This window comes from Squalius cephalus (genome assembly GCF_949319135.1).
Source record: "Squalius cephalus genome assembly, chromosome: 13".
In the NCBI taxonomy this organism is placed as follows: Eukaryota; Metazoa; Chordata; class Actinopteri; order Cypriniformes; family Leuciscidae; genus Squalius; species Squalius cephalus.
Window position 1 is genome coordinate 23,526,271 of NC_137134.1, and position 126,974 is coordinate 23,653,244.

General features: G+C 36.2%; 7 protein-coding genes across 13 annotated transcripts in view; 4 read left to right on the plus strand and 3 right to left on the minus strand.

The window, feature by feature from the left end:
- Window positions 1–6,139, plus strand: part of pth2rb (parathyroid hormone 2 receptor b) — a 29,389-nt gene extending 23,250 nt beyond the window's left edge. The window contains exons 11-13 of one of the 2 annotated variants that reach the window (XM_079891365.1): window positions 2,762–2,900; window positions 3,962–4,003; window positions 4,165–6,139. In XM_079891365.1, coding sequence (XP_079747491.1) covers window positions 2,762–2,900; window positions 3,962–4,003; window positions 4,165–4,719 — 736 coding nt within the window. In that variant the 3' untranslated portion in view covers window positions 4,720–6,139. The remainder of the gene's footprint in view (window positions 1–2,761; window positions 2,901–3,961; window positions 4,004–4,164) is intronic. The other variant, XM_079891366.1, reaches the window with a different exon arrangement.
- Window positions 6,140–19,972: 13,833 nt separating this feature from the next.
- Window positions 19,973–28,339, minus strand: mrasb (muscle RAS oncogene homolog b). Its single transcript, XM_079890277.1, has 6 exons — window positions 28,165–28,339; window positions 25,514–25,720; window positions 23,817–23,970; window positions 22,736–22,835; window positions 21,504–21,583; window positions 19,973–21,389 (listed from the first exon to the last, which is right to left on the minus strand). Exons 2-6 carry the CDS (start codon window positions 25,704–25,706, stop codon window positions 21,290–21,292), a joined length of 627 nt encoding a protein of 208 aa, XP_079746403.1. The 5' UTR covers window positions 25,707–25,720; window positions 28,165–28,339; the 3' UTR covers window positions 19,973–21,289.
- A 1,983-nt stretch (window positions 28,340–30,322) lies between these two features.
- On the plus strand, window positions 30,323–66,791 carry ptpn4b (protein tyrosine phosphatase non-receptor type 4b). Of its 3 annotated transcripts, XM_079891296.1 has the most exons (28): window positions 30,323–30,560; window positions 30,656–30,703; window positions 39,811–39,965; window positions 42,831–42,938; window positions 43,461–43,503; window positions 43,593–43,671; window positions 43,851–43,895; window positions 43,984–44,036; window positions 45,251–45,371; window positions 45,561–45,648; window positions 46,545–46,633; window positions 46,766–46,829; window positions 48,560–48,732; window positions 50,443–50,511; window positions 53,333–53,467; window positions 53,554–53,712; window positions 58,867–59,026; window positions 59,118–59,198; window positions 59,921–59,977; window positions 60,234–60,390; window positions 60,479–60,651; window positions 61,231–61,321; window positions 61,408–61,469; window positions 61,566–61,712; window positions 62,290–62,418; window positions 62,498–62,646; window positions 62,748–62,883; window positions 64,524–66,791. In XM_079891296.1, the coding sequence occupies exons 3-28, from the start codon at window positions 39,828–39,830 to the stop codon at window positions 64,620–64,622; spliced, it is 2,805 nt and encodes a 934-aa protein (XP_079747422.1). In that variant the 5' UTR covers window positions 30,323–30,560; window positions 30,656–30,703; window positions 39,811–39,827; the 3' UTR covers window positions 64,623–66,791. The 3 variants fall into 3 exon arrangements, with proteins under 3 accessions (XP_079747422.1, XP_079747421.1, XP_079747423.1); XM_079891295.1 differs by having other exon boundaries at window positions 30,338–30,703; XM_079891297.1 differs by having other exon boundaries at window positions 30,338–30,703; window positions 53,557–53,712.
- A 64-nt stretch (window positions 66,792–66,855) lies between these two features.
- krt97 (keratin 97) lies at window positions 66,856–70,859 on the minus strand. The gene is made up of 8 exons (XM_079891300.1): window positions 70,343–70,859; window positions 69,798–69,880; window positions 68,954–69,110; window positions 68,010–68,174; window positions 67,796–67,921; window positions 67,353–67,573; window positions 67,205–67,257; window positions 66,856–67,088 (listed from the first exon to the last, which is right to left on the minus strand). The coding sequence occupies exons 1-8, from the start codon at window positions 70,763–70,765 to the stop codon at window positions 66,982–66,984; spliced, it is 1,335 nt and encodes a 444-aa protein (XP_079747426.1). The 5' UTR covers window positions 70,766–70,859; the 3' UTR covers window positions 66,856–66,981.
- An 8,562-nt stretch (window positions 70,860–79,421) lies between these two features.
- Window positions 79,422–95,454, plus strand: krt222 (keratin 222). Its single transcript, XM_079891299.1, has 10 exons — window positions 79,422–80,099; window positions 83,315–83,794; window positions 88,256–88,338; window positions 89,478–89,631; window positions 90,399–90,647; window positions 91,627–91,731; window positions 93,002–93,222; window positions 93,441–93,622; window positions 94,332–94,434; window positions 94,636–95,454. Exons 2-10 carry the CDS (start codon window positions 83,597–83,599, stop codon window positions 94,847–94,849), a joined length of 1,509 nt encoding a protein of 502 aa, XP_079747425.1. The 5' UTR covers window positions 79,422–80,099; window positions 83,315–83,596; the 3' UTR covers window positions 94,850–95,454.
- A 2,262-nt stretch (window positions 95,455–97,716) lies between these two features.
- On the plus strand, window positions 97,717–99,344 carry crygs1 (crystallin, gamma S1). 2 transcript variants are annotated; one of them, XM_079891301.1, is made up of 3 exons: window positions 97,717–98,456; window positions 98,643–98,885; window positions 98,960–99,344. In XM_079891301.1, exons 1-3 carry the CDS (start codon window positions 98,436–98,438, stop codon window positions 99,230–99,232), a joined length of 537 nt encoding a protein of 178 aa, XP_079747427.1. In that variant the 5' UTR covers window positions 97,717–98,435; the 3' UTR covers window positions 99,233–99,344. The 2 variants fall into 2 exon arrangements, with proteins under 2 accessions (XP_079747427.1, XP_079747428.1); XM_079891302.1 differs by having other exon boundaries at window positions 98,373–98,444.
- A 16,504-nt stretch (window positions 99,345–115,848) lies between these two features.
- On the minus strand, window positions 115,849–126,459 carry cUnh11orf54 (chromosome Un C11orf54 homolog). Of its 3 annotated transcripts, none has more exons than XM_079889551.1 (8): window positions 126,250–126,459; window positions 122,986–123,084; window positions 122,837–122,910; window positions 122,664–122,765; window positions 122,185–122,361; window positions 121,572–121,721; window positions 117,092–117,208; window positions 115,849–116,958 (listed from the first exon to the last, which is right to left on the minus strand). In XM_079889551.1, the coding sequence occupies exons 1-8, from the start codon at window positions 126,314–126,316 to the stop codon at window positions 116,785–116,787; spliced, it is 960 nt and encodes a 319-aa protein (XP_079745677.1). In that variant the 5' UTR covers window positions 126,317–126,459; the 3' UTR covers window positions 115,849–116,784. The 3 variants fall into 3 exon arrangements, with proteins under 3 accessions (XP_079745677.1, XP_079745678.1, XP_079745679.1); XM_079889552.1 differs by having other exon boundaries at window positions 122,664–122,738; window positions 126,250–126,445; XM_079889553.1 differs by lacking the exon at window positions 122,664–122,765 and having other exon boundaries at window positions 126,250–126,445.
- Between the last annotated feature and the right edge of the window lie 515 nt (window positions 126,460–126,974).

Here is a 126,974-nt window from a genome sequence, read left to right on the forward strand (position 1 = left end):
AAATATCTTAAAAGATAATTCGACATTATCTCACAATTGTGAGTTTACTTCTTGCAATTTCTCAGAATTGCGTGATATAAAGTCAGAATTGCGTGATATAAAGTCGCAATTGCGTGTTATAAACTTTTTTTTATTGCGAGTTTATATCTTGCAATTCTGACTTTATATCACGCAATTCTGACATCTTTTCTCAGAATTGCTAGATATAAATTCAGAACTGTAAGTTATAAAGTCCAATTCTAAGGAAAACAAGACTGACTTTTTTTCCTCAGAATTGCCAGCTTATAACTCACAATTCTGAATTGATTACACGCAATTGCAAGATAATGTCTCCTCCACCCCCTTCTGCAACATCTTGAGCCACCTGGTACTTTTGCATCTATCATCTTCATCGACTTCAGCTCAGCCTTCAATACAATACAACGGCACCAGATGATCAGGAAGCTCCAAACCCTCAACCTGTCCCCACTCTTCATTCACTGGATTCACAACTTTCTTAGCAATAGACCACAAGCTGTCAGAATCGGATCAGTCACCTCATCCACCATAATCACCAACACCGGCGCTCCCCAGGGGTGTGTACTCAGCCCCTTTCTGTACACACTCTATACCAATGATTGCACCAGCCCCTTCCCTGTCACCACATATTTCAAATACTCAGACGACACTGCCATTCTAGCATTTCTCAAGGACAGTAACTCCATAACTGCTTACCACCAGTCTGTCACCCACTTCACTAAGTGGTGCTCCGACAACTTCCTGGAGCTGAATGTAGACAAGACCAAGGAGCTACTCATCTACACTCAAGCCCATACCCCGGACCTGGCACCCACTATATTCACAACAAAATAGTTGAACGTGTCAATCACTTCAAATACCTCGGACTCACACTGGACAATAAACTTACCTTTGAGCAACATGTTATCAATATTCATAAACGTTCCCAGCAGAAACTTCACATTCTCCGTAAGCTCCGTGCCCTCTGTGTCACCCCAAAACATCTCTTACTGCTATACACCAGCATCATCCAACCCATCCTTCTTTACTGCTCCCCCTGTTACTATAATATGCTATCCATCACCAATAGAAATAAACTCACCAAGGTCACCTACATTGCATCCAAAATCATTAGCCTGCCTATTACAGACCTCGGCCACCAAAACAATAAAGCCATCACATGCATGGCCCGGACCGTCAGCAGAGACCCAGATCACCCCCTCCACAGCCACTTCTGCCTGCTGCCCTCAGGCCGCAGGTACAGGACTCTGAGGTGGAAGCGGGCACGCTTCAGTAAAAGCTTAGTCCCTTCTGCCATCGTTGCTCTTAACGGTTTTAAGCGCTAAACCTCACCATCTGCATATGTGTTGTGTGTGTATTTGTGTTGTTTGTATTTATGTCTGACAGTGTTTGTGAAAAAGAATTTCCCCCAGGGGACAATAAAGGTCTATCTATCTATCTATCTAATCAGAATTGCGAGATGTAAACTCTCAATTGTGAAAAAAAAGTCAGAATTGTAAGATAAAAAGTCGCAATTACCTTTTTTATTTTTTATTCTGTGGCGGAAACAAGCTTCCATAGATAGTTCACCCACCCAAAAAATTACTCACCCAGGTGTTTTTGTAATGTCGTCGGCCCTTCTTTCTTTTATGGACGACAAAAGGAGAATTAAAAAAAAAAGTCCCGCTCGCGCTCGTCCATATAATGGCAGTGAATAGTGACCAGCATCAATTTTAAAAAAAAAAAGATGCAAACTTATCAAAGAATGATCCCATGTGACACATATCCTATATTTCTGGGGATATACGAAATTAAATTGAATGTATTATTTACCCAAAATCCTGACCCTGGCCATTGGTCTTCAGTGCACGGCTGCACGTTCAAGAGACTCTTAGCTCCGCAGTTCACTCCGACTCGCACATAAAAAACAGTTGTGAGAAATCAAAATGAACAAAAACGCGACATGAAATACAATGCCTAGAAATCCCAACAAAGTAGCCGGGAACTTTCTTCACTGAGTCAAATATCTCCGGACCGGAACTCCGTTTGTCTGATGACAGTCAGAATAAAAGTTGAACTCGATAACTTCTTGTTAGGACGAACACAATGGAAATATTTACCTCAGAGAAGAAGGTAGATGTTCATCTCACAACTTGTGTGCTTTTTCTGGGCGAGACTAAGTGAAATGAGGAGCTAATAGAGTCTCATGAACACGCACATCGCGCAGAGACCGACTGCCAAGGTCAGGATTTTTAAAAAGCTTTATGCACTCTAAAAACTGCTGGGTTGTGTTAACCCAATTTTGGGTCAAATATGGTCTCACCCAATGTTGGGTTAAAAATTCAATTTAAAAATGGACAAACCCAGCCGTTGGTTTACATTTTTAATGTAACCAATGCAATTTGTCCATTTTTAAATTGCATTTTTGTCCATTTTTGATTTGGTCCAAAATGCAATTTGTCCATGTTTAAATTGCATTTTTTAACCCAACGTTGGGTGAGACCATATTTGACCCAAAATTGGGTTAACACAACCCAGCAGTTTTTAGAGTGTGCTGGTTGCTATTCACTACCATTATATGGACGAGCGCGAGTGGGACATTTTTTAAAAACTCTCCTTTTGTGGTCCATTAAAGAAAGAAGGGCATGCGGCATTACAACAACACCAGGGTGAGTAAATTATGACTTAATTTTCATTTTAGGTTGAACTATCCCTTTAAGGGTTGAAAATAGTGATGGAAAAATATCTGTCTGTCTGTGTCCAGGAAGCTTGCCAAGTCCACACTGATTCTGGTTCTGGTTTTCGGCGTCCACTACATCGTGTTTGTGGGAATGCCGCACACATTCACAGGTCATGGTTGGGAGCTGCGCATGTACTGTGAACTCTTCTTCAACTCTTTCCAGGTGAGTTACTGACTAATCTATTTCCTCTCCCAATAAATACTCACTAATGTGGCGTTAGATAACGTTAAGTATAATTATGTGTCAGTTTCCATTTCGGTTTAATTGGCTCTGTTGGCGTGATAAATAACTGCGGTTATATTTTTCAAAAGCATTTTGTTGCTTATCTGTGGACAGTGTGAACTGCAAAACTAATTTTACCACATGGAATAAATTAAAGATAATATACAGAATAATTGAATAGATAAAATAAATTAAACTAAAATTAAAAGTTGTTGCAGAAGCTCTTTACTCTTCTGTCTTTTCTGAGAAATAAAAGTTTAAATGAATGCAATTAAAACAAAATACATTTAAATAAATTGAATTAAAAGTTTGCGCAGTGAAAGCTTTCCTTCTTTACTTTTCTGTCTTTTCTGTGAAGTAGATTAAATTAAAAGTTGGTGCTGGATTTCATCAGAAGCTTTTCTTCTTTGCTTTTCTGTCTTACCTGCATGTGAAATAAAGATTAAAATAGATTCAATTACACTGAGATGAATTAAATTAAAACTTGGTGCTGGGATCCATCAGAAGCTTTTTTTCTTAGTTTGTCTGTCTAAAAATAAATGTAATCATAATAAAATAAATTGAAAGTTCCTACTGAGATGCATCGAAAGCTTTCCTTCTTTTTTGTCTGTCTTTACTATAAAATAAAAATGTAAATAAATTTAAATAAAATAGATTAAATTAAAAGTTGGAGCTGAAGTTCATCGGAACCTTTTCTTCTTTGCTTTTCTGTCTTTACTGTGAAATAAAGATTAAAATAAATAAAATATTTTAATTTAATAAAATACATTTTAAATTAAAAGATGCTTTTTTTTCTTGCTTCTCTGTCTTTCCTGTGAAATAAAAGCCAAAAAACTGAACATTTATATGAGTAAATGAATAATATATAATACATTTATTTATTGATAAATGAAATAGCGAAACAAGATATAGAGTACCAGTTTTTTTAAAAAGTAAGAAAGAACAAAATTAGTAATGAACAAGTTTGACTTATGAAATTGGTGTTTATTGCTCTCTTTCAGGGATTTTTTGTGTCCATTATCTACTGCTTCTGCAATGGAGAGGTAAGTGTGGGTGGAACAACATTTATATTTATTACATCATTTATTACACTTTAGCAAAGTTCGTATTCAAAGTGATCCTGTCAACCTTTCAGTCGAAGACAAAGATTTTAACGTCAGTCCACAACGTTGTTTTTTGCTCATGATCCTCGGTTCCATCCTAGGTCCAGACTGAAATCCGGAAGACTTGGCTCCGTTGGACGCTTGCGTTTGACTGGAAGGTTCCTGTAGTTTTGGCGAACTACCGCTACGGGTCGGTCCTGAACAGCAGCGGCGCCAGCGTCCAGTTCCAGCTGACCTCTGTGACCCGCAGTTCTGCCCTCCACACCAGCAGGGTGTACCGCTGTGCCGGTCGAACAAGTGTCAGCTCACACACACACGCCTCGCATATACACGCCACCTTGCCCGGGTACGTCTTCAGCAACTCGGACATTGAGAGCCTCCCGCCTTCGATTCCGGAGGAAATCGACGAGGAGGCCAAACACATCGATGACATCACGCTCAAAGAAAGCGATAAAAGCGTGCGACGGGAAGCCCTCAGCATCTGCTTCGAAGAGAGTGGACAAAGCACAACCCACGTGGATTCTGATGACATCATAAAGAGGGACGATGACGACACCCCTAAGGAAATCACTAAATGCGCTGATGACATCAGGCTGAAGGATTCTTCATCTGTGAGGTACAAAAGTTTGGATCAAGAGGAAGAGGAAGTACTTTAAAAAGCAGACTTAATTTAACGTGAATTGCCGTTTGAAACCCATTTACTGTGGTCAGCGTAAAAGGAAAGTCGCCTCAGAAAAAGAGCTTGGGGGGGAAAGTACGACATGGATTGATTCATAGTAAGACCCAGAATGTGTATTAAGAAAGTAAATGGGGTCCATTTTGATTTAATGATCACTTGCCATTTTTAACCCATTTTACTTTCGTCATGTGACGTATTTACAATTGAAACAGGATATTCAACAACAAAAAAACGTAATATTTTCCTTCAGGAATTTATTGGATTTCGTTAGAATGTCATGCATTGATTCATAGTAAGACCCCCAGAATGTGTATTAAGAAAGTAAATGGGGTCCATTTTGATTTAATGCTTACTTCAAAAATCAGAATGAATTGCCATTTGCAACCCATTTCACTTTCATAATGTGACGTATTTACAATTGAAACAGGATATTAAAAAAATAAACCTGGATTTTATCTTTCAGGAATTGATTGGATTGTCAAAACTGGTCATATATACCAAAAATGAAGCCAGACCTGAATGCGCATTTGCTAAGAACGTGTATTCAGAAGTAAATGGGGTCCAATCTTTACTTAAAAAATGATCGCAAGCCGGTCAAACAGAGGCTATACGTGTTGTATAATGCATGAAAATACTGGGTTTGGTTTGGTTTGGAACAACTGGTTTCACTCACTTCTAGGCCTTGCGTTCAAAGCCCAGTTTGCGAGAAAGACTAATTTCTTTGCTGGAAATTAGCATCATCGCACTGCCGTACAAGATTGTTTACGTCGTTAAGTTTGGTAAATTAAATGTGTGTAAATATTTCCTTCACAAAGTGTCACTGTGTTTTTTTGAGATCAACATATGGTTGAATTTTGCGATTCAAGCTGAATGAATTTCTGCTCAAGTAGTTTGTAAAATCATTCTTACAGGTTCTTAGTTTATGCAAGAATGCTTTTGCAAATCATTTCCACAAATTCCTTCCGCTTGTTTTATGTTTGTAAAATTGTTTGCAAAAATATTTGTGCATAAGTTGGTTTTACCAATAAATTTAGACAAATATGTGTTCTGCTCGTGTTTTATGAATGCGACCTAATGTTCAGAGTTCTGCTTTGCGATGTAAGAATTTGATTATGCTTTTAGCAAGACAGTCAGTTGGTCGCTGCTTGGCATGAATGTTTTATTGTACAAATTTTGTATCAAGCTATTTTTTTACTGCAGTTTGCCAGTAAATGTTTTTCTTAAATTGTTTTAAATGTATTAAGGTTTCACGCAAAGGTGTAATAAACTCAATTAATCATACATTGTATTTCAGAATATGAACTAATGATATGCATGTGCATGCGATGTGCATGTCAACAAGAACACTTAAATTTACATTGTAAAATGTAAAAAAAATAAAGATTTCAAGAACACAGAAATAAGTATACAGCACTGAACTAAAAATCACAAATTTATATATTGCCAAAAGTATTGGGACACCCCTCCAAATCATTGAATTCAGGTGTTCCAATCACTTCCATGGCCACAGTTGAATAAAATAAATAAATTAGGCATGCAGACGCTTCTACAAACGTGTGAAAGAATGGTTTGCTCTCAGGAGCTCAGTGAATTCAAGCGTGGGACCGTGATAGGTTGCCACCTGTGCAATAAGTCCATTCCTGAAATTTCCTCACTAAAAATATTCCACGGTCAACTGTCAGTGGTATTATAACAAAGCGGAAGCAATTGGGAACAACAGCAACTCAGCCACGGAGTGGTAGGCCACGTAACATCACAGAGCGGGGTCAGCGCATACTGAGGCGCACAGTGCGCAGAACTCGCCAACTTTCCGCAGAGTCAATAGCTACAGATCTCCAAACTTCACGTGGGCTTCAGATTAGCTGAAGAACCGTGCGTAGAGAGCTTCATGGAATGGGTTTCCATGGCCGAGCATCCAAGCCTTACATCACCAAGTGCAATGCAAAGCGCCGGATGCAGTGATGTAAAGCCGGCCGCCACTGGACTCTAGATCAGTGGAGACGTGTTCTCTGGAGTGACGAATCACGCTTCTCTGTCTGGCAATCCGATGGACGAGACAATCCTGGTGGTTGCAGGAGAATGGGACTTGCCTGACTGCATTGTGCCAAGTGTAAAGTTTGGTGGAGGGGGGATTATGGTGTGGGGTTGTTTTTCAGGGTTTGGCCCCTTAGTTCCAGTGAAAGGAACTCTTAATGCTTCAGCACACCAAGACATTTTGGACATTTTCATGCTCCCAGCTTTGTGGGAACAGTTTGGGGATGTTCCTGTTCCAACATGACTGCGCACCAGTGCACAAAGCAAGGTCCATAAAGACATGGATGAGCGAGTTTGGTGTGGAGGAGCTTGACTGTCCTGCACAGAGTCCTGACCTCAACCCGATAGAACACCGTGGAGACTGCGAGACAGGCCTTCTCGTCCAACATCAGTGCCTGACCTCACAAATGCTTTCAGAAGAATGGTCAAAAAGTCCCATAAACACACTCCTAAACGTTGTGGAAAGCCTTCCCAGAAGAGTTGAAGCTGTTACAGCTGCAAAGGGTGGGCAAACTCCATATTAAACCCTACGGATTAGGAATGGGATGTCATTAAAGTTCATGTGCATGTAAAGGCAGACGTCCCAAAACTTTTGGCAATATATATATGTGTGTGTGTGTGTGTGTGTGTGTATATATATATATATATATATATATATATATATATATATATATATACTTGTACGTAAAGTCAACGTTTGTCATGTACAATATCAACATATGGACAGCTTCTAAAATGCAAACCCTTTTACATGTACAAATCTTTACAAATACGCAAATTATGTAGATGTGTTTTAACTACATACTGTATAATGGAATTAAATAATCCAATTCATTATAAATGCAATAAAATAAACATGAATTCCAGAAAGCTAAACTTAAACAGAGGAGTCATACAGAATTTTACTTCTCTGAAGTTCTTGTGTAAAAATACGTAACAATTCATATGTTGATATTGAATGTACTATATCAATCCAAACACACAAAATGAATCGATATGTCAATACAAACATAAAAAAATGCTACAGTATGGTACATTTGAATATCTATGAAGACTATAGGTTCATGTTAAAATATGATCATACAGGTGATCATTATGATGTAAATATAAAGCACGACATGTTTACTTGTTCCAGTGAATAGCTGCATCTGATGATCACAACAGGCCACACACATTAGTGAGATAGTATAGTTAAATGCAATTTGAATTTGAATAAGCTTCACCCTGAATAGCTGAATTAAAAGAAAGACTCAAGTGTTTACCGTTCGGTACCCCAGGGTGCCCTTAATATGTCTTGCTCTGAGTTTAAATCAACTGTACAGCCATTTATGGCCCCCGTGGGAGTCGGGCTATGTGCTAGTACTGTGATTACAGTTACATAACCTTTCCCAACAGGGCTCCTGTTTAATCACAGAGAAAGTTTAGTTACAGAAAATAAATAGTCAAGTTAAGGCTTACAACCAGGGTTAGGTGTTTCTACATCAGTGTTATTCAGCTATCATTTCCCTCTGATTTTAGGTTATGGGTTAGGACTACATTTTCAGACTTAAATGTTGTGCAGGGTCAACAAAATATGCAATGAAATTAAATGGTAACCGAATTTTTATATAAGTTTCCTGATTCTAAGATTTTTCAGATCCAAAAAATGGAATGAAATGTTTCAGATGATACTGTGTGCAGAAGAAACTACAAAATTCTCTACAATTCCTTGCAAATTATCTTTCATTAATTTGTATTTAATTTGATTATTTTATAAATGTATATTTATATACACATTAGCTTTTAAGTTATTCATTGTTTAACTCTTTTGCTTGTCTATTTGTCTTTAGGAATAAAACTAAACTCTCCATAGGAATGAAAGAGCAACATCTGAACATTGTCCTTTTGTGGATCATATATTCTGAATTCCATTTTGATTTTTCGATGGCAGACATTCTTGTCTAAACAGCAAAACACTAGCCACGTCCATCCAATTTCCCCTATAAAGAAGCTGAATAGATGTCCTCAGACTTGTGCCAATATTGATTTGCCTCCTGATTCGTTGCCCTTTTGAACATGCACACAAAGTCTTTTCATAGAAAGGAAATGGAGAAATGATTAACTTTAATGATGGCCATTGAGTAAGAGCAGGTGACAAAATGTCGCTTTCTCACAAATTATTATACCTTTTAAAATGCCCCGTCATCGCTAATCTTCCGAATTTCTGTCTCCATTAGCAAGCGCATCAATGCAAAGTCTCCCACCTCCTTTCCTCTTTTAATCATCCCTTTCCTGTATTTTCTGTGCTTATTAGCCACTACGACAAGCTCAGCCGGTGAAACCGATGTTAATGGGCTTCATGTTCAACACTCTTTCGCTTCAGTGAGGACCCCTGTGTTACTTTGCCCAGTTGGCACACACACAAAAAAAACCTTCTGAACGCTTGTTTCTCTGTAACTCTTGTGTAGAAGTGCCAGAAGCATTGTTATTTCCATGCAATCTGTGAAAAGAATATCTCTATTTTTTAACAAAAGGAAGGATATTTCTGGCGATGGCAGAAATCACATTTTCCCCACCACCGGTGCACAAAAATATGTTTTTTTTTTTTGTCTTTTTTTATTATCATGTCTAGCATGTAATTAACGGCTTGAGGCATAATTCGTACAGTTATAAGACTTGCCGCCAAGCCATAGTTTCATATCTCATTACTGTATCCAGTGAGGCATAGCTTGCAGATGATGGCTTCATTACAGACACTAAACACTTTTATCTTATTTGAATGGTTTCATTTCTGCAGGTGTGTTTTTCAATCAATCTGCTGATTGATTTTTATTCGTAGATGCATCATTCTCCCAGGGAAATGTTATTGCTCAGAGATTGCCCTTTCTTCTCTGTTATGATTCAAATAAGCCTCAGTAGCAATGGTTCCATCCACCGATTTTCATGCAAATTTTAGGAAATCCGATCTGATCTCACGAGAAAACAATTCGTATGAATTAGTAATGTGACTCGTAAACAAATTTAGGATTATTGGAAAAAAACATAAGCTCCAGCCCTAAACGTACCCGTCACTGGGGTGTAAGCAGATAGTTTGAAAATGTATGAATGAGATTATACGAATTCATACTAATTAGCCACCAATCGGCAAAACGTACAATAGTTACGAATTGCCATGAAATTGTGTTAGGATATCACAAAAAATGCATCAATTCTTAAAATGCGCATAAAAAAAACGTATGCACTCAGTATCATTTTTTATCCGATAAGAAGACAAGCACATAAACTACAATGGAAATCGAATAAATCCCTAAAAAAACCCACGTGACTTTGTGTCGACAAAGGATGTGATTGGGTAACTGGACTAACCAATGGACCAATCGCATCGCACAGCATCTCAAATGTTGCTTTGGTCGCTCTGAAATGCCTGAGCCAATGTTGTCATCAAAATGGTTTGGCATTGTGACCTCCCAAAACTGTCTCACACTGTTGCATTCCCAAACACCAGGTATCGGAACGCAAGATATCATGTTATTGCGCATATTATTGCGTTTCGGCTGCATGTACTGAGGTGCAAGTCATTAATGATGTAGGAAAAAAGAGCCACAGTTTCTTCACTGATTGCAGCAACTTCCATTTTTATTTTTATTTTGTGCCAGTTTCCCAGGAAGTGACCATTTTGTTCTCTTGAACACGTGGGATAAAAACTTTGTAATGGATGAAAACTTGGTGCTTTATTTGCAAATAAATTAGCAACTTTGGATGGAAACAAAGCTAGCGACATGACTTTTGACCAAATTATTCAAAAATTAAAGATGCTCTGTCATTTTTTGACTGCACTGAAGCTAAATACCATGTGTTTGCAGATATTTTTGAAACATGCACAAGTTCTCTTTGAAAATTCTTTGAAAAACAATGCTACAGCCAGTTATTTTACTCTGAAATGTGCGTTCCGTGTCGGAATGTCTGTTTTTGTTTTGGTCTGTGTGATTCTCGCCCTCTGCCAATTTACCCAATAGTATTTCGCCACCACAGGTTGCCAGTTGGCGGAAAACACAGCGTATTGCAGCCATGGAAGCCAGCAAACAAGCCTCGGCATCCATCTAAAGTTTCCTCGCCTTCCATTGTCAATTGCGCTCGCTCTTGTTGCGTGTCCTCAATCTGGAAACCCATGTGAGCGTCGAGTCTGAGGAAGAGGAAGAGGTGGAAACAACTCCACAATATTTTGAATTTGGACTGCAGTACCCATTTCAACCACTAGCTGTTAATATTACATACTGCACCTTTAAAAATTAAGTGAATATGTAAATTGTTTAGCCTACCAGTATGTGGTGAAGTCATCCTTCTTTTAAAGGATTACTTAACTTCAGAATTAAAATTTCATGATAATTTGCCCACCCATGTCATCCAAGGTGTTCATGTCTTTCATTCTTCAGTCGAAAAGAAATTAAGTTTTTTGAGGAAAAATGTTCCATTCCACTGTCCTTATCTAGTGAAACAATCGATCATTTTCTAAAAATAAATAAATAATATATATATATATGGGGTTTTTTTTATGACAAATGCACCACGAATTACATAATCACGTTGAAAGGTCACGTAGTACAAGGGCGGAAGTACCGATCTAGTGTTTACAAAGTGAACGTGCAAAGACTAAGTCAAACACCATTTACAAAAAAAAAAAAAAAAAAAAGGTAAAACAACAATGTTGGACGATTTTGACGTTGGAAGACAAAATGAGGTAGGACCTATCCTACCTTTTTGAACCGGAAACCGCGTGACCTTTCAAGACGAACGTTTGTGGTTAAAAAGTATAGAAATGTTTATATTTTTTAGAAAATTACCGATCGTTTCGCTAGATAAGACCCGTATTCCTCGGCTGGGATCGTGCAGAGATCTTTGAAGCTGCATTGAAACTGCAATTTGGACCTTCAAACCGTTGTACCCCATTGAAGTCCTCTTGGATAACGTGGGGTGAGTTAATTTTTAGGAAATTTTAATTCTGAAGTGAACTAATCCTAAAGGTATCTTTGTGTTAAAGTTTTGAAAAAGGAGGAGGAACAAAAAATGGTTTTATGTATAAATCCAAGATGGCCACCATTTTTGAAAGATGTTTTTCACAGAAACAAAGACACAAAATATGAATCATATAGACCAGAAAAAATTTACTTGATGAGAAATTTTGAGTTTATATTGAGATCTCTTACTTTTGATTGCAGATCTTGGCAACTAGCAAAGTTTGAATCTTTATTGAGATTCTGAAACTCATGTGTGGGGGTTTCTCAGAAGTAAAATTCTGGAGCGGGAGCCTTAAGCATAAGTTAATTTGTGATCCAACTGAGAAATCAGATCTCATTTGTGATTTTGCTTGCTTACAGACTATGAAAACCAGCACCAATTTAGGAAATTCAACCGTCGTTATTTCTGGTTGTTACTCACATGCACTTGCATGCAAAATAATGATCACCAAACAAACTCTATAACAATATACTAGGGAAAGAAACACTTGAGATAATGAGATCGCACTTATACACACATATATAACGAGTTCTCCATTTCAAAACCTTGAACATTGGGTTTCCAAGTGCTCGTTGATATTTGCACCTGCTAATTATACAGCAAGGGGCCATGCAGAGAGCAATGATTAAAAAAAATTAAGCTTTATACGCACCACAGCTTTGTTTCCCTTTTTGCTGTGTTGTGATCTGGAACATCAGAGATTCTGATCTACATCGGGTGGGTGTTGTAATGGATGGAATATATGGGATTTGAAAAAGAATGTGATGATAATTGACAGTAATGAGCTGAACGGGCCCAGTGGCATGGAAATCAACGTACTGTAAGTCTTCAGGGAGCGACTGCTTCCTTGTTTCCTGTTCTTTGATGATGATGTTCTCAGGATCTGTGCTAAACAGAGGTTGCAAATGCATATTCACTGAATGTAAAGGGCTGGTTCACGCAAGAATGAAAATTCTGTCGTCAGGTACATCGAGAGTAAATCTTTATTTCGTGGATTATAAAGGAATATTTGGGCTGCTCAATCTTTTCTAGTAATCGCGATCTTCACTGGTTTTCAGCGGCGAAATGCTGAACGTACAGCCAGACAGCAAAATAAATTATTTTACCCAAGTTTCCACTTTGCTGTTTGAATCGTGAATTTCTGAAGAAAAAAAAGAAAGAAAAAAAATCATGCTTTGGTGACATATTAAGTCAAATATATGATGAAATTATGACATACTAAGTCACAATTATGAGATGAAGTCAAAATTATGAAATAAGTCATAAATATGACATAAAAATTTGAAATTATGACATACTGTCAAAATTGACTTAAGTCATAATTATGACATTAAAAAGTCCTGACATACATTCGAAATTAAGACATGCTTTTTGAAATTAAGACAAGTCAATTATGAGATGAAAAGTCAACATTATGACAAAAGTTGGCATTATGAATTAAAAAATAATTACCAAGTCATAATTTTGACACAGTGTTTCATAATTATGAAAAAAAGTTGAAATTATGAGATAAAAAATGTGAGTTATTAAGTCATAATGACACAATTATGATGCAATCACAGTGACAGAATTATGACTTTCTGTGCAATTATTATTTTATGTCAGAATTTGTACTTTTTGCCATGAAATGTCAACTTTTCATTTAATATGACTTATGTCATCATTTTGACCTTTATATAGTATATCATAATTTCGACTTTTCATCTCATAACTAGGACTTAGCTTCTCATAATTTTGACTTTTTGTCTCATAAATAGAATTTAGCTTGTCATAATTTCGACTTTGTATCTCATGATTATGACAGTAGCCTATATCATAATTTCGACTTTTCGTCTCATAAATAGGATTTAGCTTGTCATAATTTCGACTTTGTATCTCATGATTATGACAGTAGTCTATATCATAATTTCGACTTTTCGTCTCATAAATAGGATTTAGCTTGTCATAATTATGACTTTGTATCTCATGATTATGACAGTAGCCTATATCATAATTTCGACTTTTCATCTCATAAATAGGATTTAGCTTGTCATAATTATGACTTTGTATCTCATGATTATGACAGTAGCCTATATCATAATTTCGACTTTTCATCTCATAAATAGGATTTAGCTTGTCATAATTTCGACTTTGTATCTCATGATTATGACAGTAGTCTATATCATAATTTCGACTTTTCATCTCATAAATAGGATTTAGCTTGTCATAATTTTGACTTTGTATCTTGTAATTATGACTTAGTATGTCATAATTTTGACTTTTCATCTCATAAATAGGATTTAGCTTGTCATAATTTCAACTTTGTATCTCGTAATTATGATTTATGTCATAATTTCGACTTTTCGTCTCATAAATAGGATTTAGCTTGTCATAATTTCAACTTTGTATCTCATGATTATGACAGTAGCCTATATCATAATTTCGACTTTTCATCTCATAAATAGGATTTAGCTTGTCATAATTTTGACTTTATCTTGTAATTATGACTTAGTATATCATAATTTTGACTTTTCACTTGTCATAATTTCGACTTTTCACCTCATAAATAGGATTTAGCTTGTCATAATTTCAACTTTGTATCTCATGATTATGACAGTAGCCTATATCATAATTTCGACTTTTCATCTCATAAATAGGATTTAGCTTGTCATAATTTTCACTTTGTATCTTGTAATTATGACTTAGTATGTCATAATTTTGACTTTTCACTTATCATAATTTCGACTTTTCATCTCATAAATAGGATTTAGCTTGTCATAATTTCAACTTTGTATCTCATGATTATGACAGTAGTCTATATCATAATTTCGACTTTTCATCTCATAAATAGGATTTAGCTTGTCATAATTTTCACTTTGTATCTTGTAATTATGATTTAGTATGTCATAATTTCGACTTTTCGTCTCATAAATAGGATTTAGCTTGTCATAATTTCGACTTTGTATCTCATGATTATGACAGTAGTCTATATCATAATTTCGACTTTTCATCTCATAAATAGGATTTAGCTTGTCATAATTTCAACTTTGTATCTCGTAATTATGACTTAGTATGTCATAATTTTGACTTTTCACTTGTCATAATTTCGACTTTTTAATTTATAAAAATGTCTTGGCTTATCAAAATTATGACTTAGCTTGTGACTTATATCATAATTTCCACTTTTCATCACATAAATATGGCTTGTCATAATTTTGACTTTTATCTTTTAATCGACATCTCCACAATGTACTGTATGTGATCAGGGATGGCAAGAATATGTGTAGCCTTCTAGTGAGTTGTCCCTGCAGTTTGTAGCCTACGCGTTAACATACAGCGCAATCAGTGTCTGAATCACGAACAAATGAATTAAAAACATGCAGTGCTACCAGTGACAAATGAATCTAGACCAGGGATGGGCAACTTCGGTCCTGGAGGGCCACTGTCCTACAGAGTTTAGCTTCAACCCTAATCAAACACACCTGAACAAGCTAATCAAGGTCCTCAGGATTACTAGAAAATTACTGGCATGATGATTACAGGGTTGGAGCTAAACTCTGTAGGACAGTGTCCCTCCAGGACCGAAGTTGCCCATCCCTGATCTAGACTTTATACAGGTTCCTTTTAGTGGATCAAAAACATAGGCGACAGCTCACTACCGATTCACAACAACGAATGCCGGTGAACCAAATCACTGTCTCACAAACTCATGAAAGTTAGAATCAGTCAGATGGATCTTTCAAATGGATTCGTTAGAGCGGTTATTTGTTCATTTTATTAATTCCCCTGTTGTTTTTCACAGGAGTCAGTCAGTCATGCAGGTTTGGAACAACATGAGGTGAATAAAGACAGAATTAAAATTTTTGTGTAACCCATTCATTTAATTTCTCATTGTATGTGTGTGTATATCCATCACAATGGGCTTCTGGCTGTTTTATTACACTGTTCCCGCTCCGAATGTCCCTGTCTCTTCATTCTAACACTGTCATTAGATGCCATTCACGTTGCCCAATGCAATTTTAGGGAACAAGATTTGGCTCGCTGTTCTCTCAAACCGTCTCTATCATTCAGGTATGAAAAAAGATTGTGTAGCCAGCGAACTATCACATATTCAGATAGACAATACTCAATCACACCGTATTGATGTTCTCCCATACTCCATTTGTTATGTTGCAATGCATTGTGGGTGATTGATTTTCTCTGTCTTGTCTTTCTGAAGGAATAACTGATATGAGATTGTGTTAGAGAAGCTTGACTAAAAAGATCCAAACCAATAATGAGAAGTTGAGAGAGAAGAAAACAAAAGTTCCAGGAAAGAGAAGGGAGAGGTGAACTAAAACTACCCATAAGCCCGCAGGTTTTCTATTAACTGGAAACAGACTGACAGTGGACTGCATCATTACTAAAGAACTTACAAAAGAAACCCATGTTCTTTGCAGTCCAATTCCCCCTGAACGGTAAGTGGAAATTCAAGAGAAAATCAGTTGTACTGCACATTTTGTGATCTCGTTGAAGGCTTATTTGTCAGAAAAGACAGTCTGAATACCCATGAGCCCTCCGTTTTTCTTTTAACTCTGGTCTGACTGTATAGTACATCATTATCAGTGTTATCATTCTCAGAGTTCTGTACCAATTAGGCCAGAATCACTAGTCGACACATAGCACATGATCTCGTTGTACACTGGCTAATATTCAATTTTGACCGTTCCTCTCATGTCTCGAACTGCAAAAACGAGTTCTGTGTGAACCGGCCCTTATGTGCGTCTTGCATTTTTTCCTCCGATCGATATTTTCATGAACTTAAAACTCATAAGCGTTTAACCATCTACCAAATGTTTATGCTAAAAGAGCAAAAGTTGTACTGAAGTTGTTTATGCTGGCCAGTTGTTTGCCTAGTTAGTTGCGTTAAAACGAATGTGTGATAGTGATACCAGCAGACAGATGAGCACGCTTATTTATACAGCAGTGATTTACAAAAATATAGATCTGTGAAATGTATATTGTGCTCTATGCAGTGTCTTGCTTATAGATGTCCATTCATATAATTTTAAAGGCACACTATGCAAGATTTGTACCTTAATATAACAGCTTCGAAATCATTTCAATGGTAAACGAACTCGTAGTTCACCCCGAATCACCCCGATAGCAAAGCAAGGGGGGATGGACGCCGCTGGCAAAACCAGCAATGCAAGTTTGAGAGGTGGCGCCCCGACAAATCTCACGAGAATCACGACTTGCTTTACAGCACGACGTCACATACATCAACAACATATGAAGCAGCCTCTATGGAAGACACTAGCACGCATTTCAGACGTGAATCATGGCAGAGTCGACGGAGAAAGCGGAAACTCGGAAGAGTGCAGAGACGGCTCTGTGTTAGTGGTATTTACGACAGTAACGTTAAATACAAGTACTCCACAGCGACTCTAGGGGGCGCTGTTTGAGAAAAACAGAAACTGCATAGTGTGCCTTTAAAGGGATAGTTCACCCAAAAATAAAAAAATGTCATCATTTACTCACCCTTATGTTGTCCCAAACCTGTATGAGTTTCTTTCTTCTGTTGAACACAAAAGAAGATATTTTGAAGAATGTTGGTAGCTACTTGGTAACCAGACAGTTGCCATTGACTTCCATAGTAGGAACAAAATATGGAAGTCAATGGCAACTGTCCACTGTCTGGTTACCAACATTCTTCAAAATATCTTATTTTGTGTTCAACAGAAGAAAGAAACTCATACAGGTTTGAAAGCACACGTACATCACAGAGACGTCTATTTGATGTGCGTGTTTACATCTGGAAGACGTTTATAGGACGTTTCCTGTCAGATGTCAAAAAGACATTTAGAAAATGTCTTTAAGATGTTTATGATTTAGAAAGTAAAACTGACATCTTAAAGATGTCTATCAGATGTTAGTAAACAGCAGATGCTTTCCAGATGAAGTGATCTTTAACAGACATCTTGCAGACGTACGTGTGCTAAGAACATTCTCGCGGTGTTTGTTGTCGTCGATTACTACAGAACGCAATTTAAATTTGTCGACTTAAACCAAGTTTAACTTGTAACGTTACTCCACAATTTAACTTGAATGAACTTTGCAGAAACATTTTTATCTTCTCATGATGGTTTGTACGACGCCGAGAAACTAAAAAGATTTGCAGCTTAAGTGACGTTGTCTTATAAGGCAAATGTCAAATTTATGAGCCAGAAATTTGGGGACATATCCAAATTTAACACTATTTTTTATGTCTGAAAGCTGGTTCAATTGATGGAACAGTTTGAAGATTAAATGTTAAAATTCTTCCATCAGTAATGAGTTCTGAGGAAGCAATACACGCAGAAAAAAAGACTTTAAAACGATATATATTTGGATATTGATGTGACCATGCAGTGAGCCAAATACAAATATCTTTATGATGCAGGGCTAGACAGGAACGTTGACCTTGAATTGCTGTTATTCCTCTTGTCACAATGACTGTGGGACTTCAGCACAATAACAACAGCAAATCACTACTATTCCGTGCTCTAAATCCATTCAGAAAGTGCTGCAAATGGTTTTTGATGTCACCGGGGCATTGCAATTATTAAATGTTCCTCTTGTAAATTATCAGCACTTCCTTCTGTTCACTTATTGTGTTTGGGTGAATTGTGCGGTATTGTTGTTCTAATAATTATGAATATTAATAGGCATAGCCTATGTGTTCACACGTGTTTCATATCCGGTGACTATCCGATTTCCTCTCATATGAAGAAGGTAAAGAATAAAGATTTTTGTAGTTAAAGGATCTGTTTTTCTTGAACTTGTGCTGTACACTTTCTGTGAACTCTGCAGTGTTCCTTAATAAATAGCGCCACTATGTGGCCGAAAAGGCATAACATAAACAAAGGGAATAATAGAATGATAAATAGTCAAGAATAATAAAGCATAAATTAAAAGCTATTTTATTTGTGCATTTATTTATTATTATCAGTTACTATTAAATAGCAATTGTTAAATTAATATGTATATATGTGTAATTAATTTCTCAAAGAAAACAAATCTGTATTCTTTCAGTTATAAAAAAAAATTCCTGCAAAACCGAAAATAAACTACAATATTGAATTAAGTTCATCTTTTGAACAGCTAAATCATGCCGCATTTATTCAAATAAAATAATTAAATTAAAAGATGTGTGGACAATTGATTGATTTATTAGATTTTTATTATAATGTTTATATTCCACTTTACAAATTCTTACAATATTCCTGATGCAAAAAATCCCTTCTTTTTTCAGAGCATGTTTTTGGCCTTAATTGGTCTTAATTAACTTCATCTTCATACAAACATGATCACAGAATACATAGAATTTATATAATAAATTACTTTAAAAAAAAAAAAAAGAAAAAAAAACCAATAGCAAAAAAAGAAAAAATTCCAGTAATAACCGAACCACAAAATTTGCACCAAGTTTCAAACAAAATTGAAAATGTCAGAAGGACATCCAGTCTTTGAAACAAAACAGATCTGCTTTCGTAAGATTAAAATAACACGTAGGAAAAACAAGGGCAGACGAATCACAAAACAAACTACTTGGACGATGTTCCTTTAATATGCTAAACACTAAAGCTGTACTTTTTGAAACATCAAAAAGCAAAACTGGCGTATAGAGTAACATACGATACATTCAAAACATCAATGAGAACTTTGAAACGAGCGAAAACGCATTCAAAATAAAGTGACGATGCATTCAAGACAAGCGAAAAAAGAAAAACGCAAGATCAAAGCGGAACGAGTCCCTTGATCTAACGACTTTGTGATGTTCCTTGATGTCACAATGTAGAATGTTACATTGTAACTATGTAACAAAAGCATCAAAGACACAATGTAACACTGTAACGTTTTTGTGCAATTACTGATTGACTCAGTTTTATGGCAACGTAATTGAGATCAGGCATTAAATGTACAAAACTTTCATCGTGATAGTCTTGATCTACAATCAGCTGATGTCTTACAGATCTTGATAATAACATCATAAATCGTCAAAGAGGAGCTGATGTAAGAACATCAATCTTTGAGTTTTTATAGATACGGTCAGCAACGCATCACACATTGGGGGCGTGGTTTAGCGCCGGGTGAACGAATTCCGGTTACCATAGTTATGTTTTGTTAGTAAGCGGAAATGAAGAATACGCAACAATCTCATGGCAATTCGTAACTGTTTTACGTATTGGCAAATTGGTGGCTAATTCGTATTAATTCGTACAATCTCATTCGTACGTTTTTGTATGATCTGCTTACGCCCCGGTGGCGGTTACATTTAGGGGTGGGGTTAGGGTGGGCCTTCATGCTTACTTTCTTTCTAAAAATTGTACGTTTTTGTACGATTTACATTGTACAAATTCATACAAAAGCGCTACCTAGTAACATAGTTACGTTTTCCCATAAGATCAGGTTTGCCGCTTTTTAGAAAGAAAATCCTGAAAAGTATTGCTGCGTTCACGCCATGTTGTAATTACCGTAATCTGTAATACCGTAATTACATGTGACATTATGTTCGGAGCTGTTCGCCTCCGAACATTTAGTTCGCCTTAATGAATCTGCAGCGGTCAGGTGGTACAGCGGTCACATGGTACAAGTAGGAGCTCTTAGAAGATTCACATCTTAGATGCCGTAATTACGAGCTCTGCGAAGACGTGAACGCTTTTTACAAGATTTAATAACAACATGGCATGAACGCACTTTATTTTTTTATTTTGTCTGCCATCCAATTGACTAAAATAAACTATAAAATAATGTTTTTCTAAAATAGCCACTGTTACACTGTAAAGATGGGAGTAATATTTTAACGGGGAAAAAATGCAACAGAAAAATGTTTATTGGATGACATCATGTTACCTTACCATATATGGCAAAGCATATTTACATTTAATAAGACAATACGAGCACTTTTATGGTAAAATGTTGTTGAAATAGTTAAAAATTCTATAATTTCATGTTAAATTTGAATGTAATTGTGTTATTTTATTGTCATGCGCGTAACCCTATTGCTGTTTTTTTTGTTTTGTTTTTGCAGTGTTTTGGAAATGTATCTTCATTTTATTCATAAAAATATGGTACCCATGGTAACCAGTATTTGTCCCTCCCCCCATTCTGATTGCATCTATATATGCCCGTTGTGCAACTGTAATTCTGATCAGTACGGACGTCTATTCCAAGAACAGACCGTTTTCAAAGCCATTACGCTGTATTAACAATCACTTAACAATATAGAATTCAGCACAATAAATATAGAAACACAATACAAAACAAGGCCTCAGAAAGTGTGTCTCTGAATTGTTCTCTGAGAAATAACATGAGTGAACAGCGCTAGAATCCTGTCATTTTTCACCTGCTATTAAAATCCCATGAAAACTGCCTGAAATTCCACATTATATTGAATATTGAATCTGTGTTCTCTAGTTCCTGGATATTATCATAGCTTTGTGTGTGTGTGTGTTTTAACAGTCCGAGTCTTGGAGTCATCATCGCGGCATTGACGCCCAGAGATAGAGGGTGTGCGGTCACAGTAAGACGCAGTGCAGCCTCTGGGAACCCGACGGTCTGTCCGCCCGCCATTTGGCTTTCCTCTTCTTCTTCAGACCCCGTTCTGGGATCTGCTGACTGTGAACAGAGATCAACATCAATGCTATTGAGACGAACGGGAATGCTAACGCGTAGCTAGCTTTGTAGCATACGGAGGGTCAAACTAGACGTAACCTGTAAACTTCGACGCACCGTATCACTCTGACGAGCTCGTGAAACGCTTTGTCTACATTCATGGGCGGATCTTTTGCACTCGTCTCAATATACGTGATCTGTGATGAAGACATAAAAACACAATTACAATAGCAAAAATGATTCATAGTAGATGTGACATGATTAAAAATGTATTTAGTATAATAATATTATTGTTTTTATTATAAATATTAGAACATGTCTGGTAAGAAAAATTCATGAAAAATTCAACATGAAATCAAAATTCTTAAACGACTTATTGTGAACTATTTATTGGTTTGCATTATTGTGAGAAAATACTGTAAAATATTGCATAAAATATGAATTACTAACAAATTAATTGATTAATAATAATATGAAATATGTGATGATGTAAAAATACAACTATAATAGCAAAAATTATTAATAGCAGATTTGTTGTAATTAAATAAGATTAAACAAGATTTGTATTATTAATAATAATTATATTATTGTTGTTGTTGTTTTTAGTATTAAAATATTAGAACATGTTTGATAAGAAAAAATGAATAAAAAATTCAACATGAAAATAAAATGTTTCTTAATAAACATTGATTGTCCTGTTGTGAACTATTTATTGGTTTGCAATATTGTAAAAAATATTTTTAAAAATAGGTGTGATGTGTGACATGATTCTAAAATATTTATGATTATTATAAATAATAATTATTATAATAATTAAACTTTAATTATATTTTTAATTATATTATTATTATTATTATAACATGTCTGATAAGAAAATGAAAAATATTTTTTTAATTAAATATTAACAAGTTTATTGATCAATAATAATAATAATTAATATTAAAACAAAAATATAATTTAATAATAATGTAAACATAAAAATAATGTAGAAAAAATGTCATTGGTCTTACTGTGAAATATTTAATGGTCTGCATTATTGTAAAATATATTAAAAAATATTTTTCAAAAGATTAAATAAGATTATATAATTACAAAGGGATCAATAATAATAATGAATATTAAAATAATAAAAAATTATGTAAAAATATAATATAAAAATAAAGTAAATTTCTGAATTTTTAATCAAAACATACCAACTTTTGGTAACTTTTTTATTCTGCTAATGTAATCAAGTCCAATAATATCATCTCCTAACATGTTTTACTTTTCACAATCCAATCAAATCCCAGTAGATAAAACCATATGATTTTCATATGAATATTCTGGATTATGTCACCAGTTTCACTCACGCTGTGTTTGGAGGCCATCTCTCGTCCCTGCTCACTAGTGATCTTGCGTAAATGCACCAGGTCAACTTTATTTGCCACCAGAACCATGGGAAACGACTCCCTGCGACACAGGCACAATCAAGACACACAGTCAGGGGCCGTTTACTCAAAACAGCTTTCAACTGAAAACGGAAAACTTTAATGCATTTTGGCCGTTCATTTACACGACCGGCGTTTTGGGGGCCTGAAAGCACAAACGTTTGAAAACGGGTTTCAAAGAGCAATAAAAATATTAATAAAAATATAAATTTCTGAGTGATATTTTTTTTGTTGAGATCAACACTGGCGACAATACAAATGTACATGTTGTGATTGTAAAATTTGCATGTTATGTGCGCGTCCCGTGACCGTCCAGTAGCCTATCACATCGTTTGTTGAGTTGACCTAATAAAATGAGATTTAAAAAGTTTATTGTTATGTGGATCTTTAAAAAAATTATTTGATGCCTTAAGTGATTTTTTTTTGTGTCTGGAGCCCTGCTGAGTAAACAACAAAAAAATGTACTTTATAAAAACGGTGACGTCATGCGCATGTGTATTATGCATTCAGTCTATAGACCTTATGTAGCCCCGCCCCTTTTCAGCGCTGCGCTCGTTGTCTTTTGTCTTCCGGTCTGTATTTTCACAGCGATCTTGCGTATTAATGAATGAACGGCTCGTTTTAAAATCTTCCCGGTCGACTGACATTTCTTAAGACATCTGCTTTAAACATTACAGTCCAACTTTCGTTAACTTTACATTAAGTAAATCCACTTGAAAAGCTAATTACTCCTGGACAGCAATGCCATAGAGATACACAGAGCGACCGCAAAAACGGAAGTTAAAAGACAATATTCCAAAGATGGCGGCGCACTTGTTTCTCTGACGCATAAGGTCTATAGGAGCGTAGAATTTCTTTACAAAGTGACATCGCCATCTACTGGCCTGGCATGAATAATACAGCGTTTTTAGTCGTTTTCGTGGATCAGTGTGAACTGACAATGTTGATATCTGTACGTGAAAAATGCAAAGGAAAAAACTTGTGTGCTGATGTGTGTTGGTACCTGTCCTTCACTCTCAGAATAAGCTGGTGGAAACGGTCCACGTGTTCGAAACTGGCTTTATCAGTGACTGAGAAGACGATGAGAAATCCGTCTCCGGTCCTCATGTACTGCTCCCTCATGGCACTGAACTCCTCCTGCCCGGCCGTGTCCAGAACTACACAAACACACAGATCGCAACTGCAGTATCACACAAATACACACTGTTGTTTACTTCATTCAGTTCATGTGTATTTTTTTAAAGACCCCCTGTGGTGAAAATCAAGTTTTTAATGTTGTTAATATATGACTATGTGGTGTTTTTAATATTGTTTTTCAACAAACCGTGTGCAAATTCATCAGTCAACATTGCTGAGTATTTACTCCTTAAAACTGCAGAGAAAAAAAAGTATATCTGTATATCTTTATTAAAAATATGTATATCAACATTAAAAACTGGATTTTCACCACAGGGGGACTTTAATGCTTATTAAATTAAGCTTTTTCACAGTAATTTTTGTCCTCTTTTGTAATAAAAGCATGTTGTTTACTTAGTTTAGTTATTTTAGTTTACGTATTTTTATTTACTATTTTATTTTTAATATTTGATTTTACAAATATTATATTGTTATATTGATAATTCATAATGATAGAAGAAAGTATTTTACAATTATATAATTCTTACCATAAAATATGTTATGATAAGAATTATATAATTGTAAAATACTTTCTTCTATCATTATGAATTAAATATAATTTATTTTATATATATATATATATATATATATATATATATAAATATATATATATATATAAATATAAATATTATATTAATTATCAATATAACAATGACAGTGAAAAGTTTAATTATATATATATATATATATATATAATTAAACTTTTCACTGTTATTGTTATATTGATAATTCATAATGAAAGAAGAAAGTATTTTACAATTATATATTTCTTATTTCTTTTATATATTATATGTCTTTCTTTTTTGTAAGAATATTTTTCCCATTTTGCAAGTTGCTTTGGATAAAAACATCTGCTAAATATATAAATGTAAAAAAAAAAACGTTTAAATGTATATCTTAATTTATGACATCTCTACATATTACACATGGTACATTTAATTATTTATTCATAAGATAATCATTGTGGTTATTGTTAACTAAAATGAAAACGATTAAATAGAATTAACACTAAAATAAAAAGAAAAATGTAATAGAAAATGAAATGAAAATGAAATTTAATTTTCATTAAATGAAAAATGTAATAGAAAATATAGCAAATAACTGGAATAAAAAAGTTTAATTAATAAAACTGACAAAAGCACATAACAAATTACTAAAACTTAATCTATAATGAAAATTGTAGTATTTAAAAATAAATGCTAATACTCTAATAGTACATGGATAATACCAAAATAACTCTGAATATAATGCCGTTGTGGTATATAACATAATATTTAATTTTTTTCCTTTCAACTTTTGACTCTAAATAAAAGTAAAATATTTTATAATTTCCAAATATCTTAAAGATTTCCTTTTATTCTCTTTAACTGTTTAAACTCATTTTGTGATTAATGTTTTGTGCTCATAGAAATATTTAATAGTCAGAAATGACTGCTTCATGATTTCTTCTTGTGCATAAAATAAACTGATTAGTTTTAGCTTGAGCTGCACTGCCCTCTGTTGGCATCGCATTGAACTGCTCACCGTCCAAAATGGCCCATTGTCCATCGATCTCGGTGTGTTTGAGGTACGAGTCCTCGATGGTGGGGTCGTAGTCAGGGACGAAGATCTTCTGGAAGAACTGTATGGTGAGAGCGCTTTTCCCCACGCCTCCGTCTCCCACCACAACCAGCTTATATGTGGGCAGGTTGTCCCCGGGAACCACGCTGGTCGCCATGGAGACAGCTACACCTGCAATAGAGAGAAAATGGTGTCAGATGAGAGATGCTGCTGTCGATTTGCCAGGCAAGCATACAAATGCATATTATGTATATACAGTTGATAAGACGTTAATCTGTATTATTTAATTAGCTGAAATGATTCAGTATGATAAATTGTATTTGCACTAGTGCCTTTATGGAGTTTCTTTGTTATCTGACAAAATGTTAATAGAAAAAAGTAAAAAAAAATAAAAAATATATAATTTAGTTAAATTTAAAAAAATTTTTTTAAAGTTAAATAATAACAAATGGATCGATTGATAATGATAATAATAAAACTGTAATAATAATAATGCAAAAATATAAAAATGTGAAAATATAACATAAAAATAATGTAAAACAATATTATTTTATCTACTCCTTTATCTGCATTTACAATCTTTTATCAAAACGTAACAACTTTCTCCGCCTCTGAAACAACTTTTCATTTCTGCTGATGTCATCGAGGCCTTGTGGGTTGGGAAAACAATATTAACCAATAATATCACATCCTAAAATATCCTTTACTTTTCACAATCTAATCCAATGCCAGTAAATCAAACCACATTTTTTTCTTCAAAATATTCTGATTCATACAGAATAATATCAACTTGAAAGGTATGATTCATGAACGAAGGTTTTGTACACTGATTCGTTGAAAAAACAAATCTGACTCAAACAACCAGAACATTCTTCAAAACATCTCAGTGTTTTACGAAAGAAATAAAGTGAGTTTAAGAACGACATGAGGGTGAATAAATGCTGATCGAACTTTCATTTTTTTGGGTGAGCTGTTTCTTTAAGAGAAAAGAAACAGCGATTCAGACTTTTAATGTCTGAAATGCCACTAATGGACTCTATATTGGCATAAAGAAGAAGGCTTTTCCCAGACAACCAACCAGATCATCACACACACAGGAAATACGGTCTAGACGAGACACTTGGATTGCCACGCTGTGATTTTGCAGTGTGATCTCAGCTCAAAACTGCCAACAACAAGAAAGCCCCAGACAGATTTACCACCAGTGAGCTCAAACTGTACAAACCAACGTCAAAGCTTCTGAAATGCAGTGAGCAACCTCAAAAACACAAACACAATCTCTCAATTCAGAATGAAACACCCCAAACTGCTGGATCTTTACCCCTGATGTCAGATGTCAGTATTACACATCTCTTCCAGTTACTTTTCCTGTTAACCACAATAGAGGGAAGTTCAGGATTTCCTTTCTGAAATCATCTGGGATATGACTCCACTTCTTAAGGATGGTGAAACCACCTGGATCTAAAACAGGCCATTTGTGAATCACATTCTAAGACATTCTGTATTACAGAGCCCCACACATGATATGCGGGAACAAATTATGTATATCGCGGCTACAAATTAAGAATTCGTTCCATTACTTGCTAATGCTAATACGTCAGGACGTTTTACTAATTTGTTCCCTCGTTTTTAAGTGAATCATGTGCACTATATAATAATTTGTTCCCTCATTTTACTAAATCGTGCGCACAATTTGATAATTGTTTTAGTTAAAACCAGGGAACGAATTAGTCCAACATGGCCAGGATTTACTAAATCGAGGTAACAAATGAACAAGTCGTAGGAACGAATTTTTTATTTGTCGCCACGATACAGTCTATTCGTGTTGCGAAGCCGATATAAATATTACAATTTTACAATGGAAAATAATATTTTTTTATATTTCATTAAATATTTACTTAAAAGATAAACATTTTTATTATAATACATCATTCACTATTTTTTATTACATTTACACAATAATTTTTCACTAAAAATAACTGAAAACGTGCGCAATTCGCAATATTTTCGAAATAGACGCTTGGCGTCGCTAAAAAAAAAATCGGTCGATTAATCGGCCTTCCGTTTATCGCTACTAAAAACAACCATGTCACATACTGTACCTACTTTCAATCATACAACTGTACTGTCTCTTTTCAACTAAAATTAAATTGTATATTTGTGCATAATGTGTGATATTGTCATATCTGTGCATGGCTTCAGCACTCTGAGCTATGCATATATCAATACTCCCACCTTGATCATTCTGTCTGGGTTGCCTAATGCATTACCCATTAGGCTTCATCTTAGGTATGTGCATATCTATGATCTCCATGATATGAAACTACCCTGCAATGAAAGCATCTTCCTGGCAAAAAGGAAATCATGCAGTATCCTGCATTTTAAGATGTGTGTGTGTGCAGCGCTTAATGTTGCAATTCACCAATTTGATCACTTAACATGATCATGCATAATGCATAAATGCATGATTCTACTGGTAAAACATGCATATCTATATTGAAACAATCAGGTGTCATCTTAAAACGCCCGTTTAATATATAGAGACCTAGATTGTATTCCTTCGTCCTGTTGATAGATGCAATCAGCATGCATTTATATGCATTGAAAATGATTACCTTATCACAAGATGACAGCATATGCCAATAGCCCGATCCGTTTCCACAGATGTTGCTGCCGACATTACCGAGTAAATACTCACGCGGAAACGTTTGTCTATTTGTTATACAACTGGATGCAGTGGCTTTTTATCGGGCCGCGCGAAGAGCCGTTTTCAGTTCCTCACACATCGAGAGCGCTCACGGTTACTTTACACTGATTTACAGCTCTGGCAGGGGGAAACCGGTCAGCTCTTTGACAAATATCAAACTTATTTTAAATACTCGACGATACTTCTTTGTGCTACTGCTTATTTTAAAAAATACTGTTCACTCAAAATGGATCATTTGAATTTTAGATAGATATATCAAGAATAAATCTGGAAAATAGCTAGTTGGTCACCCCTCTTCCTCTCGGGTTTGGTACGTTCCGCTGTCAGAGCTCAGTTTGGAAGCACTCGCATGAGTCAATTCCTTATTTCAATACTTTTCATTTTTACCTTGTTTTACTCGTTATATTAGACAAACAAATGAAATATATAGCAAAAAGACAGATTCAATAATTAATTGACTGTATATTATCTTAAAAGTTTTAAATAGGCTACTGTATTGACGGATGTCACTTAAAATTTGAATAGAAAAAAGTTTACAAAATATTATTGTTATTAAAATATTATTAATAATAATAATAACTATTTTACATTCAATAAATAAAAAGTAAATCTTTTAATTCAAAACCAAATAATAACCAATAGATTGATCGATAATTATGCAAATTTTTAAATATAAAAATGAAAATATAATATAAAACTAATAGTGTAAAACAATATTATCTTATCTATGCTACTCTTTTATCTGCATTTACAGTCATTTGCCAAAACGTAACAACTTTCTCCGCCTCTGAAACAACTTTTCATTTCTGCTGATGTCATCAAGGTCTTGTGGGTTGGGAAAGCAATATTAACCAATAATATCACATCCTAAAATATCTTCTACTTTTCACAATCTAATCCAATCCCAGTAAATTCCTTCTAAATATCATACAGAATAATATCAAGATGTCATGTCACTGAAAGAAGTGAGACATTTCACACGTCTGAAGGCCCTTTCACCTCAGGTTAAGAAAAGTCAAGGTACTTTTGTTACATGTCCAAAAAATGGCACCATGTAAAAAAGACCCCTACTTTTTGTAACTTTCATTATACTATATTTTAAGTTTTAATACCAAATTTCAATCTATCCAACAAAATTCATTCATTTCAAACGGACGAGCTGATGCTATGATTCAACTGTTGATGCATTTTCCCCAGCCCACGCTCTTTGAGTTAAAGATAAGAGACATTTTAGTTTCCGGCTCATTTGTACGCAAACAAATTATGTAATTTACTACAGGAGAATATGCTGGAAACAGATCTATAGCAGTGATGTGTTCTAAAATCGCTCTGTGACTTCATAATGGTTGCCTAGTAACAGTCAGGCTTTCTCTTGAACCCTAATCGTCATCTACACCAGCTTTAAAAGATCATCGGAGCCTGAACCTTCCATTTTAGAATGACAGAGTTCGATCTAGAGTTGCTGCCTTCAATAAAGCGCTAATGGGGTGTAATTATGTTAGAAGTGCAGATTCAGGTCACACCTTGGAAATGAGACATAAATACATCCTCTCCAGAAGATGGCGCTACAAACACACACAAGCTCAGACGAGAAGATGGTGATGTTAAAGTGATAGTTCTCCCAAAAATGAAAATTTACTCACCATCAAGTTGTTCCAAATCTTTCTTCTGTTGAAGACAAAAGAAGATATTTTGAAGAATGTTGGTTTGACGGTAGCCACTGAAGTCAATGGTTACCAACATTCTTCAAAATATCTTCTTTTGTGTTCAACAGAAGAAAGATTTGGAGCAACTTGAGGGTTAGTAAGTAATTGCAAAATGTTTTTTTTTTTTTTTTTTTTTTGGTTAAACTTTCCCTTTAATTATGTAGGGGCTAGTTTGTAAAATATTTGGTCTACTTCCTATGATATTCCATCACATATTTCCATGTTACGACTAAATTGCGCATTTAAGCCTGTTTTAAACAAAATGTACACAAATGATTCCCAACTTATGTGTATCTATCAAGCATTATAGGCCCCGCCCCGCGTCTTGGCCACGCCCTCACGTCAGACCTATGAGAATGTAGGCGGGGCGTGTGCGGTTGCGCCATGTTAACGCTGCACGTTGCAGCCGCAGCAGCCAGTAGCGGCAATACAGAGACATATGCAGGATTATAGAGCTAAACCCGGCCAGCAGCCACAGAAAAGATTGCAATTGCGTTTGAGGCTTTTATTTAATGCACCGCGCCCAGAAGAAGCCAGGATCGCGTCCCCATTTTGGAATGATCATTTCTTACAGTGCCAGAGGCCCCTTGAATTGAATGTAATGTGAACATCTACAGCAATGTGGTTATTTTCCTGCAGATGAGCTGCCGTTTTATCCTCTCCCCCCCCCTCCTATTCTCCTTTCATCATAAGTCAAGATCATCTTCAATTCACTGGACTCTCCTAAACCTGTATATGAAGGTAAGCATGCGTTATGGTTGTATTTCTGTATTGGTGTCACCATTCATGCATGCATGCATGTCCTGTCTTCCTTTTTTATCCCATTGCATAGCAACCAAACCAACCAATGCAAGCTTCCAGATCCCTGAAATGGTGCACAGGCAGAGGCATAAAGCGTGCATTCACCTTGCACGCTGGTTTTAGGGACAGGTTGCTTCGGATGCCATGCAAATGCCTTTATGTAACGTCCCGGGTTTAATTTCTGCTGCATGTCAAGATAATCCATCCATACGATGCCCAAATGCATGTAGTGTGTCTGTGGTGTGTGTGCAGAGCCAGGCAACATGGATTGAATGCATAGTGTATTCCGTTCTGTTCTTGATACCTGGCAACCCTCTCAATGGCCTCTTTTCGAGATCCTTCAGCTGTCATGTGAGATATATTTGAGCTTTAGTGTTTATTTAAGGTTTATGTCACATCTGTACATCTCAGCTGCTCCCATTGTGCCTTATTTCCTCTGCCACATCATTACATAACCCCAGCTCTCATCCTTTGCATGCAAATAATCTGCTTGCATACAGTTGGATCCAGAGAGGACCTTATATTGGTGCAATAAGGTTTGTTTTAATTGTTTTCTGGGCACTACGCATCTCCCCTGGTTGAGTCGGTGACATCATCTACTGTTCTGTCCCCCTGGTGTGTGTGTGTGTGTGTGTGTGTGCGCATTCTTCAACAGACTGTAATGCAAGATCTGTGTGGTATTCTTCTGATAATGTGCTTGTTTGGATGAAAAGCCCTTTTACATGTGAAAATTGATGTGTCATGAATGGTTTTTATTGCAGGAGGGTTGGATGGTCCTGTAAAGCTGGCTTTGGTTCAGGTGTAATAGGTGACACATGAATGAAAGCATGAATGACATCCTGTTGGTCTGTTAGCATCTTTGTCTTCTCTTCTAGCTCAGTGGTTCTCAACTGGTTTTGCATGGGATGTTCACAAGCAAAGTTTTAGGTATGCAGTCGTAAAAAAAAATGCTGGTAAAATTTGAAATAAGCGTGAAACAGTTTTTCTTGTCAGGTCCAACATTGTATTGTATGGAAATGTTTTGGGCTGCCACTTTAAAGATCTTTGTCTTGGCTGTTTATATGCAAAATTTTAAGTGTGCATGTAATTGGGAGAAAAAATTGCTTGTGAAATTTTAAAAACGCATGCGTTTTTTTTAGTTTTTTTTTTTTTTATGTTGCTTGATAGGTCCGACAGTGTCTTGTAAGATACTGTTTTTGGCTACCGCTTGACATCCAATGAAAGATTTGCATTGGATGTTTACAAGCAAAATTTTAGGTGTGCATGCGATTTGTAAAATATTACTCTTGTAAATTTTAACAATGTATGCAATTTTACCTGTAAAATGTTACTCATAAGGGCCAACAGTGCGTTTTGATGATTTCGATTGCCGCTTGACTTGAATGTAGTATCTGGGTCCTGAAGCAAAACCAGTTGAGAACCACTAAGCTTACTTGTATAATTACTTGTAAAATTTGTAAAGTTTAATTGAGCATTGAAGTGTGTTGAAAATACCATAAACTGCATAGGTCCAAAATATGCGCAAGATTTGACAGAATTGGAATATTGTGCATAAATGACAACAGAACAAATAGTGGGCTAAATATTGTATTATTATTGGCCATATTACAAGAACATTTGCTGTAAAATACCATAAAGTTTGATTTGACATGACGGTTGACAATATGGCTTCCCCTGACTAAAGATTTTTTTAGTCAACTAGTAGTCGTACATTCACACCATTATAGGGGTGGGAGATATTGACAAAAATGAATATCTCGATATTTTTTTCCAATATCTCGATATCGATATTCAGACGATATTTTTGCCATCCTTCAAAGAAATGTATGCAAACTGGCAAAGAAGGTCCAGTTGGTCTTTTGACTTGCTGCATTTGACCTATTATTGTAGGCTATAGAAAAAACAATAAAGGAGCTAACTAAACAGAATCTGAGGTAGCCCCTACTTTTTCCACTTACAAAATAAAACAATAAAAAAAAAAATGGAACTAGGCACCTCTTGCAACAGTGATTATTAAATCAAACAATATTGTTGATGATGATAATTCAAAGTAAAAAAAAAAAAAATTTCAGAACACTATAATTCCATCCATTTTTTCCCCAAAACGCCTTTTTTTCCTCAAAACGCTATAAATCCATCCATTTTCTTCCAAAAATTGATGGTTTGTCTTTTTAAAAAAGTCTTTTGTCTTTTATTTTTCGTGTTTGCATTTATGAGGAAAAAACAATATCACGTGACAGTTCTCCATTATGGACGCGCACTCTGAAAGCGGCACTAAAAGACTTTCAAACTTTCACAGAGAACTCAAAACAGAAAGCACAAAGCCTTTCTTTAAAACGAATTTCGTTTTGTATTATTTGTATCTTAATTTTAATACATTTTTCATTCACCAATTTCCTGAATTTAATACATAAAAAGTAATATAGGCTAGCAATCACAACATAAGGTGCTTGAACTGTAGATATCATCATGAACCGAACCGAACCGTAGCCTACTCGCCTCACAGGCCTAAAAAATGTTAAATATATTTACAGAAAGCTGGTTCTAAACAAAACCATCCAAAACAAAATAAAATAAAACTATGTAGCCTAATAAATGTGCATTTCTCCGGTGCGTTCACTAGCCTATACTGCGAAGATCGCGAGTCAATAGTAGATCGTCAACTTCATCTTTGCAGCCGACACAGAAATTAATAAACAATTAAAATGTCTTATTGCAATATTTTACATATTCATAATCATTACTTTTGCTGGTTCTTTGAGGCAGCTTTTTAGGTTTATGGCGTTTTGGAAAAGAGCTCTTCACATACAAACACCGTTTCACCAAGGCACAGCGGCCCTTCAGCACATAAGAACAAAAAGAGAAAAGCACGGACTTACTAATTACGAAACTTTGATGTGGTTGAACAGGTGAAACAGTCACAAATTCCTCTGCAACTCAAACCTTCTCAATACGAGTTATGAAGGAAGAGAACAGCATTACAGTTTTCAGCGCGTCCTCCTCTGATTGCTGTGTTGTGACTGAAAAAGTGCGTGCGGGAGCACATGCGCAAAACGTAGGTTTGTAAAATGTCCTTTTGTAAAATGACATATGATAAAATAAAAATAATTAATATATAATTTTCCAAAACGGTTTTGCGCATGTGCTTCTGCGCGCACTATTTCGAATTTACGTATGAATGTGCGTTTTTGACGACACGGGACCATCGGAGGTTGCTTCCGGGAATAGTACTGCCCTACAGTATTAAAAATCACTACATATAATTGTTTAGAAGGTTATAGTGTGCGTTATTTGTTTTCTCTTTAACTTCTATCAGCTCTTTTCATGTTTGGGGGGTCGGATTGTACAAATTATGAAATATTCGATATCCCAATTTTGCATATCGTCCAGACAACAATTTGGATATTATCGTCTAAACGATATATCGCCCACCTCTACACCATTAGACGACTAATTGCACGTTTATATTAATTGAATTATTTAAATGCAAACTGTGGGGAAGAATATATCACCTATAGCCAAGCTTGCCGCAAAGCACCAGCAAAAATAATGATTACGAATGTGTCGGAAATAAAAAGCAAGGAGCCATTTTAGTTTTTTATTAATAAACTAGTGATTTGAGTCAGTGTTGGCTGCAAAGATGAAATTGACGAAATTTAGATAGAAATGCACCTTTCACACGGATTACAGTATACAGATTTCAAACTGGTTAGAGTATTTATTTTGGTTCGTTTAAAAGTAGACATTTCAAGCTTTCTATATTTCTCATGTCTGTGAGGCAAGTAGCCGATTATATACTCTTGAGTTTCGGTTCGTTTTTGTGACGCGCTCTCCAGTTATTGGAGATCGAGACGGCAGAAAGCGCATCCTGTTTGTTTTCTTTATTTTACAAAAGCACAACGTTTTATTGTGAGTTTACAAAAACAAAGTAGACCCTTTACAGTTTTGAATGGCGCATTACTCTATTATCTAGGCTATATGAGCAAAAACGACATAGTATTTTAAGTCGATTTCCGCTGTTATCAGGAAAATTGCAAGTGATCGCGCCGGCTAATACTTTAGCTTCCACAATCCGCACAAACACTTGGATATGCGTTAACGATCAGTCCCTCGTGACTTCGCCACTTCATGTGGACTTTTTTTTTTTCTGCGACTAACTGACGAAATAATATTTTGGTCGACCAAGCCTCTTCTCTTCGCCCTAGTTGACTATTACATCAGCAACAAAATATATGTAAATCGTTTTTTACTTATTTTTATAAATACAAGTATAAATTAAAATTCTTATTTGTTTAGCAATCTTAGCTCTGCACAATTGTTGCCTTTTATTTTATCTTTATTTTATGCTTTTATCAGCATCGTATTTTCCCTTGTTCACAGAAATTAATGTGAACGCTCTGTAGCTTATGATGCTTTAGTTATAGGTTATGATAACATAAGAGAGAAAGATGGAAATATTGGGTGGAAGGTGGTTTAGGGGGGCTGACCGAGAGAGTTTTTTTGGGGTGGGGGATAAACTCATTTTGTAACCCCACTGTCTGAGATCTACTGAGGTGTTGGTGGTCTGATCCCCACTCAGCGGAAAATTCTTAGTGTTTCGGTGTTTGTGGTATTCGATGACATCCGGGGAAACTTCTACAGAAGAGAAATGTTCCGCCACACACATGCTCTCACACACACATCACAGTTTAGCAAGTTATACAAAGAGATTATCCTTTCTGCATTGACACGCATGACAAATAAGGTTGTGCTGATGCAAGTATCAGATTTAACAGTTATTTTTAGGAGTGATTTTGTGTTTTTGAGATCTTACGATTGAAAATCTTTGCGGTTCTTCTACTTCAAATCTTTTCATATTTCAACAATGTCATCTTAACAGTAAGTGTGAGATTTTAAGAAACGGTGATGCTTTTGTTTCAAAAGTCTTTCTTTTAAAGGTACAATGTAAATTTAGTCGAACGTATGTCAAAGGAATGCTCAAATGCGTTTGTTTGCCAGTTCCTTTTCATGTAGGTTGTGTCATAGATTAATAACTGCAGTAAGTTGGGTGTGGAATTTGAATAGGCGGCTGTGACCGTGCTGAAAGGTCACATGTTTGCTCCTACAGGTCATGAACTCTGACCCCCTGTTGTTTACGCAGCTGCCTTTTAGTGTTATGGGAGCTTGTTTCGTACAGCGCGGACATGTGTAAAGAAACTTAGTTGCGTCTATTTTTAGAATCTCCTAAAAAAATGTAAAAATAAACTTTAGGCAACTGTAAATGATACAAATGCCATTTTAAAGGGCTTCAGGAGAAGATAATGCTTGGGGTATTTTAAAGATTTTTTTTTTTTCTTGTTTGTTTGTAGAAGTAGAAACCTTACAGATTATCATTAATTCACCCTCATGTTGTACCAAACCTGTATGACTTTCTTCTTATGTGAGACACAAAAGAAGATATTTTGAAAAATGTTTTTTTTTTTTCTTATAATGGAAGTCAATGGGGTGTTCTGTGGAAATTAAAAGGAGATTAAAATCTTCTTTTAATTTCCAAATGATATTCCTCAATATATCGTTGTCCTTCTCCGTGCGATACGAGAATCGATGCGTTAGCGCCAAATATCTATATTTTAATTAATAAATGAAGGTGCTCTAAATAGATTTCCCTTCTCCCAGTGTCGCTTCTTCATGGCTCCTCGAGGTGGCACTCAACACATGAATGAGGGAAACCTGATCATAAGTTAATTAGCCTAAGAAAAAGAGTTTTAAGTCCGTTTAAGTCTGAACGCACTTCGGCTTTTATACCATTAACATGTTGTAAATCGACATCTTTGACGCTCTTCACTGAGCGCTTCCTCAAATACACACGGGAGAGTTTTAAAGCAGGTGTTTGTCAGCAGATAAAGAGCATCAAAGATGTCTATTTACTATATGTAAATTTACTTAATGTATGTGAAGGTTTAGCTCAAAATATTTTTTTATAGCATGTTAAAATAGTCACTTTTTGAGAGTGAGCAAAAACGCGCAGTTTTTGTGTATCCCTTTAAATGCAAATGAGCTGCTGCTTCCGGCACAGAGGGCGGAGTTTCAAGAGCTCGTGTGTGTTAGCAGCTCGATTACCTCACACAGACACACGCTGAAAATTTAAAAAACTTTTAGCCTTTTATGTTCAAACAAAGATGGAGAGAGACTCAAGAAGAAGTGACAGCATGTAGAATGCAACAGCACAATTCTGAATGGTTAGTTGATGAATTTATGTAGCTGATGTGGAGTTAACTATCTTCTAGTCATTGATTAGCATTTTCTGTCATGATAATCTATAAACAGTGTTCCGGGGTGGGGTTTATGTAAATTTTAGGGTTAGTGATGTCTCTAACCCGGGAGGAAGCTCATGTAGTCCCTACCAGCTGTTTGTTGTAGTCCTTAAAAAGTGATTTCTGTAAAAGAAAATATCTCCCTTTGCTTTGAACTTTGAGCGTCGTAACTTTGCAGATGTTGTTTTTGCTCAAACAGTAATATCACACACTAACTAAAGTTAAAAAAGTGAAATCATAATCAACCACCCCTTTAAGGAAGCTGGTAAACACTGAGATGTTTCCAGGTTTAAATAAAAGAGGGTTTAGATAGGTTTAGATAAAACAAATCGATAAGCAGGTAAATGTGTCACTTTACACATAAAGAAAAGTTTAAGCTTTTAAAAAGTATAAGCATAAAATGTTTAATTTACTTAAAATGTTACATTTAATTGAAAAACTTTTTGTGCTGTTTTCTAACAGTTTATAATAAAGAGAGAAAACCTGCACTTGACCTTTTCACGGCCATTTTGTTTTAATAGTTAGATCGATATTGTGATGTATCATTATAGGATTGTCTAGCAATATATCGATTAGCGCAGAATTGCTGTATCCTGATATTATCGGTATCGTGAGCCATGTATCGTGTATCGTATCGTATCATGTGGTACCTTTTGATTCCTACAGATTGTTTCAAAGCAGCTTTACAGAGATAACAAGAAAATAATGCAACAAAGTTTGTTCCCAGAAGAAAATAGCTTCACAGTCCAGCTTAATTAAGTTCAGTGATGTTTCATTTTTGTTGTAAAAGTTATTAATTTAGTTCATTTATATATAGCCTGAGAAAACCGTGATGTCTTCGTCCAGCTCAGTTCAGTTCTCATATAATGGTGTCAATGCAGGCAGATCAATATTATTGTTGAATATTAAATGAAATCTTAAATTTAATGTCCCCAACTAAGCAAGCCAAAAGCCAATGGCAACAAAGGTGAAAAAAGGCCACAAAGACGAAACTGGGGGAAAGACACTAGATTGGGTGGTGTGGAGTTAGAAACCCAACAGTTGGTTACAAACTCTCTAGAGTTAGAGATTTTAGCCCTAGGAAACTCACTGTGAAGTCTTTGATTCTACTCGTCGCCCACCAAGTCTAGAGTATTTGGTTCTAGAGTCCAGAGTGGGCTGTCTAGAGTTAATTTCATCTCATATTCATTAATTTGAGTACATTTTAGTAATGCATCGAAACCAAAATTTTCGTTTTCGCTTAGTTCGAAACCATTTGGGTTTTTGGGTAATTGAACTCTTTATGAAGTTCTCTCAACAAGCCGCCTCTTCATATTTCAGCAGAAGAAAATGTCACGTATTGCTTCTCTAGAATTATTTTTGTATGTGCGTCCACACTGCTGATATATTTACTTGTTTTAGTTCATCTGTGTTTTGTGACCCAAATAGACGCTGACACAGTTAAAATGCTCATGTTAAATGTCACGTCAATACCTCAAACTATTTCGTCTGAAACCTAAAATTCACTTTTTTTGCTGTTTTGGACAAATATTTTGAGTTGCCGAAAATTCGGTCCATCGGTCCATTTAGTTGACGAGGAAGTTCTAAATAAACCAAATGTTCAAACATTATATAAAAACATGTATCAACATTTAATTTCAAGCATTTAGCAATTTTGTTAATTCTTTGTTCTTTATGTCTTTAATTATTTATTGTCCGTGTTTTAGTGCATTGTTACAGGAGTGCATTCGCAACCAGACTTGCACATTCTGACTTGTAACTTAATGTTCAAATGTTCGTTTGCGACATTTTGTACTCAAGCTAATTTTTTTATGTTAATGTGTATAAATCTTATTAATTATAGATGTATAAGATGTATGTTTGAGTTAATTAATCCACTATCAGTGTGCATTAGTTCATCAGTGTTCATTGTTAGCATTGAAAACATTGTTAGCATAGTTCATATTTTGCAGTATTGTTTTTTCTTGTCATATTTTTGTCAACACAATGTTTTAATATCTGCATTAATGTGCATTTTTCACTGTGTTCTCGTTATAATTGATTATATCATTGCCAATCAGAAACTTGGTTAGGTTTGAGAAACTGTGGCTGTAAAATGCTACGTCTCTTTTTGCTAGGTGTTGAAAGGAAGAAGAATTGGAAATTTTTTTTTTTTTTTTTTTTTTGCTATTGTAGAAATTCTTCTGTATTATTTGTGTCTCTTTTGAAAACCTATTTATATTAGAAAATACGGAGAAATTTCAAAGAGAAACTCTTCAGTTGGCTGATAGTCTTGGTCAAAATTGACCTTGTTAGCTTAAAGGAGAGCGTTTAGTATCACTGAAACCTTGAATGAAACAGTTTAATGTTATGAATTTCATCAGTTTCAGAAGATGAATAAGGTTAGCTCACAGGAAAAAAAAAAAGTAAATATATTAAGCAATTTCCTTTCATATGATGACTTATCTTCACAGCAACCCTGACCTGTGCTTCCTTTATGAGTTTCTTCACTTGACAAACCATTGTCTAGCCGTCGTGTTTTGATTTTTGCTTTCTCGTTTCTACTAGTAGAACCTGAAAGCTAAAATCTATAAAACTGCTCACTTTTTAGCTGTTTACAGGAACTTTTTAGGTGGAGCATGGAATGTTTGTGAATCATGTTTGCCGTAGGATCACATGCGCTAGTGTGTTTTTTACACTGCTTAATAACGTGTACTGTGGTGAATGCGGGTCAGCTGAGCTTGTTGGTGACCTTTAGCCTTGTGTGTTTTGCAGACGGAGTGGGGACCGTAATGACCGCACGCTTCCGGTTGCCTGCTGGCAGTACTTACGATGTGGGAGCGTTGGAGGAGGCCAGAGAGAGACAGCAAGCGCAGGTGGTGTGTAACGTTTTACTGCTGGACAACACAGTACAGACCTTCAGTGTCAATGTGAGTACACACATGTTTAACCTAAGCTACTAAATCAACCCTCAGGACTAGTTGTTTTCCTAAAAGAGGCCAAATTTTGATTTCATATTAAACTTAAGCATCCTTTGTGCTCCATACTTGACAATCATTTGGAACGAGCATGTTTTTTCTTTTGTAAGTGATCAGTTTAGTTTTTCATTTGGTGGATAACAAAACATATATTTACACTAAAGGTTACAGAGTGGATTTTTTTCTTGGACTTTGGCCAATAAGAAACCAACTGGCAGTAGCAACCAATCAGAATCCTCCAGCAAGACCGTAAAAGCCAATCAGAACACCTTAGCAGCTGCATAACAACGCCCTGGCAACCACTCAGAACACTCAAGGATCTTGGCAGCAGGCCAACACCACTCACATTTACTTCAGAAAATGAAAAATAAATAAATAAATCAAGATTAATTTAACAGTACTTAAATCCTAACTTACTAAGATTACAATAAATGTAAAAACTCCATTTTCTCCAGAGGGAAATTAGTTTTTAACTATTTTCTAAACCTTTAAAGACAGAGTTCCGACATTGGTAATCGGTGGTATATGCTTTTGTTGAAGCCATCGTTCTTCAAATCTTTTTTAAATCTTAATTCCTGTATGACAAAGTCTACATGCAGGGAACATCCTCTCCCATGAAGCACAACAAATGACATAATCAAGTCTGCCAAATTACTTAAATATTTGTACATATTTTACAGTAAATTAAGTGTTGTTTTAATAGATATAATCAACAACTTTTATATTTTTTCCATTTTCATTGTCATGCGCAATGCTTCATGGGATTGTAGTTCTTTCCCTCACCTAAAGCCGTTACACAGTCTTGTACCTTTTGTCCTTTTGTCAAACGTTCAAATTTTTTGCTTCAAATTTTGTAATGTTATGATGCACCTCGTATCTGGTTGGTTTGGTTGAATGGCTTATAACGCTTTAAAGAAGCCTTTTCTTTTAATCCTTATGGAAAAATGAATGACGGAAGACATAACTTTCGTCTTCCGTTTTAAGGATTTGTTGGGATGTTGAGAAGATCCAAAGATTCTTCCCCTGGAGACCTACAGAAACATCTCTAAGGGTTCAGAAGAACTCTAAAAGACCTAAAATAACCCTTTAAAACTGTTAAAAACCTCTAGAAATAAATCTAAAGATTTAAATGTTCTTTATAACCCTCTTCAAGATCTTAAATTATATTTGCAAAGAATAATTTGAGATCTTTGTTCCACAGAAAATCTCTGAGGCACACTTTTTCCCTTAAAGTAATAGTTTTGTCAAATTGTGTGTTGTTACAAACATGCATGATTCTTTCGTCTGTGGAACACAAATTAAGACTTTGCTGAAAGTCTAAGCTGCTCTTTTTCATATAACCAAAATAAACATTGACCAAAGTTGTCCATATGATTTGTGCACTATATTTCAAGTGCTCTAAAACATGTGCGAGGAACAGACTGAAATTTCAGTTGTTTTTCCTATTAAAAGTTTGAACAGCTTGAACATTTAGCAAAGTATCTTCATTTGTCTTCCACAGAGGAAAGAATCATACATGTTTGGAATGATGTGGAGGTTGTAAATGATGACAGGACCTTGACTTCTGAGTGAACTGTTCCTTAACTAACCGCGAGTACATGTTTTAGAGTTGTGTGGATAATGATCTTCTAGAGGTTGTAAGTTCAATCTCAGGTAGAGGTGACCCAGAAACCGCAAAGTTACTGATGTCTTTCAGTTTGGCTGTATCAGCATTTTACTCCTGAGCTGGAGCGCTGCCGTTATTGTGCAATAAATTGGTTTGGATGAAAAATGTCTGCTAAATGGCAGGTCGGTGAGAATCACCACAGGAGACCAGCCGTCTATGAGGTACAATAGAGGCTGACTGGAGTTATGCGATGTGGCGGCTCGGGTTGGTTTTCCGCGTGGAGCTCAGAGGGGCTGTTTCGGGCAGATGCTTCACATTCCTGGGTTCGACAGAAGCGTGTCCTGAGGCCATGGCTGTCATGATCATACATGCTGCACAGATCTGCTGGGCTGAAGGGTTAAACTAGCTTTGCAAACGTTTTGTCTATTAAAACTGCCTTGAATTCAAAGGATAATATTTCAAGTCTCATGTTTTCGTTTGGTAATAAAATAAATTGGTAATAAAACATGCTATTTTGACTATACTATATATAACTATTGCACTATATTTACTGTTTTATTGTGAAAATACTATATTTTTGTGGGAATTCCATTGAGAAAAAAAAAAAAAAAAAAAAAACGCTGCTTGTCCAGAAACATGGTATTTCCATGGTACCTAATGAACATGGTGTTTCCATGCCAGGTCCAAAATAAAAATGTAAAGTATTGAAGTCATTGTATTATCAAAAATACAGCATTTTTTAGACATTGCTTTTTTTTTTTTTTTTTTCAAGATTTTGTTTTTGTTTCTTTTTGTGTTTTGTTTGGTTTGGTGTGTGTTTTGGTTTGGTGTTTGTTGTGTTTTTGTTTGTTGAATTTTGATTTAGTTTTTGTTTAATGTTTTTGTTTTGTTTTTTTGTTTTGTGTTCTGGTTTGGTGTTTTGTTTGGTTTTGTTTTATTTTGTGTTTTGGTTTGATTTGTGTTTTGATTTGATTTTGTGGTTTGTTTTGTTTTGCTTTATTTTGTGTTTGGTTTGATCTGTGTTTTGATTTGTTTTTGTGGTTTGGATTATTGTTTGTTTTTTGTGATTTGTTTTTTGTTTTGTTTTTGTTTAGTTTCTCTGTTTAGTTTAGTGTTTTTGTGGGGGTTTTGGTTTGTTTTTGAGTATGGTTCTTTTATTTTTATATTACAGTGCAGAACTGATATGAATGCACACTTTTTGTCTCTTGTAGAAGCAAGATCAGGGGCGGATCTTGTTGGACGTAGTGTATAAACACTTGGAGCTAACTGAGCAAGACTACTTCGGCCTTCAACTAGCAGACGACTCTTGTGACAGCCAGGTAGGCGCTCACTTGTCACTCAGCCGTCATCATCGGCAGTAGATCACCCATAAACCCTTGTTCATTCAACCAGCACATCATGTTGCGCAAAAGCGTAAAAAAAATCTGAAAAATGCATATTTTTTGCATATCAATGATATGAAAGATGCAAAAATATTTTCCCATGTACCTTGTTCATTTTCAGTCTATTATTTATAGCAAATACGAAGCAGTTCAGTAGTTATTTTGGTTTCTAGACAAAGTGTCTGCATAAACAGGAAAGTTGAATCTCAGGTCACACATTAAAATGCTGCTCTCAGTTTCTGCTCCTAGTAAAACGAGGTGAATGTTTAATTCATTGCGTTTCATGTTGTAGATTTTTTATTTTTTTATTTTTTTTTATTTTTTTTTATCGACAAGCAATTTTGGTGTCTTTCACATTGCTGAGTTTGTGTGATTGTCATGAAAATGTTGTGCTATGAGTAAAAAGGGGCCTAAATTTCATACACGCTGTTTTATATTGTTTATGACTGTGTGTTTCAGAGGTGGCTGGACCCAAACAAATTTGTTAGAAAACAGCTCAAAAGTAGGTATTTTTTTACATTTTTAAATTGTTTTTATATGTATGATGTATCTGAGTAAAATGTTATTTTTGTAATTATTTTTCATTTTCAGGGCCATCCCCACATAATCTGAGGTTCAGGGTGAAGTTTTTCGTGAGTGACCCTGGTAAATTACAGGAAGAGTACACAAGGTACAGTTTTAAAAAAAAAATTACACTCCTACGCATATGAAAAGTAAAAATAAGACTTAAATCATATAAATTAAATCTGTGTATATCATAAAAAATAACACATTTTCTCTCTCTGGAAGCTCATTATGTATTTATCAGTGATTTTGTTTGTGATTTTTGTATTTATTTTTTTATCATAGATATTTGTACTTTTTGCAACTGAAGCAGGATATTCTGAGCGGCAGGTAAGGACACACGTTCTACATGTAAAATGCATAAATTTCCCTCTCAAAGCCAATCTCATGTAACAGTTTTCATTTGTTTCTTTGCTAGGCTTCCTTGCCCACAAAACACTGCAGTTCTTTTGGCTTCTTATGCAGTTCAGGGTAAGTATTACAGATTATTTATGCATTAACAATTAGTGGTCCTATGGGTTTTTCAGTGCCAATATCTATAAAGCATGGTAGCAGCCATTTACCTAATTTTAAATTTAATTTTGACATATTTTGAAATGCCTTCTGACATTTTGGCAAATAAATTTTGGCAAATAAATAAATAATTTTGTTTCTGTATTTTGTATCTTTGTTTCGTGGTTTTGTGCGAAGTATATCACTTGCCATTCATCATTACTTAAACATCAATTTTAATGACGCAAATTTGAGGAAATGATGGCAGACTCTCTGACCTGTGGTTTTGTTTGGCTGGTGATATAACCGTCCGCACAGGATGCACAAAGGCTGTACGGTTTGCCAAATAGTTCATGATCTGCCTTTTGTCTCCTTCCTGTCCTTGTCTGACCCATTTCCAGTAATAAAGCTGAAAAATGTGGCCGATTTATTTCATGATTAACAATATTTAGTTGTAGCCAGTCATGTTACACTCAGCACAGTTGCTGTTTTACTTATAGCTTCACATTTTATTATTTTATCGTATGGAAATCGCACAAGTTTGCTGTTTTTTAATAGTTTATATAGTTTAATATATTCATTTTCATTTCATTTTCATTTTTTTAAGGGTAAATGTTTTTTTTGTGTGTGTTTTTTTGTATTTACAACATTGGATATTAGTGCTATTTTTCATATAGATTTGTCCTATTTTTCATTGTGCTGACTTAACTTTAATAATTAATAGTATTAATAATTTAATAGCTGCTAAATGAACATCAGACATACTTTAATGCTTCAAATTTGAGTTAAATGTACTTGCAACTTTAGTTTTAGTGTTGTTTTTGTCGAGAATTTTATAAAATTGTTTATTGCTTCAAATTATAATGTTGAGATAAATATACTTGCAAATTTAGTTTTAGTGTGGGGGGGGTTTGTCGATTATTTTTTTTTAATATTATTATTGTTCATTTTATTAGGTTATTGCCCACATATATTTTTGAAAAAATTATTTATCTGACCTTATCAGTATCAGCCATTTTTTGATGTTGTTTAGGAATAAAAGTAAATGGTGTAAATTCTTGTTGACTTTAAGGGGTCTCCAGTAGCTTCTATGAGGAAACTGGAAGCCTGGCTCTATGAAAGGGTGAAAGACACATTGTGCCTCACATTGACATACATACACACATGGTTTCTTGGCCTGTTTTGTGTTTCAGCTGAGTTGGGGGACTACAGTCACTCCGAACATTTGTCTGGGTACCTCTCTGAGTACAGCTTCATTCCCAACCCTCCGCAGGACTTTGAGAAAGAGGTCGCCAAACTTCACCAAGAGCACAAGTAAGACATTTCCATGAAATCCTCCAGTGTGTTAAAGATTCTTATATTTAACTGAGTGTCAGTGGAGACGGAGGAACAAAGGGTCACAGCTGAACACACACACACACACACAGGCAGATTTGTGGAACAAGGCGGTTCATTGTTTGTGGATCTCTGAGATTGAGTCTCTCTTCTCTCTCTCTCTCGTAGTGGACTCACACCAGCTCAGTCCGAGTTTAACTACTTGAATGCTGCGCGGACGCTGGAGCTCTACGGCGTGGAATTGCACTATGCTCGGGTGAGTGACCGGCCCATCTTACCCCACTGGCTACCCATCTTGTTTCATATGGTACTGCAAACAAACACTAGAGGCTTGAATGATATCCGGTGCCACTTAAAACAGGGCATGGACCCTTGTTTTAGGTTTTTTTTTTTTTTTTTTTTTTGTGCGTTTTGTCTAGTTTAGTTTTTTGTGTTGTGCAATTTTGCCCACTAATTTTAATATATATTTTGTTTGTCTGTCATTCATTCTGTCATCAGTTTGTTTTATTGGTCGTTCTGTTGTTTATTAGGTCATTCTATATATTGTAGTATTGCACCGAAATGTTTTCTGTAACAAAAAGCGAAAGTTTTCATTTAGCCGGAAATCGAAACGGAAAATAAAGTTTATTTACTAATCAATTAATCAAACAAATTTTATTTAATCAACACTAAAGTAAAACTTGTATATAAACATTTTTCTTTTTACTTTAATTGGTTGTTGAAATATAAACATTCAAACAGTGGCTGTTATAACTTGTTTTCATGACAGATTTATTCAAACATTAAATAATTAAGACAACATGTTAAGAAAAAACGTAATCTAGTGCATATTTTTTGCAGCACAGTTTCAGTCAATGATTTTGGCCAAAACAAAAAAAATATTTTTGGTTGTCGAAATTGTTGCATCACTAATAATATTGTTCTATGCATCATTTGTTCTGTCAATATTATTGTTCTGTCATTCATTTGATCTGTTGTTCGTTTTAACTATTCTATCCATCTGTCATTATTGGCTGATAGCGAAATGGTCGCCAATATATTGAGCATCCCTTCTTAAGCAAACCAAAAGTCTAAGCACTCTTTAAAACAAAATGGTTTTGATGTTGCCGTGGAAACTGCATCCTTATGGTTTCCTACTCTTCATGATTTCAGGACCACTGTAACGCAGAGATATACATGGGAGTTTTGTCTGCCGGCATCTCCGTCTATAAAGACAGGGTACGAGTCAACCACTTTCCATGGTAAGGGTCGTTTTAGCTGTAAATTTCTTTAGAATTGGGAATTTCATTGAAATAAACGCATTTGAAAGCTTGTGGATACAAATTCTCATTTGAAACATCTTTTATGTCCCCTCTCTTTCTCTTGTGTTTCAGGTTGAAAATTGTAAAAATATCTTTTAAATCTAAACAGTTTTTTATACAACTAAGAAAAGAACTGGTATGTATTTGTTTAGACGTATTGTTTTGCATTTAATCGAAATCTGTCTTTACCTTAGATTACTTACAAATTGTAGTCTGTTACTGATTACAAATTACATGATGAAAATTATAGTAACAGTAAGTTACATTACACATTTTAGGTAATCAGACTACTTTTAGATTACTTTTAGATTACTTTTGACCTACTTCATTTATCACATTTATTTGAATAGGATAATCTTGTACAATAATGATATAAAAATACAAATAGATAGAAATTCTATTCTTTGCATCAACAACATGAATTGCATTGAACATATATCAGTCCCTCCAGTTTTTCGCGATTCCGCGATCGCTGAATACAACGCAAAATCAACAAAATGTCGCATTTTTTTTGCGATCCTGCATAATTCCTAATTTAACCGCAAAATTATCACAAAAATTAAAAAGACCTCACAAAACATTAAATTATAATCACCCAACTGAAATATCTCTTAGAAAGATGTTTCCTTTTTTTATGGCTATGTAGCTGAATCAGCCGATATCCGAAGTCCGAACCGTTTTCATTGGGCAGTATAGGCTACGGCAAACTTATTAACGCGTTTAACATGATTGAATGACATCACAAAAAGTATGATATGCTTCATGGTACTAAAAAGAATTATTAAAAGCGCAGTAAACCGCGAAAGAGAACTAATTTCAGCCAGTCGCGTGACAGTCTGTCTCTGACTGAGTGACTGCCTGACTGCAGTGTGTGTGTGTGACTGACTGACTGACTGACTGCGTGTCACCGCTTGTCAGTGTTAGAGTATTGAATTCTCTTTAGCGCTTGAACAAATACACACAGCTACAATTACTTCAAAATATTCATCTTGGTGAGTATTTACGTAAAACGATCATTAGTAGGCTAATAACTGATTGGGACGTTTGTCATTACTGTAGTAGCCTAGGTCTTAAAGTGACAGTAACCTAATTTACCTGCTGTTGTCAGTGAGTGTTGTTAATGTTAATCAAGCAACAACAATACAGCACAATAAAAAAAAAAGTAAATTATCCACTGATTATGCATTTGATTATGAATTACTGAATTTGATTTAAACACAGTTCTACAGTATAAATAACTACACCTGCTGTTACTATTTACATAGGTCAGGTAGAAAAATTGCCCATAGGTTGTTTTAAAAGTTAATTTGAAGAGAATTTGATTAGACCAAAATAAACAAGCTTTATGCATTTTGTTTGTGATTTGTGTCATGTATGACTATTGTGCATCTGACATAATACAATATGGTAAATGTGATGTCCTAATTATAAAATATAAAAATCGCAAATTTTTTCACAAATTTCTGGAAATTACCACCACAAAATCAGTCATTTTGATCGCAAAAATCACATAAAAAAATCGTGAAATCCTGGAGGGACTGATATATAAGCGAAATTATGTTATAAAAAAAAACTGTATTCTGATTATGAGTATTATAAATGTAGTATAATCTGATTACAAGTAAAATGTAATATAATCTGATTACAAGTACTTGCATGTAATGTTTGGAATCTGATTATGTAATGCATATTATATAATCAGTTACTACCCAGCTCTGGCTGTAGTGGTGAAATTGGAATTGAATTGCGAAGCTTTATTGGTTTTGGTATTAACCACTGAAATTGTTACATACTAAAATGGATTATTTGCAAAATACAGTGAGCTCACCAAACCTCCTTTCTCGTCTTCCTCTTTTTGTTTCACAGACTGAGAACAGAGAGTCTTTATTGGGTTTCAACATGATGAACTACAGAGCTTGTAAGAACTTATGGAAGGCCTGCGTGGAGCATCACACGTTCTTCAGACTGGAGCGACCCGTTCCTCCTGAGAGGAACCTCTTTCTGCAGTACTTCACCCTCGGATCCAAGTTCCGCTACTGGTGAGAATCTTAGAAGAGTTTCTTTATTAGGGTGTAGTGGATGTAGGAGCACGCAATGACATTTGAAAAAAATAATTTATGCAAAAAATCTGAAAAAATAAAAAAATTCTTAAATCAAGATAGATTTACTTAAAGGTCCCGTATTATGCCCCTTTTCACAAGATGTAAAATAAGTCTCTGATGTCCCCAGAGTGTGTATGTGAAGTTTCAGCTCAAAATACCCAACAGATCATTTTTTACAGCATGTTTAAATTGTCATTTTTTGGGGCACAGAAAAACGCGCTGTTTTAGTGTGTGCCCTTTAAATGCAAATAAGCTGCTGCTGGACGGCCCAGGGGGCGGAGCTTCATGAGCTCGCGCTCAGTCTGTCAGGACAATTTCATCTCACGGAATGATGATAATATCAGAAACTCTCAGTAACGGCGTTCATTTCGAGTCGGACAATAATGCCTACAGAGTCAGAGTGCTGTATAGAGATGAAACAGGTATGGTTTAGTAGTTTAATTACGGTTATTATAACGTATTTGTCATCTGCTTGTAGGCTATGTATCCATTATTTATTAATAGCCTACAAGTCTGCTGTCTGAATGATGATCAAACATGTACTGATGAGTTTAATAAAGTTTATTGTACATCACACAAAAGATGAAGCGTCAGTTTTACTTCAGAAAATCACCGTAAGAGCTGAGTAAACACAGTAAGTTATAAGAAGTGCGCAAGTAGCCAGTAGAGTTGAGGGAGCATTCCTGTGGGCAGAGGTTAGTCAAAAAACGGTTCTAGTGACATCACTAAAGAAGGAAGTAGAGGGATGTAGTCCAAACGAGCCGTTCACTGTAGTCGACTTCTGTTAAATAAAATATCTCGCTTGGCATTGAACTTTGAGCTTTATAATTTTACAGATATTATTTATGCTCTAACAGCAACATTACACACTAACTAAAGTTTGAAACATGGGATCACGAAGAACGGGACCTTTAAAAAGCAAAATAACTTAAAATATGAAGTCTTGTTTTCTGAAAAAAATCATCCAAAATAAGTGAGTTAATGCTTAAAATAAGAAAAAAATCTGTCTAAAATTAATTTAATTCAAATGTAAAACAAGATTAGTTTTCTGACCCCATTTTTTTTCTTGATTCAAGCAGAAAACAAGTCTTAATATCTTACTTCAAATAGCATCTCAAGTTAATGTATCTTGATTTAATAATGTTTATACTGGAAAACAAGACAAAAATGCTGAGGAAGAATATAATTTTTTGCCGTGTAGATGTTCCACCTGAAGATTTCATGCTGGAAAACCAATGACAGATTATTTTGCTGTTCTTTTCTCCTTGTCTTGTGACTTGCAAGTATGGGAACGTGCAAATCGGCTCCTTTGATCTGAATTAATTCTGAGTTGGTTCAAAACTCTGATTCCGCTAATAGTTATCTATCACTTTTTTCCCTCATAAATGTCCAGTTTTACACATTTTAAAAATAAAAAAGTGCTTTATATTGTAGTTTATCTGTTTGTTTTTTTAACTAGGTACGTATAAATAAATATATAATGCATAGCAAAATGTCATACTGAATTTAATCGAAAAGCTAAAAAAGGTATATTTTGGTTGTGAGTTGTGGTCATTTTGTCATCTGTTGTACGGCTGTCTCTCCTGATTCTTGCACAAATGGAGTTTTGAGAGTCGGCAGTGACACTATGTTCTGGCTTTTTTGCAGTGGTAGGACAGAGGCGCAGTCTGTACAGTACGGAAAGGAACGAGGCATCAAGAACAGAGTTTTTGCACGGTAACACTTTTTTTTTTTTAATAACCAATGAGGGGGTGGGGCGACACTATGCAAGTAATATGCATTATGTAAGTAGAGTTTTTGAAAATGAAATGTTATGCGGTAGTAATACCCAACCATTGTCTTTGTTTGTTAACAGCAGTGTTATTTTAGGAAAATTGATATCCTATTAGTTTTTATTAATTTTGAATTAGTTTTCATTTTAATATTTTCCATTTTAATTGTAAATTTAATAAAAGTTTTAATCATTTGTTGTTTGTCAAGTGTTATTATTTTTTAAATGTCTATTATTTTATTCATTTTTATTTAAGTTTTAGTTTTTTAGTATCAAGTATCAAGAAAAGTTGCCTTGGCAACTCACTGAATTTTTTTATTTTTTATTTCAAGTAACAAAAAATGGTTTGGTTTTAGGTTAAGTTAATTCTAATAACCCTGGTTCACGACACTGCAGATTTTGTTTATATCAGCTATATTTCTTAGTAGGCGTGCGTATATACGGTAATACGTTCTCGTTATCGTAGGCACTTCAGAATACCGTGAATAATTATTTGTTATGAATTATTATATATAACATTAATATATAGGTAACGACTCTATTAGTTAACATTAGTTAATTCATTAGATGACATAAATTGACTTTACACAATACTTCTAAGCATATATTAATCTTAGTTAATGTTAATTTCAGCATTTAATAACACATTATTCAAATCAAAAGTTGTAACTATTATTAAATGGATCTAAGCAAACACAAACTAAAAATAAGTTTTATTTCTTTAACTAACATTAACAAAGAATAATAACTTTGGTAACAAATGTAGCGATTGCTCATTGTTAATGTTAGTTAATGCATTAACTAATGAGACCTTATTGTAAGTGTTACCTATTGTTACTTATAATTCTTTTGCACTTTAATCTGTTTGAAAATAATACATTTTTTTTGTGTATAACTTTATTGCATTTACATGTTCAGAGTTCTTTTTGTTATAAGAAAAAAAGTTATTTAACCTGTTATAGTATGACAACACTTTTTTGCAACTTATTTCAATATCGTGATCAAACCATACACCGTGATAAAAGCTTCAGCAATTATCGCAACATGAAAATTTGATGCCATCACGTCTGTTTGATAGTATGTGCCGATTTGTCTGTGTTTGGGTGTGTTGCATCCCACCCATTTTGATCCCTGTGGTGTTAAAGTGTCAGTGTGTGTTTGTCGAAGTGTGGTCAGATGTTCTCAGAATGACACCCAAACACAGGAAGTGTAAGCAGGGCTGTGAAGCACACGACTGTGAAGGGCGTGCGCATGTCATGCACATGTTTGTGAAAACACACTCAGACATTTGTTTCGAGAGCAGCGTTTATTCGAAGATGCTGAGGCTGAAAATCAAACTACGGTTTATGTTTCATCATACTTCAAGGAGGTATTTCTTTTTGTCAACACCGACCTGTTCTCGGTGAAGTATACGATAATCGTGCTTTTGAAGAACGGCTCAATCTAAAGATTACCAGATATTTGTGGTTTCTAGAAGAAGCTTGTGTACGAACATCGTAACATAAAAGCAGTTGTTTGTTAACTACTGGTTAGTTTGGTGTATTGTTTGCCACATATTTTTTCTGGTATTTTTGTTGGGGGAAAAAAACATTTGTAAAATGTGTCAAATGTTCCATGTTGGTTTATGTAGTAATATTACGTAGTATTTCTTAAGTGTACAAAATCTAAGTAACTTTTGAGGAAAAAAGTTTCAGGGCACTTTGAAAATGCTCAAGGCATTTAGTAGTAGCATGTGTGAACTAGGCAAAGGGAAACAGGGTTTGTTGTAAACCTAATGTTTGTTTAGTGCTACTACAGTTGTTTAGTATGGTTACTTAAGGAGTAACGTGAGTTTACAGAAAATAACATTTTCGATGTTTCATTGGAAAAAGTGAAAAAAAAGTTTGTTTGTAGTTTTTAGAAGTAACAGGAAAGAGTGTTTGTAAACTAGTGTTGGTGTTGCTTGTAACCTTTTTCTGATGTATTATAATGTGTGATGTGCAGTGTTGGTTTACGTAATTCTATGAAATATCGCAAAATTGTGAAAAATCTACTTTTGAGGTATGTTACAAGGCACTTTGTTAGAAAACGTTCATGGTTTTCAGGAGTAATGAACATCATAACAGGAAACACATTCAAATAGTTTGTTTTTGTACTTTGTACAAAGCTTTTGTTTAAAAAAAACACTTTAGAATGTATCGAACTTGTTGCTTTACATACTGCAAATAACGTTGACATTTTTTTTCGCAACGTTACTAAAATGTACAATAACAAATTATTTTTGAATGTATACAAACCAAAGGTAACTGGAAATAACGTTTGTTTGTAAACTACTGTTTCACTTGCAAAAAATAGTAACAATTCTAACAGTTACATAATGTATGTTTTATATATATATATATATATATATATAGATAGATAGATAGATAGATAGATAGATAGATAGATAGTGAGAGAGAGAGATAGTGATAGATAGATAGATAGTGAGAGAGAGAGATAGTGAGAGAGAGAGATAGTGAGAGAGAGCAATAGTGAGATAGATAGTGAGATAGATAGTGAGATAGATAGCGAGATAGATAGATATGCATGTATTTATGTGTGTGTGTCAAATTTGCCATGTTGGTTCACTTAAATGCGAAGTAATGGTGGTCCTAATATTTTCAAAAGCAAACAATTCTGATTTTGTTTAACATTGGAAATTGAATTCTACAATATTTCTTGTGGTTCTGTTTAATAGAGCATGTTGTTTTTTCGATTCACAAAAGATCATTTATAATGCATTTCCAGGTCACCAAGCAAGCCTCTGGTCAGGAGACTGATGAGCGGTTTGGACTGGGAGACCGTCAGCAGGAATTCCCTCTCGGACGACCGACTCGAGACTCAGAGTCTGCCGAACCGTTCTCCGCCGGACTCGCCCGATCAGTGAGTTCCCACAAGAACAAACTTCCCTACATATGCAGGTTCATTCACTTCCACAGTTTAAGTTTTTAATTTGTTTCTTTCCTCAGCAGTAACTCCGTGTTTACCACAGAGGGCGCGCGGGTCAGGCCGTCCTCCATCGGTCACCTAGTCGATCACGTGATCGATGACTCGCCATGCCAGACGTTCACCAATCACAAGTCTGCATCCTCCACGCAGGCCAACAGCATCAGCCTGGACTCGACACCGTGAGTTTCGAACTTTTTGTCTTAAGCACGCCAGAGCATCCAAGTCATAAAACAATATAAATTAAATCTTCATCTTACAGTAAAATTTGTAACTTTTAAAAGTTTGTTCTAGTAACAACTTTAGAGTGGATTCATTTCTTTATTTGTTTAAATTTCTGATTTAATATAAATGGCAAATTTTATCCACAGTATTTTTTAACAGCATGTTCTTCTTGTACAATGTGCAAAACTGGTAGTAGAAAATGTAATGTACACTATACAATTTGTGCAAAAAAGTTTTGGTCGATATTTTTGTTAATTTTTGATGGTTTTCGCAATTTTTTTGGGCCTAACATTTTGTAAATCATTTAGAAAAACATGTTTACTCAAGCTATTGCATTCAATTTAATACGCAAATTTATAGTTTACACGTAATGCTGAAATAAGAGATAGCCTACATTAGGGCTGCACGATTAATCGTAATTAACATGGAAATCGCGCTTAACCGATTTGGATTATTGCGATTATGAAATCTCAAAGGCTGCGATTTATGTTTTAATGCGCAGCTTGTCAGTGAAGCACGGCTCTGTGATCAGTAGTAAACGCTGCTCCATCTGAAATCACTGAGTTTGAGTCGCTTATAACGTGCGTTTGAAAAAGCAACACGCGTCAAACATCTTTCCAAACATGCGAAGCATTTATGAACCTCTTGTCCAACAAAAGACAACATTTAATAAATCAATCAAAGCATTTTAATCTTCTGTTTATTCAGCTACAGTGAATGACGTGCGTCGTCTACTTCTACTACTTGGCGTGTCTGCGCGAGAGCGCCCTCTGGCTTTCAGATGGAGTAGCATTTACTACTGATCACAGAGCCGTGCTTCACTGACAAGCTGCGCATAAAATAATCGCAGCCTTTGCCAAATGGCGTGCGGTTTCATTCCGATTAATCATGCAGCCCTAATTTGGAGATTAAGTTTGAAATTATTACAATTTAAAAATATATTTAAAAAGTTGCCAGCCTACAGCAGCGTTTTTGGTCATTTTCATGGCCCCCAGAATTTTTTGTTGTATTAATATCTGAACATGCAATATATATATCAATAGAAATAACAGAGCTTTTAAACAAAAAAATCTGTTTAATCTACTAACATTAGGCCATTTTAATTTATATGCTGTTTATTGTTGATGATTTTACATATGCATCTGCTTACGTATGAGATGGCTGGTTTCTGCTTCTTCTTTGCCTGGGTTTTGATTCTGTACTCGTTCAGGAGATGTGTAATAGTTCCCCCTACCTTATAACAGTGATAACATGGAAATAACTCGTAATTGGAATGGAAGCGTTTTCTCATAAATGACAAGTTAACTTGTCAATGGCAGGGAAAGAGTTAGAATCTCTGTTAGGTGCGATTAAATACATAAAAATGTGTGATTTAAGTAGTTAATTTTTTTAATCGATTGACAGCACTATAAGACATCCATCTGTTTATCACAAACTAATGATTTTTATCAACTTGACATATTGAGGGGTTTTTTGTCGTGGCATTTGGCAGTGTGTTTCAGGCTATTGTGAAGATAAGCCACTTGAATGTTTCCCCCAGTACAGCTCGTATGCAAAACGTTGTGATGCTAAAACTTTGTTCGACAACCACATTGTATTTGTTTGCTTGTGCGTGTCCTGTAAGTTGTAACAGGTCACTTATTAATTACCCCTTTAGTTATATTGTGTGCAGTCGGACAATTGTGATATTTGTGTTCAAAGATTACACAAGTCTAGATTTTGATCTGCTTAATGATGCGTTCTCAGCACACAAGGGCTGGACTGACACACTTTGAGTCATCAAAGTTTCCGCTGTGAAATGTTGTTCTTATTTTAGCACTGCACTGTAGACGCACACTCTCACTGGCAACCTGAGGTTTAATATCGTGTGACCACATATCTCTGACGAAATGACATGTTGTTGGTTAAACACTGTTTTCGAGCTTGTGGAAATTGCTGTGAGCTTTGTGGTGGGCACAGATCAGAGTGTTACCATGGCAGGACCGATTGAGTTCACACTGGTGAACCCAACATTATTTTCCATTGGAATGAGCTGTGACCACGCTTAACACATTTCCTTTCTCAGATCGTGCCACCAATCTCGTTTCGCAATGTCAGAATTTCCGAATCAGGGCTGTCCAGTACACCTTTGACTCATTGTGTGAGTTTTCATGTTCTATATAAAGATGAGTTGCACTTGTTATCTCTTTTTTTTGACCTGAAAGAATATGAAAAGAAATGCCTGTACTTGCTAGGTGAATTGTGATCAAGACTAATCAAGAGTTCAATTCAAAATTGAATGGCCTAATCAACATTCAGTATGCAAATAAATGGAAGTAAAGACCAATCAAAATCCAGTATGCAAATAAATGGAAGAAAGTAAAGACTAATCAAAATCCAGTATGCAAATAAATGGAAGAAAGTAAGGACTAATCAAAATTCAGTAGGCAAATAAGATTGTTTCTGTTAGATATTTTTAAAAGCTTCTAAACTTCTTAGAGTTTAAGAGTTTTTAAAAGTTAGAGCTACTAACAACCATTTTTAAAAAGTATTTATTAATTGATGTATTTGTTTGATTAAATGATTAATTTTGGATAAATGATGTTCTTGTACAATGTGCAAAATTATAAAACAAAACTGTTTATTTTATGCAAAAAAAGGTTTAAAATATAAATGTTACAAGGTTTTATAAAGTGAGTAAAAAAAACAGAATTAAGTGATATTGACATTCTTTTTTTAACAGTTTTTATGGATTTTTATTGCTTAGTTTTTGCTGCCCTCATTTTTATTTTTTTATTTTTTGGCTGAAAGAAATGACTTGCTTTTCGCTACATTTATCGCAAATTTTTTAATTGATTCTAGTATTTGCGGCCCAAATGTTTTGTTAATCTTTTTTTTTTTTTTACTCAAAGTAAAAACATGTTTGCGCAAACTATTTCATTCAATTTGAATGCACAAGTTTGTGTTTTACGCATAAAATGTTAGTTAATCGCTAGTGACATTTCATTTAGTTTAGCAGCCTTCCAGTGTAGTTAATTATTCGTAAAACCATTTTTGCGCAAACTAACGCATTTACGCAATTCGTTTGACTTTTGTTCTGTAGGGCTCATTGTTTGCTAGAAAAATCAAATAGTTTCAATATGAGACCCAACTAATAGCTTTTTATTTTTAGTTTATCAATTTAATCAATTAGTTGTTACAGCCCTAACATTTGAAAAGTTGACATTTTCTTCAATACAAAGTCGAAGTTTGTATGTAAAGTGGATCAGGAAACTTGACCTAAAAATGTACGCTATCTAGCGCCAACCCTTTATTCATTTCGTCCATTTAGTGTCACGTTGCGTTTTCGACTCGATACATTCAACTGTCACAACCCACATTTAAACGACACAAAAGGCGAATCGGATGTCTCTCCCTTCAGCCTGACAATTGAAACAATCCTGGTCTTCGTTTTAACGGTGATTTTTTTTTTTTCTTTTTTTTTTTTTCGCCTCGTTTGTTTTTATTATGTAAATGTCCTGGAGGCCGGGGCGCTGAGCGCTGTCTGTAGACTGCAGAGCAGAGGGGCTTTCATGCTTGAAATCTGAGCATTCATAATGAGACACACACACACACACACAGACATGGCTTCTCTCTGAGGCAACAGTCCCGGGTCTTAATACTCTCCGCCTGGTATGCAAATACTGCGAGCTTTGATGAATTGTTGGAAATCTTCACTAAACACCCAGCAGATATACAGCGCTGCTCATGCCTCCTGCTTCTTACTTCCAGAACATAAATCATCGTTGTTGCCTAGGCTACGGCATTTTATGAAAAGTCTGCAAATGATTATGAAGGAATCAGATCATCTTACCCATGATCCTTGGATGGTTTACAGTTCAGTTTATCCCTGTTTACAGGCAAGGTTCCCACGGACGGTCATGGAAAAAACTGAGATTGGGAAAATGTCAAATTTTAGACTTGGAAAGCGGAGTGAATTAAAGTTGTGTCTAGTTTACGATTGGCTTTAAATATTCAATCTGCTAGAAATTGGTAATCGTGCACTACTGAAAAATGTATGAAAGGCTCATAAGTGAAAATATGTGTAAGAAGTCAAAGATCAAAGGTTGTCACATCTCTACTTTTGCTATAATAAAGTATAAAAAAGTTTCCAACTGTATCGGATATTTATCAGCCTATATTGGATATTCATTTTTGGACATTTGTTTCTTCTTGTCTAGTGCTAAATTTAAAGGATAGATTTAGGAGCACTGTTTTTTGAAGAGTTTTTTCTTCTTATAGTAAAGGACTGAAAATTCATTGCAACTATTCAACTTTCTCATCACTTATTAATGTCAAATTGAGTAGTTATTAATATTAATAATGTTGTGATGCCTACATTCACTTAAGTACCAAAAAAAGATAAAATCTATAGATTTTAGTTTATTTGAGATAAAAAAATTATACATATCCACATTTATTTGCTTATCTGTATCGACCAGATTTGAACATGGGTACTTTAAAATTGTAAATGTTGTTTAATTATTCATCTGTGGATTCCACAGTCTCTCTACATTAAAGTAGCATGAAATATACAAGTGAAACCGCTTCTAGAACAAGGAAAAATGTTGGGCGGGGCTTAATATTGTCCGAATGGAATTGCTTGGATGGTTGTGGTTTGCTATTGGTCGATCTCATGTGAGTGACAGATTTGTCCCGCCCTCATGCCAGTGAACTCATGATCAGAGAAGAGGAAAAAAATGCTGCAAGAGGGAGAGGAATTCATTTTGATTAAAGATTATGAGAGCAAATGAATTTAAAACAATAATGATGTTCGCCAATAAATTCTTTTTAATAAATACTGCAGTATTCCATAAAAAAAAACAAGAATTGTCCATTTTGGTGACTTTAAATGGCACTAATGTGGCATAAGAAAGGGATGAGTTGTGTATTTCTCTAAAAATGCAATAGATGGCGCTATACACTTACACAAACACTCTTTCACACAAATCATGGACTCTTACATGATTTTTTTGAGTTACTTTGATATTGTCAAATATTTGATTTATGCATTTCTTTGGTGTTACCAGCCCTGACCACACAAATGCAGTGATGTATTCAGTCATTCACCTTTTGCATTATTGTTTTTTCAGGTCTCCCGATGTCACGACCGATGAGCAGCCGCCCGCTCTGCCCCCAAAACAGTCCAGAAAAGACCCTCTGACCCACAACGGCAGATCACAGTCTCAGCACGAGTTGGACGACCACCTCAGCGAATTATACAATGTACCTGCGTCGTCGGGAAAGAGCATGGTGGGGAAAACTGTCTTAACGCACACACTCACACTACATGCGTTTGTTCGTGTCGGTTTGTTCGATTCATATTGTCTCTTTGTTTCCACAGAACGGAGCCGTGCCTCATGACAATCTTGTTCTGATTAAAATGAGGCCGGATGAAAACGGACGATTTGGATTTAACGTTAAGGTGGGTTTTTGATCATTCAGCTGTTTATAAGCTAAAATAGAATGTCGTAATTTTTAAATGCAAATTCTGAATGTATGTATATTATAAAAGCTTTTTGGATGTTGTTTATCTATCTGACAGATAGATAACATGTCCAGTGTGCTATCAAAGGTCTTGCCTCAATTTAGCCTTGAGAAAGACTATTACCATTATACAATAAATAATTAAGTATAAAATTAAATAATTGAAAGTAATTCTTAATAGTGCATTATTTATTTATATATATATATAGATGTATGTGTGCATATAAATGTGTGATAGATGAATCGATACAATGTAAATGTAAATATTAAATATTAATAAATGTAGATATTAAAATATCAGTACTGTACAAGTACAAGTATGTATTTTTAAATAACAATTGTAATTAACATTAAAACATTTTTTTACAATTTTTAAAAAAATTGTATTTATAAAAATATATTAAAATTGTAAATACTGTTTTAAATAATATTCTTTAAAAAAAATACATATAAAAAAATTATATTTATAAAATATATATGTATTGTAAACAATTGACTTTTTATTTATTATATATATTACAATTTTATAAGAGCTTAATTCATATGAATATATAATATTTAATTTATGTGTATAAAAATAATATTTATGTATTTTTATATATTCATTAATTTATTTATTTTGAATATTTTCATTTATATAATTCTCCTCTTCATCCACAGGGTGGCGCTGACCAGAGGATGCCCATCATAGTGTCCCGTGTTGCTCCAGGAACTCCGGTAAGTTTATGCGTCACACTCAGATCAGATTGTTTTCTTTTAATGTCAGGTGATATATGTGTCCTGTTAAAGTCACACACCTCAGCCTGATGATGAATGATTCTTGACTGCATCCATTCAGTCAGGAATATTAAAGTTTAAACAAAATTTTGAATTCAATTTGTTATTTGAAAGTATTAATTCAATGTTGAATGTATGTTGATTTCTTGACTTTTCTCACCCTAACCCTTCATCTGTGACCTTTGACCTCTCTCAGGCTGATATGTGTATGCCGCGCCTCAACGAGGGCGACCAGGTCGTGCTGATTAACGGACGCGATATCTCAGAGCACACTCACGATGACGTGGTTATGCTAATTAAGGCCAGCTGTGAGGACCAATCAGGAGAGCTCATCCTGCTTGTCAGACCCAATGGTACGATCCGCCTGGATGGAGCTCCAAAATTCGAATTTTAATAGTTAGAATTATAATCTCACTTTCTCTCCTTCCTTTTCCTTTTTAGCCATCTATGATGTGGACGAGGAGCAGGAGAAGTTGGATCTGGAGCCAGATTTCCAGTACATTCCCGAGATGTCCGGTTTAGAGCAGATCCACTCCGAGGCTGATAGTTTGAGGTTCTCAATACAGCTTCTGAAAGACGGTCTTTCCAGCGGTACCGTGCTTGCGCAGTTTGATGTAAGTCAGCTGACACACACTTTTACATTTTATATATGTATATATATATGTGTGTGTATATATGTGTGTGTGTGTGTGTGTGTGTGTGTGTATATATATATATATATATATATATATATGCATATATATATATATATATATATATATATATATATATATATATATGCATATATATATATATATATATATATATATATATATATATATATATATATATATATATATATATATATATATATATATATATATATATATATATGCATACACTGCTGCACTGGGCTGTCGGCTGAATCATATTCTAGTCACATAATTTCCTGTTGTTCTTTTCCGACTGTCTCGATTATTTCCTGTTTGCTGAGCGTACGGTTTTTATGTCATGAACTTGTACAAACCAAAAGCTTCATTTAGCTTGTTTATTAACGAGTGAAACATGCTAATGTTGCACAATAACATACAGTAAACAAGACCAAGCTAAATTTTTATTTTCCTCATCATAAGTGTCTCAATATAAGTGGAAATTGTCTTTTTTTTAATCCAAAAACATTTGGTTGATTGCAAATATGTGTTTTACTCCTATAGCAACTGTACAGGAAACGTCCTGGGATGTCCATGTCATGCGCCAGATTGCCACAAAACGTCTCCAAAAATCGCTATCGGGACATTTCTCCATGTGAGTGCACAGCTTGTGTTTGTGTTGGACTCAGAAATGTTTTCATGATTAGCTGGATGTTCATAACAGTTTATTTTGTGACACAGACGACACCACTCGAGTTGTATTAAAGGGGACGGATGATTATATCAATGCAAATTTCATCAATGTGAGCATTCTTCTCAGATCATTTTTATTTTGAAGTTATTTTGGTAATGTTTCGTTCTTAGAGAGTGATAATCTGTATATATTTGTGTGTTTTCAGATGGAAGTCCCGAGTAAAGGTGAAGTAAAGCGGTATATTGCCTGCCAAGGGCCACTTCCTGGTACATGCTCTGACTTTTGGCAGATGGTGTGGGAACAGAGCGCCGCCCTTGTGGTCATGCTGACGACACAAGTTGAACGTGGCAGGGTATGAATATATATATTTTTTAAATGGTATTCACACACATAAAGGTGGTAAAAAGTTATATTTATGTTAATGAGTTATTATTTAACTAATAATATTTTAAGAAATGTTCGAAAATTCGGTAATTCTACCATTAATAGATAAATCGATAAAAACTCTCCCTGGTTATAAAACTATTAATACCACAATGAATGCTTGGTGGAAGGTACATGATCTACAACATTGCAATTTGGAACAATCAGCCAACACACCAATATGGTATAACCCAATGTTTTTAATTAATAATAAAAAATATATATTTTTCCACATGGAGTCAAAGAGGAGTAACCAGCCTGAGCCACTTATACAATGGGGGCCTGTTCATGACCTTTGACCTTATTTGGTCAAAAATACAAGTTAACTTATCAAACTTACTTTCAATATATACAGTTAAAAGAAGTCATGAAAAAATCAATTAGTTCTGGTACTCTGAATTTTTTTTTTTTTTGTCTTAATCTTATCAAAATGTGTGGCAGAAAAGTGTTCTGATTTCTATTGATGATCTTGTCTTATATGGTATATTGGACATTTTCCCTTTTAGGTGAAATGTCATCAATACTGGCCAAATGTTTCCGCAAGTGGCACCTATGGAGGCTTCCAGGTTACATGCGTGTCGGAGGAAGGGAACTCTGCGTACATGCTCAGAGATCTGACTCTTACACACCTGGAGGTGACACACCTGTTCAAATGTTCCTATGTATTAATGTAAATAAACGTATGTGCTAATATCTGTTTGGATGTTTGAACAGAGTAAAGAAGAAAGGCAAATTTGCCAGATGCAGTACTTGGCGTGGCCCGATCACGGCGTGCCAGATGATTCGTCGGACTTCCTGAACTTTGTCAGTCAAGTACGCAGCAAAAGAGCCGACACTCCAGATCCTGTTGTGGTTCATTGCAGGTCAGGCCTGGAAAATGTCCTGACAGAATCTCTTACAAGTAAAAAACAAAACAAAAAAAACACCATGATTTGTTTATTGACTCCACCCCTTTCTCTTTCAGCGCCGGGATTGGTCGCACCGGTGTGCTTATCACCATGGAGACAGCGATGTGTTTGATAGAGAATGGTCAGTCGGTGTATCCCTTAGACCTCGTGAGAACCATGAGAGACCAGCGTGCCATGATGATCCAGACTCCTGTGAGTACGCAGAAGAACAGCGCACTTAAGGGGCTTTCGCGCCGGAGGAACCTTTTCATGGTTCCTAGAATTAATGGCGGAAGAACCCACTTTTTGGCGTGTTCGCACCACAGGAACTGGGAAGGATTTTAGTTATAGGAACGTCTTTATGGGGAACTAAATTAGCTCCTACTTCAGAGTAGGGTCTAACCCAGCACAATAGGAACTACCAGTGACGTAAGTGTACGCTGATTGGCCGAATGCACGCGAAACTCCAGCACCCGCCTGGATATATACCCGCCCGCCTTATAGCCTATTCATTTACTCCACGAACATGGAAAACAGTGATAGATGGACCTCTCAACTAGAGGTCTGCATTCCCGCGGCTGTCCCGCGGGATCCGCGGGACCCGACCAGATATTTTGCGCCGCGGGATTAAATTTCCGACTAAAAAACGGTAGCGGTCGGTAACTCTGGAGTAATTTGAACGGGAGCGGTCGGTCATTCAATATCACGTTCCCGACGCCGACGTTCTTTCAGAACAGCATATCTTCGCTTTACCTAATCTTAATCTTATCGACCACCCGGTATAGGCTACAGTCTGCCCTGTAGGCTACTCAGGACCGTTATGCACGCGCTGCACGCACGGACCAGTAACGGTTCTTTCTGTCATGCATTGATTGTATTTGCTTAACAGCAAAATGTTAAGAATTTTGATAATACGAATAAAAATAATAGCCTACACTTCTTTTTTTTTTTTTCGCTGCGATATTTTTTCCCCTACTGTCTGCAGCAAAATGTTACATTTTGTATATTGACAAGGCGAATAAAATAATAATAAAAAAATGTTTGTGCAGACTACATTTTTATTTTCTCTGTGAAAATGTACATGTGAAATTCTGGGAGATCTATATTAAAGCGGGATGGTCGGGTCGGGAAGAAAATTATTCTAAGCAGACAGCGGGTGAACAAATAGTGTATATATAGCGGGAACGGGTGGGTGCGGGATATAACCCCAGCGGGAGCGGGCGGGAGCGGGACTTAAAAAACAGTCCCGCGCAGACCTCTACTCTCAACCTTAACGCTAAGGAGAAAATCCAATGCGATTATGTATTTCTGCTCAGATAGCGACATTGGGTTATCAACCACACGGCAAACGCTAATACTTTTTTCTTTGTATAACGTATCTATCTAATAACAGACCGTAAACTAATGAAGACTGAGTCAGGCTCTGGCTTTCTCAGCGCCGTCAAAATAAGACTTACGTCACTTCAGAGTTCTTACTAGCGGTGCGAATGCAATCGGGAAAATGGCCCTAGAGGAACATTTAGTTCTCGGGTAATCACCCTGGTGGCTAATTCCTATAACTAAGTTCCTATGCGAAAGCCCCTTTTGACAGGAAGAGACTGTTTAATTGACAATTAACGTTAAGGGCAGATTTGCAGTTATGCAATTGTCAGATGTTTTTATCCAAAATAAAAGGTTCTAACATGAGCTACATAGTTGACTTGCTATGAAATATCTCAGTCTAAGTTTATAAATATCGAAGATTCGATGCTACAAATCTTGATACAGTCTCTCAAAAACTGCGTTGAATGATCTGGTATACATTTGTTTTTATCATGCAGCTGAGTCACTTAATTTGCTTTGTTTGTTTGCAGAGCCAGTACCGTTTCGTCTGCGAAGCGATTTTGAAAGTTTACGAAGAGGAGATTGTAAAACCGTGCGAGACTGAGCCTCCGGTCGAAAAGGAAGAATGAACACCACTCTTCAGCGTTTCTGAGCTTCTTCTGTGATTTACAACTACTGCCTGTGAGATCTGCGCTCAGCTCGCTGTCACCCCCTGCTGGAAGGCAGTGGACATGACTGCCTGCAAGCTAGAATACAGACGAAAAAGCACTATTGCACTTTACAGCGACAAACAATGACTTGAGGGGATTTTTCATTTTTACGAAAGAAAAAAAACACGCAGTATCAGGTTATTGATTTATAGGTACTGTTAATAACGTTAATTATTTGGGTCGGAGAAAGAAATGAGCTTTTGCTTTCGTGCCAAAAGCTGAAATGAACCACAGTCCATGTCAGAATTAACTCTTGCAACTAACGACAGCATTTAACATTTTACTGGTTATTTATTTGGTTTTGAGTTGTTTTTTTTTAACAGTTGACTTAAAAGCAACAGGTGCTCGCCCCATTGTCTTTTGTTTTTCTTGACCGTGACTGTTTTGTTTTAACGTTTAAAACGAGTTTAAATCGTTAACGTAAATTGTTTTGATTTTTAATCGTCAAACAAAAGCAGCCCATTGATGAAGCTTTTATTGATACACTTTCATTCGTTTTTACCCTGAAGATTTTGAGGTTATTCGCAAGGTACTTTAGACTTGCGTAAAGTACTTTCGATACTTGATACAGTTTCCATGGTATCATTACGGTTCTCTCTAAATTTAGTGAAATTATCAGGCACCAGCTGCGTTGAAAATGAGCCATGGTGAAGATGTGTCTTGCTGCCAAATTTCACAGCTGTTTGCCTCTAAAACCAATTGGTGCGTCGCTTTGGCTAATCGCTATTTATTGCAAGGCTACGTATAGTGCGTAAAACGCCTGACGTTTGTATCGTTAAATATGCATCAGGCAGCTGTTCTGCTCTCAGATCCACGTTTGCCGGATCTTTGAAGCGTTTTATTTAGAAATTAAAGCTGTGAATTTCACATTAGCTTCGTGGCGGAAACTGGATACTCAGTTGATAAGTATGTACGCAGATTAATCGTTTAACGTACGATTTAGTCTAGCATTCTCTCTGGTCAGCATAAAGATCGTCACATAGTCTCGAATACCAATTTTCTTCCATGTTTACAATCAAAATTTCAACTTCAACTGTAAGAAGCCGAGTACCTTCAGATTTAAATTGTTCGCCCTGTATGAATAATTGTGTTCTTTGTTGAGTAGTAATACCTGCTCCCCTCTCTGAAGATACAGGTTAAAATTCTGCTAATCATTATTTATGCTTATCCATATCTCCTCTTCTCTTACTAGTTACCCGTTAGCTATTACATGCAATATACTCGTAAGGTGGTCATAGTTCATTTAGTACTTGCTATGGCTGTAGAGATGATGGCATTTACAGAACACATTGGCCACTTTAGCGTTTTATTCACCATAAGTGCAACATTTTACAAATGCTTAATGATCAATGAATTTAACATGAGATTTTAGTTTGCAAAACATGAAGTTCTCATTCTGAAGAGCAAAACGTTTTTAATGCGACACCATCTTAATTGTTTGCGAACATTTTTGCGAACATTTCCCCCCCGTACGATGTTTTGCGGTGCCATTGCGCAAACGATTTGGCGTCAAGGACCAATCCCGCCCACCGTTTTGAATGTGAGCTGATTTTGCTTCAGTGTACGTCGTTATAGCGCAGCAGCTAGAAATTTACTACCGGCGTTGCGTCGGAAGTGGTGGTATTTTTGTATTTAAGGAAAAAACGAACGAAAAAAGGACAGCACTTTGCAACTGACTGTGGTAGTCAGCTGTGCTACTGTAGAATTTATACTGTTATTGTGTGATGGGGAAAAATATGTTGTTTAATTATTTATGTTGAACATTTTGTCAAATACGGACACCTGTGGGGGGGCTCTTAACTACATAGTGTCATATGTGAAATATTTGTAAATACAATGTTATATATTAAAAGTGTTCTGAAAAGATAACTGTGGTTATTTTTGTTTTAAAAGTACAGAGGAAATTGTATGTCATGTTTGTATATACACACAGTTGTGTTTGTATGTCTGTGAGAGAGCAAGTACGTCTTTTGTACAGAATGTTTTGTTTCTTACTGGCGTAAACTTTGAAATTGTGCTTAAATAAGCTGAGTCGTCTTTTGGCGCTTGTGACACACGTCAAATCAAATATAATACAGCTCAAACTCCTTTTTTCAGTGTTGTTTGTGATAAATATCGACCTTCCAATCATCCAAGAATGAAAGAACAAACATTTCATTTCGCAGCTTGTCTTTTTTTATTTTATTTTTCTTAGGATTTCACATGAGGTGTTGAACAGGGATATTTTTTTAATTGAATTTAATTCATGCTGACTTTATGGATCTCGTTGATGTTGTTTTTACTTCTTCAAGACTTCGACGTCAACGTCCTCTGTGCGAGAAACAACCTTCCCATCAACCACCTCTTCGATTACGGTGCGAACGCGCTTGGTCACCACAGGTTCATCTGGAGAAGACATTAAGAAAAAAAACGATTAATATATTATAATATTTTAAAATATAATATTTTATTATATGCAACATATATCGCTTTCAAAAAAATTTAAAACAAAAAACACTTACGTTTGGGGGGAGGAGGAGGAGCTACAATCTCAACAACTTTGATTGTCTGTCTCCTGTAACAAAAAAAAGTTTATTAAATTTCATACAAATCTTGTGATCTTTAGAAAGACAATATATTTAATTTGTTTTATTTATATATCAGTCTTACTGAACGTCCTCTCCATCCAGAAGTCTCCTGTACTCGGCGATCTCCATCTCTAGTCTGGTCTTGATGTCCAGAAGCAGTTTGTAGTCACTGCCCTGTCTTTCGATGTCAATTCGCATCCGAGAAAGCTCTGTCTCCAGACCGTTAATGACGACCTGCAACTGGTTGAGCTGGAGGCTGTAGCGTGACTCTGTCTCTCCCAGTGTGCCCTCAAGAGCCGCTTTCTGTAATAGCATAAAGCGTAGAAGAACGGTTAGGGGGCGGGACTATGCATATTAAATTGTGCAAATTGCTCCCTCTAGAGGCAGCTAGTAGGAAATGTTTTCTTTTTTATATTATTAATCAAAGCTAGTATAGGATAGGATGATACTTAGGGGTGTTATGTATATTAGATCAAATAAAGCTCCCCCTAGTGGTTGAATGTTTAATTAAAGAGAGACTTTTACCAGGCTAAGTTGCGACTGTAGTTCGATCTCCAGGTTCTGCAGTGTTCTCCTGAGCTCGTTGACTTCAGTGCGGGACATTGAGAATTCTTCTTGTCTGGTGGTGACCGTCTTGTTCAGTTCGTCGAACTGCGGGGAAAGAGGTTTGAGGTAAACATCTAGCTGACTGTGTACGGGTTGGCTATCGCAGACTGGATTAATAACAATGAGCACTTACTTTGCCCTTGTACCAGGTCTCCATTTCTCTGCGGTTCTTCTCGGTGATGCCTTCATACTGTGAACGGATCTCCTCCATGATGCGGGCCAGGTCTTGCTGAGGTGCGGCGTCAACCTCCACGTTTACGCTGCTGGAGGACATTTGAGCGCGAAGAGCTGCGAGCTCCTACAGATCAATGAAATACATGTCGTTTTTCATACAATGCATATTTTTAGAGAATGGATTGAATTGAGTGGGAATTGCTATTGTTGGAGATGGATTTGTGTGAACTTTAACTTTTAAGGTGTGGTCACTCCTTCAAATCAGTCATTCCAATAGGAATGTGTGCGAAAGGGTGGAAAAAAAGTTTGCTCTTTCAAGTTGGTCATGCACATTGGTTTGAAAGTGACTTCTGTGTGAGCTGTACTTCATCCATCTCTACAATATACATTATCGATGGACTATGGACCTGTCTTTAAAGGTGAAATTTCGCTGAAAATTCGCTTGCGTGACCACAGAATTAGAATAATTTTGTAGGCAAAAAAAGGTCTGTTGTCTAAAGCATAGTGATTTTAATGAATCGCAGCTCACAGAGAAGTCACTTTAAAAACAAGCAGCTTTCTGTTGGGTCAGTGCGATGAACTCACGTGGCCAACTTAGAAATTAGCTAAATCTGTTTGCTGAACTGAATACAAAACTCTCAGTCGTGCAGATTTCTACTTGAATTACTGGATTTCGCCAAACAATGGTAGACATATGACCACACCTTCAGGCTTTGAACATAGTACAAAGAAATCCATGGCTTCAGGTTATAGTAATTACAGGACTAGCGTTGCTAATAGAGCCTAATGTATAAAATTACACTTAGAAAAGGTTATAGGCATGGTGGATTATTGGGTAAAAATCTTGCCTTGCTCCACCAGGTTTGTCCTACCTGGAGGGCCAAAATTGTTTTTTGATCTCACCTCTGCATGGTTCTTCTTCAGGTAAACAAGCTCCTCCTTCAGACCCTCGATCTGCATCTCGAGATCTGAGCGGGTCATGGTGAGGTCATCCAGAACCCTCCTCAGGCCGGCGATGTCGGCCTCCACGGACTGGCGCATGGCCAGCTCATTCTCGTACCTGAAGAAGCCAAGAATAGCAATGATTAGGATGGGAATTCAAATGAACTGAAGTGTTAAAACTTTGGGTGTGACATTAACAAACTCATAAAAAAGGGGAAATCCCGCTGAGGCAAAAAAGCATCTTAGATTGGTTTGCTTTTTTCAGCATGGACATTCTAGTGAGTTTTAATAATCAGTATGGGATATATTAAAATCAATACCAACTTCATGAAAAGAGATTTTAAAGGGGTGATGAACTGAGAAATCAACTTTTGACATATAAGAGGTCATCATACTATTAGAATATCCTGTATGTGTCAGAACTGAAAACTTCATTGTTAGTCCAGTTAAAGCTTTTATTGACACCAAACACAAAGTGGGGATCTATGACGTCAAGGGTATCAAACATCGCCTCGCAGAAGAAGATCAACGCCTCCTTCAACACTGCCTGTTTAGCCCCGCCCACCGATTAGCGCATTACATGAAACTCATTATAATATGCAAAACTGTTATCCAATCATAGCAGTGGGCGTTTACTTCCAAGTACTATATATTTTTTTATCTTCAATGCCCATAAAAAAAAGCCTATTACGTATTCATTTTGATGTTTTTGAATGTTAAAACCAAGCGAACGTCATAAGTTCAGCCATAAAGCCAGTCCTTTAAAGGAGAAAATTTGAGGGTAAAGGTTTTTGCATATACTTACTTGACTCTGAAGTCTTCGGCTGCCAGTTTGGCATTGTCGATCTGAAGCATGATCCTGGCATTGTCCTGGCTGGCGAGTAAGATCTGAAGACAAACAGATGAAGAATTGAGACTCAAATACAGCTAATGAAAAGTAAACCAAACATTTTGCATTGGCACAATGGCTTAGACATTTATTTATGTATGTATATATACACACACACACACACACACACACACACACACACACACACACACACATATATATATATATATATATATATATATATATATATATATATATATATATATATATATATATATATATATATTACTTTTTATCAATAGATTACTTTTTATGTTCTCTGATCATTTGGTATAGTGATTATATATAATATTTATATATTTATATATAATATAATATAATATATAAATATAAATTCTAAAATATTACAATTAAAAAATATTTTAATTCGGATATCTTCCTTTTGATAAAAACTCTGATAACTTATTCCACACTAGATAATATTAAATATTAATATAACTCTATAATGTAAAATGACTCACTTTTTTGCGCAGATCTTCAATGGTGGCGTAATAGTGGCTGTAATCTCTGGAGATAGGGGTTCTCTTCTCGTACCACTCCCGGATCTGGCGCTCCAGCTGCGCGTTGGCTTTCTCCAGGGAGCGCACTTTCTCCAGGTAAGTGGCCAGACGGTCGTTGAGGTTCTGCATGGTTGACTTCTCGTTGAAAGCCGCACCGAAGCCATTGTCAACCCCGCCAAACGCGCTGCCCAGGTCAAAACCGCTGTTGTTGCTCTGTGCGTAAGAGACGCGCACGCTGGAGCCCCCCGCACCTCCGTAGACACTTGGCGCACGACCGACGGCGATGCGCTTGGAGTATCCACCGCTGAGAGAGTGGGAGGTGAAGGGACGAGAGCTGGAGCTGGACATGCTCTTGCGGGAAAAAGACTGAACAACCTGAGTCATGGTTTCCGTTCCTGTTGCCTCAGCGCTTTGTTGGATACCTCTGACAGCTGCTTAATGGTTTAGGAGAGCTGATGATCTTTTATACAGTTTGACCAAGGGGTGGGGTTATTTCAGCTTATTTATGATAATGATTATCGGAAAACAATTAAACAGGTGTGTACAGGGTGTGCTCATAGGACCCTGAGGCACGCTTAACCTGATCGACATGATTTTGTTAATAAACATTAATTCCCTGGAGTTTAAGATTTGATGGGTCAGGATATAGATATAACAAAAGAGCACTTTGTAACTTTCGTTAGCAGTAAAAGTGATTAAACATGATATAGGGCTAAAAAGGTCAGTAGTTTATGCATTCAGAATTGTTGCGGTGTGACATGCTGTAGGCTAATTAATCTAAACCTTAAAAAAATAAAAATAATAATAGCCTAATTGACCAATTCTTCTATTATTTTCATGCATGATATTTTATAACCACACATCAGTGCGACTAAATTGAATATTTTAAAGATGTGAATGTTTATATTAAATATTTATTTACTTTCTTACACTGTAAAAAAAAAAAAAAGTTGCTGCCTTAAATTTTTTAATTAACTTGGATGTTCCAAGTAATGTCAACTTAAATTAGGCTACATTAAAATGTCTTTAAAAATGTGTTGGTTCTTGTATGACTTAGGCAGTTATAAAAAAGGTTAAGCATTTCTTATTTTGATGAGTTAAAGCAATGTAAAAACACCATAACTTATTGATCATATAATTTTTTACGCTGTATGATTTTTTTACTTTATAAATCAAAGTGTCTCCATACCACCCGTATAGTGACCGTGATAATGATAAGGTGATTGCCCTCTTCGGTATGTGCAGAATGAGGACTTTAAGCCACTAGTTCATTATCACTGTCTCTCTCCACGCCCTGATTAGATGTGAAAGTGTATGATAAATAGGCTATGCTTGATTTAACTGACTGCCACAAACCAGGTCATACTTTAGTCAGTGAAGGACCAGAACTGTTGTCACGCAACACAATTATTGCGCCATAAAGTGATTCTTACTAACAAGCTCCAGTTTCAATGGAAAATGTGAAAGTAATTCGTTCAATAATAACGAAAAGGCTCGCGCAAGAAGTGCTTGTCAATGTGAACTTTAACTTCCCCCCAGTCATTCATTATCAACCTATTCTAGGACAGTAACCAGCCCTAAGGCATGTAATTAGTTTTCGAGTTCTACATCTTTGATTAGGCTATGTCCTATAGACACGCCGTAAGGTGAGGTACAATTACATGATCGTGTTCCCTACTGGTCTATGATGTTCATGTCTGTGTGCATAATTATTTTGTCTTTCACCTTTCCCTTTGTTATTTCTTTCCCTTTCATACCTGGCGTAGCCTAATTCCATCATTCGGAGCTCATTTCTCATAGACTAACGAGGGAGTGTCTCGTTCTCCGTGTTATCTTTCCACTCCCACCTGCATAGCTCACTTCATCCAGACCAAATCCACGTCTCCATCAGCGTGGAAGGCTATAGACTCGTCTTTCAAGCGGACCGTCGTTCGCTTGTTTCGGCCCGCACCATCAATCATTCCCCTCTCACACACTTTCGTTTGCTACATCACCGTTGGCGTGCATCACCACTCCCTTTGAGGATGGACTTTGGGGTCATGAATTTCTTTAAACCCATTTGTTGGTGGTGGTTTCACTCATTTGAATATTTTATTTTGATTCAGGTTGATCAGCCGGGTTTGTTAGGAGAGAGTGGGGTAAGCTGTGCCAAGTCAGCATGGCCATATGACTTGGAGGGGGAAAAACTACTTGGGGGGGGGGGGGGGGGGGAGCTGTGTCATGTCAATGCGGGTGAACTGAATTATTTTGAAATATGTAACTGATTACAGCAAATAAAAAAAAGAAAAAAAAAAAAAAAGAAGTTAACTATGAGCAATTAGACAACAAAAATAATGATAGGCTATAATTAATCACTTTGCTTTGCATGACACATTGACATTACAGTACAGATATCGCGGACTTGTATAAGCATTCGTTTCATGTGTTGGACGGAAGAGCTCGACTTTCGGGAGCGCGCGTAACATCCTTTTGAATTTCCCGGGAAAAACGTCCCGAGTCCTTCATTTAAAAATCAGTCTATAGACAACCTAGGAAGTCAGGGAAAGTCTCGTTTTTTAACTTTCTTTACAAGCTGTTCATACATTGTCAATAAAAAAAGGAATGAATACAAGAATAATTAAATAAATAAAACATATGAGCATAAATTATATCTTATCGCATATCAGTACCCCAATATAATATAATATGCCATAGCTAATTTATGTATAAAGATGTATGTTTTGTGTTTTGTGTTTAGTGTTGGTCCTCTGACTAAGGAATGACCTTTGGATGAAGAACTTGCAGAATTCAAATGTAGGCGATACTGGGCCGTGGTTTCGTGTAGGTAAGATGATACCAGTATAGGGGTAAATGGAAATCAAAACAAGTAAATCTTGCATCAGAAAGCGCACTGGGTTGCTTTTTAAGTGCAAGCATTAACATATAATCAGTTTACTATAAATAAGAGTTTAAAGTGCGTCCATGCTGTAAAACGCTCATCGACATTAACAAGTTTTGCAAATGGATTTAGGCCTACAAGTGATTTTCTCTCACACGCTGCTACCTGTCGGACAATAGCCAAACTATTAAATACTGTACAAGCTGTTAGATGCATCACTTCTGTTTACACAGCAAAGGTCATGTGGCTTAAAGGTCAACTTAACGCCTCAGTAAGCCAAAAACCAACGGTTCATTTCGTCACCCGGACCTGTCTGACAAGTCTTATTGTCGTTTGACTTAATGTGCCCATCCTTGTTTTGGTTTTAATCATCATCAGACACTCCTCTAATTGTTTTCTGAGACTTCGCAGTCTCTTTTCTCACCCTGAGCGACTGTCAATTCAGTGTCAAAACAAATTAAAAAATTCTTTTGTGAAGGGTTTCACTTCAAAACGTGACTTAAACCCTTTGCATGCAAGTGTTTTATTGCGGCAGTGTTCGGGCTGTCAGTTGATACCTCATTGTGGTTGAATCTTGTTGTTGACCCTCTGTAGTTTTTGTGCAAAAGAGCCAGTTTTCTTTGACTTTTTTTTTCTCTTGAAATGTTGATATAGCCTAATAGTGTAAATTCTCATGAAGGTTTATATGTCTGATTTATATAAATCTTTAAATACCAAGATAATTATGATGAGATCATCATTCAGTATGACAAATCAATCTTGATTTCCTCTTCATCCTGTGGCCACTCTTAATTATCTTACTTTTTAAGTGATGATGCCTTCTTTTCAGATTAATTAACTAGGCCTATAGCCTATATAAAATGTTATAATTATATATATTCTTATATTAGAAAATGTAACTAATTCATAAATGATTTAATTTAACAAATTATATATTTTATATTATATGTATATCATTTTTTAAATTAAATCAATTAGATAGTAAATATATTAAACATTTCTTATATATCTATCTATAAATTACAGAAACGTCTGTCTGTCTGTGTGTGTGTCTGTCTGTCTGTCTGTGTGTGTGTCTGTTAACCACATATCTCTTGAACCGTTAGTCCGATGGATTTCAAACTTGACAGGTGTCTCGCTACGGTCACGAGTAAGTGCAGTGCCAAGTTTGACGTTGTTTGGATGAGAAATGCTAAAGATATCGTTAAATATATCATTTTTAAAAGGTTGTGGTTTAAAAATAAACATTCTGACATTAGAGAGTTGTATCGGTCAAAGAAGCCCCAAGAAGGTTGTGGTTTAAAAATAAACATTCTGCCAATCTGTCAGCTACACTGTTTACTTCTGAATATTATAGTTTGGTTCCAAAATGTGATAAATCCACTGACCTATATAGAATGACATTATATAGATCAGTGGATAAATCCATTTTGATTAATTTGAGTAAAAATGTGTTTTCTTTACCAAGAAACCAACAATTACTAAAAACACACACAAAAACTGATTTTGCACGGGCACTTTGCACTGCTCCCTGAATCGACACGCTTATTCATTTGTGGATGTTAACTGAATCTGTAAGTCAGCTATGCTGTTTACTTCTGAATATTATATTTCATTCTGGTGCGCTTAACGTTATCGCCACTGTGTAATAGTAGCCTATGCTATTCACCAACTAAACATATCCTATTCAATGCGTTCACAGTCTCTTTCATGGGCATCATTTGTAGTAGCCTATTCACAAACTGTTTCCTCAAGCATAGCGTTTTCTCGGAGTTCACTGTGTGCTTTCTACCATGCACAAATAAAAATGTCACTGAACTTTTGCTGTGTAATTGTAACTATGAGCACTCAAACACACCAAACCAACAATTACTAAAAACACACACAAAAACTGATTTTGCACGGGCATTTTGCACTAGCACTTAGAAGATGGTGGTATACATAAACACTCAGTCAGCTACACTGTTTACTTCTGAATATTATAGTTTATTCACAGCCATCATTTGTAGTAACCTAGCCTGCTCCCTGAATTCAATGCGTTCACAGTCTCTTTCACGGGCACCAAACCAACAATTACTAAAAACACACACACAAACTAATTTTGCACGGGCATTTTGCACTAGTAAAATATAATTGTATGTGTGTGTGTATATATATATATATATATATATATAGAGAGAGAGAGAGAGAGAGAGAGAGAGAGAGAGAGAGAGAGAGAGAGAGAGAGAGAGAGAGAACAACACCATTTCAATAATTTACTTTGAAAAAGTCAGTCTCTTTCCACTGACGACATGTAGTTTTTGTTAAATATGTCTTTTGATGTGGCTGTTGTGATACTGCTGTTCTTTTCATGGCTTTTGATCATGTTTCGTGTGGTTAGAGCAGACACGCATTCACATTGTCCGATAACGAATCAGGTGAACGGGATGATGTTTCATGTTTGCGGAACAATGTCTGTTTTTAAGTGTGAGACATGAATATTTGTTTTGACTGATATATCATGATAATTGGGTGACTTTGCTGGAGTCATTTAACGGCAAAAGACCGTTGACAGTTTGTGTTTCGATTACATTTTTGCCTTTTTACAGTTAATCCTGTTTGAGTGTTTGTTTATCTTACCTAACAAGTCTGGCTTAATTGAAGCATTTCTTTGAATCACCTCTTTATGAGCTCCTAAAAAATAACTGAAGTGTAACATTAAGGTCTTTAACAGCTCTCAACTGGTTTTTGCTCCAAATTTCACTTTGAAAATTCAAATAGCGACAGTAACAAAGTTATTTAGAAATAGCTAATGCTAATCCTAATGGCTAACTTTGTCCAGGTGTCAATTTGTCCAAAATTGCAAATGGATCATTTTTCCAGGTGTTATAGTCCTCATTAATCAGAAAAGACTAACCGGTTTAATGCCAATGCCAACAACAGGTAATTCTTCCAGGCGTTATAGTCCTCATTAATCAGAAAAGACAAACCGGTTTAATGCTAATGCTAACAAATAACTTTTTCCAGGTATTAGGCTATAGACGTACTTGATCAGAAAAAGTCCAGTTGAATGTTAATGCCTACTTTCTCCAGGTGTTATAGACTTGATCAATAAAGAAACTCTTTTGGTTAGACCTCTTTGACTAAGACTCTGGTTTAATGCTAATGTTAATGGATAGCTTTCTCCAGGTATTACAGGTCTCTTCAATTAAAACAAACTCAACAGTTTAATACTATAATGCTAACTTTCTCCATGTATTAGGCTAGTCTTTCTTGATTAAAACAATCTCACCAATGTAATACTAATGCTAACGGCTAACTTTCTTCATGTATTAGTCCTTCTTGATTAAAACAATCTCACCAATTTAATACTAATGCTAACGGCTTACTTTCTCCATGTATTAGTCATTCTTGATTAAAACAATCTCACCAATTTAATACTAATGCTAACGGCTAACTTTCTCCATGTATTAGTCATTCTTGATTAAAACAATCTCACCAATTTAATACTAATGCTAACGGCTAACTTTCTCCATGTATTAGTCTTTCTTGATTAAAACAATCTCACCAATTTAATACTAATGCTAACGGCTAACTTTCTCCCTGTATTAGTCTTTCTTGATTAAAACAATCTCACCAATTTAATACTAATGCTAACGGCTAACTTTCTCCATGTATTAGTCATTCTTGATTAAAACAATCTCACCAATTTAATACTAATGCTAACGGCTAACTTTCTCCATGTATTAGTCATTCTTGATTAAAACAATCTCACCAATTTAATACTAATGCTAACGGCTAACTTTCTCCATGTATTAGTCCTTCTTGATTAAAACAATCTCACCAATTTAATACTAATGCTAATGGCTCATGTATTAGTCTTTCTTGATTAAAACAATCTCACCAATTTAATACTAATGCTAACGGCTAACTTTCTCCATGTATTAGTCATTCTTGATTAAAACAATCTCACCAATTTAATACTAATGCTAACGGCTAACTTTCTTCATGTATTAGTCCTTCTTGATTAAAACGATCTCACCAATTTAATACTAATGCTAATGGCTCATGTATTAGTCTTTCTTGATTAAAACAATCTCACCAATTTAATACTAATGCTAACGGCTAACTTTCTCCATGTATTAGTCCTTCTTGATTAAAACAATCTCACCAATTTAATACTAATGCTAACTAACTTTCTCCATGTATTATAGTCATTCCTGATTAAAACAAATTCACCAGTTTAATACTAATGCTAATGGCTAACTTTCTCCATGTATTAGTCCTTCTTGATTAAAACAATCTCACCAATTTAATACTAATGCTAACTAACTTTCTCCATGTATTAGTCCTTCTTGATTAAAACAATCTCACCAATTTAATACTAATGCTAACTAACTTTCTCCATGTATTATAGTCATTCCTGATTAAAACAAATTCACCAGTTTAATACTAATGCTAATGGCTAACTTTCTCCATGTATTAGTCATTCTTGATTAAAACAGCCTCACCAGTTTAATACTAATGCTAACGGCTAACTTTTTTCATGTATTAGTCCTTCTTGATTAAAACAATCTCACCAATTTAATACTAATCCTAACGGCTAACTTTCTGCAGAACAGACCTGTCGGTTGAAAACTACAGGTATTAGCTAACCTCCTAGTCTTGCAATAAGACCTAGTTACCTACAGTAATTACCATTAATACCTTTCTCACGATCTGATACATTTATCTAAATAAACGGTTGTTTCTTCTACATTTTTTGTTTGAGTGGTGGCAACACAGCTATGTGTAGTGTTTATGGTATCCAGGGGACATGCCTGTGCGTTGTAGCGTCGCATGCCTTGCGTTGTTACCCTTTAAATGCACAGGTGTGTCCAGGTGGGGCACCTTCTGTCTTTCTGCACACACTTAGTGATTAGACATATGATCATCTACTGTGGAAACTGAGACATTAACTATACACGCAAAGTTATACTGTAAGTTACATGTTAGCGCATGTGGACAGATCAGTCACGGAAAAGGAAATTAATCATAATTTCTATAAGCACAATGGAAAGTCATTCTTTGTGAAAAGACCGTTATATAATAACACCCTGCACTTATATATCTTTATAACCCTTTCCATCCACCTTTGTATATGATTATATTTACTTTCTCATATGACTAAGATCAGCTCAGCTAATTGAAGTTCTTCTCAACATGTTGTTTAAATCGATGCAGAAGTCGGATTATCTTAAGAGATTCTTTGTTATTTACATAGAAATTATGGTGATGGATTAATGCTATTAGCAATAAGCAATTCCCATTAGTTTACACCCACGATAATGTTGTTAGTACTTCAAAAAGATGCAGTTGTGAAGAAGACTAAACAAATCTTGGTGCAAAGCTTTGGATTCTGTTAAAGCTTCTACCGAGACATCCTTGTGTCAATAAACCTGATGTCAGTCATAACATGTCTGCTTAAGAGTTTAAGCTGAATTATAACCCATAATTATTGTATTACGAATAATATATGGAGCTAATTTGAAAAGGGTGGTTGACATTTTTTTTTTTTTTTTTGGTCAAGATTTATGAATTAGATGAATAAGTATGTTTTTTTGTTAATATAAATAATTTATTAATGTTTTTTAATATTAACAATATTACAATTAAATAATTTGTTTATTAAAATCATATATTAAAAAATAAAAAGTATGTATATGTATGTATATGTGTGTGTATATATATATATATATATATATATATGTATGTATATATACATATATATGTATATATATATATATATATATATATATATATATATATATATATGTGTGTGTGTGTGTGTGTGTGTGTGTGTGTGTGTGTGTGTGTGTGTGTATGTATGTATGTATGTATGTATGTATGTATGTATGTATAGTACTAATATTCGATTCTTTCTATAATAAGAATCTTTCTAAATAAATAAATTAATAAATAAATAAATAAATATGCATACTGAGTGTCCGGCCAAAATAAGAGTCTATGATTGGATCATTATTGCAGTGATGATGATGTTTCTGGCATGTTATATGCTTGACAACAGTTCTTCTAACCCTAATTGATGGACGCTGTTTAAACAACCATGTAGGAAGACACATCATGGCAAAATTTCAAGATGTCAAGATTCATCAGGCTCAAATTGTGAAAGAATGTTCCGGAGGGAGCATGAAGAATCATTTTCACACATGAATCGGCACCTCTGAGTCCAGACCTTAAATTCAGTGAAAGTCTTTGGGATGTGCTGGAGGAGACTTTACAGAGTGCTGGACTCTTGCATTGTCAATACAAGATCTTGACCAAAAAATTGATGCACCTTTTGATGGAAATAAATGTTGTGATGTTATAAATGTGGCCTCAATAACTATTGCTATTTCTAAAATGCTAAAGTATGATCTCATTCGGCTCAGGACTGTAGACAGGCGGGGACGGCCGGGAACATACAGTCCTTGTAAAACACTGTGGATAGTGTGTCACCTTCCGGATCTCAAAGTTACCTGGTCCGAGTTGACAGCTTCTGTTTTTCCCGTAAGCCATCTTGTAATTTAGCTGTCGGACAGGTAGCCGCTTGCTCAGTCATTACCTGTTTGTAATTACCAGCACTTTTTCAGACCACGTTGTTTTCTCATGGAGCAGCGCCAGGGCCTAACAGGTCGGGCTGCATTCCCTGTCCCGTGACACGTCGACACCCCAGAACCAGATGTGCGGGGTGGGACCACCTCAGACAGATGGACTCTCACTGTACTGTGACTGGCACACTTCAGTGACTCGCATCTGGTGGAAATCACCTCGGAAGGGACAGTGGAGAAGAAAAGGGGTGTGTCGGACAAGGGCGTGTTGGTAAGTCGATTGGCTTTTCTTTCTTTTTTTGTCTTCTGATGAACTTTCCCTGCATTATTGTGCTCTCTGAAGCTTTCATTTCACTTTGGTTCGGCAGATCAAACAGACAGAAACTGGCACAGCATTTACCGTCATCGTGCTGTTTGCGCAACTGTGTAATAAACAAGTCATTCTAGTAGCACCATTATATGCAACTTAATTCTTTCCTTCATCTCTTTGTCTCTGTTAGATTTTTCTCTGTTATTTTTCTCTCATTGAGCTAACAGTGTGTTCTCTGGAAGCAAGGAATGGTGTTATTATATATATATATAACACTATTATAGCATCATTACAATTAATGTAATTCTATATAATTCGTTACATTTGATACACTGCCGATTTTGCAGGTTTTCCCACTTACAAAGCATGTAGAAGTCTGTAATTTTTATCATAGGTATTCTTCAACTGTGAGTGACGGAATCTAAAACAAAAATCTTGAAAATCACATTGTATGATTTTTAAGTAATGCATTTGCATTTTATTGCATGACATAAGTATTTGATACATCAGAAAAGCAGAACTTAATATTTGGTACAGAAACCTTTGTTTGCGATTACAGAGATCATACGTTTCCTGTAGTTCTTGACCAGGTTTGCACACACTGCAGCAGGGATTTTGGCCCACTCCTCCATACAGACCTTCTCCAGATCCTTCAGGTTTCGGGGCTGTCGCTGGGCAATACGGACTTTCAGCTCCCTCCAAAGATTTTCTATTGGGTTCAGGTCTGGAGACTGGCTAGGCCACTCCAGGACCTTGAGATGCTTCTTACGGAGCCACTCCTTAGTTGCCCTGGCTGTGTGTTTCGGGTCATTGTCATGTTGGAAGACCCAGCCTCGACCCATCTTCAATGCTCTAACTGAGGGAAGGAGGTTGTTGGCCAAGATCTCGCGATACATGGCCCCATCCATCCTCCCCTCAACACGGTGCAGTCGTCCTGTCCCCTTTGCAGAAAAGCATCCCCAAAGAATGATGTTTCCACCTCCATGTTTCACGCTTGGGATGGTGTTCTTGGGGTTGTACTCATCCTTCTTCTTCCTCCAAACACGGCGAGTGGAGTTTAGACCAAAAAGCTCTATTTTTGTCTCATCAGACCACATGACCTTCTCCCATTCCTCCTCTGGATCATCCAGATGGTCACTGGCAAACTTCAGACGGGCCTGGACATGCGCTGGCTTGAGCAGGGGGACCTTGCGTGTGCTGCAGGATTTTAATCCATGACGGCGTAGTGTGTTACTAATGGTTTTCTTTGAGACTGTTGTCCCAGCTCTCTTCAGGTCATTGACCAGGTCCTGCCGTGTAGTTCTGGGCTGATCCCTCACCTTCCTCATGATCATTGATGCCCCACGAGGTGAGATCTTGCATGGTGCCTCAGATCGAGGGAGATTGACCGTCATCTTGAACTTCTTCCATTTTCTAATAATTGCGCCAACAGTTGTTGCCTTCTCACCAAGCTGCCTATTGTCCTGTAGCCCATCCCAGCCTTGTGCAGGTCTACAATTTTATCCCTGATGTTCTTACACAGCTCTCTGGTCTTGACCATTGTGGAGAGGTTGGAGTCTGTTTGATTGAGTGTGTGGACAGGTGTCTTGTCTACAGGTAACGAGTTCAAACAGGTTCAGTTAATACAGGTAATGAGTGGAGAACAGGAGGGCTTCTTAAAGAAAAACTAACAGGTCTGTGAGAGCCGGAATTCTTACTGGTTGGTAGGTGATCAAATATTTATATCATGCAATTAAAATTAATTATTTAAAAATCATACAATGTGATTTTCTGGATTTTTGTTTTAGATTCCGTCTCTCACATTTGAAGTGTACCTATGATAAAAAATTACAGACCTCTACATGCTTTGTAAGTAGGAAAACCTGCAGAATCTGCAGTGTATCAAATACTTGTTCTCCCCACTGTACATGCATACATATTATTATAATTATCAGTTATTATAATTATTATATAAAATGAATTGTAATTATTATATTATTATACATATTATTAATGTAATTTTATACATTATTTTAAATTGTACACACACTTATATAATTGTTTTTATATGTATAACATTTCATTAAATGACTAAAAACCTAAATGACTATTTATATTTATAAATATTTTAAAATTAAACACTTTTATTTAATAATACAATTTTAAGTTACATTCAAAATCATATATGATAAAATATATATAAAACAGTAGATTTTGTGTGTATAGGACACTCATATATACTATACTCATATATATATATATTTTTATAAATTTATAAATAATGAGATTAATGCAAACTGAACATAAGATAACATGTAGTCTTTAGTATTTATTGAAAGTTTAGAACATAAGTTTGAGAACATACTATTCTTTTGGCATACTCTTTTTTTTAAATTTTTTAAATACTACTTATGCAGTATGTTAACAGTGTAGAATATGCCAATAATGTGCAGGCAATAATTAGATGGCATACTTCATTTGCTACGAAGGATATGTTTGGAATGGCATGCTGTTACACTACTCACACTATTTACGCAGTATACACCATGTTTACAGCATTTAAAGTCCTCATGAAATCAAAATCGACCCTATTTACGTTGTTAGTGCACATTACTAGTCTTTGGGTGAACAATTAATCCATTAATATGCAGGAATTCTTTTTTTTTTTCAAAAACTGAACATTTGCTTCCAAATTTGCTCGAACTTTATTATTCTTCCATACTTTATTTCTTGTTTGTAATCTATTTACATTATTAACCTATATTTGTGCATAGTAGTAGTAACTTCTGCTCTGACATAAATGTTCATAATGCCCAGAATGTTTTCGTTAATCCGCACAGCTTAAGTGAAATGCTGGAGCTGTAATGCAGTTTGTATTTTGTAAGTATATGCCCTGAAGCTCTTAAACATGCCTCAACGTCTCACCTCTAAACCCGAAGACGAGTTCACCTAGACAGAAAAACTATTAAGTAAAAGAACTGAAGGCTTTATCCATTACTAGAATCTAATAGTGAAAACAGACACGCATATGCACACAGCCTACGGCGACACAACCAAACCGCACGAAATGCGAGCTACAAAGCTGGCAGAAACAAAAAACACACATGCAGATAAAACACAAATGGACTTTGACCTGTGCAGTGTGTGTGTGTGTGTGTGTGTGTGTTGTTTATGTGTGAATTGTGACTGTAATCCAGGATCAGCGAGAACAAAAGCACCAGTAAAACCCGTGACACAAATTGTGGCCTCTTGCTTTTCACTTCGGCACGAGGCTGGTGGGACCCTGGTTGGCCCCTTCCACTGTCCCAGGACCAGTCCGACCCCAAGGGCCAGGGAAAGGCCTGGTCCCTGTCCGTAGAAGCCACGTCGACGGTCGGTGTTCAAGCAAAATATTTACTCGGTAAATATCCTATCATCTGAGGCGTGGCAGGACAGCACGGGCTCTGAGACATTTCGTTTTGCTCAGCGCAAGGGGCCCCATGGAGGGACTGGAAGAGCCCAAATCGGCCCTTAGGGGCCTGAACGAAAGGCTGAAGGGGTTTCTGGAGCACATGAATCAGTTGGAAAAGACCAACTGCGAATTGGAGGAGCAGATCGGCGAGTGGGGAATGAGGAACATCGCTCCTCGACGGAACTGGAGCGACAAGGAGGCGCTGGCACAGGAACTTCGGGCTCAGGTGGGTTGGTGACGTTTCCTCTAATTACCCTGCATCTTATCTGCATCTTATCTTTCTCATTACATTTGATATCCCAAGGCACTAACACAAGGTGGCCCTGAAAAACCCCTCAGACTGGCTCGAGGTAATGAGTCTAACTAAGACGTTAAATCTTTTTCACAGATGCATTGTCTACTGTAGTGTTTCTCAATTCGGCCCCTGGAGGCTCCACTGCGCATTTTAGGTGTCGCAGTACTTTGACACACCCAAATCAGGTCATGGAGCCTCTGCTAATGATTTTGCAGAGGCTTGTCTGGTTAAAAAACATAAGAAATGTGCAATTCTGGTGGCCCCCAGGAGCCCTATTGAAGTTGGTTGATGTTTGGCCCCAAATCTTTGTTAAATTAGTGGCACTACTATATATGAAAGTAAGCATACTGTATGTTCGGAATAGCATACTATCAAACTACTCCTACTATTTTGTAGTTTACAGTATGTGTACTGTTCAGCATGTAATAATTGCATTACATTCTATATTCAAGATTAAGGATTTATTCGTTATGGCATACTATATTTTTTTGCATACTCATTTTAATACTATTTATGCAGTATGCAGTATGTTATTCTATATTCAAGATGAATGGCATAATAAGCATACTATTTTTTGAAGTATGCAGTATGTACAATACACTGAGTTCAAAATGCCAGTATGGGATATGCAGTAATCATATTACAGAATGCCTACTACTGTACTACTCATACTAATTATGCAGTATGTTAATTATGAAGAATATGCTAAAATGTTGTATGCATGCAATAATTAGATGGAAAACTATGGTTGTTTTTTAATAACTACATGACATTCTATATTCAAGATTAAGGATGTGTTCGTTATGGTATACGACTCTTTTTGCATAGAATTTTCCAGTATGCAGTATGTACAGTACACCAAGTACAATATACTATGTTTTGAGTGACATACTACCACATAACGCTTAACCACACACTTATCTATGCTGCAGTACTCATACTGTATACTGCGCATAATTACATATTCTTCAACTTGAATATAGAATGTTATGCTCTTTATGGCATACTATTTTTGCATAGCATTTTTTTATATTATTTTGCAGTAAGTACAGTATACTGGGTACAATATGCATGCAAAAGTTAGATGACATACTATATATTTGAGTCTCATGATAAGTTCAGAATGGCATAATACCATATTAATACCATATTTTTGGCATATATAGTATGCATACTGTGCTGCATGTAAAAATTGCATGACATTCTATATTCAAGATTGGTTATGTTGGTTATGGCATTTTATGGCTCTTTTTAAAAACTGTTTTGCAACATGCAGTATGTACAGTTTTACTGGGTACAATATGCATGCATTAATTGGATGACATATTATATATTTGATTCTACCCATAAGTTCAGAATCCCATACTACAATGCTACTCATGCTATTTATGTAGGATTCTGTGTATGGATGAGTATGCATGCTATAATTGATACTGCGGACATGTTTGGAATGGAATATTACCGCACTACACATTCAGAACAAAAACTAAAACCAAAGCACAGTATGTCCTGTGTGAGCCTTTGTGACTAGCAGTTTGCATTAGCTGTATAAACACATAAACATTCAGTATTACCTGTACTAACTCATTATATAACCTCAAAATACATTATATATGAAGTTCACTTGTGACATTGACAATGATTAACCAAACATTGCTGTCACGACGGCTCATGAATCATCAAAATGGCAGACAGCCAATCATAATGTGCTAAGCTAATATTTTGCTTTATGAGAGAAACAATATTCTACCAAACTATGGAAAGCCGTTATGTTGATGAACCTGTTGATAAACACTTCGTTTTTCACAAAAATATGAAGAAAAATTAGCATTTTTATTCCAAGTTTGCGTAAAATGTCTGATCAAGCAATTATGGGAAATATTGAATGTCGTACTGCATTGTGGGATACACAAACCCAGTGGAGTTCTGGTTTTATACAGCACATTTTTACATATTTTGTAGGTCATCCAAGTATGGTCATGTAAAAATCAAAAACTGTGCAGAGTATGCATACTATATAATTTGCTGAAATAGTAAGTGTAGTATGCTAATTGCCGAAGACTAGGTTTAAACCAGGTTTTAGGCTGTTGGTTGGTAATATATGACACTATATATATTTGAGTTCAAAATGCCATACTACTGAAGTACTATTTATGCAGTATGCAGTATGAACAGTATATCGTGCCGCTTATAATAATTACATGACATTCTATATTTAAGATTAATGACTTGTTCATATTTTGCCTACTATTTTGCATACTCTAATACTATTTCTGCAGAGAATACTGGGTACAATATACCTGCAGTTATTAGATGGCATACATATTTGAGATGAAGGATATATTTAGAATGCCATACTAGTACACATAATATTTATGCAGTATGTTAACTGTGTGGAGTATGCCAATATTCTGGATGTATGCGTTAATTAGATGACATACAGTTCTATATATTTTAGACAAATAATGTTCAGAATGCCATACTATCATGCCTATATATGAATCCAAGGATATGTTCAGAATGCCATACTACTGTACTACTATTTATGTAGTATACAGTAGGTATAATTTACTGTGCCACTCATAATAATTACAAGACAATCTGTATTCAAGATTGATGACTTGCTAATTATGACATGCTCTTTTTGCATACTCTAGCACTGTTTTTCAGTATGTTCTGTGTACAGTATACTGGGTACAGTATGCATGCAGTAATTAGCATACTACATATTCGAAACTAAGGATATGTCATACTATCATACTAATATTATTTTTGCATACTCTGCACGGTTTTTGATTTTTACATGACCATACTTGGATGACCTAAATATGTCAAAATGTGCTGTATGAAACCAGAACTCCACTGGGTTTGTGTATCCCACAATGCAGTACGACTTTTAATATTTCCCTTAATTGCTTGATCAGACATTTTACACAAATTTGGATTAAAAATGCAACATTTTCTTCATATTTTCGCATATTATTTAAAAAATAATAATAAGCAGTAAACGGGTATTCCAAATGAAGTGTTTATCAACAGGTTTATCAACAGAACGGCTTTCCATAGTTTGGTAGAATATTGTTTCTCTCATGAAGCACAATATTAGCTTAGCACATTATGATTGGCTGTCTGCCATTTTCATGAGCCATCGTGACAGCAATGTTTGGTTAATCATTGTCAATGTCAAAAGTATGTACAGTATACTGTGCCACTTTTAACAATTACATGACTATCTATATTCCAGATTGATGATTTGTTATTGACATAGTGCATACTGAGAAGTATGCAAAAATAGTACTATGTACACAATATGCATGCAGTAAATAGATGGCATACTACATATATGAGACTAAGGATATGTCGAGAATGCCATACTACCGTAGTACCGTAGTATGCAGTATGTTATCTGTGTAGAATATGCCATTATTCTGTATGTATGCATTAATTAGATAACATACAGTACTATATTGAGACTAATAATGTACAGAATGCCGTACTACCACACTACTCATACTATTTTTTTTCAGTATACAGTATGTGCAGTATGCCACTAATAATAATCACATGACATTCTATATTCAAGATTAATGATTTGTTCATTACTCTTTTATGCATACTATTTTGCAGTATGCACAATGTACAGCGTACTGGGTACAATATGCATGCATTGATAGATATTTGTTAAGGATGCCATACTACTGGTACTACTCATACTATTTTTGCGACTGTGCAGCGTGCAATAATTACGTGACGTTTTATATTAAGATTAAGGATATGTTCATTATGGCATACAGTTGTTTTACATACTGTGTTGCTTAGTTTTTTTTAACAGACTAAGACTTTAAAACAAATTTGTAGGCTGTTGGTTTGAATTGAGTGGGACTAAGAGGTACTTTAACTTTTACCAGAGGGATGTTGGACAGTGTTGTTTATGTTGTTTATGTACATACTGTGTTGTTTATGTGTTGGATAGCTAACTGTTTTATGTGCTCTGGAGGGGAAATCAATCACTCCGTCAAGAGATCATTCAATGTAATGAACAATGTGCGCAACAAGCATTAGGTGAAAAATCTTGGCAGCATTTAAGTCTTCATAACTTCCTTCAGTCGCCGTGTTTTGCATATACTGTCTGTCAGGCAGTAGACAGCTAGAAAAACCACATGTTGATGCACACCCTAATCTTTCAGAAGTTCCCATAGTTAGATGGGTGTTGACAGCCATTAATCATCAATGAGACTTGTAATTTTTTAAAAATAAAAAAATTGTATCATAATTTTGATCAAATTGCTTAAGAGGGTAATTTCTACCCACGGGCAATTATAATGTTCTTTATCTTGATTCTAAGTATTTTTTTTCCTCCTAATTCTCCTTCTTCTGTGTTTGTTTTGGCAGGTTAGCATGATCCTAACGGAAAATGCAGAAGTTTTGTTACAGTCCGATGGAGTGAAACGCAGGGCGGCACATTTAAAGACCAGGTTAGAAACTCTCAGTAAGCAAGAAATATGAAAACCACCTGAAATTACCAGGTTTTTAAATTGGCACAATTATAATTGTTATTATTTTAAAGACTTTGCATTGTGGGATATGCACTACCCAACGTAGCATGTTTTGTACATTTGTCCAAATGAAGTAGGTCAGAAAATTTGCATACTGTGCACCTTATTCATTATACGCCCCACATTCTGACCATGCCCATTAAATATTTCACATCAAAAGAACAAAATATTTTAAAAAATGTGATTGCCCTCTAGTGTTGAGAAACAGCAAGTGCCTGGAAATACCACTGCATGCTTGATAATGAATTAAGCTGAAAAAAATAACAAATATGACACATAATCTTCAATTACATAAGATGTTCTTGGATGACATCAGTCTAACTTTCTTAGAAAGTCAGCGCCTTGTTTGTTAAATATGATCAGTTTAATGCATTTAATAACAGGGCTTGCACCGAGACTGTTTATATGTGATATTTATTATTTAAAATTGGATTAAATGCATGCTGTTGATTACCACAGAAAATAATTACAAGTAATTCTTCAGTTTGAAAAAAAACCAACATAAATTTTACATAAATATTTCTGTGCTTTCATTGAAAGTGTATTTCTGTCAGCACTTTTTGGGATGTTTTTACAAACTGAATTAAGAATCCAAATGATTTTCTGTGGGAATCATTTACAGTAGAACCGAACTTACATTTAATGTGGAATATTCCTTTAAGGCGGGTTTCCCCAACAGGGGGTTTCCTTTGGGATTTGTGAGAAATGCCAATTTAATACTTGAATTGAATTAAATACAAATGTATAATAAAGAAATATGATGAAAATAAGTGAAGGATGTTGTAAAATTAATTCTATTTTAAATTATTAGTACTTTTGATGACATTGACCCTAAAAGACAGTTTTTCATTTGTGAAAATTATTATTATTAATATAATTATAATTATTTATTTAGTTTTTTTAGGGACATTCTCTCTTGTCAAGTCGATCTGCATAGAACATGTTTTAGTTTTAAATGCACTTTGTGGTTAAAAATGCAGTTTCGCTTTTTATAAAAACATTAGTAGTCCGTTGTGTGTGTTACATTTAGATACCCAAGTATGTGCATGTGTGTGTAGGTGTGAAACCGAGGAGAAACTCCGTCTCCTAAAGGAGCAGGAGGTCTCACGGCTGAAGATGAAGAAGAAAGAGGTGGAGACGGCCAACACACTCCTGGAAAAGCAGCTTTATGAATCCAAAAATGAGTTGCAACAAATAATGGAGGAACATGAGGTATGTGCTTGAATGTCAGTTAGTGATTGTGTCTAATTGTTTGTTACTGTGCATGACATGTCAGTCATATTCATAAGTTAATGAGAGAGACCTTGACGTCTTTCTTTTGTATTAATACTTGTTAAAAATGTTCCGTGATGCTTTAGTGCCAAGTTGCGGTTAGCCTTGGGATAAGGGTGTGTGTGTGTGTGTGTGTGTGTGTGTGTGTGTGTGTGTGTGTGTGTGTGTGTGTGTGTGTGTGTGTGTGTGTGTGGGACATGCAGGACATGTCATGCACAGTTGTTAAATATGCAATGCTGATGTATTATTAGTTGTCACACTCTATTGTAGTTATACCTTTTACATTTGTATGGAAGCAAAAATCAAACTTCTATCTGTCAGTGAACAAAGTTTCCCCTCCCAATGTAAATTCCTCCATAGGAATCAACTGTTTCAACTGAAATTCTTGTTTGCAGCAAATATTTGGTGTTGGCGTGAACAAATCTTTATCGTTTCGTCTCAGAGGTTTAAGAGTAACAATATCTATCCTGTTTATGTATCTTCTCCATAACTAGTTGGGCCAATGACATACAAATATAGACAAATGAAATTGGGTTGCAGATGTCTGAATGACATGTTGTTATAGACTCGGGAAGAAGTTCTGCCACAGTATGTTTTCATCAGACTCTTTTGATTCCTCATGAGGGGAGCCCTTTAAATTCTCCTCTTCCTCCCTTTCTTTTTCCACCCCCTCTCTCTCTCTCTCTCTCTTTCTCGTTGGCTGACAGAGAGAGCTGGATCAGCACCAGCGGCGAGCAGTAGAGGAGTGTGATAAAGTGCTAGCGCAGGTTGCTGCAGGAGAGGATGGCAGAGGAATGGATCTCTGCCGGACTAGCACCCAGTGCGACCACTCCAGCCCAGCCCAGAGCAGCCCTGATTCAGCCATGCCACCAAATCCAGCCCCAGGCTTCTGCCCCGCATCACAGACAAGGCCCCGAAAGGATGCAACCAGCCCTACGGCTGCGTTTCTGCCACAGGTACGAGTATTCGCTCTCTCTTTCTCTCTCTCTCTCCTTCAAACACTCTCTATGGTCTGCTGGCCAGGCACTGCAGAGCAATCGTAGTGTGTGTGCGCATGTGTGAGGGAGTGAAAAGACTGCTAAACATAAATTATTATTAAAAATAGAATGAGGGATGTCAGTCCCATTGAGCATAACCATTGCTTTTTGCTAATTTGTCTTCCTGAGAATTTATGCCCTCACACAAAAACACGGGCCACTGGCCTCATAACTCTCCTTGAAAAACAGCAACACATTGCAGCATGTCTTTATGAAAACTCCTGTGATAAATTGAGGGTATTTTATGCCATAGTACTCCAAGGTACTTGGTAGGTGTCCAAAAACAAGGATTTACATGGTACCATGTCTAAAATACAAGGTATTACCATGAGAAATGTTTTTAAAAACATTATATTCCAATTGAACATTAAAAAACACTATGATACCATGTTCATAAACATGACAGGATAATGGCACTATGCCCAAAATCATGGTAGTACTGTGGTACTTTTTGGTTAGTGTGAACCTTCCATTTAAAGTATTCATTTATAATTTATATTGGATAAGACTATGTTGTTTTTGGAACAGCCTACTTTGGAACACATGCATGTAATTTTCCATTTCTGTGGAACTGCTATCGTTCTTATCAGATGCGACTGAGCTGATTCCTAGACTGTGATATACGTCAGCTCAGACCACAAGAGCATTTCTTTAATGTGGTCTTTTGTGTTACTTTGTGGTTATTTTGTGAGGTAAATCATTGATGATTAAAACAATAAGCCAGAGAGGCTATTAATTAAAGTCATTTTACCATGAGTAAGAGTTTTCCTAAGGCACAGTGTGATGAAACCTCCATAAACCATGGTAAGCAATATAAAAAAGGCTCAAAAATGCATAATTTTTTTGTTGTCTGCAGTATTCTTATGTATACACTGTGTGTGCTGGGGTTTGTGGGTAGGTGAGAGCAGGTGACGAGGTCCTGAAGGAGGCACGAGCCGAGCTCACTGAGGCCCGAAAGCAATGGCACCGTCTACAGGTCGAGATTGAATCGCTAAGTGCCTTGGTGCGTTAAACTCCCACAAACATGCCCACAGACACACCCGGACACACATACTCCAATTCAGGAACATGTAGACACACCTAAACACACACTCTCACTTTCATCTGAACACATGACACAGAAATTAAAATATCACTTACTGCTACATTGTATGAACGCAGGTCTGAATTCGGAACCTCCGGAATTGGATTCAACCACTATTTTAGTAGATCATACAATTAGTTTGCAGTGCCGATTGAGTGTTAAATGCACATCAACACTTAACCTTGAGGGAACGGGTGACGAATCCCTGTAGGATTTGTCACCATTCCTTTCATGACTTCATAATTTACAAATCAAGTACTGAGAATAACCTCAAATGGCTATTTCAAGTGACAATAGTTTTTTTCTTTAATGATTTTGGCTAGTTATGTGAAGGTTGTTGGCTCAAATCCCAAAGCTCAAACCCGATTGTAGGCACCACGTTATGCGGGTTGAGCTCTGGAAATCTAACCCAAGTGTTGGTAGAGCCTTGTTCTACCACTTGACCAGTTCATAAATTGTAGAATTATTTGGATTTCCAGTGACCATGTGTCCTTGATCAAGATACTTAATGGTGGTGGCTTTGTGGTTAAACTCAAGCATGATAAACAGAAGGTTGCTTGATGTCCTGCAAGGCATGATCCACATGCCATTACCATTGTGCCCTTGAGTCAGTCTCTTAACGTTAGTTTTATCCGGGGGGTTATTGTCAGTTTCTGGAATATTGCTAGTTTGATCCCTGCAAAATGGGATTCTTGAGTCATCACCATTGTGCCAAGGTACTCAATAGCTTGTTCCTTCAGGGGGACCGTCAATAAAAAAAAAAAAACTCCATGGTTCAGTCACCATAAGGTGCAATCCATGAGCCATTATCATTGTGCTCTTGTGCAAGGCACCTAATCCCAGGTTGCTCCGGTGGAATTGTCCCAGTAAAACATGATGTCATCACATGGACCATCATCAAAAGACTTTGTGGGGGGAAATAACTGACCACTAAAATGACTTGCCCTTAATACAAGTTGCCTTGCTTGTGTTGCTTGACCCTACAAACTTTAGTCACTGTCCACTATTTCCATCCCCCTATTCCATTCCACCAACCACGGAGATCCATCCATCCATCCATCCATCCATTCTCAAACCACTTGTACCCATGTAGGGTCACAGGGATGCTGCAGCCTTTCCCAGTATCTCGTGCCGTAGGCCGACCCTGGTGATGTTGGTAATAAATGATAAATCTGTTTTATCCCACCAGGAGAGGAGTCTCCAAAGCACCCTACACCACACTCAGCTCCAGTACTCCGTGCAACTCAAGGACCTGTCCCGGTCTGTAAGGAGTCTGGAGTCTGAGCTGGAAACAGTGCGGGATGGTCTGGAAGTCCAGAGACAGAACCACAGCCAGCTCCTCAACACCAAGATGAGGCTGGAGAGAGAGATCGCAACCTATAGGAAACTCCTAGAACACGAGGAGGGCAGGTAAGGGAGGGATAGATTTACTGAGGTGTATTCGTTAATGCAACAAAACCCTTAGCACACGCTCAAACTTGCATGATGTGGTTTATGCAACTACCAAGGTAATACACTGGAATTTTCACAGGGTTGGCTTTGCGCCCTTGCTATTATTCACAGTTTATTATTCCTAAGAAGTTGAGTGTAGTCTTGAGTGTGCTTTTTCTTTAACTCCTGAATTGCAGGTTTCTGACCTCAGATGGTCAGTCTCTAAAGCTGAAGCCATGGAAAGGGTCAATTTCTGCTCTTGAGCAGAACGGTCTACCCAACGGATGTGACGAGGATATTGCTGATCCGTTCTTCACTGAGAAAACACCAATAAGAAGCCCAGCCCTTCAACGACAGCAGAGTCTTGTCACCCTGACAGGTGAGGATGATGTAAAACATCCTCAAACTCGTTGTCCAACCTAACACTAGCACTGAAATGCACCTTGTTTTAGCCTGGCAAGCCAGACCTACATCAAGATGTTAGGTCTGGCAACTCACCATAGACACGGCTCAATCCGAGGGGCAGGATAAACGGCTGTCTTTCAAATTCACTCTGCACGCAATAGGACAGCGCTTCAACCAACCAGAGTGTTTTTCCAACAGCGGAGCTAACGTTAGTTGATAGATTCAACTTTTGAATCTGGCCGGCAAAACTACGAACACATCTTCCTTTTTTAAGAATGACTTAAGTGCCGTTCTTTGCTCTTTTCTCAAAGAAAAACTCCAAGTCCTCCAGAGTCGCGGCCAAAGCCGATTTGAAAGACTGTTCACCAGAAGCAGCAACTCTTCTTTGTTTTCAAGTAGCAGGGAACCGTCACAACTCTGTCGTCATTATGTTAAGCCCGCCCCGCCTACTCTATACGCGATGTGATTGGCCTGACCCAATTTAGGTTTTTACAGCTCCTAAAGTCAACGGAGAGTTGCTAGACTACCCTGGCTCCAAAATACATTTTGCTGCCGCTAGGGTGCGTCTAGATTTCTAGGCTAACCTTGTTTCAGACTTGAGGTGTCATTCTCAACAACAGTTTCATCATACAACTGTGAGTCTGAGAGATGTTATGCAACTTTTGTCTGTTGTTTTCATCCAGAACCAGTCAGAAACAAAGACGGGGAGATCTGTACTGTGAAGACTCAGGAGATTCTGGAAGGAAATGTAGTGAGGGAGAGTGCCGAGGGCCACGGAAATGTGGAGTGAGTTTACATTAGACTCATTTTCAAGCCTGAAGAACCATAAGCATTTCACACATTCAGAACAAAGATCTTGACGTGCTTGCATGTGACTTCGCAGGCAATAAAAATGATGGTGGAACTTCTTCATCATCATCTTATGCTCCAAACGTCCTTATTAACAGATTTTGCTGCTTACTACTTTGCTTTTTTTGTGTACGACAGGACAGAGAAGATTGACAAGGTCATCAGGCAGTGGGAAGGCTCATTCTTTAAAGGAAATCCCAAGCTGAGGAAGAAGTCTGTGTCTCTGCGTTTCGACCTTCACATGGCAGTAGCGGACGAGGGCTGCAGCCAAATAAAACAGGACAGTCTCCCTAACGTGGAGGTCCGTCTGGTCATGAGGCGGTCTCGCAGCATACCCACCTTTGCGCAGTGATGTCACAATGCTACTACACCACAACTGTGACATCGCCATGCTACCACATCACAACTGTGACCTCACAATGCTACTGCGTCACAATTAAGTAGTGGTGACCACGTCTCTATTTCTCAGCAGCTAATGAAAAGTGAACCACTTTAGTGACGTCATAGACCTTTTGCCATTTGAGAGGGGGAAAAAAAACGTCAAATCATCAGTAAAGTGTTCGAAAACAGAAAGCCAAATTGCTCTTATGATTGTAATGAATTCACTGCACATACGGCTACTTTAAGAAATTGCAAGCAAAATTAATTTGTAATTGATTTATTTTTCTTCAAACTTAGGTCTTCGAAAATAAATGGAGAGTATGTATGTCTTGCGGTGTTTCAAATTTCGTGCAGTTGTGACTTTAGAGTATGACGTTCTCTGTGGACACTCTACTGCCACATTCTTTTTGATTATTAGTATATATTACGTTACTCAAAATATAGAATAACAATTGGTTTGTGAAAATGCGTTTAGTTTATATATTTATAGAGCTTAGTCTTAAGTCTCACAGTGAAAAATGGTCAATGTGGATACAGACAAGATTTCAGAGTAACAAAAGATGCCTTATTGCATTTGACAAATGCTACTGGAATTAATTTTACACTCCAGTGAACGCTAAGGGCGTATCAAGTTCTGTTTCTGCAGGAAACTGTAGTGTGAATCAAAACAAAATATTGTGAAATTTGCAAGAACAGCAAAACTCAGCAGCCAAAACAAAAGATTTATGGCAACACCGATGTACTGTCCCGCACATACGTTTACAAAATGAGTAGCAGTAAAAGTCATCAGTCTATCACTGCGGAGAGATCGAGATGCTAAAAGTAAAATTTCGACTACGATCTTCTCTATTAATTACACTCGCCTCAAAGTTACATTGCTTCGTATTGCGAATGCATATAGTTTACACTTCATTTAAAGCGCAAATACTGTGTCTTCCAATCTAAAATTATGCAGGATTGAAAGCTTGACATGATCATGCTTTACAAAAAACATTAAAAGATTTTGCATTACTCACATGCATATATTAATAATTTAAAATGATTTATTTACATACCCTACCTCTGGTTGTTGTTGTACTGTAAATACATGGGGTTCTTCCTGATGCAACAAAGAAATGAATACACATACATTTAATTTAAAGTTATATTAAATCTGAATTAATCTATATCCCTGAAATACGAATGATATCACCTTATGGGCTTATTTAGCACTTTAGTTTATTATGTAATGCACACTCTGGTGTCACATACAGTAGGAGAACCTTCACGTTTCATCTCAAGGGATTGTGACTTACTTTAAGAAATGCAAAGAGAAATTACACTGTATGCATAAAAATGCCTATTTGATATGCACTTTAGAGGCTAACTTTCAGATTTTTATCTGTATTCTACATTCTTTTTCCAGATGACTAAGTTGCTTTTTGTGAAACATAACCTTTTTTTCTTTTTTTTTCATCTGTATAATATCCATAAGCTGTGCCCTGCTGAGTGATTTGGCTTAAACACTGTATGACAGGTGCTAATAAAGCTATTATTATTTCCAGATGAGCTATTTATGTTATGAGCAAAGCTGTCCAAAGATACTTCAATATATAGACCACAGTGCCTGGAAAACTAGAACACAACATGGACGGCCCAGTTAAGCCTGGAACAGATTGTAACAGAACAAAAATGACAAATGAAAGTGATTTAACATAAGTTTCATACAGATAATGGCAAACGAAACAAAATATGTTGCACAATTGTTAAACATAGCAGGTTAGCATTGTTTTTTATATGTTAACAATGCCCAAAACCATTTGTGCAGAAGAAAAGAGAGTATGTCATGTCCTCTTGTTTAGCTGTTGAGAGATGAAATGCCAAAGCTTGACAAGCAGTTTTTAAATGTACAAAACCAAAACATTTAGCCAAAGGCTAATGAAAACAATATGTGCTATTCATATTGACAGCAAAGTGCAAAGAAAGTAATTGGTGTCCAAATTATAACCTAATGGTATGCTTTGATATTTTGGGATGTGGGCCTAATATGTGTAATATTAAAGCTCTTTATGAAGATTAACTTCACAAGTGAATATGAACCGCAAAACCCATTCTGAACCTGAAAAGCGACAACCAGTGTCAAAAAGTCATCTAAGAATGTTTTACTCAACTTCAAATATAGATTTTACACCAGTCAAAAGGATCTCCATAAATAGTATTTGTAATATTTTTGCATTTTCTGAGGAAAATATGAGTTGGCCTAAATGCAATATGATACATTGTTGTGGCTAAGTGATAAAGTGTTATGAAGAAAGAATGAATGCTGCTCTCTAGTGGTCATATATGAACATGCAGGGCACACAACAAGTTTCCCTCCTCTTTTATGAAGTGTTGCATACTTTTGAGTGCACTGAATTTGATGAGAAACGTGTTTAGGTATGCAGATATATATGTCTATTCACCACTGTAGGCAACTTTGACATATAGCCTAATGTACTAACAACAACTGCGTAAAAAAATAACAATTTTACCACAAGGATGACTTCGTACCTATAGCACACAAAAGAGAGGCTTAAGCTCAGCTCTCCGCCATTTTGTGTTCATCCTCAACTCATGTGGCATTATGGGATAGCAAAGTGTAGACTGCTTGCACACTTTAGAATCTCAACAGATGCATAGTATTGTCTATTTCATGAATATTCATGAATTATTAATGTATTGTAAATCTGGAATCTTAATTTTCTGTCTCTGTTTGAGCTAGCTAGCTAACTAGCATATTTAGCTCCAATATCTTCCTCTGTTTGTGTCTTTAACCAGTTTCTTGTTCATCCAAGCTCTGATTTAGTTTCTTGTGGACACTTCTAGCCATCTATTATGCAATGTATATTTTCATATATATGTCCTCTAAGAGCATTTACTACATTTGGTAGCCGTAGCTGTTTTTGCTAGTCATAAAGAGTATTGTTATATATGAATATATTAAGCAAATAATTAGGAAAAAATTAACTGTCTGTGCGTTTTTGGATGGAACTAGGTCACACCGAAGCCATATAAGCTTATCTAATCCCCTGAAATTTGGCAGAGATTTTAGCTTGCAGCCAGGAATGGCATTTTGTGTGTATCTGAGCTTGCACGTTTTCACATTTTTAAGTGTATTACACACGTTTGTTTGTTTTTACTACTGGCTGTTGTGTAGCCAAGAATGTTGTGTAGGCCTCAGGAAGTTGGTCATCCACTTCTCTAACCAAAAATTTCAAAATGAGTGCATGTGGTTGCGTGCGTGTGTGTGTGTGTGTGTGTGTGTGTGTGTGTGTGTGTGTGTGTACTAACACAGCTGAATAAACACACATCCAAACAGACCCCTGCGCACATTGCCGTCTCTATGCCCTATAATCCACCTGTCTTTTTCTAGAAAGCACTGACTCAATTTTTGGATCTGATTTTCATGACAAAGCGAATGTCCTCTTTACAGAGAGATGTCTGGGTATAAAAGACCTGGAGTGGGACGGGCCTGAACCAGCACAGCTCCACACCTCTACCCCCTCCACAGGCGCCGCTGCCAGCTGAACCTCTGCAGAATGGGCCGGGTGAGTACGAAGGTGATCAGGACAATCTGCTCTGATTATTGATAATTATATTACAAATATTTATTCCATTTTAAATATATTTTACAGATTTTTATATCATATTTTTTTTATTACATATAGACCTATGATGTAACCAGAGGTAGTTTATTATAATAATATACAAGGATGAAATAAACTTCCACCGTCTCCTTCGTACAGATAATTTTCTACGAGGACAAGAACTTCCAGGGCCGCCGGTACGAGTGCGACAGCGACTGTTCGGACTTCCATGTCTACCTGAACCGGTGTAACTCCATCCGTGTGGAGAGCGGGGCTTGGGTGGTCTACGAGAGGCCCAATTTCTCAGGCTACCAGTATGTTCTGACCCGGGGCGAGTATCCAGATTACCAACGCTGGATGGGTCTGAACGACCGACTCTGCTCCTGCAAGATGATCCACATTGTAAGTTGCACACATGAATGCAAAACATTGTGTAGTGCTTGTTTGATGTTCAATAGGTGTCCCTTCCTCTCCAGGTAAGCGGTTCTGAGTATAAGATCCAACTCTATGACAAGGGAGATTTCGCCGGCCAGGTACACGAGACTGCCGAGGACTGTCCATCCGTGGTGGAGCGCTTCCGTACACGCGAGGTTCACTCCTGTAAGGTGCTGGACGGGATCTGGATCTTCTACGAGCACCCAAACTACAGGGGGCGCCAGTACCTACTTGAGAAGGGGGAATATCGTAAGCCTGTGGACTGGGGTGCCGTCTGCCCGACGGTTCAGTCCTTCAAACGCCTGACGGAGTGACGTCTGACCTTTAAATCCATCCATCTTGCAGCCCTTCTTTACCTGCCCAACCACAACAGCATCGACACACCTGTGCTAAATTAATAAATGTGTGGTTGCAAATGAAACCGTTAAGGGGTTCTGTCTCTTTTTGTGGATGTGTGAATAACTTTGGAAACTACATGTTACATAATACTGAAATAAAACAGACTAATGATTACTGCAAGAGGTATTTGGCATACCAGATGCGAAAATAAACAAGTGTAATAATATTAATCTCTCTCGCTCAATGGTTAATGCAGGTTGCCAAACCCTGTCCTAAATTTATCACTCCTCGTCATCTTGGTGCAAACTTTTCAAGGAAACAAACTTAATCGAAATGTCTGCAACTATGTAAATGTGTCTACTTTGGCTGAATGGCATATCAATTGCTTTTTTCGTGATTTGTGCCCCCTAGTGGTCAGGTGGAGTTTATAAGGTCTTTCCAAATAACATCTAAAGTTATGAATCATAAATTTGAAGGACACTGATGCAATTTAAAATTCTAAAATCAACTTCAAATTAGTCAAATTAGAAATATAATTGCCTGCAAATTGTTTTAAACGTATAGTCAACTGTGCAAATGACTCTCCTTGCTCCTTTTACTACAGTGTTGCACGATAATGAACAAGGAATTTGTAAACACAGTAGTCTGCTTTTACACGGATAATGTGACTGCTAAATGAAACGTTTTGGCTTTTTACTTATATCTCAGGGGCTTTTAATTCAATAAAAACGCAAAAACTAATAGCCTTAAAGATACTTAGTTAACTTACTGTTCTTACTGTAACTTACAACATCCTCAAGAAAAACAACCATGTGAACCAAGTTCATCAACAGTTGAATTGAGTTGTTTAATTAGCATATCTATTGCAAAAGTCAAGCTCGGCTGTTGAAATCTACTGCTTCTCTTCTCCTCTTCTGGATGTGATGTCATAAACCACTATGGCAACAGTAGCCACGCCCACCACAGCAGAGATGACCAATCGAATCACAGCTTCAGTGAAACTGCAACATTGGACAGAGTCTGAGGACAGAAGAAGACTGATTCAGTGTTTGGATTAAATGTACTAGTGTAGTACCGCTCACCGCTGACTTACCTGGACATGGTTGGCAGAGTTGAATGTTGTTAAGAAGTTTAGTTTGGTTGCTGATGGGATTGTTGAGCACACAGCTGTAGGAATCATCCAGACACTCAATCTCCAGAGGTAGAGAGATGCTGTTGTTGAGACCAGACACACTGATGCTGGAGAATAAACTGTTTCCTTTGTACCAGGAGAGAGTCACATGACTCACATTCACCGCTGAACACATCAGGACACATTCTGAGCTTGATGATGAAGGACGTTCACTTGTAATGACAGGGACCACCAAATGTGACAAATCCCTTCCTATAATAAAAACAAGTATGACAGTATGAAAAAAACTATGAGAGAAATAATATTAAACGTGATTTATTGCAGTATTATTCAATGTGTTCACGTAATTTACACTAAAACAGGAAGACTGGGCGGGGCATATCAAAAAGCTCCTCCCCTTTAAAAACAGAGCCGTTTGAGCTCGGTAAAGCCGCCGCAGTTTCCTCAACCATTTCTCCTCCTACTAATCTCCTCCATATCACTAACGCGAAACTAGACTTCATTCAGATTCTAGAGAGCATTTGATTGGACAGAAAATCTGATGAGAAGCTGAAGTGGAGTGATGTCATTAAAATCATTGATCCTAGTGAGAGACTGTAAGTTTCGAGTGCTTATATCTTCTAAATGCGAATATCGTCATTGTTTTAGAGCACACTAGCTTATAGATAACAGTAAGACTAACATATTCATACTAAAAGCCCAAAAAAACCTTCAATTTTGGTTTCATGGGGACTTTAATTTAACACTACTTTCATGTTTATTGTATGACTCCGTGGACCTCTCGTTTCATAAAAATGCGAATGACGCCATCTTGCTTGTCATCTAGCGATAATGTAATAAAAATTACCTCAATTAGCTAAATGAAAGACTCTTGCTGTAATATTGTTTTGCACATTAAAACGGACCTTTTCCCACTTCTATTAACATTGTAACTTGTTTTTTTCCTATAAAAAACTTAAACACTTTTACTTGGACAAAATCAAATGCAGATTTGCTTTTACAGTATAACTGTCAATATTATAACAGATTGTGGTTAATCTCAATTAGTAAATTAGCATAATCAGTGTAGGCCTATGTTACCTTTTTTAACTCTTTTTTTTTCTAGGCCTAAAGAAGTTTAAAAACAGATGGACAGAAAGAGTGGCTCAAAAGAAAATCATCTAAATGTTATAAATTGTCATTTTGACAATCGAGACATTTCAAGACTGATTGTGATCTATGAGGACAGGGCAAAAAAAAAAGAAAAACAATATCTGAACTGCTCACCATAGACATTCACATTAAAAATCTTGTTTGAAACTTTGTTGGCACGGGCGATGAGTAGTTCATACAGTCCATTCTGTAGTTGTGATACTTGTGATGGTGAGCGACTTGTGTTGTCTAACTGGAGTCTGTCTCTGAAAATCTCATTGCCATCAGGAAAAGAGATGACCTTCTTAGTCATTTGGGCTATACAAATGTCTGAACTTCTAAGCCAAATCCACTGTACGTGTTCATCTGTCAGTATTTCAGTACGTCCAGTGTGTAGAGTGACCGAATCTCCCTCCATCGCTGATACCGTCTCCGTTCCACCTGTCTGAGGACCAAACACACCTGGAGAACAGACAAGAAACCATTCCAGTTATTAAATGTGGTGCTCAACAAATGCTGCTCTATATTACTTATTGATAAATTTGATAAATTTGATTTCATTGGTTAACTGTTCCTTTATGATCTCTTCCAAAAGCCAGATACTGTAAATAAAAAAATATTATTAAAAAAAACAAAAAACAGCACAACAGCAAGAATTAAAAGACATAACTTACCCACTAACAGCCAAATGTTTAAGCCAAGAGCACATGTGTAAGCCATATTTTTCAGTAGTTGGATGACCGATGCTTTGGCAGTTTTGTGTGAAAATTATTGATTCTTGATATAATAATGCAGGTGAGGGGTTTAGTCGTGCAAATGCAGAACTGAGAACCACTGCTTTTAATTCTGAATACAGGAAGAATTGGGCGTTGCTTTAGGGTTTCTGGGCCCCTGATAGTTTGGTGCATATGGGGGTCGTGTAGTTGTTAACCAAAGAAACCTGGGCTACAACACTACTTTCAAGACGACTTCTCATTTCACACTAACTGAACTATTGCTGTCGTTCTTTGACCATCATTTCCTCTTTCGGCATTCCAGAACCACCCAGTGTTCCGTGTGTGTGCTGTCATGATCTTTAAGTTCAGAATGAACAATAATTGAATTTAATCAGTCATTTTAATCTCAAAAGAGTAAAGTGTAACTTTTCTTAAAGGAACATGTCACCCATTTATTTACCCTCAAATTTCCATGATTGTTTGATGAAGGTTCAGTTTATTGCCATTCGCAAAAAAACATTATTATACATTTTAATTTAATACATTTGATAAAGTCCAGAGTCTGTGGTTCTGATGTTCCTGATGGTCAGAGATCGAGTTTGTAGTCTGTCTCTGAATATTTGATCATCTCATAATATATAATTTCACTTGTCTTCTTATCAAGCCAAATGTCTCAATACAAGTATTTTCAGCCTATAACAACTTAGCCTATATATATAAATCAACTTAGTCTATATAACGTCTGTGTGTATCACTAACATAAGTGTGTAGAGCAGGGCTACTCAAGTTCGGAGGCCAAGTGGGCCACATTTAAACCACATAAAATGCCACAAATTACAACTTTCGGTTACACTTTATTTTAAGGTGTCATTGTTACAGTGTAATTTAACATTTAAGTAGCCTACTGAGTAATAACTACATGCACTTAATATAGGGTTAGGGTAGGATATTACCATACATATTAGGGACGACAGCTCTGTAATGGGAACGGTCTATAGCTTGCTTTATATGTATAACACATTGACATTAAGAATAAACGTTTTGTTTTTCATGCTTCGTTTTTAACGTCACAGTCTCGCGCATTTTGGAGAGAACAGGTGCTCGACACATGCGCACTAGAAAGATTCGTCCTTGTCCAGTCTCTGTGCTTTTTCACTCCAAAAGTTACGATAAAAATGTCTTTGTACTCGTTTAAAACAGAGTTGCTGGTATCTTTTAATTTCCCTCACAGAAGCGCTCATCAACACGGGCGGCTATTTTGTTTGTTTTTAGAAATTTAATTTAAATTAGTGCAATAACAATTAAAAAAGCGCATGTGCAAAGTGCCGAACATTGTTAGTTGTGGTTAGAAAAACCATGTTGCGTTCTGGCCTTGACAGAATATCACTCCATCACTCACTGCCACTAGCCTATCGTCACTCCATCTGAACAAAACACACCAAAAAAAAAGAAAAAGAAAAAAAAAGCCAGAGTTTTAGTTTGCAAGTTCTTCCAGAAATGACAATCATGTAATGTCATCATGTAGTACTACTCACCCTTATGTGGTTTCAAACATTTCTTCAGTAGAACACAAATTATGTTTTGAACAATGTTTTACTGTTTTTTGTCAAAAAAATTAAAGTCTGATCCAGTACAACCTTTCATTTTTTCATTCCCATGTGTTCATTTACAGGTTTGGAGTGAGAAGATAGCCTAAACGATGACAACTTTATTTTTGTGTGAATCTTGATAACGATAGAAATCATCTAAATAAAATGAACACTAAGCCAGTTGAGTAAATTCACAGATTCGAACTTCCCGGGTCAATAACTCGTGAGCTAAACGTTGTTACTACACAAATAACACCTCTTTTTAATTGTATATACAATTGTAAATGTTTCTTTTTGATGATTTTTATTCTGAAAAATATTCAATAACGTCACTGTAATTCACTGTATTGTTGCCAAATTCAGTTTACACATCACTGATGTCCTGATGTCAAACAATGTCTAGTTTAAAATGAGAATTTCTGGCCTTTTCCCAGGATTTGTGATAGGCTGTGTTTGTATTGGCATTCATTTGCACTTTCTTTAATAGATCAACTATTAAGTGTAGTGCTAAAAATGTGTTTTGCATGGTTGCTTTATCTGGAATTCTACAAAAAATTTCTTTCTCTCAAAATTATATTGTATATGATCTGTGTGCTTTTCCAAACTGCACAGCAAGTTTAAGTCTGAGAAATGGACTTTAGTCAGGGTAGACTCCATATTTTACATGAATTAGAATTAAAGGGGTCATGACATGGATTTTATATATCATTTTAATGTTATATACAAAGCCCCTAAAAGGGACAAATATGGTATGTGAGGAAAAAATATTTTTCAAAGCTTTTGCGTTCTCTCGCAAAACTTTTGAGTGTCATTCCAAAAGATTTTTTTTTTCCATCAGACCACTGGGGTTATGGAACTTTTTTTTTTATCTAGGAATATTTGATCACTTTATGTTTAAGGTTGCTTGCATTTAGATACCAGATCTGTATTTGTATGTCATTGATATCTTCCACTCCTGAAATAAAGCCATCTTGTTTCATAGTCTTAACACAGATAAAACTTTAATGTTGTTGCATTCAAAAAATACATCAACTCATGTTTATAATTTAAGTCTCTGACTTAATCAGGTTTGGAGCAAAAACATTTGACCATCATCAGTGGAATTATTTATTGATTTATTTTGTACAGAATACCACAGAACAGAAACATATTATTAATAGAATGCAAAGCGCTCTCTCGCAAACACAATTGTGTTCTCTCGGAAAACTTCAGACAAACACTTAATGTTTAAAGTCCCGCTGGCAGTGTTTCAGACAGCTCCATAGGTGAACAATGGAGCGGGTCATAGAGTTTTATTTTGAACTTGGACTTAAAGGGACAATGTGTAGTTTTTTAGGTATTTTATTATCTAAAATCAATATTTTTATTCATAAATATGTCCTCAATGGTGTACAAATACCTATGCCAATGATCTGACTTATCCTCGTAAACGAAGAATTTATTATCTTTATATACATGGGACGGGTAGGTCCACGTAAGCTTCCATGTAGTTCCGCCATCTTGAAAAACTATATTAGCAGAGAGTGACAAAAAGTACAAGACCAACGCGTTTCCACAGCGCGTTTTCGTTCAGAGCCAGCGTCACGTGACTGAAACCAGCAGAAACGGAGGAGCAGAGCAGTGAGAGGCGCTTCACTGCCCCGGCAAGTTTAAAAGGCTGCACTGCACGGTTATTTATAATGGAGGACCATACATATGCTGAGTCACAGGATAAGGAGTCCTCGTCATCGAAAAAGTCCAAAATAGACCGTAAAAGGAAACGTGACCGGAGATTACAAAAAACAAGGGTTAATGTCGGGATAGCTTTTTCCAGGTGGAAAGAGCTAATACAGCAGAAAGCTTTCAAAAGAGACGCTGAAGTTGCCTGCTTTCTTCTCGACTGGTAAGTCAATGTTACGGTCTTGAAATAACAAACCTGTTCAACCGAATGAAAACTCGATGAAGTGCTATTAGAAGACATCCTGTCATAGCTTTTTGGTACATAACGGCTACCGTAGATGCAACACGCATTTGAAAAAGCGAGGCACTGGAAAGCACTATTCGTTTGAATGCAAAATACAATTTCACCACTAGATGGGAGAAATTCGTACACAATGTCCCTTTAAAGAAATACGGTCACTGCTTAGTTAAAGGAGTTCATTAAAAATGAAAAAAACAATTTAAATTGAGTTGTGCCAACTTAATTTTGAACAATTTAAATTCCAAATATTAATTATTGAGTTGGGCCAACTTAATTTTGAACAATTTAAATTACAAATATTAATTATTGAGTTGGGCCAACTTAATTTCGAACAATGTAAATTGAGTTGGGCCAACATAATTTTGGAAAATTTGAATTCCAAATATTAATTATTGAGTTGGGCCAACTTAATTTCGAACAATTTAAATTGAGTTGGGTCAACTTAATTTCGAACAATTTAAATTCCAAATATTAATTATTGAGTTGGGCCAACTTAATTTCGAACAATGTAAATTAAGTTGGGCCAACTTAATTTTGGAACATTTTAATTCTAAATATTAATTATTGAGTTGGGCCAAATTAATTTTGGAAATTTTAAATTCCAAATATTAATTATTGAGTTGGGCCAACTTAATTTCGAACAATTTAAATTGAGTTGGGCCAACTTCATTTTGAACAATTTAAATTCCAAATATTAATTATTGAGTTGGGCCAACTTAATTTCGAACAATTTAAATTGAGTTGGGCCAAGTTCATTTTGAACCATTTAAATTCCAAATATTAATTATTGAGTTGGGCCAACTTAATTTCGAATAATGTAAATTGAGTTGGGCCAACTTAATTTTGGAAAATTTAAATTCCAAATATTAATTATTGATTTGGGCCAACTTAGTTTAGAACAATGTAAATTGAGTTGGGCCAACTTAATTTCGAACAATGTAAATTGAGTTGGGCCAACTTAATTTTGGAAAATTTGAATTCCAAATATTAATTATTGAGTTGGGCCAACTTAATTTCAAACAATTTAAATTGAGTTGGGTCAACTTAATTTCGAACAATTTAAATTCCAAATATTAATTATTGAGTTGGGCCAACTTAATTTCGAACAATGTAAATTGAGTTGGGCCAACTTAATTTTGGAAAATTTTAATTCAAAATATTAATTATTGAGTTGGGCCAACTTAATTTTGGAAATTTTAAATTCCAAATATTAATTAACAGATGTTCAAGGATTGAACTTGTGCTTGAAGACAGGGACACGTAAGCAGGCCACGTGTGTGTGTGTGTGTCTCCTCAGGTGGTGAGGGTGAAGGTCTGTCCCCAGAGCAGTATCTGCAGTGTGCCACCCTCCTGATTATCCCACCTCACAGGGGCCTGCACCTAGTTAATTAAATTATGTTAAATTATTTTTTCGTTAAAGTTGTAATAGTTGTCATCGGAGGCAATAAAATAATGGAAGTCATTTTGCTGTATTATATTTCTTGTGTGACACATTTCCATTGGGAGAACAGGGTTATGTTGAAATTAAAAAGATGCCTAGGCCATGATCAGTGTTGGGTGTAACGCGTTACAAAGTAACGCGTTACTGTAATAATATTACTTTTTTCAAGTAACGAGTAAAGTAAGGGATTACAATTGCAAAAACAGTAATTAGATTACTGTTACTTCCCCGTAAGCAGGCTGCGTTACTGCGTTATACTGCGAGACTGTCTCGCGACGTGAGCCGTGACTCGTGAGTGACAATGACATGAGCGCCGCGAAGTCAGTGGTAAACACTATGGCAAGCGATCGCGTTCAAAAGTCTTTAAACGAAACGCGTTAATTTTGAGGCGTCAACACGCACCGTTTGTCCGTGTTCAGACGTCATGTTTATTCATGAACGATGTCGTAATGGTAAACTGTATGCACGTGCAAACATCAGACGTTATATTTGTTCATGAGGGATAATGCATTGGTACGTTGTGAGTGATGTCAGTCTTATGTCATGATTTGTCATGCCTTTTAAAGTTATTCGTTTAACGTTCTTTCCCAAGGTAGAAAAGTCAACAGCTCTTAGAATGGGTCTTTTATTTTAGCAAACTGCCAAAAAACCTTTTCAGACTGTGTGCAGCTGAACCAAGAAAAGTTTAAGATTGCATGGAGCTGATAAGCATGAATGGCAGAAGAAAAAGACTGCAATTAAAAAAACAAAACAAGAGAAAATTATTTTAATGCAAGCAATAAAAAACTGCACACATCAGCTGTGGAATAAAAGAAAAGAAATGCATGATCAACTAGATTAAGGCATACTCCTCTCTGTCCACCACCCCCAAAGGTTTCACAAAGTTATTCTTGCCACTGTAACTTATGGCTTCCTAAAGACAGGTTTATGGGTAAATAAATGAATAATAATAAAAAATATATACCAGGGCTCAACATTTAAGCCTTTTCATTTGTCCTTCGGTCGGTCATTCACTTGTCCGAGTAAAAACATTTGTTAGAACAGGAAAAAAATGTGATTTTTTTTTATGTGTGTTGTAAATATAATTTATTCTGAATCAGTATTCTCATCAGTTCAGTCAGCTTTAACATATATAAATGTATATATTTATGATATTTTAACCTTTATAAAGGGCATTTTTCCCTAATCGTTTGCCTCATCTTTCATTTAAAATTCTTAAATTTGATCAATAAATTACAATAGAATAATAAGATGCTAAAGGGCTGTTACCAATCAAAGCATTTAATAATGTAATGAGATTATTTAAAATATTTTTTGAATATACAAATAAGAAATATTATTTATGCATAGAAATATTTATAAACCGCCAGTAGGAGGCGGCAGGCGACCATCTTAATGAGTGAATCATTGATGCAATGTGCATAAAGTTAAAATACCGAAACTAATAAAACAAATTTTAAAAAAGAATGTTTCATTTGATTCAATTTTAGATGATGGAATATGCAGAAAGAATAGAAGCAGAAAGGTCTATTGCTTTATAGCGTATTCATTTCGTGCATCATGTTTTTGAAAAGTAACTAGTAAAGTAACTAGTAAAGTAACTAATTACTTTTGAAAATAAGTAATCAGTAAAGTAACTGGATTACTTTCTTGGAGAAGTAATCAGTAATCAGTAACTAATTACTTTTTCCAAGTAACTTGACCAACACTGGCCATGATGCTTAATAATGTGGACATTAAAAACCATGTTAAATATCCAGCATGTCTTTCGGAATTTTGAGAGTAGCCTACAATTCTATTGAGGTTCTGAGCCTGATGATCAACTATTCGTGAAATCATCACAGATCCATTGATTTTGGTTGGATTTTTATGATTTTTTCCTGTGGAATGAGTATACTGTTTGGTGAAAAGAATGACATATTGACTGATGTCATAACTTAGGGGAATAGTTGATTGGCAATGAAGTAAAGATGAAAATATTGGAAAAAAATGAGAAAACGCCTATTTTTTTGCATTAAATTGATGCAAAATCATGTAGAAATGTGTTTTAAGAGTTAATTTTTCAGTGGATGTTGTCAGCACATGTGTTCTGTGTATCTGGAATGCATTTATTGACACACTGAAAAAAGTGAAACATCAGTGCAATTCATTCGAAATATATATTTGCATTGGTCCAATGGAAAATTGTGATTTTCAGTTTATACCTTCTGTTTTCACTTTGCCTCAAAGTAAGTGTTACGCCCTCTAAAATGATACTTTGGATTAACTTAAAAAAATTTATGTAATTTGTTACAGCTATTTTTTTTTGGTTTTTCTCAAATTGTATTTATGATTTAGTTAAAACCATAAATTTTGATTAATGTCAAACCAAAATTTTAATTTTTTTCCAACTCAACGTTTTACCTTAACCCAAAGTACACAGCAAAAACTCCAGTGTTAAATTAACACTCAAGAGTGTTAAAGTTAATGAGATAATTAAGTGATTAATTGAGTGATGATTGAGCATTATTGAAGACACCTGATGTTACAGTTTTTCCCAATTGCTAAAACACAAAAAGTGAATGCCCAGATCAAAGCGTCAAAACCGTACCGTTTGCATGCATGTCTTACACACAGGCACCAAATGAATAAACACATTGTAGGCATTGCACTGCAAACAATTGTGCAACACACGGTGCAAAACACTACACACACAGTGTTGTATGTTACACACGTTGGAAAATGAGGAAACACTTTGCATACAGCACATCCATTCAATAATAAAAACACATGCGACAATAGCAACACCCCCACACACACAGTAAAACACTTAACCGGTAATTGAACACCAATCAGTCACAGCTGTAGCACTATAAATAGAACTCAGGTATGCGCACCTGTCGTGATACAATTGCGAATATGGAGGCCGAAGGACCAAGGGGAAGGAGAAGACGAGGAAGAGACGGGGGAAGAGGGAGAGGAGAACGAGGAAGAGATGGAGGAAGAGGGAGAGGAGAACGAGGAAGAGATGGAGGAAGAGGGAGAGGAGAACGAGGAAGAGACAGGGGAAGAGGCAGAGGAGAACGAGGAAGAGATGGAGGAAGAGGGAGAGGAGAACGAGGAAGAGATGGAGGAAGAGGGAGAGGAGAACGAGATGGGGGAAGAGGGAGAGGAGAACGAGATGGGGGAAGAGGGAGAGGAGAACGAGGAAGAGACGTGGGAAGAGGGAGAGGAGAATGGCACCAACCTGAACGGGAACCAGGCAGACGCACAACTATCACTGACGACATCAGGGCCACTGTGGTGGACCATGTCATCAACCATGGCCTGACTATGAGGGAGGCCGGGCAGAGGGTCCGGCCCAACCTCAGCCGCTTCACGGTAGCCAGCATCATTCGGACATACCGACAAGAAAACAGGTATGTCCTGAATTAACGCCAAAGGACTGCACAGTACCCACACAGCAAATTGTCTAGTGTTAGTGTAGATTTTCCAGTGTTACAGTAATTTAACACTTTTACAGTGGTTTACATATAAACCCTGGGGGAGTGTTACATAATTTGACTGTAACTCTGAGAGTGTTAAATTTGCGTTTTCAAATTTGCTGTGCATCAGCGTTCTGGTTGAATCTGGTTATACAGTATTTCACCACGTACAGTATGACAGTACGGGATGGGGAACAGAACCTAACCATCGACACTAATCATGCATTGTTTGCAGAACTGCCAGGCGACCTGCCGTGGGAGGGAGGCAACGAGTGTTCACCCATGCCCAGGAAGTGGCCGTTGTCAACCTTGTGGTGGCAAACAACACCATCACCCTGCGCCAATTGCGTGAGCGCATCCTCGAAGACCAGGCAATTTTCCACAATGTGCACAGTGTCAGTACGACGACACTCGCCCGGGTCCTGCGGGAACACCACGTCAGCATGAAACAACTTTACAAGGTTCCATTTGAGAGGAACAGTGTTGCAGTCAAGAACCTTCGCTATGACTATGTGCAGGTGAGTGCCACAGTACCACTACAATGGCAGTTGTGTGTTTACATGGATATATACCTTGCAGTCGCCCCCCTTCCATTGCAGTATTTCAACGGCATCAACATCTATTCCATGTGACAATATTAGATCTAGAGTATGATTACGACAATGAGTAGGTCCTGACACGTGTTGTCTAACTCCAATTGAGTTTACAATGTCTTTAAATGCCAATCCCAATGCATTTTTTTCGTTATCTACATGTATATTAAAATCACCAACAATTAGTACTTTATCTGCAGCCAATACTAATTCTGATAGAAAGTCCGCAAATTCTTTGATAAAGTCTGTATGGTGCCCTGGTGGCCTGTATACAGTAGCCAGCACAAATCTCAAACGTGATTTATCGTTTACACTATATATTTTTACATTAAGCACTTCAAAAGAATTATATTTAAAACTAGATTTATTAGTGGTTTTGAAAATATTACTATAAATTACAGCAACACCTCCTCCTTTGCGTTTCAGACGAGGTTCATGTTTATAACTGTAATCTTGGGTGGACTCATTTAAAGTAATGTAATCGTTTGTAAAGACCTGTTGATGGCTAAGGCCACACTGAATAAACATTTAATTTGAATGGTTCTAGTTTTCTCTTTATTTAATTTTTTTGTAAGAGAAATTGATATTTCGTTTGCTCTGAGGGATTAATGTGTTTTTTTTTTTGTCTGTTTATTTATACATTTCTATGTAATTATTTTGTTTCTTTAAATATTTTTAAAGAGCGACAAAGCCAATAATTATTCAGTTCTAGAGTGCACGCTACTGAGTAAATGAAACCACAACATAGATAATGGGTTTGACATTTAATTTAATTTTGTTTGAATGTGTACATCTTACCCGTGGTTCCGCCGGGATCCATGACTGCAGCATGGAACAATTTTGGAATTAAAAGGGGGTGGCCTTTCCTGGTGTCCTTTATATATTCAGTTGGGAATTATGGGAAATGTAGTTTTAGGGACAGTATGTGTTGGGGTCGTGTGTTAATTCGAATGTTTAAAGGATATTTTTTGTGTGTATGTTTAAGTGTATTTTCATTATTGCTTTATGGTAAATGTGATTTTATGTTTATTTGAGTTTATGTGAATATAAATAAATATATATATATTTCCCCCTTTAAGTTTGATGTAGCCTAATGGAATTAGAATATTTGTGAGACCCCTGTAATTATAAAAATGGGTTGGTCTGGTTTGTTAAAGGCTTCATTTTCTGTGGCTGGGTTAGCTCTGGTGAGGGATCCCTGAGAAACATCTGAGACCCAGAACTCAGAATGATGTCCCATTTATAGTCAGTGTTTTTTTTTTTTTCTGCACAATGTTTGATCAGTACTTAAAGGATGTATCAGTGATTTCAGGCCCCAATTTTTTTTTAGCACATTCATCTAATCTTTCCTAACTGCTAGCTGCCCGCCCCATAAGCATGCCGTCAAAAAGTCTATGTAGGCAGCCTAGGCTCTGAGATCTGCACACAAAAACAATTGGTTTCACCAACCACTCAAAACCAAAACAAATAGTGTTCCAACCAATCACCGACAGGGGGAGGGTGTTGTAAGGTTTTGAGCCAGCTTCTTCTTCAGCTACGACTTCGCATGCAGCCGTGCACGAGCACAAAACCTCACAACACCCTCCCCCTGTCGGTGATTGGTTGGAACACTATTTGTTTTGGTTTTGAGTGGTTGGTGAAACCAATTGTTTTTGTGTGCATATCTCAGAGCCTAGGCTGCCTACAGAGACTCGTTTTTTTGACGGCATGCTTATGGGGCGGGCAGCTAGCGGATCGTTAGGAAAGATTAGATGAATGTGATCATTGTTTTTTGGGCCTGAAATCACTGATACAACCTTTAAGTGTTGCAGTCAATAAAATTACACTTTGTTGACTATGAATGTCTCCTGAAAATTTTATAGAAGAACCCTTACACCTGTCTTTGAAACAAGGCCTGCAAGTCTTAACATTATCTTTGGTATGGAAGTTATACTTAAAGTCACATGATGAGCACAAAATGAAATTCCATACTATTTACTTTCTAAATGCATATTATGGACCTTGTTGTGAACCATATGCATATTGTGCATAGTATATTTATATGTGAAAAAAGCAGAGGGGGGATGTTTTTTTTTAATTGCAGCTGTTAAAGTATCTTTTATAGAATAATTATAAACTTTAATGAAACAATATCGGAACATTTTGACAAATAATTTTTTAATCCATTTCTACGTTAATTCAGAGCGATTTACATTTAAATAGAGCAAGATTTTCACTCTAATGCCCTTTCCTTTTCTCATTGGGAAGTACTCATACACATAATAAACATATAAATTTGAGCAGATTACTTCTGTACCTCTCGTTGGTTTCATTTGGATTACATAATCAGAGAATATTTGTTCCCTCAAGCTTTCTATAGACATTATTCTTATCGTGACTGAGGCAAGTAGTCTACAGAGTTTTGGTTCATGTCTGTGACGCGCTCCAGTTCATGGAGACCAAGACGGCAGAAAATGCATCCTGTTTGTTTTCTTTAGGGATGGAGAAAATGGGAGAAAATGTTTTCGATTTGAATCCCATTTCCTGCATTTACATACATTTAGGGACTATGGTGATACAAAATCCAGGAAACAATTTGATTATAATGATCAATTCTACCAAAAAGAATAGTAAGCTACTAAACTATGTATAAGAAAAAGATGTCTTACTTTCTTTATTGTTTAATACGGGTCGATCGCCAAGACTTTACAAAGTCAAAAATGTTAGCCATTAATGTGTTTTGTCTAAATAAAAATTAAATAATGTGAGAGTCAATTTCCACTGTAATGTAGAAACAACATAAAGACAGTATATTTTAAATAATTGTTTAATAGCATCTTTTTATGAATGAAGGCCATTATCACTGATATTAAAGGGTACATAACATGCACAGTTTCACCTAATCTCATGTTAATCTTGAGTACCTATAGAGTAGTAGTGCATCCTTAATATTTCAAAAAAGTGTTTAGTTTTACTATATTTAGAAAAGAAAAATACAGCTTTCTGATTCTCTCCGGAAAAAGCCGAGGTCCTGGAGGCGGAGCTATAGAGTCAAGCGGTAGTGCTTGATTTCCAGCAAAAGACAGAAATCTGATCCAGTTGTACTTACATGAATGGGGTCTTTTACACTGGGACCGCTCCACGTTTTAATAGCAAACGATTTGCAAATGCAGCGTCGACCTGAGCCTTGTTAATAAAACATTCGTCACTGAAACGACCAGAACACACGACCAGAACACACAACCGCACTTCCTACACTCCGTTGCTGCCCCGGAAAAACAAACTGCATCCACTGTTCCTGTAACACTGGGTTCTTTGGAAAACTGAACACGGTAAGCTTTCCCTCACATCCAAATACACACTTTTTTGGAGACATTCTTGAACAAATCCTATGCAGCGCTGCCGATGATTTCCTGTTGAAGCGCGTTGATGTGCGCGGTCTCGCTCTCCTCTAGTCGACGTGCTCGCGGGCGAGCTTTTCCGAGAGAAATGCTCATATAAGGAGTTGCACTCTGGTCTACGTCATTAGATCCACGATCTAAAAAAAACCAGCCGAAACTTGTACCAACCCGGAAGTAAGATTTTCAGCATAGAAATTCTCCGTTATTCGTCCAAAATATTTTTTTAAAACTTTGCCCATGTTTAGCATGAGAATCTATCTCTTTAACACTGTAAACAACTCTGAATACATGAAACACCATTGTACCCCCCCTTTAACAGAGCTACTGATGTCTTGATGAAAATGATTTCCCCCCCAAATTTTAAAGGGGGGGTACAATGGTGTTTCATGTATTCAGAGTTGTTTACACTGTTAAAGAGATGGATTCTCATGCTAAACATGGGCAAAGTTTAAAAAAAATATTTTGGACGAATAACGGAGAATTTCTGTGCCGAAAATCTTACTTCCGGGTTGGTGCAAGTTTCGGCTGTTTTTTTTTCGATCGTGGATCTAATGACGTAGATCAGAGTGGAACTCCTTATATGAGCCTTTCTCTCGGAAAAGCGCGGCCGCGCACGTCGACCAGAGGAGAGTGAGACCGCGCACATCAACGCGCTTCAACAGGAAATCATCGGCAGCCAGCGCTGCATAGGATTTGTTCAAGAATGTCTCCAAAAAAGTGTGTTTTTGGATGTGAGGGAAAGCTTACCGTGTTCAGCTTTCCAAAGAACCCAGTGTTACAGGAACAGTGGATGCAGTTTTTCCGGGGCAGCAACGGAGTGTAGGAAGTGCGGTTATGTGTTCTGGTCATTTGAGTGACGAATGTTTTATTAACAAGGCCTCGACGCTGGATTTGCAAATCGTTTGCTATTAAAACGCGGTCCCAGTGATAAAAGACCCCAGTCATGTAAGTACAACTGGATCAGATTTCTGTCTTTTGCTGGAAATCAGCGCTACCGCTTGACTCTATAGCTCCGCCTCCAGGACCTCGGCTTTTCCCGGAGAGAATCGGAAAGCTGTTTTTTCTTTTAAAATGATAATAAAACTAAACACTTTTTGGAGATATTAAGGATGCACTACTACTCTATAGGTACTCAAGATTAACATGAGATTAGGTGAAACTGTGCATGTTATGTACCCTTTAAACATTTATTAGGCTTCAAAAAATATAACAACTTTTAATTTAAGTGAACTTAAAACAGTCCTCACATAAACCCATAATAAATGTCATATTTACCTGTGCCTTTCCTGTCTAACAGGTATGAAATATACAGAAATTGAATAAGGTTATAAAACAGTCTGCACTACATAAATTACAAATTAAATAAAGATTAATGCTTATTAAAGCTACAAGGATTCTTTAGTCAAGATCAGTTTTTTCTCTGTTCCCTTTGGTTATCTTTACTGACGAATTAGTGGCTGCTGTCACTTAAAGATCTGCCGCTGACAGGATCTCTCGTGTCTCATTCTCTCACTACTCTTTACTTACATTTAAGATTTTATTTAACTCATTTAAGACTCTTCTTGTGAGGATACTCAACAAAATGGACATTTTGGTATTAATGTGTGTGTTATTGTTAGTTCAAGCACGAAAGAGACCTCGAGAGAGACATGTCCCCCCTGTCCCCATAGGAAATTAGACCTGTGCTTATGTGCAAACTTACCCGGTTTTGTTGCACAACCTGCTTTCTGGAATACACCGTCGGGTTCTAACTTTATTGAGAACAGGAATTTTAAATCGTGCTTGGGTACAGTACAAGGCAACTGTGTCTAATGCGAGTATGCCCAGTGTTGCAAGTCTGTCACTAGCAAAAAGTGTCAAAATTCACTTTTAGGAATATTCTAATAGGCTAATTTCCCTCTGAAATTAATGTAAAAATTTAGCTAATTGAAATGGCTTGAATAGCAAGTACAAAATGTAGAGATTGATTCATAGATTGACTGGATTGTGAATTGTGGTCAATCCTCTCAATTATAATTTTATTTATTTTATTATTCATCAATATAAAGTGGTCTGAGTAACAAAGCAAATTAATTATTTGCATTTTAAATGCTTTTACAGCATAAAAAAACTGTCAACAGTTTAATCTCGGCCAACATTGTGTGTCTCTGTGGGTCGGTCGATTCGGTATAGGAGCTCAGCAGGGAGGAAGTATCCTAGGTACTCTACTGTGTTTGGAGTGGTATCTGTGTAGTAATGGCCCCCCTCACCATGGTGACTGAAGCCATGGGTATGCTCCACTCTCAGGTCAAGACCCTGTGAATTGTGCACAACAGAAATTAAATTGGGTACAACAAACTTTAGTTAATATGAAATATTTAGCAAAGATTCAAAATAATATTGTCAGAAAAAAAGGAAGGTATGACATTGCTATTGGGTTGGCACTCACTGGGTCTCTGGACACCATGACAGTTTGAAAGATCAATGGTGCACTGACTTCAAAATGCCTGAGCCAGTTATCGACGTCCTTACTGGTGTTAAGAGGGCAGGTAGAGAATTCACGTGGCTTAAAGACAGAGCAGTGAAAAGTTTACGCACACATGTAAGGAACTTCCATAATTTATGTTGTAACATTTTAATTTTAAATTTAATCATAGTTCAAGTAGCTATATAAATGTCTACAGAGTTTAACAGTGACTGCTTTCACCAAAAAAGAAAAAAAAGAAAACAACATTACTTCTGAAAACAGACTATGTACACTACCATTCAACAGTTTGGGATCAGTACGATTTTTTAATGTTTTTGAAAGGTCTGCTCACCAAAGCAGGATTAATTTGATTAAAAAAAAGCCCTCTCTGGTTGTTGTATGTCTTGTCGTGTTTGGAGAATGAATGTGTTACACTTATCAGAATGAATTTTTTTTCTTTTTTTCCCTTCTTTTTTTAAAAGATCTCCACTTTTCTTGAGAACAACTTTACGGAAGGGATTTCTGTATCTAATCTTTTGGAAACGCTCAAATCTTATTTGCATGGAAAATAATTTCTCGTTCTGCTTAAATCAAGAAGTTGCATAATAAAAAGCTCTGTGAACTATGAACAGATTGTTAAATTGGACCAGAAATATGTACAACATCCAACTCCATTATATAAAGAAAAGGCTTTTTTGTAATTTGAATTTATCTTCTTTCTACTAGCTATACTAAGCAGCTTACTTAAATCATGACACCGTTTCTATAAGTTTGGTGATGATAAGCCAGGAAAAGCACTTGCATTTCAACTTAGACTTAAATTATTCAATCAATTATTTTTTTTTACTCTTCTTTGTACCAGTCAAACTCCTTTAAATTTTCTAATCTTGTTGACAATTTTTTTTTTTTTTTTTTTAATCTCAACATCCCACAAATCAATAGTGAATCAAAAGCTAAATTTGATGATCCTATTAATCCATCTAAAATCCTGAAAGCCATCACACAGATACAGAGCAGAAAATCCCTGCAGAGGTTTTTTTTCTCCTCAGCTTTCCACACTGCTTCTCTCAGTGTTTGAAGAATCCCTAACAAGTTACACCTCGTCTGGCTTTATTTGTGCCAGAGGCCCTGATCTCTCTTGATGAGAATGCTTTGGACTTTTTTGAATGGGACTATTTATTTTATACGTTTAAAAAAATTGGGTTTGGTGATAAATTTGTTTGTTTTTTTCAAATAACTCCACCGCATGAGCTCTTCCAACATCAGCTTTCCCATTCAAATTAGCCTCAGACAGTTTCCGTTAACTGGGAGTTACAGTAACGAGTTTCATTTAGTTGAAAATTGGACATGAAAACCCTCTCAAGTTGTATTTACCCAGCTAATTTCATTGGTTGTGCAGACCCCCTCCAGTTTTGCAGTTTATTCAAATAGAATAAAAATAGTTATACAAAACTTGGCAATACAGATCAATTTTAAGCAATTTGGCAACCATTTCTTTCATGCTTAAAAAAAAAAAAATCAGTATGTAGTATGTACTGTAACCCTTCCCATAGCCGCCAATTTAGGTTTCTAACGGTGGGTGCACAACCCCCAGCCCAACCCCCCCAAAAAACCCGTAAAAAACTTTTAACATGCTCATTACTCAATTCTTTGTACTTGTTCGTTTTTCAAGAGTACAAGTCTTTTTTTCGGTGTGATGGCATAATGGCGGTGTGTCTCGCAAAAAGAAACAGGCAGATTGCAAACACATTACCAACCAAACTAAAACTCATCTTCATTTACATGAGTGTTGTCGCAAGTCACTTGCTCGCTGATATACACAATGAGTTTTTAGTTAAATTAGTATACTTAAACTGCAATTTATCGTTGTGAGAAAAACAGACAGCACAAGCTTTTGAGTCAGGTATGTTTTAACACTAAATATAATGGTAGAACTGTAAAGAGTGGTGCAGGTATCACATCAGTCATCGTCCCTAAGTCAATGTTTTTTTTTAATAGGTTTTTGGTTAAAGGGCTCTGAAATAAGGATCTTGACTAAACAATTTCACATTTTATTCTACAACATAAAATACATCAGTATTACCCCACTCATGATTCATTAAATTTGTTAAGTGTCTTGAAAAAGACGGTTGCTAAGTGGCTAAATGTGACTACAGAAGCTGTCGGGGACATTAAACGTCATCACGCCAAACAGGTATACAGCCTCGTTAAGCTTATAGTTGTGCTCTTATAAACAATTCTAACTCAAAGTGTCAGGGAAAATGTTTTTAGATAACTGAAAGAGTTGTCAGAAGCTTAGTGATGGTGACGTTGAAGTCGTAGGACCGTGGTGTAGTTCATTAATTGCCTACCTTTAGCTTTTTTACTTCTGGCGACTGCATTTAGGATTCAAAATTCATACAAGTTGTGTTCATCTGTGAAAATTATCTTGATGGACAAAACATGTAAGTATCATAAACCTTTGTTGATCAAAGAGCTTGTTTTTTGCAATAATCCCAAAGTCTATGTAAAAATCCTATTGGGTTTGTGTCGAGGGAACCAGTGTGATGCTAACTGACGATTGGCCTACAAAGTGACGTCATACCTGCACCTAGAGGTCTGCATTCCCGCGGCTGTCCCGCGGGATCCGCGGGACCCGACCAGATATTTTGCGCCGCGGGATTAAATTTCCGACTAAATTATTTCCGACTATTATTTCCGACGTTCTTTCAGAACAGCATATCTTCGCTTTACCTAATCTTAACGACCACCCGGTATAGGCTACAGTCTGCCCTGTACTCAGGACCGTTATGCATGCGCTGCACGCACGGACCAGTAACGGTTCTTTCTGTCATGCATTGATTGTATTTGCTTAACAGCAAAATGTTATGAATTTTGATAATACGAATAAAAATAATAGCCTACACTTCTTCTTTTTTTTCGCTACGATATTTTTTCCCCTACTGTCTGCAGCAAAATGTTAAATTTTGTATATTGACAAGGCGAATAAAATAATAATAAAAAAATGTTTGTGCAGACTACATTTTTATTTTCTCTGTGAAAATGTACATGTGAAATTCTGGGAGATCTATATTAAAGCGGGATGGTCGGGTCGGGAAGAAAATTATTCTAAGCAGACAGCGGGTGAACAAATAGTGTATAGGCAGCGGGAACGGGTGGGTGCGGGATATAACCCCAGCGGGAGCGGGCGGGAGCGGGACTCAAAAAACAGTCCCGCGCAGACCTCTACCTGCACCACTCTATTATGACCGTAAGGTCCCAATGTGAGATCCACCAATCAGAAAGGTTCCCAAATCTCAATCGATTTTTTGATTGGTTAAAATTAATGGAGAATATTTCGTGTTTTTCTGTGGGTGCTTGGCCATTATGCGCTCGAGCCCTCGTGCACCCACGGGATCAGCGTCTATGACCATTCTCTGCATATGGTCCCTGCTGTTCTCTCTCTCATCCCTGATTTATTAATAAACAGAGGGCAAAGAAATTTCTTTTTTTTTTTTTTTAAAGAAATTGTATTCTGTTTTCCCACTAATGGTAATAATCGTTTACATAGGTGCATGCATACGTCTTTTTGTTGTTTTTCTCAGTATTGTTTCAATTACTTTATTTTGTCTATATATATTATTATTTATAATTACTGTTATTTAAATGTATATATTTTAATTTACTATTATTATTTTCATTATTATTGTATTTGAGTGTCTTGGTGCAAGCATTCATAATCTTTTTTTATTGTACCTGACTCAACAAATGTTGTATTGTCTTTTTTATTTTTGTAACACTTTGGTTGAAAAGTATCAATAAAAAGAGTACTTACAGATGTGTTATAAATTAAACTAAGCTAGGATGTTCAACAAAACTCAAGTGATCTGCAAATTATCAAAGCTCACAAAAAAAATATTCACAAGTGAAATACTGTTATTCAAAGAAATGCTAACAACTCCCTAACATCTTAAAGGGTCACCCAAAAAAAAAAAACATTTACTCACCTTCTTGTTATTCCAAACCTGTAAGACTTACTTTCTTCTACAGAAGAATATTGGTAACCAATCAGTTTTGGTGCGCATTTACTTAAATTGTATAGACAAAAACACTGAGATGTGTTCTTTTTGATATATATATATCTTTTATGTTCCACAGAAGAAAAAACTCAGGTTTGGAATGATATGAGAGTGGGTAAATGATATCAAAATCTTTAGGTGAACTTAACACATATGTCCATAAAAGTTTAGATAATTTGTTTTATTGTTATTGTCTACAGAATTGACAACGCTGTAAATATAGAAAATAGTAATATAGAAATTTACGAGACTGTGATAGTCATCCATACAAATTACAAAATCCAATAATTACTCAAATGCATATGATTTAGAAACTGCATGTGCTAATTTATTATTTTTACTATTTTAATTTCCATAATTTTGTGCATTATAGACCTTACAAATATAAATTGTTTAATTATTACCATGATATGGATCTTTGCCTTCCCCTTTTGTATGACAAAAGTTCCCCCCAGGGCCATGGTCTTCTCCCCATAATGTTCTTCCATGGTCTTTCTCATGCAGCTGACAAGACTGTCCTCTCCAGTCCTTCTGCAGGCTCTCACCTTAATGACCTGCAATTGTAGTTATTTCAAACCTTGTCACATTTAAAAGTTTGAAGTCAGTATGATTCATGACTTCTGAAGGACTATGTGACACTGAAGACTGAAGTAATGGTTACAGAATATTCAGCTTTGCCATCAAAGGAATACAATTTCAAAACTTTAAAATATATTCAAATATAAAAACAGTTATTTTACTGTATTTTAGCTCAACTATTTTTAGCCATGGTGAGCATAAGAGACTTCTTATAATTTTTTTTAAAAACACTTACTGGCCCAAAGCTTTTGAATGGTGGTATAAATATTCAATCAAAACATTTGAAGTGGGTTTTTTTTTGGGTTCCTTTAAAAATTATCAGTAGCTCACTCCAAATAATCTTTTCATTACTTATAGCCATTATTAAAGGAAAATCTCCATGCAGTAACTCAAAAGTACTGAGGTTATACAGAGACGCAAAGTCCCCATGGTTCTTACCTTTCCAGGTTTGCCCTCACATGCATAAAGGTTTGCAAGGAGGCCAAAGTCACAGTCATGAAACCTGTCACTGTACTTTTCCTGCAGGCATTTTCCATCCACTGGGTTGATGGAGGAAAAATAACTGCCATTCACTGCAGGTCTCCCCTCAGCTTCGGTCAGCACCAGAGGCATTAACTAGGAGAAAACAAGACAATATAGTGTTAAAAACCCCATTTAACTCTTTATTAAACCAACAAGAAGAAAAATAGGTTTTATAGTGATATGACTTCTTTTTATTATATTTTGCTGGTAGATACGACAGTGTTTTGGATTTTAGACCGAAACCACCATATGTAGCACTACACAGAAGTAAACATTTTCATTTAAGAATGCCACTAAACATATTTGTAAAAGTACTAAAAGGACCGTTAATGTTTTTCGGTCTTGAAATTCCAATGTGGAAAAACTGCCACTGGTTTTAGTGTAGCCATACAGACCTCTCCATTTATCCCAACTGTCTTGGAGGAGACAGCACCAGCACCAAGAATAAATGCACCAGGTAGCTCCACCTCCTTGGACACAAGGTTCATGTTGTAAACCTTTGAGGGGAATCGGTTAGTTTTACAAATGTGCTTCTTTCTGAAATTACATTTACAGTTCATTAACGCACCTTGTCCAGTTGGACTAGAGGAATCAGATAGGGTACACCTCCCACATCAGTAATACGTGGTTTGCCACAAATACCTAATACAAAGTAACAAGTGTTGTTTAAAGAGCCTGTTACACCTTGACATATACGGGACATACATCTGTACTCACCCTTGACAGGAAACCTGAAAGGCTCTTGTGTAAGATCTGGACAGTCAGCAACAGACACTTTTACATCAGAAAAATTCTTATTCAGTCCTGATTCCAGCACTGTAATACATACAAATATATTAGTCACTATAAAGTATGGAAGCCCTAAAAAAGGTGTGTGTGTGTGAGATCTTAGATCATTCCTGAGCCTAGTATCCAGCCTCTCTTGGAGCATTGAATAAGGATAATGGCGACACCATGTCTACGGCAGAGTCCGGTTTGGAAGATTGGTCTCGCAGCCATATGAAGGACTCTGCAACGCATTGCAGCGACATGAGCGATTTCCCTGATGCTATAGATGAGGAAATTCTCCACATCATGACCAAGGCAGTGAAAAAGCTCAGCCTGGAATGATCTTCCCCCACTGAACCCACCCGCAGCCAACTAGATGAGTGGTTCCCTCAGTCAGGCCGCTGCCAGAAAGCTGACCCTCTGCAAGCGTTTCAGGCCAAGATGCTGAAACACAAAATAGCCCTGAATATATAGCCCTGACTCGGAACTGTTTAAAGAGCTCTGCAGCGCTACAGACCTGGCTACAAAAATGTTGGCCATGGTATGAGGAGTCTCATTGTGCTGGACAGACATCTGTGAATTACCCGGACTGATACTGTATAAAGGACTCTGAGAAAGCCTTATTCTCCCTATCCTCCTTAATGCACCGATGAACCCTTCTGAGGCCTTCTTGAGATTAGTTTTATCAAGCTCTGGTTTTTCTGGCTCAAGAAGGTGGATTGGTTTTTAGCGGTGTTCATCGCCATGGTAACTTGCGTTCTGGAGCAGGTTTTATTCTGGGTAAGAGATTGCAAAACAAAACTGGACTAATCAGCTTTGATATAAGTGACAAATATCAGATGCAATAAAGCCATTCCCTCTATATCTCTTGTTCCAAATTAAAGCAATTTATAGTGAAAAAATTGTAGACAAAATTGCCCGTCTTTTGCTGCTAATTATTACAATTTATATATAATAATTATGTTTAATTGATATAACATATTATATATAAATTATATCCTAGAGCTGGCCCCCTTGCCAAACTGAGCAATCAATGGAGAAGGGCCTTGGTTAGAGTGGTGAACAAGAAGCTGGTAGTTACTCTAGTTGAGCCCACTGAACCTGATCTAAACCAGATTTGATTTTTATTGTTTTGTCAACTCTAAACCTACTCTGAAATGCAACAGGCCTCTTCTGGACTGCGGTGGAGTCTTTCTCGGAGCGCTTCCTTGAGGTGCAAAAATAATTATTTATTTTTTTGCAAGTCATTATATAAGAATGGTGTGACAGGTCTCCAACTAGCCAGTGGGTGTGGCTAGGAGGCTCATCAAGGGAGCGACGTCCACCTGTTCTTCCCTCTATAAAAGCTTAGGCTGTTTGTTTAACTTTATTTTGTTATTGGTTTTGGAGTATTTTGTTTTCTATCTTTGATACACTAACATCCATGCACCAGACAGACATTACAGATGACCATGTTTACTTGGTCTATATAGGCTATATTGTTCTGTTTATGTAATTGTAAATAAATGTTCATTATTGCAAACCAACTCACTATGTCCTCCATTCATTTGCCACGGCATTGAGCCAGTCATAACAATGGAAACGCATTTTATGTATCACTCTCTACAATGTCGGACACATAATGGCAATTAATATCAATTTAATATTCAAGCCTTTTGCTTGACTACATTATCAAACAGCTAATAATGTGTTGTTAATGTTATACAAACCATGTTCCCGTTCACCATCTCAGTTTGCCTTCTAAAAATCAGTATCCTTAGAAATGCTTTGAAAAATTTAGAATGTCAGTGGAGAAAGGAATATAGTTCATCATAACATCGTTATATACATCATATACATAATTCAGCCACTCTATTGCTAAATGTCCCCGATTTTTCATATCAACAGAAAAATATAATGGGATTACCAGGCTTCTATTGAGACTCCCCTGCTTCAAAGCATAGTAATGATATGCTAAAGCCCACCTGCACATTGACGTGACTGGTTCAAACATACTAGAGAACACCAGAAATTTCAAACCGCGTTTTTTGGACAGTCGTGTGGATTTGGATCTCGATTAGAGCACTGTCTCTGGAGGCCTAACTAACTGCTTCAAACTGACAGCTCACATCGGGAAACTCCATGACTACAATAATATGTATATATACACACAACAGTTCTTTCTGGTTCTCGAATCTGATTGGCTGAGAGCCTTTTCCAGCCATGCAATATTCCTCCTGTATCATAACAGGAAACAATTTCAGGGGGGTGAAAACTTTTGAATAGGATGAACATTTTTCTTATTTTGTTTAAATATCTTTTTCATTTTTTACTTTATTTTTACTGCCCTTCGGAAGCAACAGAAGATACTTATTTCCCAGAAGACAAATTAAATACAAATTACGTTGATCTTCAAATTCAAAAGGTTTTCAACTGTATGTTTGATTTATGCTGAAGTGCTTGGAACATGGCTTTTAATGGGGAGCCTTTTGTTTTTGTAATCAGGCTCTCAACAGTTATGTCAAAATTTGGATTAAGATTTATCAGCCAAAATAGATCAGTTATCGGCTTTCAAATATAAAGAATTATCGTATCGGCCAAAATTTTTATTTCGGTGCATCCCTACTAGTTTAAATTGCTTTATTATCTATTATGAATTTCTTAAATAACAAAATTTAAAAATAACAACAACATGAGGACAGGACGATCCAGGTGATCAATAATTTTCCAATATAAAAATAAAATTGTTACAAATTAAACATTCAACAACATAATATCATAAATACAATAAATTAAAACAAACATTTATAAAATTCAAGACTCAAAACTTATTTCTTGCGCATAACCCGTATTGGAAAGAAAAGATGAGCAAATTTCGTTTCATGCCGATTTTAAACATAAATGTTTAACATTGATTCTTCAATTCCTCTGCCTTTTATTTAGTAGGATATCAATAGAGAAATAATATTTGATGCCCTTAATTTCTTTCAAATACTATCAAATATGATCAATTCTGCTACACACAGCAGAATATTTTTTTTTACTATTACGCCTTGAATTTTGCTAGTTTGCTTTAAATATGTGTAAAGATCAAAATGATTTAGTCATGTTGAACTTTGGACTCATGTCATTTGGTTTTACTCAAGCACAATGAAAGAAAAATAGTTAGCCTACACATGCAACAGCAATAGCCATATAAATGTTGCACACATTACAATGAAATGCGATTATTACCCTGACATAATTCCTCAAGATTTGGAACATGCAGCTGGAACTTTTCGGTCTTGCTAATGTTTGCCATCCGTCTTGGTGTGTGTATTAATCTCTCTGACTGACTCAGTGTTCCAAACTCCCAAAGTCACGTGATTTCAGTAAACTATGCTATATTAGACATTCTCTGTCATCAGATGGTCATAACTGTTCTTCTTCTTCTTCTTTTGGGTTGCGAACCAACTTTAAAGGTGCATACCGCCACCTACTGTGATGGAGTGTGAAAAGAATGAACTAAATACCTATATCCTATTATATAACCCACTATTCTTAATAAATCTCATGATTGCATTTATTTGTTTTCCTGAATTTGGACCATCATTTAATAAATTAATTATAGTGAATTCCTTGCACCCTACTGCTTGTAATTCTTCCTTAAGAATCCTCCTTTCTTTATTATAAGCCTTACATTTTTCAATACATGTTACTGTCTGCTCTATTAAACAGACATCACATAGGCTAACCCTGTGTTATATGCTTCCCTATAATGTGTAAAGTATGATTTAGATTTGAATGTCCTGTTCTTAAATGTGTGAAAATAACTTATTCTCTTCTACTTAAGTTGTGAATTATATTGCCTCTCTTTATGGTTTTTTGGATCTTGTAATAGTACCGACCTGTATGACATGAGTCCCAAACTGTCTGCCATTTCTTATTGCACGCTTCTAAAATAAAAGCTGTCATCTCAG

What these genes read in the sequence shown, in the direction of transcription:
- krt222 (XM_079891299.1), top strand. Translation starts at nt 83,597, where the DNA reads ATGGAGGGACTGGAAGAGCCCAAATCGGCCCTTAGGGGCCTGAACGAA. An exon ending in TTGAATCGCTAAGTGCCTTG is followed by an intron (nt 91,732 to 93,001) that starts GTGCGTTAAACT and finishes TTATCCCACCAG; the next exon opens with GAGAGGAGTCTCCAAAGCAC. An exon ending in GAGTCTTGTCACCCTGACAG is followed by an intron (nt 93,623 to 94,331) that starts GTGAGGATGATG and finishes GTTTTCATCCAG; the next exon opens with AACCAGTCAGAAACAAAGAC.
- mrasb (XM_079890277.1), bottom strand. Translation starts at nt 25,706, where the DNA reads ATGGCGACCAGCGTGGTTCCCGGGGACAACCTGCCCACATATAAGCTG. An exon ending in ACAATGGGCCATTTTGGACG is followed by an intron (nt 23,971 to 25,513) that starts GTGAGCAGTTCA and finishes GTGTTTGTGTAG; the next exon opens with TTCTGGACACGGCCGGGCAG. An exon ending in ATTCTGAGAGTGAAGGACAG is followed by an intron (nt 22,836 to 23,816) that starts GTACCAACACAC and finishes CCTGTGTCGCAG; the next exon opens with GGAGTCGTTTCCCATGGTTC.
- cUnh11orf54 (XM_079889551.1), bottom strand. Translation starts at nt 126,316, where the DNA reads ATGGCAAACATTAGCAAGACCGAAAAGTTCCAGCTGCATGTTCCAAAT. An exon ending in CTCTAGTCCAACTGGACAAG is followed by an intron (nt 122,766 to 122,836) that starts GTGCGTTAATGA and finishes TTCCCCTCAAAG; the next exon opens with GTTTACAACATGAACCTTGT. An exon ending in GTGAGGGCAAACCTGGAAAG is followed by an intron (nt 121,722 to 122,184) that starts GTAAGAACCATG and finishes CTACAATTGCAG; the next exon opens with GTCATTAAGGTGAGAGCCTG.
- krt97 (XM_079891300.1), bottom strand. Translation starts at nt 70,765, where the DNA reads ATGACTCAGGTTGTTCAGTCTTTTTCCCGCAAGAGCATGTCCAGCTCC. An exon ending in TTGAAGATCTGCGCAAAAAA is followed by an intron (nt 69,881 to 70,342) that starts GTGAGTCATTTT and finishes GTTTGTCTTCAG; the next exon opens with ATCTTACTCGCCAGCCAGGA. An exon ending in TACAGTCGCAACTTAGCCTG is followed by an intron (nt 67,574 to 67,795) that starts GTAAAAGTCTCT and finishes ATGCTATTACAG; the next exon opens with AAAGCGGCTCTTGAGGGCAC.
- ptpn4b (XM_079891296.1), top strand. Translation starts at nt 39,828, where the DNA reads ATGACCGCACGCTTCCGGTTGCCTGCTGGCAGTACTTACGATGTGGGA. An exon ending in GATTTGGATTTAACGTTAAG is followed by an intron (nt 59,199 to 59,920) that starts GTGGGTTTTTGA and finishes CTTCATCCACAG; the next exon opens with GGTGGCGCTGACCAGAGGAT. An exon ending in CACAAGTTGAACGTGGCAGG is followed by an intron (nt 61,713 to 62,289) that starts GTATGAATATAT and finishes TTTCCCTTTTAG; the next exon opens with GTGAAATGTCATCAATACTG.
- crygs1 (XM_079891301.1), top strand. Translation starts at nt 98,436, where the DNA reads ATGGGCCGGGTGAGTACGAAG. An exon ending in TGGGCCGGGTGAGTACGAAG is followed by an intron (nt 98,457 to 98,642) that starts GTGATCAGGACA and finishes TCCTTCGTACAG; the next exon opens with ATAATTTTCTACGAGGACAA. An exon ending in CCTGCAAGATGATCCACATT is followed by an intron (nt 98,886 to 98,959) that starts GTAAGTTGCACA and finishes CTTCCTCTCCAG; the next exon opens with GTAAGCGGTTCTGAGTATAA.